Source organism: Prionailurus bengalensis, chromosome B2 (genome assembly GCF_016509475.1).
Source record: "Prionailurus bengalensis isolate Pbe53 chromosome B2, Fcat_Pben_1.1_paternal_pri, whole genome shotgun sequence".
Lineage (NCBI taxonomy): Eukaryota > Metazoa > Chordata > Mammalia > Carnivora > Felidae > Prionailurus > Prionailurus bengalensis.
The window spans coordinates 114,691,673-114,835,851 of record NC_057349.1 but is presented as its reverse complement, the minus strand read 5'-3'; the positions used below and the strand labels follow the sequence as shown (position 1 = coordinate 114,835,851).

General features: G+C 37.2%; 2 protein-coding genes and 1 long non-coding RNA gene across 12 annotated transcripts; 1 reads left to right on the top strand and 2 right to left on the bottom strand.

Annotated features, from left to right (window-relative positions):
• Positions 1 to 29,875: 29,875 nt before the first annotated feature.
• LOC122489965 lies at positions 29,876 to 50,799 on the bottom strand. The gene is made up of 3 exons (XR_006299055.1): positions 50,703 to 50,799; positions 46,946 to 47,070; positions 29,876 to 30,404 (listed from the first exon to the last, which is right to left on the bottom strand). It is a non-coding gene; the product is annotated as an uncharacterized LOC122489965 (long non-coding RNA).
• Positions 50,800 to 50,901: 102 nt separating this feature from the next.
• On the top strand, positions 50,902 to 107,803 carry ECHDC1 (ethylmalonyl-CoA decarboxylase 1). 5 transcript variants are annotated; one of them, XM_043592279.1, is made up of 7 exons: positions 50,902 to 51,009; positions 51,852 to 52,102; positions 59,281 to 59,502; positions 63,129 to 63,271; positions 65,740 to 65,792; positions 67,435 to 67,515; positions 103,498 to 107,803. In XM_043592279.1, the coding sequence occupies exons 2-7, from the start codon at positions 52,087 to 52,089 to the stop codon at positions 103,904 to 103,906; spliced, it is 924 nt and encodes a 307-aa protein (XP_043448214.1). In that variant the 5' UTR covers positions 50,902 to 51,009; positions 51,852 to 52,086; the 3' UTR covers positions 103,907 to 107,803. The 5 variants fall into 5 exon arrangements, with proteins under 5 accessions (XP_043448214.1, XP_043448215.1, XP_043448213.1 ...); XM_043592278.1 differs by lacking the exon at positions 50,902 to 51,009 and adding an exon at positions 51,123 to 51,365; XM_043592280.1 differs by lacking the exon at positions 51,852 to 52,102 and having other exon boundaries at positions 50,907 to 51,009; positions 103,498 to 105,818.
• On the bottom strand, positions 105,912 to 126,277 carry RNF146 (ring finger protein 146). 6 transcript variants are annotated; one of them, XM_043592271.1, is made up of 3 exons: positions 126,171 to 126,277; positions 116,066 to 116,173; positions 105,912 to 107,645 (listed from the first exon to the last, which is right to left on the bottom strand). In XM_043592271.1, coding segments are annotated over exons 2-3 (1,071 nt in total). In that variant the 5' UTR covers positions 116,068 to 116,173; positions 126,171 to 126,277; the 3' UTR covers positions 105,912 to 106,576. The 6 variants fall into 6 exon arrangements, with proteins under 6 accessions (XP_043448206.1, XP_043448208.1, XP_043448210.1 ...); XM_043592273.1 differs by having other exon boundaries at positions 116,066 to 116,168; positions 126,171 to 126,273; XM_043592275.1 differs by lacking the exon at positions 126,171 to 126,277 and adding an exon at positions 126,001 to 126,114.
• Between the last annotated feature and the right edge of the window lie 17,902 nt (positions 126,278 to 144,179).

The following is a 144,179-nucleotide window of genomic DNA, read 5'->3' as shown; positions in this document are numbered from 1 at the left end:
TGGGATGCAGGACTCCTCTTCCTGAGCTATTAAATTTAATATGCAGCTCTAGGCAGGTAGAGACAATTGAGAGGAAAAAGATCAGATTAGGAGGGATTTAAGAACCTCATCCAAAATGGAGTTAAATGTAACAAAAACATCAACAGATGTTCATTGGCCTTTTTCTTCTCACTAGATCACAATGAAAAACTAAAACACCAAACTTTCTAATTTCCACTCATCTTCTTACCATATCATGTAAAAATAATTCTAATCAAACATTTCTAAAAGAGATGATATTTGCATGAGTAGTTTTTGAATATGGAGATTATTTATTTTGCTTTTAAATTCCAGTCTAACAGAACAATTTGGAAAACTACTAAAAGCATTTACAAGGTCATGTTTGGGCAAAAGATACTTGATAATTATCCAAGTAGCCATAAGAGAGGTATGTAATTGAGAATATAGGCTACTCTGCACATTATGAAAAAAAAAAAAATGAGAGTTCACCTACCCATCATTCCCATAATTTGAATTCTTAACTTGAATTTTCCATGCCTGAGACATAACTTTGTCATTGTAAAAGGTTATTTTAAATTAAAAAAAAAGTCCTCATTATATAGTATTGATTTTCATTATATAAAAAATAAAAACACATAGTAAAAAGACATAAAAGACAAAAAGACATATCAAAGTGCCACTGGTGTGTTTGTTTCTTTGATGTGGTATGTTCTTTCCTCTGTTTTCTAAATTTTGGATTTTCTTCTATAATTTAAATAACGATCATAGGAGAGAGAAGTATCCTGGTCATGGCACCTAGCCATTCACCTAGAAAAATCCACATCTATACCAATCCAATAGTTTCTTTCCTCTCATCTATTGGGACTGCTGAACAAATGAAAGGAAATCCTACACCAGTCCAGGCTGGTCTGTATATTGCCACATGGGGCAATCATCAAGTTCACCTGGGTCTCAGTTTTTCTACTGAGGCACTACTCTGGTTTTTCTGTTATGTCCCTTCCATTACACTATGAATTTCAGTCCTCCACTTTTCCCAAGCACTCTACTTCGCACCCTCTCCTAGTTTCTGACAATTTACCTCACCTCATTTATAACTGAAAACAAACAAACAAAAAAACATCATTTGGCAAGAACAGGGTCATGTTTCCCCTCCATGCTCATGCCAGACACTCAACCTTAATTCCCTCCTACCTCAAATGTTGGCTTTTTCTTGAGTCCTAGATGCTATCTCCTCCTACTCTCTTAGGGACTTTTCCTTCCCTGTTGATATATCTGAAATCTTTCCATCTTTATAATCTCTGTCCCACAAGTCTTTAAATATACTTGCTCTAAAACACATCCCAACTCAATATGCCCCATGCCTCCAAGCCATATTAGCTCCATAAAAGTATCTTGTCCCAGGGTCATCAATGATCTCCTTTTTGGAAATAATTTGAAAAGTTCTAAAATTATACTCCACCCCTCTTGCAGCATTTATTTTATTAAAAAAATTTTTTTTAATGTTTTATTTATTTTTGATGGGGATTCGGGGGGGCGGGGGGAGAGGATCCAAAGCAGGCTCTGCACTGACAGCAGTGAACTGGATGCAGGGCTCAAACTCACAACTCATGCTGTTTCTCTTCCTCAAATCTTCCCTTAAATGTAAATGCCCTGAGATTTTTAGTTCTCTTCTTTTTATACTTTTTTATAATTTTCCAGGGAATCTCACTCACCACTGTGAATTTAATATTTTAAATCGGTTAATTTTTTGATTGCTCCCTATATATTCACAATGCCACCTCGCTGTAAAGATATTTCTGCACACCCCAGAGGCACAGGATGGGACAGCAGATCCTGCAACTCAGCAAGCATCCAACTGGGTGGGTGGGTAGTCATCCTATGAGAAGGGACAGATGTAAGGATGAAGGAGAATTTTCACCCTAAAAAAGCAACCTCTCTTGCAGTCTGTAACCTAGACAGGGAGATTGAAAAGATTATACTCTCTGCTGGAAAGTCCCTTGTTGGCAAATCTCATTGTGAGACTATCTAGTGTCATTTGTTCCCAGACAAGAGTAATCCCTACAGTAAACACTCCCGGGACAAGAAAGGGTCTCAATAGGCACAACACCTTCATGGTATTCATTAACTTATTTAACAAATATTGAAAGTCCTCAAAAACGTTTACAATCAAGTGGGAGAACACATATTAAACCATAATTACACAGATAATTATTTAATTATATTCTATTAACTGCTCTGAAGGAAAAATACAGAATGTTGAGAGTATGTAACAAGGAATCTTATGTAATTGGGACATCACTAAAGGCTTTCTGGGAAAATGTTTGAGAAGTAAAGGATGAGTAGGAGTTAGTTAAGCAAAATTGGTGGGTAAAGGGCTTCATAGGCAAAGCTTGACATGAAGATTAATAAGCTATAAGAGTTAAAGTAGGTCAGTGTGTCTAGAGTTTTATTAACCAAGGAGAAGAAAGGTTAAAGAAGGAGCTTTATAGGTATGCTTGAACCACATCTTGAGGAAGCCTATTGAGGATATTAGATCTTACCCTGTAAGCACTGGAAAACCATCTGAAGAATTTAAATTGAGATCGACCTTATTTACATTTTTTTAAATGCAGATTTTAGATTTTTTTTGTTACCAATACCAAATAACACACTAGTGTTTTAATTCATAAAAATGCATACCAAATTCCAGGCATACATTTACTATAGTGTTGTTTCTTCCTTCTGGTTATCTAAATCTTAGTTGAATGCACAGGTCACCATTACTTCCTCAATGAAGACTTCCTTGAGCATTTTAAGGTTCAGTGACCTACATCCCATGAATTTTTCGAGTCATTGCAACCATATCGTCTCCTTTCAGAATATTAGCTCTAGGGGGGCAGGGATTCCTGTCTGCTATGTCCACTGATATATCCTAATCACATAACAGGGCCTGGCATGGTTTGTAATCAGTAGATATTTGTTGAATGAAAGAATGTACTGCCCCTTAGGGAGGTTTTGGGATTCAGGGCTTGTAACATCCCTTTTTAGAATGAGTTATGTTAATTTATTATTAAGCATACAGTGGCTGAAAAAAGTCAAAATTTCCAGCAAACTTAAGTATATTTCTTTAATATATAAATGTTTATCTTTTCATAAATGTTCTACTTTACATATAATTTATATATATTTACATATAATGGAGCAAATTATATATATACTTTAAATATGTAAATGTATTTATTTAAAGCAAAATGCTTTACAATCAGATGCTAAATGCTAAACAATCAGATTCCAAGAAATACAGGAACTAGGATATCTCTGGGGGTGTCAGCTGCAGAAACCCTCAAGTCTTTTTAGGTAGGGCCCTGCTTTTTGTGCTTGTGTGATTTAAATTCAGATTTAGATTTTAAGAGATGGTAATTGGTACAGTTTGAAAAACATGTATTGCTTGCCTGTCTACCCCTTTGAATTTGGAATGAGGAAGGAACAATTTCCAAAAAGAAGAGCAAGCTGCCATTAACAGACATCAGAAAAATTGACGAGGGGACATCTGCAAAAAATAACAGATGTCCAACACCTTCACTTTACCATGATGCAGAGTGTTTCTTTAGTTAAGCGCTATAATAGACTACAAGATACAGGCATATGTAGGCTTCGGTTCAAGAAAACTTCGAACTGTGGGGAGACTATTATCTATATTTATGCCAAAGAATAAGTATTTATAATTAATCATTTATTTCTAATTTTATATTATTTATATTTAAGTGTAGATCAATGGGATGGATTCTAAAACTGGCTACAAATTCTTTCTCTCCCTAAACCCATGTCATTGCAATTTGGCTTTACAGATCCTCCTATCAAAGGGTGTAATCTATTTTTTCACCTTTGATTTGAGCTTTAGTGAAGGAGACATGAGGAGAAGCAGCTTGACAGGCACTTGTGGATTGTAGCTTGCCCCGGTGAACAAGGCCATGTGGCTGGTCAGGTCAAACATGACAGATGGCACAGACAAGAGGTAAGCCATGCCAGCTGAGGACAACCTGGGTTCCCTGCAGACACCTGAGTAAGGAAGGCCTCACCTCCAACCAGTGAAAGCCAAACAAAATTTCAGGAGCCAAATAAGCATTTGTTGCTTTAAGACACTAAGTATAGGTGCAATTGGCCATGAAGCAAAATCCAATACATATAGTCAATAAATTAAAATTTTACGTGTAAGGGAAAAAAATGAACAAAAGCAAGTAAGGCAAATCCCACCATAACTATGTGTGTTGCTCTATTCCTTGTCTGACCCTGATAAGTGTCTTTAAGTCATCATAGTATGCAACAGTAATAAAATTGTAAATTAACGTATTAATCTCATTTTGTTTTTCACATATTTATTTACTTACATATTTTTATTTTTATTTATGAGAGAAAGAGAGAGAGAGAGAGAGAGAGAGAGAGAGCAGGGGAGGGGCAGAGAGAAAGGGAGACAGAGAATTTCAAGCAGGCTCAGTGCTGTCAGTGCAGAACCCAACATGGGGCTTGAACTGTGAGATCATGACCTGAGCCAAAATCGAGAGTTGAACACTTAAACAACTGAACTACCCAGGCACCCCTGTGTTTCATTCCCTTAATAAGCGTCATAATATCCTAGATTTCAGGTAATCCAATTCTTTTGTTTTCAGAATAAGTTGTACCTGTTTGGTTCTAGGGTATATTGTTGGTTGGTGCTTTTTTTTTTTGTTTTAATTTACAAGATGAAAAAAGAAAAGCTGCACTACCTCACTGATCTTTAAAAGAAAAAAATACTTTCCAGAGCTTCCTCCCACAATTCTTTCTAGGGCACAGTCCTCCATCTGATAAAGCAAAAAGCAAACTCTCTTTCAGCCTCTCCTTTGCCCTTCTTCTTTCATGGTGATCATCTTTGATGATGTTCTCAGTTGTTCACAATCATGTTCACCTGATGAGCACTCCCAACCCCACTCAGAGTTTATTATAGCCCACAGAAAATTCTTTCCTCTTATAACATCTCAGCTTTCTTCCTGTTGTCAACGTAAGTTAGCAAGACACATAACAAAGTTAATATTGAACACAGCATTTGATGAAGACATAGTCCAGCAGATGTAACTTCAAATCCTAGCTTTGTCACTTAAAGACTTTGGGGACATTATTGAATATGTCCACTCCCAATTTTTCTCATTTGCAAAATGGGAATAACTTATAATTTATAGGATCGTTAACAATAAATGGATATTTATAAAAGTATGTTGATAGTGCTTGATGTAATAAGGTTCTTAGTCGAGGTGTTTTATTGCAGTTTTCATTTGTTCAGTATTTGTCCAAGAGCGTTGATTCCAAGTTATTTATTGACCATCCAGAAAAGATGAAGACACACCTATAATGTTAACATTAATAACAATTATTATTATAGTAAAAAGAAGCAGCATATGTAACACTTCAAAATATTCAAAGCACTTTTATTATTTTATCTCAGTTAAACCTCAAAATAATCTTATGAGGTGGTTACTCTCAGCCCCCACTTAATACTCTAGAAGAGTGAAATTTGTGAGTTTAAGTGTCCTAAATTCACACAGCTTTGGAGTGATCAAAACTCAAATAGAGATCCATTTGGTTCCTAATCCTGTGCTCTCTGCCCAATAGCATGCTGAGACATGCTCTATCACAAAACAAGTTCTCACATGTTGGAATAATCTGGAAGGTAACCCTGAAAACCACTATATATACAGTCAGTCAACCCTCACTCACCTTATAACTCAACCGGTGAGGTAGAGGCCCTGGGTCTCCTAAACTAGCTCCAGAGATGCTGATGCCACATCAAAAGCTTGGAAAAGGCTTTGAAGAGTATACAATATTTACCATATCACACCATACCATACCATGTCATACTTGCTTCCTTAGAAATACTGGTTAAAATACTACAAAGGAAATAAGAGAATTCTTGGCCTTTGCTTTCTCTGAAACAGGTCCAGAAAGACAAAAGTTCTTCTAGAAAGAAAAATACTACTCACAGAAAAATTCAACACTCATTTCAAAGTTGCTCCTTTTTCACCATAGGATTTTATTCAGATGTGCCTCTCAGGCTATTTGCATTACTTAAAGTACTTAAAGTACTACAGTGATTTCTATAACTTGCAAATGCACTAAAGAAATAAAATTGGTCTGACGGCAATTTCATTTCATTGGGTAATAGCCTGTCTCAGAATCGAGATCCATTTAATCTATTCCTAAGCTTGTCCCATCTTTGTATTGTAATATAACTTAACAAGATAGTCTTGATTGATGAATATATAGTGTTTTATTTGGAGAAACAGAAATTCATTATTGGATCATAGGATTAAAAGGTTTAATTAAGGGGCGCCTGGGTGGCGCAGTCGGTTAAGCGTCCGACTTCAGCCAGGTCACGATCTCGCGGTCCGTGAGTTCGAGCCCCGCATCAGGCTCTGGGCTGATGGCTCAGAGCCTGGAACCTGCTTCCGATTCTGTGTCTCCCTCTCTCTCTGCCCCTCCCCCGTTCATGCTCTGTCTCTCTCTGTCCCAAAAAATAAATAAATGTTGAAAAAAAAAATTAAAAAAAAAAAAGGTTTAATTAAGAAAGATAAAATGCAGTACTTCAGATTGCTTAAGAATCAGTGATGAAAGCAAACTTGTATTGCTGACAGGTTGTGGCAGAATGCAAAGAGCTGTCCCCAGAAGTGATAGGTGTACTGAGCAGTAGATATTGGGCAGGTAAGTACAGATTTTATTGTTCCCATCAGTTCAGCAATACTGAATTGTATAGTTAGCACATCATTCCTTATGAACATGCCCTAGAGACCAAGGGAAATGCTCTCATCCAGCATAGTATTCTCTAATTTACAAGTTCTATTACAAATTTCCTCATGTTGATTATTTTTAATCCATAGAAGTATGATTAACTTTTTTTTAAAGAGCTGCACATTTGTTAAAAAGAGAACGCTTTAATATTTTTTCTCATTAGCACAGCAAGCAATAACAAGGACCATATCCAGAATGCCAGAGTAAGTCTTTGCATTTTGTGTTAAATGTTAAAATGTAAACTCTTTAAAATGGCTCCATAAAGCTAATTAGATGAGATGACGGATTCCAGGGTTGCAGCAAGGAAGGAACAAGATGTGCCTGGAACCCACTGCTGTGCCACAAATTAAGCTGCCTCTTTGGCAACCTGAGCTATTCTAATTATCTAAGTAAATAAAGACAGTAATATCATCAAATGAAATGAAAATCTATGGGTCCACATGGAGAGAGAAGTTGAGGAGAGTAAAGGGCTCTTCCTTAGAGCCAAATAAGAACTAGTAAACTTGAACGGAATGCAGGAGTTGTAAAATCATCATTTTGCTTCCATTGTAGTATATACTGGCTTGGACAAAAATAATCAATGCACAGATATGAAGCCAGGGGTAGGGGATGATTTGATTTCAGAGTGTCCCTCCACATATTGTTTATTAGTTTCCAGGGGGAGACTAATAACTACATAGTGGGGAAACCATACAACACACTGACCAGGGATCAGAAGTCACCAAGGAGCAAGGAGGGGTAGGCAGGCTTCATGTGCCTCCAGGTACGAAACTCTGAAAAGGACATAATATCACTTCTGTAGCATTCTGGTCAGGAAGCCATTACCTCAATCTGACTATCAGAAAATATCAAACAATTAAAAATTCTGGAATATTCTATGAAATAACCTGCCTGTGTTCTTCAAAATACCAATGTCATAAGCAGAGAACTATTCCAGATGATAGAACACAGAAACATGACAACTTCCTACAATATATGATCCTAGACTGGTCTTGTACTAAAGGGAAAAAATACCATGAATTTTATGGGAAAATTATCAAAATTGTAATACAGATTGTGGATTTGATAAAACTATTGTATCAGAGCTAAATTTACTGAATTTGTTAACTATACTGTGGTAATGTAAGTTATTTACATTTTTCCTGCAACTTTTGTACAAATTTGGAAATATTTTAAAATAAAAAGTTAGAAAAGAACATATAAGAAAATACTATGCTATTCTATTCCAATAATTCATAGAATTTTGTTTTAATCTTTATTTTTGAGAGAGGGAGAGACAGCGTGAGTGGGGGAGGAACAGAAAGAGAGGGAGACATAGAATCTGAAGGGGGCTCTAGGCTCTGAGCTGTCAGCACAGAAAACAGAGCCCAACATGGGGCTTGATCTCACAAACTGCGAGATCATGACCTGAGCTGAAGTTGGAGGCTTAACCAACTGAGTCACCCAGGTGCCCCTCATAGAACTTTATAATAGATTACATAGATACATTCATAGAACAATAGACATGTGAACCAAATTAGCAGAAAATCAAATTGTTTACTGATATAGATCAGTTACCTTCAAAAAATATGTTGGCTTTATTTCCTCAATCGTGATCTAATGTATTTGCAATATGTATTTTCCTACTTTCTTCAGGCCTTATAAATCTGATTCCATTCTAATTTCAATTATTTTAATAACTAGTATTTCAAGTTATGTAACTGCTTCAATTAATTAAAAAATGGACAATACTAGAAAGGTGGACCACACTTCTAATTAAGTCCCTATTTACAGAATATCAATGTATATACTTATACTCTTCTTGTTTTTGAATAGAAGTTCCCTGGGGTCTAGAAGAAAGTTCTGAGATCAAACTTAGGAATGTATCAAATCAATGTCAGAAAGAAGGCCTGAAAGTCTTGGTTTACCAGGTGAAATCACCTAGCCAGGTCCTGCCAGGAAAAGCCTGCCCTCAAAGATGACACCCCTCTTGCTCAGCAACTCACTGTGAGCTACCTTTTGGCCTATGACAATTCTTAGTTTTCATGCATTTTTATGGTGCAGACCACCTGTCTCTATCATTCCTTGCCTAGCACTTCATGTCATGTACCCAAGAATTTCATGGTCTTACTCTGTATGAAATCCTACAACCTCACCTTGGTTCATGGGAGAGCCTTGTGTCTCCACCAACACCTGATCAGACCTCTTTTTTCTTCTATCTAAAATTAGGGAGAAGAACCAATGATCCAGAAGCATCTTTCTAGCTCTAGAAGTCTGTGATTCTAATATTGATAATGGTAATATGAGATGATACCAATAACACAGATTATCTGGTGAGTTGCCAGTGAAAATTACTAGCCTGTACCATGGATGAAGGTCTCTGAGATTGATAGTGACATAACTCAAGATGACTTTAAAATTTTTTAAAAATGTTTATTTATATTTGAGAGAGAGAGAGACAGAGTGTGACAGGGGAGGGGCAGAGAGAGAGGGAGACACAGAATCTGAAGCAGGCTCCAGGCTCTGAGCTGTCAGCACAGAGCCCCATGTGGCCCCGAACTCACAAACCAGAAGATCATGACCTGAGTGGAAGCCGGACGCTTAACTGACTGAGCCACCCAGGCACCCCTCAAGATGACTTTTATAGTGGTTGAGCTGAGAGAAGCCACACTAGTGAGCCACCTGGCTTATTCAGGCAGCAGTGTCAGAAACAAGCAGTGAGCCTAGCTTTTCTGCTGGAGACTGGGCCTCTCAAATGCCCTTGAGTCAACATGGCCAGCAGAACTAAAATATCCTAAATAGCTCCTATGTCTCCCAGACTCAGTTTTTGCAGATGTAAAAATAGAAGAACATTGTGCATTAGATCTTTTATAAACCATAAACTGGAAATAACAAAACATGAGCTTCCTCTGGAGAAAAGAGGTAGGAGTTTGTCATCCGCCCTGTGTGAGGGAGGCCGCAGGATCATTGACACTCTGTTATTTATAGCCAGGTGGTGGTGATATCATGCTGGTTATTGGAGCTGTATAAGAAAGGAGAATTTTTAATTTCTAAATGAGTTCTGGATCATATTTAAAGGATATTAAGCATCCAAATGAGAAAAGAAAACTTTGTGATAAACGAATGGGAAAATTAATGAATGCCTATTCACTTGATGTTATACAGGCAAATAGCTATACATTTGACAGAAAGTTGCACATCGACACAGAGCATTCTGGTCATTACACAGATGTGGTCTCAGGCTTTTTCAGAGATGAACCCACTCATAGGTAAGTATGAGCTCTGGGAGACAGGGTAGTCAACAGGTTGTCTGTGAGTGGGGATTGCATTGTCATTACCCTCCTGCTATGGAGTTTTCACCTAACATAGCGGGCGGTCACTGGGATGCAGTGCACCCTTGTCCTGCCAATTAGACTGTACATGAGGGGTTCCTGGCTGTGCGATGGCTCTGAGACATCACATTCTTAGGCATGGAAATAGCTACAGCATTGCAAAAATGTGTGATACACTCTACCCCACACTATAGTTAGTGCCTTCTATTCCTTATTCAGTCACGTTAAAGTGTCCAGAGATTTCTTGGCCCTATAAAGTGTGTGTTCTCATTGAAAGATGATTTATGGCTTGTCTCTGCTCTCTTCTCACAAAAGGTATTTCAAGTTAATTTATTTTATTAGTTCTAGTGGAGACAGAGTATTGAAATCTGACACACTGAATTAAATTCTAAGAGAAGTGTTGTTAGTACATTCTTAGAGGATGGAAATATTATAGGAATATGTTCTGCCATATATTTCTTTCTTCAACATCTTAAAAAACTGATAGGTTCAAGTTTTCTCCCCATTTTTAATAAATTATGCCACTGATGATATTAGAATGCAGCTCTTGGGGCGCCTGGGTGGCGCAGTCGGTTAAGCGTCCGACTTCAGCCAGGTCACGATCTCACGGTCTGCGAGTTCGAGCCCTGCGTCAGGCTCTGGGCTGATGGCTCAGAGCCTGGAGCCTGTTTCTGATTCTGTGTCTCCCTCTCTCTCTGCCCCTCCCCCGTTCATGCTCTGTCTCTCTCTGTCCCAAAAATAAATAAACGTTGAAAAAAAAAATTTTTTTTAAAAAAGAATGCAGCTCTTATAAACACTGCTTTCTTAATTTTCATTTACCTCATGTAGGAAATTCCTAGTTAGTTGGTGATTTACAAACTCTGAGGATTAATTTTAAGTGAGTTTTCAGTTTTGAAAAGAAACCAAGAATGAGGGACCTGGAAGCTCAGTCAGTTGAGCAAGTGGCTCTTGATCTCGGGGTCAAGAGTTTAAGCCCCACATTGTGTGTAGAGCCTACTTAAAAAAATAATAATACAATAAAAAAGAAACTGAAATGAAAACTAAGACACAAATCTTATAAGAAAGGTACATGGTAGAAAGAACATGACTTTTAAAATCAGGTATCTCTAGGTTTGTTCCTTACTAGCTCTGTGCAATGGGAAGGGCAGAGAGAGAGAGAGAGAGTGAGAATCCCAGGAGGGGTAGAGAGAAAGAGAGAGAGAGAGAGAGAAGCAAGGCTCACCCAAAGTGGGCTCATGTTTTTTACCTCATGCCTTGGGCTCATGCCTTGTAGGGTTTCACTTGGTTGGTTTGGAAAAGGCTCTGAACTGTTGCACATGGCTGCCAAAATGTCAACTGGCCAGTATCTCTACAGACCTTCAAATCCATAATTTTCTTTTTAAAAAAATTTTTTTTAATATTTGTTTATTTTTGAGAGAAAGAGAGACAGAGCATGAGCAAGGGAGGGGCAGAGAAAGGGAGACACAAAATTCGAAGCAGGCTCCAGGCTCTGAGCTGTCAGCACAGAGCCTAATACGGGGCTGGAATTCATGAACTGCAAGATCATGACTTGAGCCGAAGTCGGACGCATAACAGACTGAGCACCCAGGCACCTCAAATCCATAACTTTCTTATAGATCCTCCCAGGCAAGATGTTTGTTGCCTCCAAGATACCAGAGCTCCTCAGTTGCTTCCACTTTCTTCTGAAAGGGGCAGAGCTAAGAAACATGCCTTAAGAAGTGTCTCAGTCACCAAGGAAAAGCCGACAGGGTTATTGAGGATCTCCAGTGGGGAAGACAAGGGAAATGGAAAGGCAAAAGCACTTAGGACAATATTTGTACCAGGGCCTTCCCTTTCCTCACTTGGATATTTAATGCCTGGCACTGTGTCCATTCCTCCATCACGGTCACTGCTAGGTTCACAGTGCATGGAAAACATTAGGATGAGACCCATTTCTTGCTGCACAAAATTGGCACAGTCCAGTGGGTTTATCACTTCCATGACCACAGTGACCCGAATGACACCTTCTTCATTTCCAACCCTGAAGAGGCCCCATTTGACCCTGAGTCCAAAAAATTAGTTTTACAGAGTGTTTTTCCTAATTACAGGGCAGCACAACTACATTTTATGGGAACTGTCTAAACGAACCCAGAGGCACTAAAGCTCTTGGCGAAAACTCACATTCTTTTTCTGACTTTTGAAGATGTAAATCTTACCATGTCTTCAAAATGTAAACACACCAGCAAGAAACTAAACACTGCCCTCAATCACCTGAGACTAAAGAGAAAAGGGGGGTGGGGAGGGTGGGAAGAGGACTCTTAAAATACAAAGTGCTGTAAAAGCTCTTGCCCAAAATCTAGTCCACAGACTCTGTAAGGTTACTTGTCAGTGACAGATACAAAAGTCTGTCCCTCAGTTATATTTTAAAAAGCTTTAGCCATTGGAGTAGGTAAGCTTAACGAGTTCCATCTGCCAGAGACAAAATTTGAATTCAACTGTTATTTATAAACTAGTGACTTATATATTGTTGTACCTGATTCCTGGCTAAAATCTGGAAGTTATAGAGTCTCTGTGTCTGTGTGTTTATGTATGTCTGAAGATATATGTTATGTATGATGGGGGAGGGGGCGGGCTGAGTACAAAATGCAAGCTAGAGCACACCTCCCCCTCCCCTGGTGAGTTATGTCTGATATTTCTCAGGCACTTCAGGCTGCCCAAGGACAAAGGAAAGGAAAGAAAACAAATGAGCAACTGATACAGATCACAGTTATACAGGACATGGGTCTCCATCAGTTTTACAAATATCTTAATAAATTACAAGAAAAAGGCAATCTTATCAATAGCCTAAGCTCCAGAAACACATAGACTCAGTTTCCTAGAGCCCCAACATCATCTCTCCATAATGATATGGGGAACAAAGGCAAGAAGGAAATGGCAGGTAAAATTAAATTTCCTTATAACCTGCAGCCCATTGACAAATACTTGAGGCAAATACAGAGTATAACATTTCTCCAGAAACCTCCCACCGTCCTAATGTTAATGCTTTGCTAGAGGTGAAAAACAACCTTAGCTTGACAACAACAAGGCCTCAGGTATCTTAGGAGTCCTCTTTGGCATATCAAATTCCCTCTGGAGGCCTCCCATTTGACTTTACCTCCCCAACTTCATAGTATAAAACCAGTCACTCTTCATAACGTCAGTGCAGCTCTTCTGCCCACGGGTCTTGTCCCCATACTTTAGCAAAATCACCTTTTGCACCAAAGACATCTGTAAGAATTCTTTCCTGGCTGTTGGCTCCAGACCACCCCACCATCACACCAAAACTTCCTCAGTGGCCAAGGTCAGGCTGCTCTAAAATGTGCCACTTTGACCTACGCCACTTTGTCACATCTAGAAATCTTATAAACAGGCTGCCTTCAGAACGTAGAAACTGGGATTACAATGTGCTCCAATCACCAACCTTTGTTTTTTGTTTGTTTCCACAGAAACTCTTTTCTTTTTTTAAAGTTTATTTACCTATTTTGATAGAGAGAGAAAGAGAACCAGCGGGGGAGGGACAGAGAGAGAGAGAGAGAGAGAGAAGGAGACAGATGATCCAAAGTAGGTTCTGTGCTGACAGCTGTGAGCCTTATGTGGGGCTCAAACTCACCAACCATAAGATCATGGCCTGAGCTGAAATCAGATACTCAACCTACTGAGCCATCTAGACACCCCTCCATAGAAATTCTTGTTAATACATGATGCCTTTTATTAAATATCTGATACAAGTCCTTGCACCACATATGCCTAATTTGGGAAAGTCACTTGCATTGTCACCTCCTGAAATCAGACACAATTCTTGAACTGAACTGGCCTATTCTCAGGACTAAGAGATTGGTTCCCTTAGTTGCTCCTTAGATGAGCAATCTACCAACTCAGGAGAGGTTCAAACCTGCTTATGCTGGGAGTCCCAAGGTGTTAAAATATTTCGTAATATTACCCAAATTCTTGAACAGATTTCCCAAGAGATCACTGACACCTTTTTACAGCTATGGACTGGATTTCAGGCCTACAGAATTATTACAGGATTTGCTACTTTAATCTGGATTAGATGTGCAATTTCTGGTTTGCAACAGATGTTGCAGATAATTTCTGGTAGAGCCCTACCCATGTCATTTAGTATATTAGCTATCCAGGCAGTTAGCCTCCTCATCCTGAACTCTGAAGCTATGGCATCACAAAGTAGATTGTAGGGTAAACCCTGATAGTTGTGTTTTATTTTTATTTTTTGTAATGTAAATGCCTGACCTAAGCTTTGATTGAGGAAGCATCCACTTCAAGTAGGGATACCTCCAGCTAGACAACTAGGTAATACATCAGGCCCCCTACCCCCACTGAACCTCCTTTCTTTTAGTAGAGATCTTGGTTGATTTCAATAACTGACCATGTGGGCCTCTTGCTTTTGTTTTTTTCTTTTCTTTTCCCATGCTTTAAATGCTCTCTTAACTTTTTTTTCACCAATAAGGAGTGATCCAGTGAAACCCCTAGGTCTCCATCCTTGATCCCAGCAAAACTATAACCCCAGGCCTGTGACTTCTTTCCGTCCCCGCCGCCCCCCACCCAATCTCTCTCTCTCTCTCCCTCCTTCCCCACAACCTCACCATGTGTCCCCAGGCATGCCATGTGCTATCCAGGACTTATGAGTAATAAACTTTTTCCCCCCAAAGTTTCCTGACAGTTATTATTGAAGGGCATCTTGCAATCGTAGTAAGAAATACAGGGCTGGTCCAGCCACACATTGGTTATTGATAGGCTGGGACTGGCACAAGACAACTGGTTAATCAGAAGAGGGGAGAGAAGCCTAGGAGTTGCACTGAATGCTGTATGCATGTATGCATGTATGCATGTATGTATGTATGTATGTATTTGAGTTTATTTACGAGAGAGAGAAAGAGAGAGACAGAGAGAGAGAGAGTGTGTGCACATACATGTGCACAAGCAAGGAGGGGCAGAGAGAAAGAGAGAGAGAGAATTCCAAGCAGACTCCATGGTATTAGCACAGAGACTGACCATGAGATCATGACCTGAGCCGAAATAAAGAGTCAGATTCTTAATCCAGTGAGCCACTGAAGCACCCCCAGCTGAATGCTTTAAATGGCAGAGAGGATTTGGACAAAATCTTTAATAGTCCACTGCTACTGGATTCCCGGAGCTGCCTTCTTCCCTTTCTTGTATTCTGATTTTTCCGTTTGATTTTCTCAGATATGTTCATTGTCTTCCAACAAACTCTCTGGTTTGCTTATTCTAGTCAGAATTGGTTCCTGCTGCTCCCAGCCAAAAGAAACTTATGTATGATGTTACAATTGAGATAACTTGATGTAAAAGAAAGATACATTCCTTGGAGGTTGCACGGTAGAATTAACATTCTCTATTTTTCAGTGGAAGCTTGAGCCAGTCATTGTATACTATTCTATTGGAATATTTTGATTGTTTCACTATCAGATCCCTCACTAGACCAGTAGCCTCATGAAGAAATGGAACATTACTGATTTGCACACCAATAAATCCCATGCACTTAGCATGAGGCCTGACATTTACTAGCTGTGCCAATCTTGTTGAATAAAGCAGTTAATAAGCTAGATACCTTGTCATCCTTACCATATTACATTGGACTAAGTTCATTTTATATTGCACCATATAACTACTATTTTATCTTTATTAAAAAATTTTTAATGTTTATTTATTTTTGAGAGAGAGAGAGAGAGAGAGACAGACAGACAGACAGAGCAGGAGCTGGGGAGTGGCAGAGAGAGAGGGAGACACAGAATCTAAAGCAGGCTCCAGGCTCTGAGCTGTCAGCACAGAACCCAATGCAAGCAAGGCTCGAATTCCTGAGCCGTGAGATCATGACCTGAGACGAAGTCAGATGCTTAACTAACTGACTAAGCCACCCAGGCGCCCCTATTTTATGTTTATTTATTTTAGGGCTTCCATTTATATCATCTTACAATTTTCTTCTAATAAATCTTAAACCTAAGCCAACTCCTTTGTTTCATAAGGCTAAATTCATTCTGAACCCATTATTGTGAGCATAAGATCAGGACTTTACTCAGAAGCTGAGTTTCAAACATGAAAAATGAAGAAAATAAAGTGTAGACTAACAAAAATAACGAAAATGTAACTTGAACTACAGCTAATCCAACAAATTATTCCCTCTGGTCTATTCCTCCATGTGAAAAAGAAGGGAGGACCCTCTGCATCTGAACCTCTCAGTCAGTGGGAAACCAGTTGTCTGTTGGAAGGCATCTAGTATAATTAATGCAGTTCACAAAGTATTAGAATCAGTAATCTCACATCATCATGGGCTTGGCTGAAAGGCATCAGTGAGGTTTTTGTCTGGTGAGTGATGTGGGTCTGTATTACAACAGCTGTGGAGTGACTGGATCCTTCTTTGCTTATGTATAAATGTCTCTTTCCTTCCAAGATATAACATATGTAAATATCGGAACTAAGGATAAGGGTTCTGAATGTGAGTGATGGTAAATGTTTACAACTGCTTTTTGGTTGGTGAATGAAGAGACAAAAATGAACACCCTGATTATAATATTTGCTGATTTCCATTTTGTACATTGTTTCAATCATGGACATTTTCCAGATATCAATATGATATCAACTAGCTCATAAAACTACTGACTATTAATCAATTAGCTCTCATAAACTCCAGCACACCACTGATTCTCCTCACAGAGTGTTTATCACATATCTCAGCCCATTATGGAGTTTGGTTTCATTTACCAACACATGCATACTTCTATCCATTTATAAAACTAACATTTAGGAAGTGTCTTGTGACACAAATTGGACACAAAAAGATTAACCCTACCCTCTAAAGGTTAATAGTCTAAAAAATGGAAAAATATCATGCTCTTGCATAGGAAGAAAAACTATTTTTAAAATGTCAATACTACCCAAGGCAATCTACATATTCTATGCCATACCTATAAAATAACACCCGCATTCTTCACAGAGCTAGAACAAACAATCCTAAAATTTGCATGGAACCAGAAAAGACCCAGAATAGCCAAAGCAATTTGGAAAAAGAAAACCAAAGCTGGAGGCATCACAACCCCAGACTTCAAGCTGTATTACAAAGCTGTCATCATCAAGACACTATGGTACTGGCACAAAAACAGACACTCAGATCAATGGAACAGAATAGAGAACCCAGAAATGGACCCATAAACGTATGGCAAACTAATCTTTGACAAAGCAGGAAAGAATATCCAATGGAATAAAGACAGTCTTTTTAGCACGTGGTGCTGGGAAAACTGGACAGCGACATGTAGAAGAATGAACGTGGACCACTTTCTTACACCATACATAAAAATAAACTCAAAATGGATGAAAGACCTGAATGTAAGACAGGAAGCCTTCAAAAATCCTTGAGGAAAAAGCAGGCAAAAATCTCTTTGACCTTGGCCGCAGCAACTTCTTACTCAACACGTCTCCAAAGGCAAGGGAAACAAAAGCAAAAATGAACTATTGGGACCTCATCAAAATAAAAAGCTTCTCTGCACAGTGAAGGAAACAATCAGCAAAACTTAAAGGCAACATTGGAATGGGAGAAGATATTTGCAAATGACATATCAGATAAAGGGTTAATATCCAAAATCTATAAAGCGCTTTTCAAACTCAACACGCAGAAAACAAATAATCCAGTGAAAAAATGGGCAAAAGACATGAATAGACCCTTCTCCAAAGAAGACATCCAGATGGCCAACCGACACATGAAAAAAGGCTCAACATCACTCATCATCAGGGAAATATAAATCAAAACCACAATGAGATACCACCTCACACCTGTCAGAATGGCTAATATTAACAACTCAGGCAACAACAGATGTTGGCAAGGATGCAGAGAAAGAGGAGCTCTTTTGCACTGCTGGTGGCAATGCAAACTGGTGCAGCCACTCTGGAAAACAGTATAGGGGTTCTTCAAAAAAATTAAAAAATAAAACTACCCTATGACCCAGCAATTGCACCAGTTGGTATTTATCCAAGGAATACAGGTATGCTGTTTTGAGGGGACGCACACACCCCAATATTTATAGCAGCACTATCAACAATAGCCAAAGTATGGAAAGAGCCCAGATGTCCATTGATGGATGAATGGATAAAGAAGATGTGGTATATGTATTACAATGGAGTATTACTCGGCAATCCAAAAGAATGAAATCTTGCCATTTGCAACTACGTGGATGGAATTGGAGGGTATTATGCTAAGCAAAATTAGTCAGAGAAAGACAAGTATCATATGACTTCACTCATATGAGGACTTAAAGATACAAAACAGGTGAACATAAGGGAATGGAAGGAAAAATAATATAAAAACAGGGAGGGGGACAAAACACAAGAGACTCTTAAATATGGAGAACAGAGGGCTACTGGAGGGGTTGTGGGTGGGGGAGATGGGCTAAATGGGTAAGGGGCATTAAGGAATCTACTCCTGAAATCATTGTTGCACTATATGCTAACTAACTTGGATATAAATTAAAAATAAATAAATAAATAAAATAAAAGGGAAAAACGATGTATTAAAAAATAAAGATTAATATTCTAACAGAGACATTTTGTGGGTGTGTATGTGTGTGTGTGTGTATTTAATTGCAGTATAATTAACATACAGTGATATCTCTTATGTGGATCCTGAGAAACTTAACAGAAACCCATGGGGGAGGGGAAGGAAAAAAAAAGAAAAGAAAGAGGTTAGAGTGGGAGGGAGAGCCAAAGCATAAAAGACTCTTAAAAACTGAGAACTGAGGGTTGATGGGGGTGTGGGAGGGAGGGGAGGATAGGTGATGGGCATTGAAGAGGGCATCTTTTGGGATGAGCATTGGGTGTTGTATGGAAACCAATTTGTCAATAAATTTCATAAAAAAAAAAATAAAATAAGTACTTTGTTATAGAGAAGCCATCTTCAGCCCTGGGGCTACAAAGTTCACTGTGACAGAGGCTCAGTCTCTGAAGAGTTTGCAGATACTTATATGGTCAACTTGCTTCCCGGTGGAGGTATGCTCTGTTGTGTTTTTCTTACACATATATATTAAACACTACAGGTAGCAAGAAACTCTCCTTTCTCTGTCTACCATTCCCACTTGTATTTCTACACTTATCCATCCTTGGGAAAATTATACCCAAAAAGTGTACATTAGTATCCTTTATTAGTCTTTGTTAAAAAAGAATTATAAAAGGTTACCAATAGCCAAGAGAGAAAATTATGTTTTTGTGGTCATTATTATCCCATTTGTAACTTTTTATCTTGATAATGGTTCCACTCCTTCATCATTGCAAAATGTATCTATTTTACAATGAATTATGATGATTTATTTCTAGGCAACAAGTATTTATTAAGAGCCTACGATATCCAAATTTGTACTAGATATTACGTATTTAACAAAGTGATTAATAAATATGTTCAAAACAGTCAAGATGAAAAGCAAACAAAATGCACAATTTGAATATCATTCTACATGCAATGGTCTGTGATAGACGCAAGATAGAGAAGTTTCTGCGTACATATTAAGTAAAATTTCAGGGCACAACTTGGCATTAGTCTGACAGTGTAGCATTTCAATGGATAGTGAAAATATGGCAGACTTCTCTGTGTGGAAGAACAGGATGAGCAGAGATTGTGCAGGAAAGAGGAAAGAAAGGGAGTGGTCTCCCTGAGAAGTATATCATGGAATGAGAAATCATGAGCCACTATAAACCAGGCAAGAGGGATGGAGGAGAGTGGGTACTAGCATTACACAGTGGTTAACAGCCTCAGTTCTGCAGCCGTGTAACTTAAGTTAAAGTCTTGGAGGCTAAAAAAAAAAAAAAGACCCTGAACTTCAGGCTTCTGAAAGATCATAAAGGATAATATTTCACTTAATTAATTTTCAAAGAGGGTGGCAGTTATATTTTCTGTTTCTGTCCTGCTGTCTAACACATAAGTTTTTACTACATTTACCTAGACAAAAGCACATGGTGATTAATTTAAAGGCAGATGGCAGACATATTTTCCCTATAAATATGGCTTTTTTCCGGGTATGATATTTTCTTTTCTGAAATTCAATTTTTGAAGATTTGACAAGAAGCATTTCTAAAATATAAATGATGAGAAATAAAACACCTATGTTTCATCATATTGATCTCTGAGCTCTATTCTAAAATTAAATGAGTTCTAGTTGCTTATGGCTTGTGTGTCCAAATATGATCTAGCCACAAGGTCAAGAGACCATGTAGTACTCGCGTGAAGAGTCAGTAGCTGCTTATGCAATGTTCCTTCAGGGATAACAGGAAGGATGCCTGCCACCTAAATCAACTCCTTTATCTAGACTGACTCCTGATACCCTGACAGAGGAAGGAGACTTTTATTTTAAAAGAAAGAAAGAAGGAAAAGAGAGAAAGAAAGAAAGAAAGAAAGAAAGAAAGAAAGAAAGAAAGAAAGAAAGAAAAATAATTTAAATGAAGATGCTTTGTGCAACATACGGAGTTGGTTTATGTTTACTTCAAGGTATAAATGAATGAGGTTGATTCAGCCATGCCAGTTAATACTCTCTTTGCCCAGGGAAAGTCTGCATAGTATATGTCAGTGTGGAATAGCAATAAATCACAGGATCACTCAAATTATCAAGATTATAGTCTCTTGCCTTTAATAAGCATGATTTCTTAGATATCAAGGACTTCATGCTGTGTAGGAAGAGAAAACGTCATATAAGAAAGAATCTAAAATGGATTGACTTTTAGATTCGATGTCTACTGCTGCAAAAGTTAATTATAGGTGGTATCTAAAACCACACAGGTTTCAAACATATCCCATATGGAACCATTAGTAGACTCCTTTAGGCAAAAGAAATCAGGGGACAGTTCAATAGAAGTAGCAGAAGGAGGATATGATAAGTTATGATAATAATACCTGTATATTAATCAATTTGGCAACTATTTATCATATATAACACATTTAACACACATATAGTGTATATTTTATGGGCAACACTTGTAGTATAAGTAACAAATATCATATGCCTTTAAAACTTATTCATGACCTTTGGACACTTTTAGCAATCTAAGGAACTTATTAGAGATCTTTTAAAAAGATAGTATGGATGTCTTTTACTCTTAAGATTTTAATTTTACTCTTAAGAGCAAAAGCTCACTCTACAAGAGAATGATTAAATAAATCATGCCATTTTCACATTATAAAATATTGTGAGGCCAACAATCATGTTTTGAAAACTTTTAAATATTATTTTTAAAGGTTATGATTTAATGTTAAATTTTTGAAAAATGAGTATTTTACATATGTGACCATTACGGTTTGTAAAAAACAAAACAAATCAAATGATAGTATTGCAGTTCTTTAAATTTTCCACTGCCAGACAACAATGGCTTCTATATTTATTGATGGATCAACATTAATACTATTCATTTAGGTCACACAGAGCAAATCTATTTGAACTTCTCTGCCATTCAAATATTTGAAATGAGTAGAGAGAGCTACCAGATGATCTGCCTATTCATCCTCAACCCTATCAAAATGTCAATCTTCTCCAAGTTAAACATTCCTGGTCCCACTAGTCATTTCCTATGTGACATATTCTATTATTTATTTAATGTGTATTTACATTTAATGTTTTCTATCTGCAGACCTGTTGTTTGTGTTTTACAATGGTGAGTTGAAACAGCCCCTAAAGTATTTGGTGGTCTGGGTTATCAAGAGGTTTGGGGTTTTTGTTTTTTTTTTTTTAATTTTTTTTTCAACGTTTATTTATTTTTGGGACAGAGAGAGACAGAGCATGAACGGGGGAGGGGCAGAGAGAGAGGGAGACACAGAATCGGAAACAGGCTCCAGGTTCTGAGCCATCAGCCCAGAGCCCGACGCGGGGCTCGAACTCACGGACCGAGAGATCGTGACGTGGCTGAAGTCAGACGCTTAACCGACTGCGCCACCCAGGCGCCCCAAGAGGTTTGGGTTTTAAGGACAGGACAGAAAAAACAAATAACACCTGGAATCGTTTCAGGTAGAAAATTAAATTGGAGTCCTGCCCTCCCTCTCTCACACAAAACTGTGGTCTTTGGAGGGCAATGTTTTCTGTAAAATGATAAATGAGGCCAAATTTGTACAGTCAGGAACTGTATCTATCTTAACTGTGCTATGAGTCAGGAAAAATTCTCCCTTGAGAATTTGTAAACACAGGCATGATTTGAGTAGTCTTAGGAATTTAAGTTAAACCACTTATGTGGCATAGGAAGTGCCAAGCTGAGAAATAAATTACAGCTGTCCCCACTGGCAGAGCTCCGGGTACCTGGCAGAGTATTCTCCCTAAAGGGCTTAACTTTAAGCTCTCTGAAGCCTAAAAAACAAGCATATCAAACCAGGCCAAACATGGGAACTTACATCTCGGAATTATAAAACTCACAAAATTAGAATGTTTAAATGCTTGAAGAAATAGAAAGAAATAAAAACTAAGCAATTAACAAGATATTTTGCTTCCAAATATTGGCAGATTTGAAAAGTAAACCAACAGAAGTTGTAGAAAACATGTAATCATTGAATTTAAGCATTCAATGTGGTTTGAATAACAGATTAGATGTAACTTATAAGAAAAATTGGGGAACTGGAAGACAGATTCAAATTAATTTTCTAAAAGATTTTACATTTAAATTTCACACAAAAGAATGAATATGAGAGAGATTAAGGCACATGAAGAATCAAATGAAAAAAATATATGTATGTAAGAATATATACACATGTACATGTATATGTGTGTTACGTATATTATATACATACATATATACATATACACATTTATGTATATGGATTTATATGGTGTTCTAGAAGAAAGAAGCAAATAGAAAAAGGAACAGGAAATATCTGAAGAGATAATAGTTAACAAAATTTTATAATTAATAAAAGACAAACTTCATAATCAGAATAAATAAAGGAATATTCTTCCACAGTATATCATAGTAAAAATAAAGAAAAGCAAAAACAAAGAGATGATATTGGAAACAGTGAGAAGAAAAAGATTACCTACAAAGAAATAACAATTAGATTCAACACGGACTTCTCATTTTCAACAATGGAAACCAGAAAATTTTCAAAGTACTGCCACAGATTAATTTCAACCTGTAATTATATACATAGATAACCTACTATTCAGGAATGTGAACAAAATAAAAGCATTTTAGAACAACAACCAATAGGAGGTCGCGGCAAGATGGCGGCTTAGGAGGACGCTGGGCTCACCGCACGTCCTGCTGATCACTTAGATTCCATCTACACCTGCCTAAATAACCCAGAAAACCGCCAGAGGATTAGCAGAACAGAGTTGCCGGAGCCAAACGCAGACGAGAGGCCCACGGAAGAGGGTAGGAAGGGCGGCGAGGCGGTGTGCGCTCCACGGACTGGCAGGAGGGAGCCGGGGCGGAGGGGCGGCTCGCCGGCCAAGCAGAGCCCCCGAGTCTGGCTTGCAAAAGCGGAGGGGCCTGATGGACTGTGTTCCCACAACAAGCGCGACTTAGCGTCTAGGAGGTCATAAGTTAACAGCTCTGCTCGGAAAGCGGGAAGGCTGGAGGACAAAGGGAGGGAGAGCTGCTGAGCCCCCTGACAACAGAGCTCAGTTTGGTGGGGAACAAAGGCGCTCGCCAGCGCCATCTCCCCCGCCCATCCCCCAGCCAAAATCCCAAAGGGAACCAGTTCCTGCCAAAATTCCAAAGGGAACCAGTTCCTGCCGGGGAACTTACTCGCTCCTCGCAAACACCCAACTCTGCGCTTCTGTGGAGCCAAACCTCCAGCAGCGGATCTGACTCCCTCCCGCTGCCACAGGGCCCCTCCTGAAGTGGATCACCTAAGGAGAAGCGATCTAAGCCTGCCCCTCCTGCCCCCGAGCACCTTGCCTACCCACCCCAGCTAATACGCCAGATCCCCAGCATCACAAGCCTGGCAGGGTGCAAGTAGCCCAGACGAGCCACACCACCCCACAGTGAATCCCGCCCCTAGGAGAGGGGAAGAGAAGGCACACACCAGTCTGACTGTGGCCCCAGCGGTGGGCTGGGGGCAGACATCAGGTCTGACTGCGGCCCCGCCCACCAACTCCAGCTATACACCACAGCACAGGGGAAGTGCCCTGCAGGTGCTCACCACGCCAGGGACTATCCAAAATGACCAAGCGGAAGAACTCCCCTCAGAAGAATCTCCAGGAAATAACAACAGCTAATGAGCTGATCAAAAAGGACTTAAATAACATAACAGAAAGTGAATTTAGAATAATAGTCATAAAATTAATCGCTGGGCTTGAAAACAGTATACAGGACAGCAGAGAATCTCTTGCTACAGAGATCAAGGGACTAAGGAACAGTCACGAGGAGCTGAAAAACGCTTTAAACGAAATGCATAACAAAATGGAAACCACCACAGCTCGGCTTGAAGAGGCAGAGGAGAGAATAGGTGAACTAGAAGATAAAGTTATGGAAAAAGAGGAAGCTGAGAAAAAGAGAGATAAAAAAATCCAGGAGTATGAGGGGAAAATTAGAGAACTAAGTGATACACTAAAAAGAAATAATATACGCATAATTGGTATCCCAGAGGAGGAAGAGAGAGGGAAAGGTGCTGAAGGGGTACTTGAAGAAATTATAGCTGAGAACTTCCCTGAACTGGGGAAGGAAAAAGGCATTGAAATCCAAGAGGCACAGAGAACTCCCTTCAGACGTAACTTGAATCGATCTTCTGCATGACATATCATAGTGAAACTGGCAAAATACAAGGATAAGGAGAAAATTCTGAAAGCAGCAAGGGGTACACTTGCCCTCACATATAAAGGGAGACCTATAAGACTCGTGACTGATCTCTCTTTTGAAACTTGGCAGGCCAGAAAGAATTGGCACGAGATTTTCAGGGTGCTAGACAGAAAAAATATGCAGCCAAGAATCCTTTATCCAGCAAGTCTGTCATTTAGAATAGAAGGAGAGATAAAGGTCTTCCCAAACAAACAAAAACTGAAGGAATTTGTCACCACTAAACCAGCCCTACAAGAGATCCTAAGGGGGACCCTGTGAGACAAAGTCCCAGAGACATCACTACAAGCATAAAACATACAGACATCACAATGACTCTAAACCCGTATCTTTCTATAATAACACTGAATGTAAATGGATTAAATGTGCCAACCAAAAGACATAGGGTATCAGAATGGATAAAAAAACAAGACCCATCATTTGCTGTCTACAAGAGACTCATTTTAGACCTGAGGACACCTTTAGATTGAGAGTGAGGGGATGGAGAACTATTTATCATGCGACTGGAAGCCAAAAGAAAGCTGGAGTAGCCATACTTATATCAGACAAACTAGACTTTAAATTAAAGGCTGTAACAGGAGATGAAGAAGGACATTATATAATAGTTACAGGGTCTATCCATCAGGAAGAGCTAACAATTATAAATGTCTATGCGCCGAATACTGGAGCCCCCAAATGTATAAAACAATTACTCATAAACATAAGCAACCTTATTGGTAAGAATGTGGTAATTGCAGGGGACTTTAATACACCACTTACAGAAATGGATAGATCATCTAGACACACGGTCAATAAAGAAACAAGGGCCCTGAATGAGACATTGGATCAGATGGACTTGACAGATATATTTAGAACTCTGCATCCCAAAGCAACAGAATATACTTTCTTCTCGAGTGCACATGGAACATTCTCCAAGATAGATCATATACTGGGTCACAAAACAGCCCTTCATAAGTTTACAAGAATTGAAATTATACCATGCATACTTTCAGACCACAATGCTATGAAGCTTGAAATCAACCACAGAAAAAAGTCTGGAAAACCTCCAAAAGCATGGAGGTTAAAGAACACCCTACTAACGAATGAGTGGGTCAACCAGACAATTAGAGAGGAAATTAAAAAATATATGGAAACAAACGAAAATGAAAATACAACAATCCAAACGCTTTGGGACGCAGCAAAGGCAGTCCTGAGAGGAAAATACATTGCAATCCAGGCCTATCTCAAGAAACAAGAAAAATCCCAAATACAAAATCTAACAGCACACCTAAAGGAACTAGAAGCAGAACAGCAAAGGCAGCCTAAGCCCAGCAGAAGAAGAGAAATAATAAAGATCAGAGCAGAAATAAATAATATAGAATCTAAAAAAACTGTAGAGCAGATCAACGAAACCAAGAGTTGGTTTTTTGAAAAAATAAACAAAATTGACAAACCTCTAGCCAGGCTTCTCAAAAAGAAAAGGGAGATGACCCAAATAGATAAAATCATGAATGAAAATGGAATGATTACAACCAATCCCTCAGAGATACAAACAATTATCAGGGAATACTATGAAAAATTATATGCCAACAAATTGGACAACCTGGAAGAAATGGACAAATTCCTGAACACCCACACTCTTCCAAAACTCAATCAGGAGGAAATAGAAAGCTTGAACAGACCCATAACCAGCGAAGAAATTGAATCGGTTATCAAAAATCTCCCAACAAATAAGAGTCCAGGACCAGATGGCTTCCCAGGGGAGTTCTACCAGACGTTTAAAGCAGAGATAATACCTATCCTTCTCAAGCTATTCCAAGAAATAGAAAGGGAAGGAAAACTTCCAGACTCATTCTATGAAGCCAGTATTACTTTGATTCCTAAACCAGACAGAGACCCAGTAAAAAAAGAGAACTACAGGCCAATATCCCTGATGAATATGGATGCAAAAATTCTCAATAAGATACTAGCAAATAGAATTCAACGGCATATAAAAAGAATTATCCACCATGATCAAGTGGGATTCATTCCTGGGATGCAGGGCTGGTTCAACATTCGCAAATCAATCAACGTGATACATCACATTAACAAAAAAAAAGAGAAGAACCATATGATCCTGTCAATCGATGCAGAAAAGGCCTTCGATAAAATCCAGCACCCTTTCTTAATAAAAACCCTTGAGAAAGTCGGGATAGAAGGAACATACTTAAAGATCATAAAAGCCATTTATGAAAAGCCCACAGCTAACATCATCCTCAACGGGGAAAGACTGAGAGCTTTTTCCCTGAGATCAGGAACACGACACGGATGCCCACTCTCACCGCTGTTGTTTAACATAGTGCTGGAAGTTCTAGCATCAGCAATCAGACAACAAAAGGAAATCAAAGGCATCAAAATTGGCAAAGATGAAGTCAAGCTTTCGCTTTTTGCAGATGACATGATATTATACATGGAAAATCCGATAGACTCCACCAAAAGTCTGCTAGAACTGATACATGAATTCAGCAAAGTTGCAGGATACAAAATCAATGTACAGAAATCAGTTGCATTCTTATACACTAACAATGAAGCAACAGAAAGACAAATAAAGAAACGGATCCCATTCACAATTGCACCAAGAAGCATAAAATACCTAGGAATAAATCTAACCAAAGATGTAAAGGATCTATATGCTGAAAACTATAGAAAGCTTATGAAGGAAATTGAAGAAGATTTAAAGAAATGAAAAGACATTCCCTGCTCATGGATTGGAAAAATAAATATTGTCAAAATGTCAATACTACCCAAAGCTATCTACACATTCAATGCAATCCCAATCAAAATTGCACCAGCATTCTTCTCGAAACTAGAACAAGCAATCCTAAAATTCATATGGAACCACAAAAGGCCCCGAGCAGCCAAAGGAATTTTGAAGAAGAAGACCAAAGTAGGAGGCATCACAATCCCAGACTTTAGCCTCTACTACAAAGCTGTCATCATCAAGACAGCATGGTATTGGCACCAAAACAGACACATAGACCAATGGAATAGAATAGAAACCCCAGAACTAGACCCACAAACGTATGGCCAACTCATCTTTGACAAAGCAGGAAAGAACATCCAATGGAAAAAAGACAGCCTCTTTAACAAATGGTGCTGGGAGAACTGGACAGCAACATGCAGAAGGTTGAAACTAGACCACTTTCTCACACCATTCACAAAAATAAACTCAAAATGGATAAAGGACCTAAATGTGAGACAGGAAACCATCAAAACCTTAGAGGAGAAAGCAGGAAAAGACCTCTCTGACCTCAGCCGTAGCAATCTCTTACTCGACACATCCCCAAAGGCAAGGGAATTAAAAGCAAAAGTGAATTACTGGGACCTTATGAAGATAAAAAGCTTCTGCACAGCAAAGGAAACAACCAACACAACTAAAAGGCAACCAACGGAATGGGAAAAGATATTTGCAAATGACATATCGGACAAAGGGCTAGTATCCAAAATCTATAAAGAGCTCACCAAACTCCACACTCGAAAAACAAATAACCCAGTGAAGAAATGGGCAGAAAACATGAATAGACACTTCTCTAAAGAAGACATCCGGATGGCCAACAGGCACATGAAAAGATGTTCAGCGTCGCTGCTTATCAGGGAAATACAAATCAAAACCACACTCAGGTATCACCTCACACCAGTCAGAGTGGCCAAAATGAACAAATCAGGAGACTATAGATGCTGGAGAGGATGTGGAGAAACGGGAACCCTCTTGCACTGTTGGTGGGAATGCAAATTGGTGCAGCCGCTCTGGAAAGCAGTGTGGAGGTTCCTCAGAAAATTAAAAATAGACCTACCCTATGACCCAGCAATAGCACTGCTAGGAATTTATCCAAGGGATACAGGAGTACTGATGCATAGGGGCACTTGTACCCCAATGTTTATAGCAGCACTCTCAACAATAGCCAAATTATGGAAAGAACCTAAATGTCCATCAACTGATGAATGGATAAAGAAATTGTGGTTTATATACACAATGGAATATTATGTGGCAATGAGAAAAAATGAAATATGGCCTTTTGTAGCAACGTGGATGGAACTGGAGAGTGTGATGCTAAGTGAAATAAGCCATACAGAGAAAGACAGATACCATATGGTTTCACTCTTATGTGGATCCTGAGAAACTTAACAGGAACCCATGGGGGAGGGGAAGGAAAAAAAATAAAGAGGTTAGAATGGGAGAGAGCCAAAGCATAAGAGACTGTTAAAAACTGAGAACAAACTGAGGGTTGATGGGGGGTGGGAGGGAGGAGAGGGTGGGAGATGGGTATCGAGGAGGGCACCTTTTGGGATGAGCACTGGGTGTTGTATGGAAACCAATTTGTCAATAAATTCCATAAAAAAGAAAAAAAAAAAAAAAGAACAACAACCAATAAACCCTCAATAAAGGAAATTCCAAAGTATATTTCAAACAAAGGAAAACAGTCTCACAAAAATGGTTCCAGATAAGGGAAGGAGTCATGATGAAGAAACTGATAAAAATATAGGAGAGGATAAATCTTTCTTAAAAAAATTGCATAAAACGATAACGTCTAACTTGGAGCGAGAAAAGATGATATAGCAAAATAAGTGGACAATTATATAGTAAAAGTTAATCAGAGCTAGCTATATGTAACATTTATTATAATAAAAAAAAGAGAAATAGAATTTAGAATTTCCAAGTCAGTGGGGAGGGAAAAACAATAGAAGTTTTTTAAAAACTACAGTAATCCAAAAGAAATTCAGAATGGTGAAAAAAAGAGAAACATAAAAATCAAGACATCAGAAAGCAGAATATAGGAAAAATTGCATATGAAAACCAGTGAAGGACAGGATAAGAATGGAAATCTGGCCTTTCATGAATCATAGATGCAAAAATCACTGTGGAAGTATCAGGAAACTGAATAAGCAATGTATTTAAAAATTTATATGTCGTGATCTAATTGAATTAATCCCAGACAAGAATGCAAGAACACTTTAGTATTGGGAAATTTACTAATAGAGTTTAGCATGTTAATATATTGAAGGAAAAAAGTTATCTGATCATCTCTTTAAATGGAGAAAAAAGCATTAGGGAAATCCAATGTTTACTATCACAATTCATAGCAACTTAGGAATAGAAGAAAACTTCTTTCCTGATAAAAGGAATCTACCGTAAGCTTACAGAAATTTACCACACCTGATAGTGAAATGTCAGGTTAATTCACATTAAAATCAGGATTGAGACAACTATGCTCACTATCATTACTATATTGAATAACATAAAGAAAACCATAGTAGTGCAGTTAGACAAATGAAAGAAATAAAGGGAAAATTAAACAAATTGTGGGGCACCTGGGTGGCTCAGTCGGTTGGGTGTCCAACTCTTGATTTCTGGCTCAGGTCATGATCTCATGGTTCATAGGACTGAGCCCTCCGTTGGACTTGGCACTGACAGCATGGAGCCTGCTTGGGATTCTCTCTCTTCTTCTCGCTCTGCTCCTCCGCCATTTGTGTGTGCACTCTCTGTCTCAAAATAAACATTAAAAAAATGAACCAAATCATCATATTTGAAAATGTTTGTATAAAAAAAAGAATCCACTGAAAATTATTTGATTTAATCAGATAAAAGCATAGTAACTGGATATGAGAGTATATATAGTCTTTAACATATAATTATTATATATTATTATAAATATATATTTAATATACATTAATATTAAATTTAATATTAATTAATTAAGAACACTTTATTGGAAGATATTAAAGAAATAAATCAAGTACACGAGGAAGAGACTCTGATATACTAAAGCTGTTTATTTTTAAGTGAACTCTACCCATAACATGGAGCTTGAACTTACGACCTTGATATTAGGAGTTGGATGCTCTACCAACTAAGCCAGCCAGGTGTTTCAGCATAGATGATTAGTGCATATCCTAACCTATACATTTAATGTGAACTCCTTTCAAAATCATACCCAAGTTTGTTATGCAACTTCACAAACTGGTGTGAAAATGTACATGAGCAGCTAATGGCAAGAACAGCCAAGATAAATTTGAAAAAAAAAAAAAAAAAACAACAAAAACAGGATGGAAGGATTTGCCCAATTATAAACAATGCTTATTATAAAGCAATAATAATTGAGACAATATTATGTGGCCTCAGAAGGAAACAAAAGACCAGAGGAACAGAAGAGTAAGCCTAGAAACAGAACCACACATAAACACAAACTTCACATATGACAAATGTCATTGTTAATCAATAGAGACAATATAGACAATTCAGTAAACGGTGCTATACAATTGGTTACAAATACGGAAAAGTAAGTTATGTCCATATGTCATATAAACTCCTAAATATGATAAGGAAAAGCATAAGGATTTTAAGAATGATAAGAGACTACTTTATGACTTTGGGACAAAAAAGAACGTTTAAAGAAGTTTGACTTATTTAAGGAATGAAAAAATAAACCACACACAGGGACAAGACATTTTCAGTGTAAGGGGTCCTGGTTAAAACCCTATGTGTGATTATTCAGGCCTGACCACAGGCAATCACCAAGACTTTTCCTGACACGCCTCATGGAGAAACCTGCCTTCCCCATACCAGATGTGTGCACCTAGCTCGTTGTGGCCTCTGAAGGGAGCTGCAGTCAAGCACTCAGGCCCCGCTGAGTGGAGCTCCCTGAATATTTGCCTTCATTCCTAGGTCTCAGTATCCGAGGCACTGGGTGGAGGACTTCTTCAGGTGCTTCTGCTGAGTCACTTTGTCAGGGAGAGGAGGGGAAACCAAGAAGACACTTGTTCTAGCTCTTCCCCATAAGCCTCTGTCCATCCCAAGATTCATAAAACTGCTGGAGCCTTTGTTTGATTCTCTCTCCACAGGAGGACAACACCCATGTCTAGGTGGATCTACCTGACCCTTAACTGATGCACTTTTGTCTGGGAAAAAATAGAAGGTGAGTGAGGAGCCAGTGCTTTCTCCAGTTGTAATCTCTTGCTTATATCACAGCAGTAAGTCACTAAATGCCCGTCTTTCTCATTTTGGGGTTCTTGTTTTAATTGGCTACTCTGATATCTGATAGCTCAGCTCACTCTTTCTCCGAGCTCAGCTGAGCTCCTGACAATACATGACTGATAAATGGTTAGTACCCAGAATATAAAATGCTTTCCTACAAAGCAGTAAAAGAAAAAATTAGGAAATGGGGAAAGAATACAAAACAGTTGACAGAAAGAAGAATGGGCTGTAAACATATTAAAGATATTAAAAATTTTCACAACTATGAGATACACAAAAGTTAGAATTTGATAATATAAAGTGTTGGCAAGGATGTGGATAAGTAGGAAGCCAATATGCTGATGGTAGAAGTGTAAATATGTACTAAGACTTTGGAGGACAAGAATCCTAGGTGGTCCAAGGTACAACATAAGCACCAACCAACATCACAAATCTTGTAAATAGTGCACTCTCAGTTACATGGCAGTTTGAAGAAGTAATTTATGATTAATCAAAAGAAAACCTCACAAATGCTAAGTTTGCGCTGCCAGGAAATCTCATCAATCCTTGTTTGTTTGGTTTATTTTCTTTTTTCTCCTCCACTTAAGGCATTGTGGTTATCAGTTTAATTTGCTATAAAATACAATTAATGCTACTATGCTTAATTTGGTTTAAGTCTAAGGAGGGGTAATCAGAGACTTTTTACTTTTCATTGTAATTTTATTAAAGTAACCTAAAATTATTGCTCAGAACTCTTTATCTTTCAACAAAGATCATCCTATAATCACCTAAGCGTTTGCTATTGCCATTCGTTTACTTAATTCATCATAAAGAGATGCTTCTTGGATATGGGTTTCAAATTTGATTATCAATGTATTATCATCTAACTTTCAGTGTTCCAGGTTTCAAAGTGTAGGAATGAGCATTAAAAATTTAATAAAAAATACTTGAATTCCTACTGAATAGAAGGAAGTTTGAGCTACAAAGAATCTTTATCAGAGTTTTTCCAAATTTTACTATAAACACCCAGATGGGTTTTTCATAAATGATATGTTAAATGAATATAATTTCTTAAGCAGAATTGATTGCATAATTAGCAAGGAGGAAGAAATTAAAGGAAATTGCATTTAGTGGGATGAAGACAGTCATTCTTTGTTGATGAAATTCACAATGAACAGTGTGTGTGTGTTTATCAGTTATGGAGTAATCTGCATGTACTAAAAAATATTGCATCAAAATATATGATATCAAAACTATTTTAATTGAAGGGCACTTAGGTGGCTCAGTTGATTAAGCATCTGACTCTTGACTTTGGCTCAGGTTATAATCTCACGGTTTGTGAGTTCAAGCCCTTTTGGGCTTTGTGCTGACAGTACGGAGCCTGCTTGGGATTCTCTCTCCCCCTCTCTCCTTGTCTCTCCCCTGCTCATGCTCATTCTATCTCTCTCAAAATAAATGGATAAACTTTAAAAAATTTTTTAAAGATTTAAAAAACTATTTTAATTGAAAGGAAAAATTACCCAAACACTATACTAAGAAAATATAAACATACTTTTCAGTCTTTGTTGGATGAAGTAGACAGAAATTAGAACTGTAGATATTCTGATAATATAACTAATAAAATTTATTAATTTCCCCAAATTTGCACCCTACCAATAATACTACTCATTTTTTAATAACCATGGAAAATTTAGAAAAATTGATTACTGGGCCACAAAGGAAGTTTCAAATTACAAAAAACATAAATGGCATAGGCCATATTCTCTGAATACGATGCAATAAAACCAATGTAATAATAAAAATATGAACAAAAAATATCACTTAAAAATTGTAAACTCTGAATATTCATAACATTTTTCATCCAAGAAGAAACAAAACTTGCACTTAAAAATTAACAATAGAGAGCAAACTGAGGGTCGATGGAGGGTGGTGGGTGGGGGATGGGCTAGATGGATGATGGGTATTAAGGAAGGCACTTGTTATGATGAGCACTGGGTGTTGTATGTAAGTGATGAGTCACTGAATTCTACTTCTGAAGCTAATATTGCCATGTATGTTAACTAACTAGAATTTAAATAAAAATTTAAGAATAAAATTAAAATTAAAAGTTGTGATTCTTTAGGAACATACATTCTTAAACCCTTAAATAAAAATTACACAAAATGAATTCAGTCACATGCCAAAAGTAATACACTTATTATTTTAAGTGGCTCTAATTAAGAAATACTAGATTAATATTAGAATGTATTTTCATATAATTAATTAATTCAATCAATAAATCAAAGCCAAAAATATATCATTATCTCACTACAAATCTAACAAAATTCAGTAAAGTTCAATACCCATTCTGATGAAACTCTTCACAATAAAATAAAAAGTTATTTTCTGTATATATTTATTAGTATCTATATAGCATTCCCATATCTGGTATTAGCAGAGTATTTTATTGTAGACTAGCCCTCTTACCAAGACAGCTAGAAAAGCTGGTTAAAAATACAAAGTGCATGAGAGATATGCGGTACAATGATACTGCTGAGTTATTTGGCTCTGGGTTGTGGGGTGAGTTCACCTGAGTTCCCTTCTGAATCCCACCTGGACACTCTGCATGATGGCCACAAGGCTCTCCACTCAGATAAGAGGAAATGTAAGGCATGTACTTCACTGAAGTAAAGCAGCGCACACTCCCCTCCGCCCACCGTGCTCAAGAGAGGGGCAAGAAAAATGTTCACCCCATAATCTGAAGACATTTCAAGATGCCAGAATAAACCCAAGCCTGCCACACAGATCTGAGACAGATCGAGTCACAAGTCTCGTACAATGGAAACTGATATTCACCACTGTCAGCAGTACATTAAAAAAAATTACCTAAATATTCCAGATAGAACATCTGGAAAGTTTCCTCTGATCTGTAAAATGCATGCTATATCTAAATTTCTTTCTTTTTTTTTTTTACTTTTAGGCATTGCTGCATAAAACTGCCAGTGTTATTAATGCATCTCCCTCTGTTATTCCTTGCTTTACTAAATATGGGAAGATCAGAGAAGCAGGTCTTTAAAAGAAGCAAGTGTTACTGTTGAAGGATGAACAGTTCTGCCTTTCCCTTTCCTAATGCGGCGGGTGCCACAGGCTTTCCACAGAGGAATATGTGCAAAAGAAAGAAAGAAACAAACAAGAGCTAGGCCCATTGAATGTTCAAAAAACCAATGTACAGAACAAACAAAACAATACAAAAACTTTCTCCAGATTTTAGGAAATATTTTACTCTAATCAAGAGCTCTTGGGGAGCCTGGGTGGCTCAGTCGGTTAACTGTCTGTTAATTTCAGTTCAGGTCATGACCTCATGAACCGTGAGATCAAGCCCCCATCAGGCGCCACACACTGACAGTGCAGAGCCTGCTTGAGATTTTCTCTTTCCCTTTTTCTCTGCCCCTCCCCCTGCTTGCACACACATGCTCTCTCTTGCTCTTTCAAAATAAATAAACTTAAAAAAAAATCTCAAAGCATGTGGCGATGGTAGACTGAAATTTTCATACTGTTCAACTGTGTGTCTTTTGTCTTCCTAAACCATTCTGGTATGTAAAGTTTTTAAGTTATTTATGTTTTTCCCCACATCATCTTTCATGTCCAAAAGCCATAAATAAGTTGGAAATAACAAGTGTACATGGATTCAGAAGTTTTATATTTGTCATCTTCACACGGACTGCCTACTTGATGAACCCAAATGCTGTTTGCACCCCCACCCCCACTGCATTGTAGGCTGTCCTTACCTGTGTTCCTGTTTCTGTCTCATGGTTCTGAGGCAAATGGGACTGGGGCCTCCTTGTTTTCTTATAACAGTCCTTATTCACTTCTTTCATGTTTACATCATCCTGATAAGTAACAGCTTTTAGATTTATATCTTTTTTTTCTTCTTCCCTCCTTCCTTCTCCCCTTCCCTCCTTTCTTTCCCTTCCTGCTTCCATCCTTCCTTCCTTCCTTCTCCTTCCTCCTTCCTTCCTTCCTGCCATTAACTATATCACCTGGGCCCAGTGCTGAGCTTTTTTTTAATTTTTCTTTTGTGTCAATTCCTCAACATCATTGTTTAAATTCCACCAAAAAAAAAGAAAAAAAAAAAAAGATGAGCATTGAAAATGGAGACACAGCAGTGTTGCTTAATGGCCTACATATTGCTCCAGTATGTGATCTGAAGAGACTTGAAATTAAAAGCATAATAAGCTCAAGCACATATTAAATTAGGATAGCTTGTTCTTCATAAAATCTAACCACAAGTAAAAATAGAAAACCTATGAGAAATTTGACAGTGACATATTGAGGGGATGAAAGTTTTTAGGTTAAGATGCAATGACTTCATAAGTGAAGATCAATTGAACGTCCAAACCAATTTTTGAAAGGAATTTAATTTAGTTTGATCTATGTTTATAGAAGGAAATTAATGCTTCATACATTGGATGTGTAAATTAAGGAGCATAGAGTTGGCAAAATCAATACACTATACATTATCATTAATTTAGAGTAGAAGTGGAAAGATGGAGCAGGAGATGGAGTGGAGACGGACAGGAAGAAAAGCAAAAAGAGGAGGAGAAAAAGAATACTAGATAAACAAAAACAGAAACGGAGGCAGGATAGGGTAGGGAAAGAATGAGGGCAAGTATTTTGTTGAGCTGTCTAAATCAGGCACTCTATTGGTGCTTTATTTGTTTTAATGTAACCCTCAGAGAACCCTGAGAAGTGGGCATTATTAATTAGGCACTTTTATAGATAGAAATGATCTTATGGGTCAAGTTGAGAGTGGGATCTAGATATGGATATTTCACCCTCCCCATCCTTCTGCCTTTGGGATCTGCCCACCAAAGACAGCCATTCTGCTCTTCTGGGTCTGGCAGAGTTTCAAGAAAAAGGCTCAGCCTCTGTGTACCAAATGTGCTGTAGCTGAATCAGAACCATGTGATTCTGAGGTCTGTATCATGAAGCCAGTGTTCAAATACTCGTAAGCCTCATCCTTCAAAGAATTTTCATAATAAAGGAGATATTTGCTCTCTCTATCTGAATGATTGCTCTTCCGTCCTCCTTCACTTTCTCACTCCCTTCCCGGGCACTACCGTACTCCTTCTCTCTCAATTGATTCTGAAATGAGGCTGCAAAAAAGAGGTGTTATGGATGGATCGCTCTGTGTCAGCTACTACTGCAACAACACTGCATAAAAAAGAACCACAAAATCTCAGTGGCATACAGCAATGAGCAGTTATTTCACTCCTGGATTCATTGGTCAGATGGTATGGCTCTGTTCCCTGCGTTCATTTTGAAGTCTAGGCAAAAGAGTCAGCAGCTGCCCACAGGAAGATCTTATCCCATGCCTTTTGAGACTCAAAAGGGCAAACCCTCCTTCTCAAGTACATTTCAAGTTCCTGCCTGCTTTACATCTACTCTCATCCCATTGGTCAAGGTAAAGGAGCTGGGGGGAAAGGCATAATGAGCAGGGGAGGGGCAGAGAGAGAGGGAGAGAAAGAGAATCCCAAGCAGGCTCCCCACTGTCAGTGCTTAACTGACTGAGCCACCCAGGCATCCCTTGAATATATATATATATATATATATATATATATATATATATACACACACATATATATATATATATATACACATATATATACACACACACACATATATATGTATGTATATACATATATATATACACATATATACATATATATAAATGTATATATGCATGTATATATATATTCAAGGAAATAGCAAGGAGGTGGGTGCAGGGAGAGATAAAGAATAGGGTCAGTAATTCAATCTACCACACTCTAAAATCCTTACATTCACCATCAAGAAAAACAGAGAAATGCATGCAGTTTGGTAGGCATTGAAGTGTCTTTTAATTCTCCCTGCTTCAGCTATAGAGCTTCATTTCCACTTCTCTGCATGAACCATACTACGGGATACTTCATAGTATGATACTTTGTACATTCTCTTCCCTATCTGAAATGCCTTTCTCTCCACTCCTTAACCTAGTAAAAATATGACTACCCTTCAAGAGTCAGACTCACATGATACCCCCCAATTTAAGTATTCCATGATTTCCTACCTTGGGATGATTTGTAATTATAAATCTACTTCCTTTACTACATTTACAGTTCCTCAAGGCCAAGGACTATATATGTAAATCATGTTTTTGCCTGTATCAAGCATTATGCTGTTTTAAAAGAAAACAAAATGTTTAGTCAGAGTTTTTGAGATAACTAAATGTCCATTATATTCTGCTGTTCATTTTGGCTGTGGGTATCAAAGTTGGTTAGTCTGGAAAGTAACGAATTTTGAAACAGCTTTTTCATTCATGTGATAAATATTTATTCTGCCCTCAAGATGCCCAGATCCAATGGGCAAGAATAAGAAGTGAGGAGGTGACAGATGCTTTGAGGAGAGAAAAACTTGATGGCACATCTTATTCATTCATTCATTCAACATATAATTATTAAACCCTTTTTATCTGGCAATTACTGCAATATAGGGGTGAAGGAGACAGACATGGTCTCTGCCCTTATGAGACTTAGACTTTGGCTAAGAAGACAATTATTAAATATACATTCACAAGTGCACTGAGCTTCATAAGGAAGTCTAAAGTATTTTGGGTGTGTGTCAAGATCTAATCAGGAAAACAAAAACCACCTGAATTCTTTTTCAACTTACTACAGTTCATGCTCAGTGTTACCTTAGTTCCAGGTGTACAACACAGGGAGTGATTCAACAACTCTATATGTTATGCTATGCGTACCACAAGTGTGGTAGCTACCATCGGACACCATAATACAATGTTGTTATAATACCATGGGCTCTACTCCTTATTCTGTGCATTTTATCTCCTTGACTTATTCCTTGCAGAACTAGAAGCCTGTGTCTCCCACTCCCCTCACCCATTTTACCCATGCCCCCACAGCTCTCCCCTCTAGCAACCATCAGTTGGTTCTCCGTATTTATGAGTCCATTTCTGCTTTTGGTTTGCTTATTCATTTGCTTTTTTAGGCTCCACATGTAAGTGAAATCATATGAAAAACCACCTGAGTTTTTAAAACATCAGGATTAAAAAAAAACGTTTATTTATTTTTGAGAGAGAGAAAGAGCACACAGCAGAAGGGCAAAGAGAATCCCAAGCGGGCTCTGCACTGACAGTGGCAAGTCCAATGCGGGGCTCAAACTCACAAACTATGAGATCATGACCTGATCTGAAGCCAGATACTCAACCAGCTGAACCACCCAGGCTCCCCTAAAACAGCAGGATTTTGTTGCGGGGGCACGGTTACACAGGTGCTGAAAGACTGAGAACCCCAACAGGACACCCAGGGCATCCAGAGGCTAGCAACAATAGCAAACCATTATCTCCCTTATCCCAGCCTGAAGGGACAAAAGCAGAAGGCAGCATTATCAGAGCACAGGGGCCAGTGTGGAACCACATCAGGCTACCAGTCAAGGCACTGCTGTTGAGGGGATGGCACAAAGTTTGCCTTCCATCTTCCCCTCACCTTTCAGTTCTCCCCAGGATTTGACCCTGGCAATAAAACAACTGGCAGGGGAATTCTTTCTTCTGTAAACTAGAGCCAGACCAAGAAAGGAATTTGAGGACAAATTGGCCCAGGACCTTTATAAGGAATATAAAATAGGAATTAAGAGTATCTAAAATAATGCTGGGAATATCAGTTTTGAAACCTCCACTCACTTCCTACCTCTTCATCAGCCTGGCTATCTAGCCACACAGTCAGAAATGTTTGCTGGCAGTCTTAAAATACCCTTTCTTCTTCTTACTCAGACATAAATCTGAGCAAAGAAAATAAAGTGAGGTAGAAGAAACTCTCAAAGTGGTATAAGAAATCAAATGAAGAATTTTTTTTAAAGTATGTCTTAGTATTCCATATAGATACGAAGAAGAAACATAGGCTTTACTGAAGCACTGTGTAGAAAACAACCCACAAGATTTTGGTTCAAATGATAACTTTTACATTTAGAAGCTGGGAGGCCATAGGCAATTTATTTAATCAATCTGACCTCAGTTTCCTTATCTATAAAATGAAGTCAGTAATATCTCCCTTGAGATGTGTTGTGAGGATTTCCAAAGAGACTTAGAGGTTATTGGGGGGGGGGGTGGGGAGGGAGGGTGGGCTTATACTCAAGTTTGCACGAGAAGCAGCCATTGCCCACTTTGCTACTGTCACCAATTAGAATTAATGTATGTTAACCACTTGGGGACACAGTAGGTGCTCAGTGAACAGTTACTTTTCTTATGTTTATAAATCATTAAGTAAACCTTTGTGTGTAGTTTATTCATTTGGAATTAAGGTACATGTTGAAAGGAAAATTATTTGTATTGTCATCTTAATCTTCGCATTCATCTATTTACTATTAAACTAAAAAGTTACATAGGAAAAAAATCCCTGACTCCTTGGTTTAGTCTGTCATGTCCTCCTTCTAGACAACTTGGTTCAGTTTGTCATATCCTCCTCCTAGACAATTGCAATCATGTCTTTTTTCACCACTGGATTCTCAGTGGTCAGGACAGAGCCTCCTAGGACATGAAAGGCGCTAAAATCGTGTTGAGATACTGGCTTCACTTTAGTAATTGATTGCTCAACAGATAATTCTGAAATAATTAAGTTGCTGATAGCTACAGTTCAAAATTTAACAATTGCTTCCCAACATGCCTTTATAGACGAAAGACTGAAGCTACCATCTCCATATTAGAGCAAAGGCTTTATGCAAACAGAATGTTCACTGGGTGACTGGTCAACTCTCAACTGAATTCCTCAGGTGACAGTCTAATTCTACTGAATGGGAGCTTACCATAAAATTCAAAAAGTTATCATTCCAATAGGCAAATCTTAAAATAATGGTTGACACTAAATAAGAATTTCTTCTTGGCTATGTTTCTTCTGTATAAATCAGAAAGAATAAAATTTTAATACTAAATGAAACATTATATCTTTGTGTCAAATGTTGAAATAATTTCTACATGTAATGCATAATTTTGAAAATTATGTCTTCCTTTCCAGATCTCCCAGTTACAAAACATCCCACATCATCTTTTTGTAACTCTAATACTAGGCTGAGAATTTTGTCTTTGATCTCTTGCCATTACAAGAATTTCATAAGATCAAAAATGACTCATCAGAAAGCCTTGTTTTATAATTTCTCAAGCTCCATTATTTCCAAAACCTTTTATCTCCATTTTATTTCAGTCGGTCTGATAGCTCTGAATTTCTTCACTTTGAAGACTAAATCTCAAGGCTTTACCTCTATGTAGATTCTTTCTTCCACCTCTGTTTCCTCCCACATTTGTTGCACTTAAGCCTTGCCATCAGATAACCACTGGTTTCCCTTTCCCTTTTGGTGTCTTTCAACACATTGGGGTGTACTTTGGCTTTTTTTTTTTTTTAATCTCTCTGGTTAGCCTAATCCCATGCTCCTTTCAGCTCTGCTCTTCTGTCTAGCATCTTTGAGTCCCTAGGCTCTTTAATCTTCCACTGACTTACAAAATCAATTCATAACCCTTGATTATTGTCATACTTGCACTCTTCACTTCTTTTCCTTACAACGTCTAATGTTACTGGATGCCAAGATTGTGCTGACTGGATCTATTCAAATTCTTGTAATTTTCATCTCAATTTCAGGAAACTTTTAATTCATTTCTTGTGGACACATAATCATGTTCCCTATAGAAACCTTAAAAAGTGTTTTTCTCTCCCTCCCTAGTCTCCCAGTCCCACAATGGCCTCAGTGGAAACTTTATCTCATTTAACTTCTGTGGTCTTTAACACGCTGAGTCTATTAATTCCTGGGGCATCTTTATGACATGTCTATATGCGACTTTTCTCAATACTGCCATATACAGAGGTGATCAGAATTTGTGGTAGTGGCTGAGGAGAGAAGAGCACAGGTGAACTGGTTTGAAAAACTCCCTTGTGTGGTAGGCATTGTTGATGCCAGAGAGAAACAAGGAAAGAGATACCTAAGAAAATCAATCTGGGGTCAGAGCAATCATCATAAACTGCCTTCAGAACCACCTCTAAAATGAGGCCCAGCTTTAATCATGTCAAAACTGTGTAGCAATTTATGTCCGAGGGAATGGTAAAAACAATAAAGTGGATCAGCTAGCAATGAAAGGAGTCAAACATCTGAGTGTGATCAAAGAAAGAGGCAGTCAAAGAAAGCCCTTGTAAAACCATTTTCATTCCAGGTAACCACAAAAGATGTGACCTCTCAGGAGCAACATCAGCAACATCGCACTATTTAAACTAAAATAGTGTGACCAGTAGTTAAATAAACAAGCAAACTACAATAATAAGCACCAAATGGGTAGGGGAGAATCATATCCAGAGTTGCTACAATATATTATCTAAAATTAAAAAAAAATTATACATATGATATGCAAAGAAATAAGAAAGTTGCCCACACACAGTTAAAAAAAAAAAAAAGCAAGCAATAGAACTTTGAGGGGGCCTAGATGTTGACCATAGCAGACAAAGACTTCAAAGCGGCTATCATAAATATATCCAAAGAACGAAAGGAAACTATGTTTAAAAATTTAAAGAAAGCATGATGATAATGTCTCATCAAAGAGACAATATCAAAAAGGAGAAAGACATTATTTAAAAAAAAAAAAGATGGAAATTCTAAAGTTGCAAGTAAAATAACCAAGAAAAAAAAATCACTACAGAGCTCAACCAGCTGAACTGGTAGAAGAAAGAATCAGAAAATATAAAGAAAAGCTGATAGATTACACAATTTAAAAAAAATGAGAGAACAAAAAGAATGAAGGAAAAGTGAACAGAGCCTCAGAGTAATGTATGACACATTAATCTCACCAACATACTTGTATTGGAATTACCAGGAGAGGGGAGAGGAAAAAACAAGCAAACAAACAAAACCACAAAAACTTGTTCTAAAAAATAATGCCCAAATTTCCCAAATCTGATGAAGAACATTAATCAACACATCCAAAAGGCTCAACAAACTCCAAGTAGGGAAAACACAAAGAGAGGTATACCCAGAAACACCAGAGTCAAACGCTGAAAGACGTTTTTGTCTAAAAGACATCTTTATCTAAAGAGGAAATATGAAGTAGCACAATGAAGCTTAAATAAAGGCAATGTCAGATAAATAGAGATTAAAAGAATTCACTGTAAGAGAACCCAACTATCAAGAAATACTTAAAGAAATTCTTCAGGCTGAAAACAAGTGACCTCAGACAGTAATTCGAAACCATATGAAAAATAGCAAAGAAGTAGAGTACTGGTGAAATAATTATGTAATTATAAAACTTTGCATACATGGATATTACTTCTCCTTTCTCTTCTTAATTGATTTAAAAGGTAGTTATAGAAAATTATATAAGTGTGTGTGTGTGTGTGTGTGTGTGTGTGTGTATTGTTAGGCCTATTACATATAGAAATGTAATACATTTGCTGATAACAGCAAAGAGGAGATTGGGGAATAAAGTTGTATTGGAGTAAGGTTATGACTTTTCTTCTCCCAGCTTCTCTAAAAGGCATACAATTATGTAAATTAACACTTATAACAATGTATTGTTGGGTTTGTAACATTTATAGATGTAATATGTATAATAATGGCACCACAAGGCAGGAAAAAGAACTATATAAGAGTAATATATCTATATGGTACTGGAATTAAGTTTGTATAAATCTGCAGTAGACTCTGATAAGTTAAAATATATATGGGAAACCCTAGAGCAACTACTAAGGAAATAACCCCAAAACAAACAAACCAAAAAATTAAGAGGATTTTTGCTTTTACCAAAAAAGGGTGAAAGGTAAAAATGGCATTCAGCATTGGTTTTACAGCGAGCCTCCTAGAGGAAGCATGCGGTCTGAGTGGTCAGAGTCACGCTGCCAAGCTCTGTCCCTGGGAACCACACTCAGCATCTTAGCGTCAAATTGCTATCTTTGAACCGTATCTGTGAATACCTGTGCTGATGTGGGGCACGAGCAAACGGTCAAGACAGAATTATTGAGACGTTTTTGGTGCAAAATAAAAAGGTGCTTTTATTACAGCACAGGGACAGGACCCATGAGCAGAAAAAGCTGCATTTTTGCTGTATGAATCTGATGGTTATATACGCAGTGCTCAAGGGGCAGAGGACATGCGCAGGGAGTATTAGATAATAGATATCTTGTTCGAATTTCTACTCATAAAACTACTTTTGCAAGATTTCTCTGGTGCTTTATCATTCAGCTCGATATTAACTATTGGTGAGATGTACAGGCAGTCATGAGAGAATGTAACAACCAGTACATAATTGACTCTTATTGGACCTATATTGTCAGGCTATATAGGTCAGTCTTCTATGCTACAGGTGAACATTTTTCTGCTTCTGTTCTTCATCATTTCCTCCCTGACCAATTTTTCAGTCCTTACATCTTTAAGATTGTTGAAAGGCAAAGGGTTCATCTTCTGTACCTTCCTCAAGTTGATAGGGGTCGTAGAGATGTCCATACTCAGGGACTTAAATTAGTTACTCTCTTACCCTACAAGAAACTGTTATGGTGGGCCATTACTGTAGAGCCCAGAGGGGACATTGGGATGAATTTGTTTTGAGTAGGATCGAAGGAGTCAGGAACTGCTTGCTTGGCAATACGAGAGAACCAAGCAAAAGAGACAATACATTAGAATTATTATTAAAATGAAAAATAAGAGGAGCAATGAGGTGGATGATAGTCCACCTCCTGACCAGGAATGTAACCAATTATCAAGTGACAATGCAGTCATTAGGAGCACCAATTTGATTCTTTGTATCAGTAAGTAAACCTGTTACATTTTAGTTATAATCTAGAATACAGACACAATATTCTTCTTTAACAATGGCAGACGTTCCTCCTCGTGCTGCTGTTAAGATATCTAATGTCATTCTATTTTGTAGAATCGATTTATGCATTAGAGTTACTTTAGTGTTTAATAACATAATGCTATATTGGGAGTCATTTAAGGCCTTAATGTGTATTTATCAAGGGCCTCCATGTGCCATATGACATCTTCTAAATGTACTGATGGAAGAAAAATAGATGTCAGATGGTCACACCAATGGAACGTGGATCTTGTCCAGCATTGTCGTGAGCCCATCTGTGGGTTGGCATTTTCAGTTAAAATTTTGATGGTTTGAGGATAAGAAAAAGGACTCTTATGGCCTGGAGAGTCCCATGTAACATTTGTCATAGGTCAGCAAGAAACATTTTTTTTTTTTTTTTTTTTTTTAGTAATAGAAATATCCTTTTATGTCCTGGTATTGGAGTGATCTGTCATATTGGTTATGTATTGATATAAATAAGGCCAATCTGTACCTTGTAATGGAGAAACCCACCAAGGGAGGTCTGAAGTGCTTGATGTGTGCAATAAGCCACAAATCTAGCATGAAGACTGGTTTTGTAGCTTACCATGATGTGTCCATTGTAAAGAGTTACCATTTATTTATGGTATACATGTGGGCTAAAACTTTGGATACATTAGCAGAGTCATCTGGGATATATACACATTTAGTCTCAATATTAGCATAATAACTTTTTCTTTGACTTGCATTCAGGACATCAAGGGCCATTAAGTTTTGGGGGGCCACTTTTCGAATTTGTGGCTGACTTCATTTTGGGTTTGGATAAAGGTGGCCGCTATATGTTTGGCTTTAACCTCTACTTGTAATTTTACATCAACAGAGGTGGCTCTCAGGACAGATATGATTAAAGGATAAAACCAGTAAGAAGCCTTCTTTCTCTGATGTCTAATCTTAACAATATTCTAATTATGAGGAATCACGGGCAAGTGGGAGATGATCTGTTCCAGGAGATAAGGACATCCCCAAGTGTATTATCCAATCCAAATATTAGGAGGCTGGGGTCATCTATTTTTTCCAAAGTCCATAGTTAACGCAGTGGAGTGGGGTATGCTCTGGCTTTTAAGGAGCAATTTTCTTATCCCAGCCACATAGAATTAATCAAGGTGACAGCGAAGTTACACAATTATTGGAGAGTCCATCCCATTGTCCAGCTATTTAAATAACCACATGCCCATAGGGTCCCTTTTATTATCCCCACAGAGTAACAAGCAGGAAGACTATCTATATATGAGCTATTATGGCAATCTTTGAAGTTTACCTCAAGTTGTCTAGCTTATGCTATTTAATCAAAACTAGAATCTAACATTCATAAGGATGTGTTATTGAAACACTTTTCTCCAAATTTACCCTTATTTCCAGAGATAACCAAATCAAAACTAATTTGTAAAACAAATCCACTTTAAATTTTTTAAATGTTTATTTATATTTGAGAGACAGAGACAGAGACAGAGAGAGAGAGAGAGAGAAAGCACAAGTGGGGGAAGGGCAGAGAGAAAGGGAGACAGAATCTGAAGCAGGTTCCAGGCTCCGAGCTGTCAGCACAGAGCCTGATGCGGGGCTCGAACCCCCAAGCTGCAAGATCATGATCTGAGCCCAAGTCGGATGCTCAACCAACTGAGCCACCCAGGCACCCCAAAACAAGTCCACTTTTAACAAACTTGACCTAATTATTTACATAAGCTCAGCAAGAATAGTGGTTGATCAGACAGATCCTTTAAAATATGTATTGCTGGGAATCTTTTATAAGGAATCTCTAGATTGAACTTTCAATAGACTCCTAAGGCCGGAGCCAAGCCAAATACTTGTCAGACTTGTCTGCAATACCTATAGATTTGGGTGTATTCATTCCTTTTCTTGAGGTCCCCTAAATATCTTGAGGTTTCTGCACCTGCCAGGAAGTGCCATTCTTTACTCACCTGGTAAGGCTCCTAGGAACTCTGTAAGTAAGGTATCGGGCTGACATTTCAAAGGGGGTTCTATTGGCTCCACAAAGTCAACCTTAATTCCTTAAGGCTGTCTGGTCATATCTGAGTCTATGCACGTCTCTCTCAAATATGACATTCCTGTCAAAGCCTCGGTAATATAACCAATGTTTCCAAATGGTGTCCTGTTACTAGGAGAGTAGAATCTCACTGAACTTATGCAAATAATTGTAATTGCTACAGAAGAAAGAATACTCACTGAGAGTTTCTGAATTCTGGAGGGTTCATGTAGGGAGACAAGTTAGAGGTTTCAATTTGTTTGCAAAGGAATATTTTATCATATTTCTATACGTCACAGGTATCATAAGAGAAAACTTCCTTATTCTGGAAGAGAATACATTAGAGAACCAGCAATGTTTCAAACAAGAGTCATAAAAACTATAATCATCTTTCTCAATTCATTTAGTCTTATGTTAGTAATTTTTGTTCAGGTCACATGTAGCTATCCCATTAGTTCAAGAAATTTAACCCAGTTCAGTTTTATTATGTTAAACATATCAAATACCTATACTAAAAAAAAAAAAAAAAAAGTCATTTACATGAGTCTCCTTGAAGACAAAACTTGCCCAGGCAAGAGCATCAGAGCAATAACTATAAATGACAAAAGAACGTCAGAAATGGACATGGCTAAAGACTGATATGAAGAGTTCATTATAATGCAGCTGACAGAAATATGGTTCTGTGATACATAAGACTTCAATAATCAGAATATCAAGTGATGACCTTATGTTAGGACATATTAAAACTTCAGGAATTTTATATATTTTCTTGAATAGTTGCAGCATTTACCTATACAATATAACCAATGGTTTATCATCATTGGCTTGATAGTGCTTAACACACCAAGTAAGACTAATTAGTCAAAAAGACTCTATTTACCATTTAAATCTTAGGAAGTTTGTTAAAAAACTCAAAGTTTTAAAGCACATGCCTAAATAGGATTACAGATCATTATAAATTTAATATTTATATTTTTAACAATGGTGGCAATAAGGGATTCTACAGAGAGTTATATAGTTGTTAGCAAAACTTAGCTCCTTTAACACTGAGAAGTTTTAACTTTCTTAAGTAACCAAAGACCTGAAAAGACAAAACACAGAAGCTTTAGCTTTCTAGGCAGATAGAGGGAGAGAGAGAGGGAACAAAAATCTAGGTGCTTAATTTCAATTTATTTTGTGCATCTGTTAACAAGATGTGTTGTAGGTATCAGAAAAGCCTATAAAAGAGGTTATTTTTGGGGTCTGGGGATGCTAAAACTTTTTTCACAAATTAATGGTATTGTCATTTTGGCTTATGAAAGGTTTCATGATAAAACTCTATTTTTTTTGTTGTTGTTATTTAAAAGTTTTATTTTGAGACAGAAAGCATGAGCAGGGGAGGGACAGAGAGAGAGGGAGAGAGAGAATTCCAAGCAGGCTCTGTTCTGAGCCCAACACAGGGCTCAAACACATGAACCTTGAGATTGTGACTTGAGCCTAAATGAAGAGTCAGAGGCTTAACCCACTGAGCCACCCAGGCACCATGGTAAAGGTGTTTTTAGATAGTGGGTAATTATCTGTACTAAAAGTATTGATTGTAAAACATGATATGGGGTAAAGGGAAGAAAACAGTTTAACAGTCAAGTGGAGGGGAAGAATAACTGGATATGTATTTTATGAAAACAGATGACTAAAGAAATTATCATCCAATATTTGTTGGTTGAGCCAGCAGTTAGAAAAATAACTAGGTACCAACATGCTAATATTACAGGACACTACATTTTTGTTAGTGGTTTGGCAAAACCATTGTTGTAGTGAAATGTATTTTTACACTAAGTTGTACATGCAAGTACATTGAAATGCTATACATACTGATGCACAATCAGACTACTGGAAATAAAAAAAAAAATGAGGAAGACTAAACCTTGAGGTAGAAAACTTTCCCTTTTTTATAGGATATGGGAAGCAAGTACCAGATATTTTGGTCTCAGCTCTTCCAGCTCCCACCTTCCTGTCCTCTCAGGACCCTGAAATAACTTCTTTTTTTGTAGTTTAGCCTCAAAGTAGATTCCAATTTATCAGGGCCAATCACAAATGTACACATACGGGTATGTACCTATTACTGTCACCAGCTACACCCCAAGAGCTGGCCTTTACTGCTCACCTGATTGTACTCACTAACCTTTGTTTTATATTTTCCCCTAAGCTCTTCTTTGCAGCTTTCCTCTTTACTCAGGCAAATGAAACATGAAACCACCCCCAGGTGATGGCGACTGCCCTGACAAGACCTCCCACTGGCCCAGACCACCCAGACCATTTAAGCTAAACCTGACTCATGCCTGCTCAGAAGGACCATGAGATGATCTCTCTGGAATGACCCACAATTGCCTTTACCTCATTATAATACTAAAATCTCCACCCAAGGAAGAGTCTTAACTTCATTTACATAACATACAAGGATCCTTGTAATGCAAGCCTCCTTTCCTTAAGGCACAAGGTTGACCTTAGGCTTCCCTATCTAAATATTCATTTTAACCGTAAACAAAAGGAATCCATTCACTCTATCTTGGGGAGGTACAGCTTTGGAAGCCATTCCCCACAATCTCTTGATTCCCTGCAAATAAAAGCTTTCTTTGTGCCACAACTCAACCTGGTGCAGTTTCTGACTCACCAAAGAGCAAACTCCTATTGGCTCAATTACACTACCAAACAACACTGGACACCTGGCTGCAAATTCCCATTTTCTTCTATTACACTCCTGTAGCTGTGGGTAAAAAAACACTAGCTAAGCACAGTCAGAAAACAGGCTGTTTTACTTGTTAGCATATTAGTCATTGGTACTGAAAGTGCATAGATGCCATCTTTTTATGCCAACTTCCTTGAGTCTTCACTAGTTGCCAACCTTTTTTCCCTCCTCCAAATTCCCAAGGTTTAAAAACTTTAAATCATTCTTATCTCAACTTGTTGGTAAATTCTGAGAAATGGCAAGTGACTAAATTTGTTTTAACTTAAGAAAGATACCATCAGTGAATCTATACAGAAATGTCCAGAGGCCAAACCTCTTAGCCACAGCTGCCAGCCTTGCAAGGCTGCAGTACCATGCATCCATATACAGAACTTGGGCAGTACCACATACCCACATGCACATTTATGGCATAAACAGCACCTATATCTAATATCTAATTATCCCCACTCTACAAACTATTTCTTCCAAATCACCATTTAATCAAGCAAATCTCCTGTTCGACAAAGTGCAATGGCTTAAGTTGCTCATTTCATATTAAACTGGAATTAAATACTTTCAATATTTGGACTTCTTCCCATCAGTCCAAACCTGGGTTCCCACTTCTTCCCTACCTCCACATCTCCATACCTTAAAACTTGCTTATCTTCTCGGCTTCTTCGTACATTCTGTTCCGTTCACCAGACTGTTCCCTTATTTACTAAGATCTACCTTCAGTTCCTCCTGTTTGACAAAATGATCCCTATCCGGGTGAAAAATGACTTTCCTTTTAAGGTGTCTTCCAAAGAACATCCTGTCTGGGCCATATGACAGGTAATAGCACAGAATGCTAAATTTGTTGGGCTTTATGAAGGCGATGTCACGAGCAGGGCATATGTTGAGTATTCATTAAAAAAAAAAGAACAGAAACGTTTTCCCCGCTCAATAACCCATAAAAGATGTTTAAGAAGTAACACCTTTTGGTACCTTCCTCTCTCTCCCCTTCTTTCCAAATTCCCTAAGCCGGCTTTCTTTCTCTTCCACTCTTCCCATGCCTATGGGGAGACTGAAAATGTGGAGTTTGTGGGCTGGGCTGCACCAACTTTTTCTTTTTTTTTAAACTTTTTTCAAGGTTTATTATTTTTCAAAGACAGAACGTGAGCAGGGGAGGAGCAGAGGAAGAGGGAGACAGAATCTGAAACAGGCTCCAGGCTCTGAGCGGTCAGCACAAAGCCCGATGCGGGACTCGAACTCACAGATGGCGAGATCATGACCCGAGCTGAAGTCGGTCGCTTAACCGACTGAGCCACCGGGCGCCCCTCAGCTGCACCAACTCTTAACGCTGTGTCTCGGAACCGAAAGCGCGTAGCAGGTCCATTAGCCTCCGGCTCGCTCAGGACCTAAGAGAGGGCCCACTCAAGCCCGCCACCACGCCGGGAAAATGGGGCACTTCCTGGCGGGGCGGAATTTCCGGGATTCTCCCGCAGGAAAATGGAAAAAGGCGCGCGTGAGAGAGAAGGGATGCGGAAGAGCCTAAAGAAAACGAGAAGAGGAAGGACGGCGGTAAAGGGAAGGCCTGAGGCGGAACCAAGGGGAAGTTCCGGCAAGAGGGAAAGGGTCGCGGGGGAGCGGATAAAGGGGGCGGAAAGCGGAAGAGGGTCGTGGGGGAGCGGAAAAGGAGGTTGCCTGCTTCGAGGCGCACTGGACTGCGTGGCTGTAGGGGCTGCCCTTTAAGTGTCATCTAGCACAGGACTCTAGCTTGTCGCTGTGTCATGGGCTTTAACGCTTCTCGGTACGAATTACAAGCGGGGACCCGCCCGGGCTCACCGGCGCATTCCTAGTGACGCCATCGCGGAGGTCCACTGCCCTCTGCTGGGCGTGGGGACGCAGTGCCGAGCGCCGCAGACGGACTTTGCGAGGTGAAGGAGGGCACTTGGGAAAAGAGTAAAACTTTTCTAAGGGTTGTGGCAAAATAGCCTACATTAGCATTTTCAAAAGAACGGGGAAACATGATTTCAACGACTAGTTTAAATTCTAAATACTTTTCAGGCATAGACAGGGTGGGTGATGTTCCCTAGGACTTCTGGATTTGTCCTGTGTATTAAATTATTTTGCTTAATTAAGACATTTGTTTCGTCCAGCCGACTTTTCAGTAACAACAGAAAAATGTCCAAATCATTTTTGGTAAGGGTTCTTTAATTCTAAAATACTTTTGAGCCTCGAGAATCCTTTTAATGCTACACCACACACCAGGGTCACAAATGTAGGGGATTAAAACCACTGGTTACTTAAATTACGTATTTAAAGGGCTTATGGGACCTTGAGAAAAAAAAGTGTATCAACCCTCCCAACTGCCTTTCTTTTCCAACTCTGAGAACCTCCTGTTTACCAACTGTTGGCTCTAGGTGCTAGAGATATAGAGATAAATGGCCTGGGCAAGAATAACAGAGGACCCCTTTTGTGAAACTTTGCACTCTATTGGAGGAAATAAGCTTCGGGGGAAGATGTAATCGTGAAGTCTACTGGGAGAGGGAGGAGCATAGCAGGAAAACAGCTGATCCTTTCTTGATCTCCCCTTGCCGGATCTGAAAGAGAAGTAGTTAATAGTTGCATTTCAGGAAGAGAAACCAGCTTGCAAGAATGGAGTTGCAACAGGGTGAGTGACGGGAATAAGAAAGTGGATAGTTCTTTGGGGACAGATTCTTAAGCCTCCTAAGGCATTATGGATTCTTAATACTTGTTTGCCAAATTATTATTGTCTTACATTATTTGTCAAGCACCATTCTAAGCGTTGCAAAGGCCTTGCTTTCCAAAATCCTGTGGCAACGTCGGTTAAACGAGTAATTACGTGGGGGGGGGAAAGAATATAAATGCTGTGCAAGCAAACAGTAAGAGTATTTTATGTAGCCTAAGTATTAAAGGAGATGACTAGGAGTTACTCTGCGGAAGAGAAAAGTGTAACAGGTGAGGGGTCACATATATAGACGTGAGGAACAAAGAGAAAAACCTGAAGGATTTGAGAAACTAAAAGTTCATTTTGGCTGTATGAAGAGGTGTGTGTATGGTGGCATGTGATAAAGCTCGAAAGGTAGGTTATATAATGACAGTCTCAAGAGAAACCAAAACTTGAAAATCAAGTCATGTTTGGACAGTCTTAAATAGAATCTTTCTGACTTTTTTTTGTTGTTTACCACCTCCCTCGGGCTAATTGTTTTCTTATTAAGTATGCATTTGTGTTAATTTTCTGTATTAAATAAATCCAGCAGATGGTAAAACGGGTTACATATGGCTTTTAAGAGAAAAGCTAGCTTATTTCCTGTGCAGGGAGGGGAACTATTTGATCCTTTGCAGAACTTTAAAAAAACAATTGGAGAGAGTAACACATTTGATCTTGGATGTCAGGACCTTTCTTCTCTTTCCCTTTTCCAGTGGCTTGGTGATGAGCTCATTCCACTGGTCTAACTCTGGCAGGACAGCAAAATATCCTTTACAACAAGTTTTAAACATACGTTTTGTCATGAATACAGTTTATAAAATCGTAAATTCCTCAGAACTTTTCCATTGCCTTACGATTCTGGAACAGATCCAAAATGCTGACTGTTTAACTACATCCTTACACAGAACCTGAATCTTAACCCTTGTTCGTACACATCTACTTTCAGACACTATAGTATTTTCATAGTGGCTGATACTTTATCATCTCCTTAGCACTGAACTCTTGTCTAATTTGGTCTTAGAATTTAGAATTGGGATGACGTATACATAATAGGCTATTACCAACTTTCTAGAATATGATTTCTAAACTTGAGGTCAGCAAACCTAGTAGGCTTAAGCAGTGCCCTCGAGTTTTTGTGGTACTCTTCTGTGGCACAGACAAGGAAATGTGAAGAGAGGAGAGAAAAGAAGGGAGAGTTAGTAGTGGAAGAAGGATAGGAATGGGGAAGGAGAGAAAAAATGTTAGTCATATGTATGTTTAATTTTGCAATGATTTAAAGTAAGGAGATAATAGATCTCATGGCATCTATGTCAATTGCCTTTGTGTTGTTAGATATTGGAGAGGTAATAGATGAGGACAGAACAGGCTCCTTACAAGAGAGAAGATATATTGTTTATTGATTTTATTATCCCACAAGAATAATTAAAAATGCTAATGATTTTGTAAGCCTTATTCCTTATTTTCTAGTTTAACTCTTTGTTCTTTTCCCCAAAACAGAATATTGTGGAAAATACAGGCAAATTTAGTTTTTGAAAATAGCCATTGAAGTCCTTATCAAGTTTTGGGGGTCACTTTTTAAAATGCTGAAGTCATGGTAAATATGGAAAAGATCAGGACCTTTGCTTCAGTTGAATTTGCCATTGGGTTTCTGTTCTGTATCTGACATCCTCAGGAGCAAAGCATGCATAGAGCAAACTGGATATATTATATTTGACTCTGACTGTCTTATGTAGGCCTTTCAGTTTTGTGAACTGACCTGACAAGTAATCTTATGAGCTTATTTTCCCTAGACTGGAGGCAGGCCCAAGGAACCCTGAGCCCTACTGTATTTGATCTTCTTCAAATGGGACAAGATAAAGGCAAAATCCCAGGTTCCTTTTATCACATAAACCTCTGAGAGAGAGAGAGAGAGAGAGAGAGAGAGAGAGAGAGAGAGCGCGCGCGCGCGAGGGCGCAGGGTGTGTGTGTGTGCAAAAGAAGGGAGAATAGAAAGAACTAAGCAAATCCAAACTAGCAGTCCCAGGGCAGATAGTTTCATTTTGTTGCCTGGTACACAGAGCTATAGCACACTGAAAACCAATATCCTCCTTTGGAAGGTGAAGAAGGGAAGGTGAGGCAAAATAGGTCAAATCTCAGGTTCCCCATTTAAGTTTGCCACAAATAGTTACTAAGTATTCACTTCAGTATCACTGGGTAAATTGCCTCTCATCCTGAGAAAGAGAATGTAACAGGCCAAGCCTGCCTTAAGATTCCTCTTGTGAGAGAAATCTTGTTACACAGTTAAAGAATGAAGGCTGTTGCTAACGAGCTCCTTGTAAGATATGTATTACCAACTGCGCATATTATTGATAGGTAATGTCTTACTATTTATTACTTAACTTCACTTATTAAAAAGTTAATATTTTTATTAATGAAACAATAGAAATTGTGTTGTATGCAAACCCATTTTGTAAACATGAAAAGAAAATCATACCTTTGCGCATTTGTAACTACATATCCTGGGCTTAGCATTTCCTAGAAAACCAACAGTGAAATAAACTTTTTCTATTTTGCAGACAGAGATCTTATATTTAGTTTAGAAAATGATGGTTAGGTACTGTCATCCCTACACAGTAATAACCACATTAGGGGTCATTTAGTTCCACAAATATTAAATGTAAGCCTCTGTGTGCTAAAGGCTATGAATAATATGCAGTCCTGCCCATAAGAATTTTTTTATTTACTGGAGGCAGGAGCTGCATTTCTAACTATTATGTAGTTTCTGGTTATACATTGATTTTTAAGAAATATCACTATCTTTAATAAGGACTCTTTATTAATTGCCAAACCGGCCAGAGACCAGACACACCTATGTGGTCGCTGATGCAATACTTGTGTTCTTTGTGTAGTATCTTCTATGTAAAGAACTAGAGTATTTAAGAAACTAGTTTCGAAATTGGCAGTTTAGAAGATTGGGAGAAATTACTGGTAAAACCAGAGACAACCCCAAAGTTTGGAATGATATCCTTCAGTTAAAAAAGTTTATTGAGAAATGTAGCATACATGCATATAGTGAAAAATACATAAAAAGAGTTTAAAGAACAACAACAGAAGATGGATACCTACGTACCCATTACTTAGGTTAAGAAAAAAAACCCATGTTCTGAGACCTAACTTTTTTAGTATGTGTTAGGTGACTCAGGCAATAGCTTTCTTCATTTTTTTTTTTTTTTTTAATTTTTTTTTTTTTCAACGTTTATTTATTTTTGGGACAGAGGGAGACAGAGCATGAACGGGGGATGGGCAGAGAGAGAGGGAGACACAGAATCGGAAACAGGCTCCAGGCTCTGAGCCATCAGCCCAGAGCCTGACGTGGGGCTCGAACTCACGGACCGTGAGATCGTGACCTGGCTGAAGTCGGACGCTTAACCGACTGCGCCACCCAGGCGCCCCAGCTTTCTTCATTTTTAATGTTTTCATTTATTTTTACTCTTACCAACTATAATACAACTTGAATTTCAAATCATGAAACAAAAATAATCTTTTATGGAAATAACATATGAACAAAATTGCTGCACAATTTCATAACCATCTCATAAATATTTGATTTAATCAGATAGCCTATCTATAAAATATGTTCTTGTCTATTCAAAAGGCTTGTGTTTCTATCTATGGAGTTACATGAAATAATGTCTCAAGTTTTAAAGGTTTTTATAAATTGACAATTCATTAAAAAATGTATATGTATTTGAAACAAAAGTAGAGAGTGAGAACTTTGAGAACTTTTGTGTTGTTTTCAAAATTTGACAAAAGGTAAACTTTAATTGTGAAAAGGAAACGTGGGCCCTGTTTTGTTTTTTTCTAGATTTGTTTTGCGGAGAGAAGTGGAACTATACAATTTTTATGCTAACAGTTTAGTAGTAACATAATCTTCTGAAGAAATGATACTCTGAAAATATGTAAAATGAGAGTATTTTAAAGGTGGCTCCCTCTGCCAATATTTTGGCCATAAGACACTGCAAAGAAAAGCTGGTTTATGTTTTCTTTTGGTTACACCCCAGCAAAATTGGGATATCGCCTGATTTCTGTTGTGCTTCTGCTTAGAATTTTAAAACTTAGAATGAAGTGAAATAAAATATCATAATATTTTATTTATATTTAATATTTTTGATCCATTTTTGCCTATAGAAAATCCTTATATTTCATACTAAAAGTTTACTGGTGAAGAAGAAAAACGCTTTTATGAAGTTAAGACTATATTTTAAGTTTGCTATAAATCTCTAATAGAGCTTAATGAAAAGAGGGACTTTGTTCTGTTTTCAATTAGTTGAATTATTTTTGCTTTTTATGTGTGTATTTTGTTTCCTTGATAAAACTAAAAAATTTTTGAGGGTAAAGTTACTTTTTTTTCTCTTTGAAACAGTTAGCAAAGGGGAGATCATTAGTAACTCAGTAAATACCCATTTAATCATTACTAATTATACTTTACCAAATGCTTTTATCATATGTATGTGTTTATACATTAGGGTTCCAGTCTATGAATTTCTTTTTGTTTCATTTTAATTTTTAAGTTGTTTTTTTTTTTAAGTTTATTTATGTTGAGAGAGAAAGAGAGTTCTGTGCATGTTCAGGGGAGGGGCAGAAAAAGAGGGAGAGAGTGAGAACCTCAAGCAGGCCCCATGCTGTCTGTGCAGTGCCTGACGTGGGGCTCAATCCCATGAACTGAGACCATGACCTGAGCCGAAATCAAAAATTGGATGCTCAACTGACTAAGCTACCCAGGTGTCCCTTAGGTTTTTATTTAAGTAATCTCTACACCCAACAATAGGGCTTGAACTCATGACCCTGAAACTTGGAGGTCAAGAGTTGCATGCTGTTCTGACTAAGCCAGCCAGGTACCCTCCCCACCCCCACCAATCTATGAACTTCTTGGCCATTAAAACCTTCACTTGAGTGTGGTTTCCTTAATGGCCCTCATTGCAAAGAAACTATTCAACTACTGCCCACCCCTGCCCCCACTCCGGCCTTTTTTTTTTCTTTTTCTTTTTTTTTTTTTTAGAGTAGACTCCATGCTCATTGTGGGGCTTGAACTCATGACCCTGAGATTCAGAGTTACATGCTTTATGTGCCCCTAACCCTTTTTTATTTTTTATCTACTTTAAATCTGGAAAAGAATACTATCTTGGTTTAAAATATCTTAATTGCTAATCTTGTCAAAACTTGTCTTTAGAAAAGCAAAGAATGCCTCACAACTTTTTTTCTTTTGCATTATTGAGATTTTTTTTTTCTTTCTTTTCTTTTATACTTACCAAGCCCTAAATTCATAGAGAATAGGTTCCAGCAGCTCAGGCTCCTTTTCATTGGTTCTCACCAAATGTGCTTCTCTGGGTGGAGCAGGCTAGCCCTTGAGTTGAACCCAAGTACCTTTCCCTTTGGCTTCCTTCTTTTTCTGATCATTTTCCTTCACATGCTTCAGGAAGTTATTTTGGCTTTTTTTTTTTTTTTTAATGTTTATTTCTGAGGCAGAGAGAGAGCATGAGTGGGGGAGGGGCAGAGAAAGAGGGAGACACAGAATCAGAAGCAGGCTCCAGGCTCTGAGCTGTCAGCACTCAGCCTGATGCCAGTCTTGAACTCATGAGCCACAAGATCATGACTTAAGCCAAAGTTGGACACTTAACCGACTAAGCCACCCAGGTGACCTGGAATTTGGTTTTTCTACAAGTACCACTGGCCTCTAGACTTATACCTGGATTGCGGTGTTCTTTTCTTTAAAAAAAATTTTTTTTAATGTTTATTTACTTTTGAGAGAAGGAGACACAGCGTGAAGGGGAGAGGGACAGAGAGAGAGAGGGAGACACAGAATTGGAAGCAGTCTCCAGGCTCTGAGCTGTCAGCACAGAGCCCAATGCGAGGCTCTTACCTACAAGCTGTGAGATCATGACCTGATCGAGATCATGACCTGATCGAGATCATGACCTGATCGAGATCATGACCTGAGCCGAAGTTGGAAGCTTAACTGACTGAGCTACCCAGGCTATTTGCCCAATAATTTTATTGCAGTGTTTAGCAATCAGTATAAGTCAGCTGCAGCCCAACCAAATAATTCCATTTTTAGATAGAGCCAACAGAATGCATACATTAGAATGGATAGATTGAGGTGTATTCATATAAAATACAAAGAGTAATGGACTGTTTAGACTGTAAATACACATAATAATGGATGTCACAAACATAGTTGAAAAGGCACAAAATAATATATACTATTGAATATATATAAAATTCAAAAATAGAAAAACGAATCTAGGGTATTAGAAGTCAGGATAGTTGTTATCTTTGTTTGGAGTTGTGACTGAGAGAGGACACAACAGACCTGAGTTTCATGTTCTGTTTCTTGGTCTGGGTATTATTGACTTAAGTGTTTTTACCTTATGAAATTTATGATTTGAGCTGTATCCTATGACTTGTTTACTGTTCTGAATGTATGTTTTAGGTCAACAAAAATGCTTACATAGGGCAAAAGAACCTATGGGCTAAGGTGAGATTGCCCAGGATGTATATATAAAGTGAGAAGAGTGACAGAATGCTGAGGAACAAAGAAACCATGCACATATTCCTATTTCTTTCCCCATTTTCCTCAGTTTTTCCTATGAAAGCTTTGCATAACGTAAGGATAATGCTAAGAATGAAACTTCTGTTAGAGAATGGGATTGCCCTTGTAGCATTTCTGCATAGAGACTGTTTCCAAGGAGACATTGGACAACTTATTCTTAGATTTTGCAAAAGTCAAAGAGTTGGAGGAAGAACTACTATCATGAGAAAGACTTACCAGGAAGCAGGAGATGGTGGTAAACACAGAACAACAACATTTTTCTAAATCTTCCTAGTGTATTGGATCCCAGTCAGTGCACTGTAACTATATCATCATCTCTCAGTGATATACTGAAATGATATACTTTGTGAATTATTTGGTTTGAGGAGGCAAAACAGAAGGATTTCCATACCGACCATCTCCTCAGAGTGCTTTTACGAGTGGGAAAGTACTCCCAATTAAACAGAAAGGTCTATCACTAAAACCTATTAACATACAATATTGGAAAAGTGTTCATCTGGACCACTGCGTACTTCTTTCTGTTTTCCAGAAATGGCAAGAAGTCTTTTGAAGACATCATCTTTATCTGTGAGGACAAAATTACTACATCAAACGGGATTGTCACTTTATAATACATCCCATGGCTTCCATGAAGAAGAAGTAAAAAAAAAACTTGAGCAGTTTCCTGGTGGATCCGTTGACCTTCAGAAGGAAGATAGTGGTATTGGCATTCTTACCCTGAACAATCCAAGTAAAATGAATGCCTTCTCAGGTATAGAGATCTTTCTTTTGCTAAAGAATGACACTAAATCTAAGCTGCTATCACATATTTTTATCTCTAGTGACAATTCTTGAATGTTGTGGTACTCTTGGAACACATACACTCACACTGAAAACCCAAACCATCACTTGAACCAGGAACATTTTTTATTAATTGTGAATATTTTAATCTTTTAAAAAAATCCATGAATACCGATGTTGATAAAAAGGAAACTTGGAAATTAATCTTGCACTTGCCAATGTATTGCAGCATTTCCTGACTCTTAGATACTGGTAAATACCTTCTGTTTGCCAAGCAGCATTCTTGGGCATGTAAGAATTTCCTGTTTAAGGGACCTGAAAGTCCAGGACATGTGGTAATTTGTAATTTTGTGCCAAAGCTCAAATTTGAACTATGCTATTGTGATGTTATGCAAGAGCTGAGTAACACTGCTGACTCTCTAGCATTTCTCCCTGCTTCAAGATGATTTTGGCAATTTCTGTCTGTCAGTGATGTACCTTGTGTACCTTGTTGGTTGTTAATGATGTTGTACAAGAGCTAATAAATAACCTTGCTGACTGCCCAGTCAAGGTGACTTCGGCAATTTGCCTGTTATGCCCGTCATGGATGGTAAATTATATTCTGTAGTATTTGAAATACTGAGCTTAAAAATACCTCTATAAATTTTCATACCTTGAGACCTAATTTAGTAGACTGTAAACTTTGTAAGTTAGTCATGGTGGGTCTTTAAAACGCAAGATAACTTTTCTTTTCTCTTGTCATAATTCAGAGATGTCTCTCTCTTTCTTAGTGCTATCCAGTAGAAGTATACACAGATGTGAACCACATATGTAAATTTAAATTTTCTGGTAGCCATATTTTTATTTATTTATTTATTTTTAAATTTTTTTTAACGTTTATTTATTTTTGAGACAGAGAGAGACAGAGCATGAACGGGGGAGGGTCAGAGAGAGGGAGACACAGAATCTGAAACAGGCTCTGGGCTCTGAGCTGTCAGCACAGAGCCCAACGCGGGGCTTGAACTCACGGAACGTGAGATCATGACCTGAGCCGAAGTTGGACGCTTAACCGACTGAGCCACCCAGGCGCCCCACGGTAGCCATATTTTTAAAAAGTAAAAGGAAACAGGTGAAATTAGTTTTAATAAAGTACTTTATTATCCCAGTATATTAATAGTTCAACATGTGACTCATGAGAAATTATTTATATGTTGTTTTCCCTTTTTTTATACCAACTTTTTGAATGTGGTGTGTACTTTACACATAAACGCACATCTCAGTTTAGACAAGCCACATTTCAAGTGCTCAGTAGCTAGATATGGATGGTGGCTACTTTATTGGACCATGCAACTCCATACCCTCAATTGGTTCAGAGAATGAAAGCCAATTTTAATATTAACCTAGGAAAAATAAAATTAGAAAAGACTGCTCTAGAAAATTAGACTAGATTAATAGTCTAATTTACTACTGAATAGGTACAAATAATTTATATTAGTAAAGATTTTTATTCAAATGGAAACAAATACTGATTTGATGGCTGATGTTTAAAATGAATACAAGCAGAGATGCTTTGACTTGGGTAATGGTGTTTGGTTGACTTGGTCTGGGAGAAGTTGAGTGAGTCCCACACCACACAATTTTCAAACCTCAAGGCTCTGGTTTGAAAATTACCCAACCAGCTACTCTTTAAGGTTTCTTCTAACACTTAATGCTTAGTTTACCAGAGTAGAAAAAGATGAGTTCAAGATTAACTACTGGCATAGATGTCTCATACTTAAGGCCATTTTTTTAGAAGCTTAAATATTAGGGATGATTGAAGGTCCATATTTATCTATATAGATTTATTCTTGTGCTAAATGACTGTGTTTTTTAAATTACTTATTTTTATTTTTATTTTTTTGTTAAATGCTACTGGACTGTATAAATTTTGAGAGCAAGAACTATATTTATAAAACACCTAGAACACCCTTGGGAAGGGCTACTATTTTAGTTAGGTCATAATTAGCAGTTGGAAAGGATTCTAACTTTCTATACATGTGGAATCTACTTGTGAATCAATAACATTAACATTTATTGTGGAACTACTTCCTTACTGGTTACTTTAGAAAATGGCAAAGAAAATAATAGTTCTTGATATCCTGGGGTTTATGTTCCAGAATAGTATACATAGTTTAATGGGGCCTGTATAGTAAGTTTTGGAACCTTGTGATACAGAGAGTCTTTGCCAGTTTTAACCTTCTGTTATGATCTTTATATTGACTTCTAAAATATTTTCTTACAAAGAGTAAACTTAATCATGTTGACAGCATTATGAACTTTATGAACTTGGAAGACCACCACAGATAAGAATTATAGTCCTGGGGCTCCTGGGTGGCGCAGTCGGTTAAGCGTCCGACTTCAGCCAGGTCACGATCTCGCGGTCCGTGAGTTCGAGCCCCGTGTCAGGCTCTGGGCTGATGGCTCAGAGCCTGGAGCCTGTTTCCGATTCTGTGTCTCCCTCTCTCTGCCCCTCCCCCGTTCATGCTCTCTCTCTGTCCCAAAAAATATATAAAAAACGTTGAAAAAAAAAAAAAGAATTATAGTCCTTCCTATTCCCATTTAAAATTTGTTCATTATAAAGAAACTCCAGTAGAATTTCGGAATGATATCAAGGTAAAAATGTAATCTATAAATCATAGCATTGATGGTTGGTAGGCATCTTATTGGCAGCCTATGAAGTACTTTCAGAGTATGCCTTGGGCTACTCAGAGCATAGTCTGTCAGCTGTGGAACAAGATGCTATGTACTGTTCCTTTCCTGAACTAACATCTATTATAATAGTTCTCATGTGAGTAGAGTAGGAATATTATACTTTGTTTTGTATACCATATACCCAATAGATTGTAAGATCTCAGTCTTCTGGGCAGAACTATATTTGAATTAGGAATACAGGCATAACTCTTGTTATGAGCTTGTTGATTTTAATAATGCTTGTTGAGCTTGTTGCCTAAGACAACGTGTACTATTGTGAAGTCAGGACTATATTTGATTTAAAAAAAAAATTTTTTTTTTAATGTTTATTTATTTTTGAGACAGAGAGACAGAGCATGAATGGGGGAGGGCCAGAGAGAGAGGGAGACACAGAATCTGAAGCAGGCTCCAGGCTCCGAGCTGTCAGCACAGAGCCCAACGCGGGGCTTGAACTCACAGACCGTGAGATAGTGACCTGAGCCGAAGTCGGAGGCTCAACCGACTGAACCACCCAGTCGCCCCAGGACTATATTTGATTTTTACCTAAGGAATAATTTTTTCTTACCACCATACCCTTATTTATTTAATTTTCTTATTCCTAGGACATGTATGATATATTCTCATTTTCTACCTAGCTATGTATTTGTGTGATTTCTTAATTCAGACAGAGAAAGATTACTAACATTGTAAACTTTGAAAGCAGGGGCTGTCATGTATACCTCTTTTGTGTATACCCCATGGTACCAACACAATAGGCATTTGATAGATATTTAGTAAATATCTATCAAATGTAGGCTCTAAGAGTCCTGTTTGATGCCTGATGGCTTTAAATTATTTCTGTTTTTTTGGTATCTTATGTACTTTGATTTGTCTTCTTCTCTGTGGCAGGAGTTATGATTCTACAACTTCTGGAAAAAGTGATTGAATTGGAAAGTTGGACAGAGGGGAAAGGTCTCATTGTCCGTGGGGCAAAAAATACTTTCTCCTCAGGATCTGATTTGAATGCTGTGAAAGCACTAGGGACTCCAGAGGCAAGTATTCTATGAATTGTGCACTAGATTCCACATGCGTGTCAGATATTTATCACTGAGACATTGATGTTTTACATTGGTTATTATGATAGCTATCATCATAATAATCAGGATAATATTAAGAGGCTTCCAAGGGTCAGAGGTTTTAGTTTTCTTCTTATAGATTAGGTTGCAATATTGTAAAGTAATGGAGGGGAAGAAAAGGAAGGGCAAGAAGATTAGCAATCACTAAAGCCCATTAAAACCAGCAGAATTTGAATTCTTTTAAGTGGAAGACCCTTAGCATCTCATGATGAGGAATTTTATATGAGGTACATATATAAAGTACCCAGCAATGCTTTGGCATGTAGTAGGCTTCAACAAATGGTAATGATTAAAACATTTGCTTTTGAACTGCGCTGATAGAAAAGGAATCCTAATCATCTTCCATTATCTTTCAAGGAACCTAGGAACTTCCACCCATATCTCCTAGGTTAAAAAAAAAAAAGGTGTGGGGGGAGAGGAAGGAAAAGGAAAAATTTAATCATTGCCATTTAATTATAGGTTTGGGCTGTATATAGGTAATGATGTTTTATTTTTATTTATTTATTTATTTATTTATTTATTTATTATTTTTTATTTTAAAGTTTAATTTATTTTTGAGGCAGAGAGAGACAGAGCATGAACGGGGGAGGGGCAGAGAGAGAGGGAGACACAGAACTGGAAGCAGGCTCCGGGCTCTGAGCCATTAGCCCGGAGCCTGATGCGGGGCTTGAACTCACGGACCTTAGCCCGGAGCCTGATGCGGGGCTTGAACTCACGGACCGTGAGATCGACCTGAGCTGAAGTCGGACGCTTAACCCACCGAGCCACCCAGGCGTCCCTGTAATGATGTTTTAATGGTGTTCTACAACTCATACTGCTCTGTATAGTATATGATCTGTATTTGCATAAAAATGTGAGGAAAGAGCTCTCTTTTGGTAATTTTTATAAGACTTGGATTTGAATCCTGGTTTCAACACTTTCTGGGTAAGTGATTAGAAAAATCACTCAATCTTTCTAAATCTTATTTTAGCTGAAGCATTGGGGATAAATGAAACTTTCAAGGAAGAAATATTAGATAAAGAAGAGAAAGAGAATCATGGATTTGATGTTGGGAAATACATGCATTTACTGGATTAGCTGAATGAGAAAAGAAAACTGAAAAGGAAAAATCAAAGAAATAGGAAGAGAATCAGGAGTGGGAAATATTGCTAGAAACTAAAAGGATTTCAAAATACAGAATTTGGTCAAAGCAAGCTACCATGTGTTAATGGAGACAGGAACATAAGGATAAGGAAAAAGCCATTTCACAAATAGAAGACTATTAGAAACTTTTGAGGGGAGTCTTTTGAGAGGTAAGGGCCATCAACCTCTGTGCAGTTGATAATCTGCATATAATTTGACTCCAATAACTTAACTTCTAATAGCTTATTGTTGAATGGGAAGCTTTACCAATAACAAACAGTAGATTAACATGTTTTCTATGTTATAGTTATTATATACTGTATTCTTACAATAAAGTAAGTTACAGAAAAAAAGCGTTATTAGGAAAATCATAATGGGGCACCTGGGTGGTGGCTCAATTGGTTGAGCATCCGACTTTAGCTTTTGACTCAGGTCACGATCCTAGGGTTGTGAGATTGAGCCCTGTGTTGGGCTCCGTGCTGAGTGTGGAGCCTGCTTGAATTGAATGTGGATTGTGCTAGAGATTCTGTCTCTCTCTCCCTTTGCCCCTTCCACCTCACCCTGCTTGGGCATGCTGTCTCTCTCTAGGGTAAAAAAAATAAAATCATAAGAGAATACATATTTACAGTACTGGACTATAAAAAATCCACATATAAGTGGACCCATGCCATTCAAACCTGTGTTGTTCAAGGGTCAACTGTACTTTTAAGAAATTTTTTTTTAATTTTTTTTTAATGTTTATTTATTTTTGAGACAGAGAGAGACAGAGCATGAATGGGGGAGGGGCAGAGAGAGAGGGAGACACAGAATCGGAAGCAGGCTCCAGGCTCTGAGCCATCAGCCCAGAGCCTGACGCGAGATCGTGACCTGAGCTGAAGTTGGACGCTCAACCGACTGAGCCACCCAGGCGCCCCAGAAATTTGTTTTTTATATATTCTTAGGAGATCAGAATTTGGGATAACAGGTGGTGTATCTTATACTTCTTTCCCCCAAATTACCTTGAGTAGAACTTCACACTCTTCTGGGGTATGTAATATGACTCTCATGTTCAAGTCTTTGCTAATATCTCATGCAGAGCTCAAGGAGCCCTAGAAAGTCAACAAAATCAAATACTACATCATTTGCATTTCTAACAGCATCAAAGAATTTTAAATGAAAACCTCATAAAAAAAAAAGTTGGGTATATTTTTGGCTTTGTTGCTAAGTATTTCATATATAATACATTTGCATTATAATGTGTTTATGCTTATTCTTATTTAAAGGATGGAATGACCTTATGTATGTTCATGCAGAACACCTTAACAAGATTTATGAGGTAACGTATCTTTCTTTATGATTTCTAAAAAAGAAAAACAAAAATAGCTCTTATTTGTTCTGTTTTGCACCAGTTAAAAAATACTTGATTTTTAAATTATATTTATTTTAATGATGAACTATTTATTTGTGCCATCAAGGAGAGCCATTTAATTAAATGTTGGTGAAGTATGCACAGTTACTTAAAAGATAAGAGAAGGGAGAGATAAAAAGAATTTAAGACATAGCACTTTTCCTGAGGAGCTTATATTACTAGCTATATTTAGGCATAGCCATGGGAAAGTTAAATACTGATATTGGAGCAGAATAAGGACACTGTTCAGGAGATGACACATAAAGATTACCTCATATTCAAAATTAGTAGAACGTATGGTGAAGTGGTGTATATCCAGAAGAGAGAGGAAAAGCCCTATGGATTGGTGATGGCTTTTAGCGATTCCTGAGGAAAATGGATTCACTTTGCATCTAGATGAAGAAGAAAAGGCAGAAAATTCTTCTTGGCTTATCACTATGCATTTGGGGTTACAAACTATGACGTTTTGGCTAATTAGCTTTCTACTTCTGTATTCCAAATGGTAACTAATTTAAAAATTATAAAAAATAAGGAAATTCATGTTATTTAACATATTTACTGGTGGGGCATCAGTCTATATTTGGTTTTTTCATAGTTTTTGTACCACTTCACCTTCCCTTCGCTATGATTTGAATTTTTCTTAGAGAAATCTTAAAAGTGTTTTTAATGCTTTGTATTTAGAAACATAATCTGTTAATAAATTTCCCATTACTTTAGGCCTGCAGATTTGTGTTTTGGTTAGAACCTACAGAATATTCCATACTTTCAAGGCATTTTATTTATTTATTTTTTTTAAATTTTTTTTTTCTTTCAAGGCATTTTAGATTTATGTTGTAATATATATTCCTCCAGGAGTGGTTCTTTGCAAAGAGAAAAGGTGAAGAGATTTCTTTTTACCACAGACCCATTCCTTTCCATAGGATTAGATATTAATCTTTTCACTGAGTAATAAAAAGACTTTTGTTAAGAATCTTTATAATACAGTTTTGGAGCTCAGTCTTCTCTACCACATTTCCTCCCTTTGGATATAGCCTTAAATTTTGCCATCTAAAACTTGACATCAATACAAATGCAGTAAGATAAGGTCCCATTGAATTACTCCTGATTGCCAGCTGCTGAGAAGTTGTAGAAACTGTATATTATATTTAAAAAATTCATTTGGAAGGAAGTCATGATATATAGTTACAAAATACAGTAATGTACAAAAAATATAAAGTATATATATCATGTATAGTATATATTATACTTTATAAATTTTATTTATATTACATATTATATATGTGTAATATGTATAAAATATAGTTAATAGCTTAAACTATATAATGATTCAGGGAGGTAGTATGATAAACTTACATAGCATTTAGTATGAATTATTATATCTTAAGAATTAGACTGCTTTATTTGTCATGATATACAGGCTCAAGGTTCCACTATCCTTTGAGGTGTGTTACAAACATAGTTCAATAATTTGTTTCTACTGTAGTTCAAGTTTTTCAAAAATAATATTTGTAAATTAATATTGAAATGAAAAATATTAACATCCATTTTTCCTTTTTCCTTCAATAAACAGACTCCCTTTAATAAGTGTTGCGCTGGTTCAAGGTTGGGCATTGGGTGGAGGAGCAGAATTTACTACAGCATGTGATTTCAGGTAAGGTGAAAATTGCTTTACTCGCTCCACAAATATAATCAACATGTTCAAATTTATATTTTGCTTGAATATAAATATTGTATATATTCTTAAACAAGATGATCAGTTAGTGAATATTTTCTTTTGTCTATTATTAAAGTAGATAATTTTAGTCAATCTAGTATAATAACTCTATCATTACTTTATTACTATACATTTCAAAAAGTTAACAAATGATTTTGAGCAAATGAAATCCATGTTAGCAAAATTCCTAGGGAAGGAAGTCAATGAAATGTATGAAACTTTAAGATTCAAAAGAATTATACAGAGAAAAATAAAACACTAAAAAAGAGAAAACAGAATGGAGAAAGAGACACTGCTTTTTCCAATAATCCTCTTACCAGTAGAGGGAGGTTCTCCTTTTGGTGATGTGTAGTAACTTTGTGGAACTTTTGGACTGGTTAGGGAATGAAATTAGAGAAAATTATTTGGGACCAATAGCCCTCAGTTTCCAGAATTCTTTTTTAATATCGGATAGCTATATTTTATAGGAATGATGTTCTGTAGAATCTAATGCTTTACTTGTGCTTGAAACTATGTTCTTAGTTACTATTCCTAAGACCTGCTAGCTGAGCTATAAGGAGAACCATTATAGTGTTCTTTGATCTGTACAAATATGGAAGGCAGTATATATAGCTTATATAGCAAGCATAAGTGGGGATAAAATGGCAAAACAGTAAAGAGCCCAAGCACTGGAGTCAGATAGACTTAGGTTCAATCCCAGTTTCCCACTTTTTTCTATAGTTGACCCTTGAATAACCTGAGTTTGATGCACGGGTCCACTTATACAGGGTTTTTTTTCAATAAATACAGAACAGTATTGTAAATGTATTTTCTCTTCCTTATGATTTTCTTAGTAGCATTTTCTATTCTCTGGCCTACTTTATTATAACAATACAGTATATCATACATATAACATTCAAAGTATATGTCAGTTGACTGCTTATGTTATTGATAAGGCTTTTGGTCAACAGTAGGCTATTAGTAGTTAAGTTTTGGGGGAGTTAAAGTTCTACACAGATTTTTGACTGCATGGGGAGTAAATGCTCCTAACCCTCACATTGTTCAAGGTTCAACTGTATTTGACTTTAAATAAATAACTAGTTTGTCTAAGTCTCAGTTTCTTTATAAAATACAAATAATCTCTGCTAAATATCTATAAATGATTTAATATGTAGATGTTTAGCATAAACTTAACCTAGGTACACATTGATGTACACATGATATTGATTAGATTATAGATAAGATTATCTTACTACTCTTATACTTTTACAGAAATGCCAGTGTAGGAATATTTTGGCATAGTTTTAAACTTACTAATTCTCTTTTCACTAGGGATGCTTTTCAGCCGTAAGGCTAATCCTGGCCTTACGCCTTTTTTCTTATTCATTATACACTTGATGCTGGAAGGAAAATGTTGGAGCATACACTAAGAGGAGACTTTCATTGTTTAAAATTTTTACTTCCCTTTCAGATACTAAAGAAAAAGCATTGTCCCCTGGCACGTGGTGTGGTAGACTAGAGGAAAAATAGTTGAGGTGACTAATTCAGATCTTTTGTTCTATTTCAGTTCTGTTTCTTTGAATCACAAATTTTCATGTTTTCATAGTTCAGATTCCTTTTTTTTTTTTTAAGTTTTTTTAAATGTTTATTTATTTTTGAGAGAGTGAGAGAAACAGAGTGTGAGCAGGGGATGGGCAGAACTGAGGGAGACACACAATCTGAAGCAGGCTCCAGGCTCTGAGCTGTCAGCACAGAGCCCGACGCAGGGCACGAGATCGTGACCTGAGCTGAAGTTGGAAACATAACTGACTGAGCCATCTAGGTGCCCCTAAAGTTCAGATTTTTTAAAAAAATAAAAAAAATATATTTTTAATTATTTATTTTTTTTTCAAAGTTCAGATTCTTAAAGTATATAAGCTAAATCTTATAATCTATCTACTGTACTAAAATGCTATGAAAATAGTCATGGTAATATAAAAGATACTCATCAAAAAGAAAAAAACCTATAATTAAAAATACCTAAAGATGTATATTTTTTAATCAAAGACTTTTTTAGCCTTCATTTTAAGAAGTTTTAAATCACTTTTGTTGTGGCATAATTTCCATTCTATACTGTGTAACCATCTCTACAATCCAGATATAGAACATTTTTACCATCCCCACGTGTTTGCATGTACCATTTCCCAGTAAGTTAGCACCTTAGTCCAAGGCAAACACTGATCACCTTTTTACTCTAAATTAGATTTGTTTTTTTGGTTTATTTTTAGCATTTTATATAAATAGGTTCATTTAGTATGCTTGCGTGTGTGTCAGGCTTCCTTCATTCAGCATAATTATCGTGAGATTTATCAGTTATGTATCATGTATCACTACATCATTCCTTTTTTTTTTAATTTTTTTTTTTTTAACTTTTATTTTTGAGACAGAGACAGAGCATGAACGGGGGAGGGTCAGAGAGAGAGGGAGGCACAGAATCCGAAACAGGCTCCAGGCTCTGAGCCATCAGCACAGAGCCCGACGCAGGGCTTGAACTCACAAACCGCGAGATCATGACCTGAGCCGAAGTCGGACGCTTAACCGACTGAGCCACCCAGGCGCCCCTACATCATTCCTTTTTAATGTTGAAAAGCTTTATATTGCATGGATATACTACAGCTTGTTTTCTTTTCTTTTTTTTTTTTTTAAGCTTATATATTTATTTTGAGAGAGACAGAGACAGTATGAGTCAGGGAGGGGCAGAGAGAGAAGGAGAGACAGAGAATCCCAAGCAAGCTCCATGCTACCAGTGCAGAGCCCGACACGGAGCCTGAACTCACAAAACCGTGAGATCATGAACTGAGCCAAAACCAAGAGTCTGACACTTAACCAACTGAGCCACTCAGGCGCCCACTACAGTTTGTTTTCAAGATTCACCTGTGTTATTCCATATTATTGGTGGTTTATTCATTTTGTTGCTCAGTAGTATGGCTTTCTATGCATATTATGTATTATTATTACTATATATTATAGGTAAAAGTCTATATAAGTCAAATATATAGCATATTTTTGTCAAATAGATGTATTGTGAATATTCTTTCAGCCTTTTTATTTTGTTATTAGTGTTTTTCAAAGAGCTGAGATTTTTAATTTTTAAAATATTTTTAACTCTCAGTTTGTAATAATTACAGACTTATGTAAAAGTTGCAAAATTTACATAGATAATTCCTATATAACTTTGACTCAGTTTTTCCAGATGTTAATATCATACATAACCACAGTACAATTATTAAACCAGGAAATTGATATTGTTACAAAACTTTTAACTCATCTATAGGCCTCATTCGAAGTTTTTCAATTGTCGTACTAATGTCTTTTTTCAAGTCCAGGATCTAATCAGGCATCTATTTTGTTTGATGTAAATATAGTCATCCCAGCTTTCTTATGATTAACATTTCTGTGGTATATCTTTTTCTGTCGTTTCATTTTATCTATCTATTTATTTATTTATTAGCATTTATTTATTTTTGAGAGACAGACAGAGCATGAGTGGGGGAAGGGCAGAGAGAGAGGGAGACATAGAATCCGAAGCAGCCTCCAGGCTTAGTACAGAGCCCAATGCGGGGCTCGAACTCACATACCGTGAGATCATGACCTGAGTCGAAGTTGGATGCTTAACTGACTGAGCCACCCAAGCGCCCCTGTTCATTTACTTTTAAATGTTTATTTATTTTGAGAGAAAGAGATAGAGAACAAGTGGGGGGGGTAGAGAGAGAGGGAGACAGAATCTTAAAACAGACTTTGCACTGCCAGTGTGGAGCCCGATGTGGGACTCAAACCCATGAACTGTGAAATCACAACCTGAGCTGAAACCAAGAGTCTGATACTTAACCAACTGAGCCACCCAGGCTTTCCTGTATTGTATTGTATTGTATTGTATTGTATTGTATTGTATTGTATTTATTTGTTTATTTATTTTATGTTTTTTTTTTTTTTAATTTTTTTTTTCAACGTTTATTTATTTTTTGGGGGGGGGGACAGAGAGAGACAGAGCATGAACGGGGGAGGGGCAGAGAGAGAGGGAGACACAGAATCGGAAACAGGCTCCAGGCTCTGAGCCATCAGCCCAGAGCCCGACGTGGGGCTCGAACTCAGGGACCGCGAGATCGTGACCTGGCTGAAGTCGGACGCTTAACCGACTGCGCCACCCAGGCGCCCCTTTTATGTTTATTTTTAAGAGAGAGAGTGTGCACACAAGTAGGGGAGGGGCAGAAAGAAAGGGAAACACAATTTGAAGCAGGCTCTAGGCTCTGAGCTGTCAACACAGAGCCTGACACAGGACTCAATCTCATGGACTGTGAGATCATGACCTGAGCAGAATTCAAGACATTTAACCCACTGAGCCACCCAGGCGTACCCCCCAGTTTCCTTTCGTTTTAACCTATGCTATATGTAGTTAGTAGACATTATATATTTGAGTGTTGTTTTTTTTTTTTTTTTTATCCAGTCTGACAATCTCTTTTAATTGGAGTGTTTACACCATATATATTCATTGTTATTGATATAATTGGGTTTAAATCTATCATCTTGGTGTTTGTTTTCTGTTTGTCCCGTCTTTCTTACTTTTCTGCCTCATTCTAGATTATTTTTTATATTCCTATTTTATCTCTAATAATCACTATACCATTTCAGCAGTCTTCAAAGCATCTTCACCAGGAATAGGTTCAATCTCAAGAAACCACTTTCTCTGCTCATCTGTAAGAATCAGCTCCTCATCTGTTCAAGTTTTTTTTATCATGAGTTGCAGCAATTCATCTTTAGGCTTCACTTCTAATTCTAGTCTTCTTGCTGTTTGCGCCACATCTGCAGTGACTTCGTCCACTGAAGTCATCCATGAAGTTTGGAATTAATGTCTTCCAAAAGCCTGTTAATGTTGGCATTTTGACCTCTTCCCATGAATCATTAATGTTCTTTATGGCATGTAGAATGGTGAATGCTTTCCGGGTTTTCAATTTACTCTGCCATGCTCTATCAGAAGAATCACTGTCTATGGCAGCATTAGATTTATGTATGAAATGTATTTCTTAAATAATAAGACTTGAAAGTCAAAATGACTTCTTGATCCATAGGCTGCAGAATTGATGTTGTGTTAGTAGGCATGAAATCATTAATCCCATAGTTTCCATCAGAGTTCTTGGATGACCGGCTGTATTTGTCAATGAGCAGTAATGTTTTGAGAGGGATCTTCTTTCCTGAGAAGTAGGTCTCAACAGTGGGTTTTAAAATATTCATTAAACTGTGGTGTAAATAGATGTGCCATCAGCCAAGCTTTGTTACTCCATTCATAGAGCACAGGCAGAGTAGATTTAGCATAATTCTTAAGGGCCCTAGGATTTTTGGTGTGGTAAATGAGCATTGGCTTCAGATTAGAGTCACCAGCTCCATTAACCCCTAACAAGTGACTCAGCCTGTCCTTCGAAGCTTTGAAGTTCTGAAGCTCTTTAGGTTCGAAAGCCCTATATGGCATCTTCTTCCAGTAAAAGGCTGTTTCGTCTACATTGAAAATTGTTTTAATGTAGCCACCTCCATTAATTATCTTAGCTAGATCTTCTAACTTGCTTCAGTTTTTACATCAGCTCTTGATGTTTCATCTTACATTTGTATGCTATGGAGATGGCTTTTCCTTAAACCTCATGAACCAATTGCTGCTAGTTTCAGACTTTTCCTCTGTAGCTTTCTCCCTTCTGTCAAACCTCTTAGAATTGAAGAGAGTTAGGGCCTTGCTCTGGGTTAGGCTTTGGATTAAGGGAGTGTTGTGTTTGGTTTGATCTTTATCTTGACTACTAAAGCTTTATCTATCTTGGGGTGCCTGGGTCGCTCAGTTGGTTGAGCGTTGGACTCTTGATGTCAGCTCAGGTCATGATCCCAGGGTTGTGGGATTGAGCCCTGTGTCAGGCTCTGTGCTGAGTGTGGAGCCTGCTTGAGATTCTCTCTCTCTCTCTCTCTCTCTCTCTCTCTCTTTCCTTTCTCTCTTTCCTCTCTCTTTCCTCTCTCTCTCTCTCTCTTTCCTCTCTCTCTCTCTCTCTCTCTCTTTGCCTCTCTGCCTCTCTCTCCCTCTGTCCCCTCACCTTCTGCCCCTCTCCCCTGCTTGGGCTCACTCTCAAATAAAATTAAAAATTAAAAAAAAAAAAACCCTTTGTCTATATCAACAATAAGGCTGTTTTTCTTTCTTATCTTTGTGTTTTCAGTAAGTAGCACTTTTAATTTCCTTGCAGAACTTTTCCTTTGCATTCATAACTTGGCTAACTGCTGTAAAAGGCTGTCATCTTATCTCAGATTTTGATATGCCTTTCTTACTAAGCATTCTAACTTTTGATATAAAATGAAAGACATGAGACTCTTTCTTTTCACTTGAACACTTAGAGGCCATTGCAGGATTATTAATTAGCAATTGTCTCTCTGGGAATGGGGAGGCCCAAAGAGATGGAGAGAGTTGGGGGAATGGCCCGTGGGTAGTCAGATCACATAGTATTTATCGATTAGTTTGCGGTCTTATATGGGCATGATTCGTGGCACCCCAAAATAATTACAGTAGCAACATAAATCACTGATCACAGATTACCATAACAAATACAGTAATGAATAAAAAGTTGAAATACTGCAAGAATTACCAGAATGCAACACAGAGATGTAAAGTCAGCAAAGCTGTTGGAAAAACAGAGCTGATAGACTTGCTGGATGGCAAGTTTGCTATAAAGCTTCAAATTGTAAAGGTCACAGTATCTGCAAGGTGCAGTTAAAACATAATAAAATAAGATATGCCTATATATAAACATATACCTATACAAATATATATAAATATAAATACCTAGTAAAATATATTATTAGAAAAATGAAACAGAAAACCAAGACATGAATTTCTTGAATTGTAGTGTCTGTCATATATAGGAATATATATATTTCTAAAATACTGAAAAATATTTTCTCTTTTTTTGTATATGCACACAAATACATATGCATACATATATACATTTTTTTTACTGGTTGGCTTAGAGTTAATATGATGCATTTTGAAATAGTATTATGCTACCTTACATCAAATACTAGAATACTAATATACTCCTATTTCCTTCTCCTGTCCTCACGCTATTGTTGTCATGCATTTTGCTTCTACGTATCATAACTTCACAAATTATTATGCGTTTAAGCACATCTGAATTTTTAACTTCATGAATGAAGAAAATTGTTTCTTTAACCAGAAATTCTCCTACATTAGATATATTTTATTCTGTGTCATTTGAATAGTTTCAGAACTTAATTGCTTATAAAATAACTGGATCTGTATTCATACCCAGATGATATTTACACATTGCACATTGTTCTTCTAGTTTTTTGAGAATGTAATGAAAGCCAGGAACCCTATCTTTGAGGAAATTTTGCATAAAATCTCATCCATTGATCCTTGGTTTAGAACCCCTGTTTTTGAAGTATATATTTCTACAGGTATGCTGTTCACTTTATCATTACCTGTGTTGTATATTTCTTCTGACTACTGATGTAATTTTGGTAAGGCCTTCACATATTTTGAGTTTGTTTATATAAAACATAATATTGAGTTTAATGACTTATTATAAAATGGAAAACTATGTAACCATGATATAGGTCAAGAATGGGAACATTGTCAGCACTCCTGAACTCTCCTGCATGCCCCTTCTAAGTTACAGCCCCCTCATTTCCATGTAGGGGCAACAGTTACCCTAAGTTTTATTTATATATTTATATAAATAAATAAAAATAAATAAATAAATATATAATTAATATATAAATAAATCAATAATATATAATATATATTATATATAAATATATAAATATATAAATAAATATATATTTTATTTATATTTATTATAATTATTTTCTCTTTTTTAATCAAATTACTTCATACCTTCCTTATTTCCTAAGGAAATTAACTCTTCTGTAGCTTATATGTTCTATTTTATTTTCTTCTTGAACTTAGTATAAATGGCATCGTATAGTAATAGAAATAGTATTAGGAAAGAGTAAGTTTATTTATGTAAAGTATTAAATTATTTAGTTTTTCTTCTTTTTTATAATTCATGACTCAGGTTCCAATTTATCAGTTGAAATAGATCACTTTGTATTCACATAAATATATATATTAAAATAGTTTTGGTGTATAAGACAATTTATAAAGATCTTAGCCTCTTTGAAAACTAGCAGTTGTTTGGGGAGGAATCGTGTGTACTGTGAAAAATGGCCATTTCGTATGACAGTGCCCTCTGCTGTCATCAGTGCAGATTGCATTAGGATACTACATTTGATTCTGTAGGAGGAAGGGTCTTGGCTTTATAAAGGACAACGTGAGATTAATTTAAAATGTTCTATGTGTGAAAGGATTAAATACTTTTCTCACTTTATCCTTAAATACAGGTATTTGTGTAATACATAATTCAAATATGTAATTATATAATATATGTAACATATTTAAAAGTACATGTTTAAATATATAATACATTTAAGGAATTCTAAGCTATATGTGAATGTGCATTATTATACTTACTGGCCACAGTTACAAGGAAGCCGTAAGTCAGTATAAGTGTATAGCTGATTTTCCTCCCAACTTTTTCAGACCCTTGTCAGTTATTCTGTATGACAAATTGCTTTAATTATTATTCTAAAAATATCTATGTGTTCCAAAAGAACACCAAAAGCTTTCATAGCATTCTTTTAAAAGATAAATTCCTTCCTTAGGGTTATATGTTTAGCTTGTTTAACTTTCTTACCTTGGAGAATTGCCTAGAATTCACTCAACTAAGATTTTCGTCCCTGTTGCTGTTATTACCATGGGAAATATTTCAGAAGATGAGAGATAACACTGGATGTGAATACTCCAAAGAAATTATCTCATGCAGCATTCTAGCATTATCCTGCCCTCTGCTCCCAACCCTCTAAGCACCCGTTGCTGATACTTATAACAAATTAATATTTCAGAATAGTTCAGAAACATTCAGGTCTACTTGGCATATGTAGACCCTTATATTAAATTGCACTCAACTGAATCATAATTTTCATATAAAACATTCTTAGAAAAAATGGCTTTTAAAAAGCATTTTAAAAAATGTTCATTTATTTACTTTGAGGGGGGAGGGCAATGAGGGAGGACAGAGAATCCTAAGCAGGTTCTGCACTATCAGCGCAGAACCTGATGTGGGGCTTGATCTCACGAACCGTGATATCATGACATGAGCCAAAATCAAAAGTCAGACATTTAACCAACTGAGCCACCCAGGTACCCCTTAAAAACATTTTTAAAAGCAAAGCATTATGAATTAAAAATTGGCATTCCTCAGTGCTTGGAATCTGGTCATTCAGAGATTGTTTCTTTTTTAGTTACAAAATTGATGTAGGGAATAAAAAGCTAGAACTGTGATAAAATGATTTGCTTCTAATTTTTTAATCTGTCTTGACTAATTAAAATATTTACATTGCAATATAAATTAAGAAAATACTTATTTGCGTTATTAGTTTTCTATTGCAGCCATAACAAATTACTTCTGATTTAGTGGCTTAAAACAGCATCGGTTTGTCATCTCACAAATGTAGAAGCCTGAAGTCCAGCTAGGCTCAACTGGTTTCTGTAAAGCTGGTCACACAAGGCCCAAATCAGGATGTTGGCTAGACTGGAGACTCTGGGAGAATCCACTTCCAGGCTCATCCTGATCACAACTGGCAGATTTCAGTTCTGTGCACTTGTAGGACCCATGTCCCCGTTTTCCTTGCTGACTATCAGCCAGGGACTGGTCTTTACTCCTAAAGGATGTCTGCATTCTGCATTCCTTCTCATGTTTTCCATGTGGCTCCCTGCAGCAGTGGAGGGTTGAGTTTCTCTCATACTTTGAATTTTTCTCATTTACCTTACTCCAGTTGGAGAAAGTTCTCTGCTTTTAAGAGTTCATGTGGTTAAATTAAGAGCCCATTCAGATAACCTCCCTCTTTTAATGTATGTAATCTTAATTACATCTGCAAAGTCTCTTTTCTTGTGTAAAGTACACATGCACCGGTTCCAGGGATTAGGGCATGGACATCTTTGTGGGATCATTCTGCCTACAACATATCGGCTTGGAATAGAGAATATAGTTCTCACCTTTCACCTCTTTGAGGACCAATGAAAATTGGTAACCTTGTTATTCTTAGTTACCTTTGTAAACTTTTTAGTTTTTAAACATTTGTTTAGATACTTTTTAGAAAACTTTAATAATGATAGTTCCTATATGTGACAAACTGATAAAGTTTCACTCATACAAACATTATTTTAAGTGTAATTATAATATGGTTTCTTAGATTGGTTTTAAGCTCAAGATTCCAGAATGTGTTTTAGGAGGTACTTAGAACACTCATTCCTTTATTCTACTTTCTGTCTTATTCCACCTCATTCAAAAAAGGGTGGAAAGGAGAAAGAGAAAAGAAAAGATCCCTCAAAACTACCCTAGAAAAGAGAAAATGACAAAGTCCAACTGCTTGGCTTTTAGCATCAATTTTTATCAAGTAAGCATGTAAATATTTTAATGACATGTCTAATATTTAATTTTTGTTAATGAATTTGGTGCAAGACAGAAACTAGAATTGGGTTTTTTGTTGTTTGTTTTTTTCTGGTTTGGAAATAATTACAAACTTACAGAAAAAGTTCAGTAATGATACCAAGAATTTTCCTATATCATTCACTTAGATTTACCAATTTTTGACATCTTAATGTTTTGTTTTTATTTTCTATCTCTCCTATATGAGTATGTATGTTTATATATATATGTATGTGTGCATATTATTCCTGAGAAATTTGAGAGTAGGTTACAAATATCTTGCCCTTTTAATCCTTTACACACATTCACACACAGAGACACACACATAACTATATATATTGTTAAGAACAAGAATACAGTCTTACATAACAACAGTACTGTTGTCAAAGGCAGGAAATTTAACCTTGATGCAATACTTTTATCTAATATACTATCTATACACCGATTTTGTCAATCTGACAATAATGTCCAGTGTAGCATTGTTTTCCTCCATTGCAGGTTCATGTACTGCAGCTAGTTGTCAAGATCTCATCACTTTCCTTTAATCTGGAAGAGTTCTGTAGCGTGCCTTTGTCTTTCATGACATTGACATTTTATTTATTTATTTATTTATTTATTTATTTATTTATTTATTTATTTATTTTAATATATGAAATTTATTGTCAAATTGGTTTCCATACAACACCCAGTGCTCATCCCAAAAGGTGCCCTCCTCCATAACCATCACCCACCCTCCCCTCCCTCCCACCCCCCATCAACCCTCATTTTGTTCTCAGTTTTTAACAGTCTCTTATGCTTTGGCTCTCTTCCACTCTAACCTCTTTTTTTTTTTTTCCTTCCCCTCCCCCATGGGTTTCTGTTAAGTTTCTCAGGATCCACATAAGAGTGAAACCATATGGTATCTGTCTTTCTCTGTATGGCTTATTTCACTTAGCATCACACTCTCCAGTTCCATCCACGTTGCTACAAAAGGCCATATTTCATTCTTTCTCATTGCCATGTAGTATTCCATTGTGTATATAAACCACAATTTCTTTATCCATTCATCAGTTGATGGACATTTAGGTTCTTTCCATAATTTGGCTATTGTTGAGAGTGCTGCTATAAACATTGGGGTACAAGTGCCCCTATGCATCAGTACTCCTGTATCCCTTGGATAAATTCCTAGCAGTGCTATTGCTGGGTCATAGGGTAGGTCTATTTTTAATTTTCTGAGGAACCTCCACACTGCTTTCCAGAGCGGCTGCACCAATTTGCATTCCCACCAACAGTGCAAGAGGGTTCCCGTTTCTCCACATCCTCTCCAGCATCTATAGTCTCCTGATTTGTTCATTTTGGCCACTCTGACTGGCATGAGGTGATATCTAAGTGTGGTTTTGATTTGTATTTCCCTGATAAGGAGCGACGTTGAACATCTTTTCATGTGCCTGTTGGCCATCCGGATGTCTTCTTTATAGAAGTGTCTATTCATGTTTTCTGCCCATTTCTTCACTGGGTTATTTGTTTTTTGGGTGTGAAGTTTGGTGAGCTCTTTATCGATTTTGGATACTAGCCCTTTGTCCGATATGTCATTTGCAAATATCTTTTCCCATTCCGTTGGTTGCCTTTTAGTTTTGTTGGTTGTTTCCTTTGCTGTGCAGAAGCTTTTTATCTTCATAAGGTCCCAGTAATTCACTTTTGCTTTTAATTCCCTTGCCTTTGGGGACGTGTCGAGTAAGATATTGCTACGGCTGAGGTCAGAGAGGTCTTTTCCTGCTTTCTCCTCTAAGGTTTTGATGGTTTCCTGTCTCACATTGAGGTCCTTTATCCATTTTGAGGTTGTTTTTGTGAATGGTGTGAGAAAGTGGTCTAGTTTCAACCTTCTGCATGTTGCTGTCCAGTTCTCCCAGCACCATTTGTTAAAGAGGCTGTCTTTTTTCCATTGGATGTTCTTTCCTGCTTTGTCAAAGATGAGTTGGCCATACATTTGTGGGTCTCGTTCTGGGGTTTCTACTCTATTCCATTGGTCTATGTGTCTGTTTTGGTGCCAATACCATGCTGTCTTGATGATGACAGCTTTGTAGTAGAGGCTAAAGTCTGGGATTGTGATGCCTCCTGCTTTGGTCTTCTTCTTCAAAATTCCTTTGGCTGCTCGGGGCCTTTTGTGGTTCCATATAAATTTTAGGATTGCTTGTTCTAGTTTCGAGAAGAATGCTGGTGCAATTTTGATTGGGATTGCGTTGAATGTGTAGATAGCTTTGGGTAGTATTGACATTTTGACAATATTTATTCTTCTAATCCATGAGCAGGAATGTCTTTCCATTTCTTTAAATCTTCTTCAATTACCTTCATAAGCTTTCTATAGTTTTCAGCATACAGATCCTTTACATCTTTGGTTAGATTTATTCCTAGGTATTTGATGCTTCTTGGTGCAATTGTGAATGGGATCAGTTTCTTGATTTGTCTTTCTGTTGCTTCATTGTTAGTGTATAAGAATGCAACTGATTTCTGTACATTGATTTTGTATCCTGCAACTTTGCTGAATTCATGTATCAGTTCTAGCAGAGTTTTGGTGGAGTCTATAGGATTTTCCATGTATAATATCATGTCATCTGCAAAAAGCGAAAGCTTGACTTCATCTTTGCCAATTTTGATGCCTTTGATTTCCTTTTGTTGTCTGATTGCTGATGCTAGAACTTCCAGCACTATGTTAAACAACAGCAGTGAGAGTGGGCATCCCTGTCGTGTTCCTGATCTCAGGGAAAAAGCTCTCAGTTTTTCCCCATTGAGGATGATGTTAGCTGTGGGCTTTTCATAAATGGCTTTTATGATGTGTAAGTATGTTCCTTCTATCCTGACTTTCTCAAGGGTTTTTATTAAGAAAGGGTGCTGGATTTTGTCGAAGGCCTTTTCTGCATCGATTGACAGGATCATATGGTTCTTCTCTTTTTTTTTGTTAATGTGATGTATCACGTTGATTGATTTGCGAATGTTGAACCAGCCCTGCGTCCCAGGAATGAATCCCACTGGTCATGGTGAATAATTCTTTTTATATGCCGTTGAATTCGATTTGCTAGTATCTTATTGAGAATTTTTGCATCCATATTCATCAGGGATATTGGCCTGTAGTTCTCTTTTTTTACAGGGTCTCTGTCTGGTTTAGGAATCAAAGTAATATTGGCTTCATAGAATGAGTCTGGAAGTTTTCCTTCCCCTTCTATTTCTTGGAATAGCTTGAGAAGGATAGGTATTATCTCTGCTTTAAACATCTGGTAGAACTCCCCTGGGAAGCCATCTGGTCCTGGACTCTTATTTGTTGGGAGATTTTTGATAACCGATTCAATTTCTTCGTTGGTTATGGGTCTGTTCAAGCTTTCTATTTCCTCCTGATTGAGTTTTGGAAGAGTGTGGGTGTATAGGAATTTGTCCATTTCTTCCAGGTTGTCCAATTTGTTGGCATATAATTTTTCATAGTATTCCCTGATAATTGTTTGTATCTCTGAGGTATTGGTTGTAATAATTCCATTTTCATTCATGATTTTATCTGTTTGGGTCATCTCCCTTTTCTTTTTGAGAAGCCTGGCTAGAGGTTTGTCAATTTTGTTTATTTTTTCAAAAAACCAACTCTTGGTTTCGTTGATCTGCTCTACAGTTTTTTTAGACTCTATATTGTTTATTTCTGCTCTGATCTTTATTATTTCTCTTCTTCTGCTGGGTTTAGGCTGCCTTTGCTGTTCTGCTTCTATTTCCTTTAGGTGTGCTGTTAGATTTTGTATTTGGGATTTTTCTTGTTTCTTGAGATAGGCCTGGATTGCAATGTATTTTCCTCTCAGGACTGCCTTTGCTGTGTCCCAAAGCGTTTGGATTGTTGTATTTTCATTTTCGTTTGTTTCCATATATTTTTTAATTTCTTCTCTAATTGTCTGGTTGACCCACTCATTCGTTAGTAGGGTGTTCTTTAACCTCCATGCTTTTGGAGGTTTTCCAGACTTTTTTCTGTGGTTGATTTCAAGCTTCATAGCATTGTGGTCTGAAAGTATGCATGGTATAATTTCAATTCTTGTAAACTTATGAAGGGCTGTTTTGTGACCCAGTATATGATCTATCTTGGAGAATGTTCCATGTGCACTCGAGAAGAAAGTATATTCTGTTGCTTTGGGATGCAGAGTTCTAAATATATCTGTCAAGTCCATCTGATCCAGTGTATCATTCAGGGCCCTTGTTTCTTTATTGACCGTGTGTCTAGATGATCTATCCATTTCTGTAAGTGGGGTGTTAAAGTCCCCTGCAATTACCACATTCTTATCAATAAGGTTGCTTATATGTATGAGTAATTGTTTTATATATTTGGGGGCTCCGGTATTTGGCGCATAGACATTTATAATTGTTAGCTCTTCCTGATGGATAGACCCTGTAATTATTATATAATGCTCTTCTTCATCTCTTGTTACAGCCTTTAGTTTAAAGTCTAGTTTGTCTGATATAAGTATGGCTACTCCAGCTTTCTTTTGGCTTCCAATAGCATGATAAATAGTTCTCCATCCCCTCACTCTCAATCTAAAGGTGTCCTCAGGTCTAAAATGAGTCTCTTGTAGACATCAAATAGATGGGTCTTGTTTTTTTATCCATTCTGATACCCTATGTCTTTTGGTTGGCACATTTAATCCATTTACATTCAGTGTTATTATAGAAAGATACGGGTTTAGAGTCATTGTGATGTCTGTATGTTTTATGCTTATAGTGGTGTCTCTGGTACTTTGTCTCACAGGGTCCCCCTTAGGATCTCTTGTAGGGCTGGTTTAGTGGTGACAAATTCCTTCAGTTTTTGTTTGTTTGGGAAGACCTTTATCTCTCCTTCTATTCTAAATGACAGACTTGCTGGATAAAGGATTCTTGGCTGCATATTTTTTCTGTCTAGCACCCTGAAAATCTCGTGCCAATTCTTTCTGGCCTGCCAAGTTTCAAAAGAGAGATCAGTCACGAGTCTTATAGGTCTCCCTTTATATGTGAGGGCACGTTTATCCCTTGCTGCTTTCAGAATTTTCTCTTTATCCTTGTATTTTGCCAGTTTCACTATGATATGTCATGCAGAAGATCGATTCAAGTTACGTCTGAAGGGAGTTCTCTGTGCCTCTTGGATTTCAATGCCTTTTTCCTTCCCCAGTCCAGGGAAGTTCTCAGCTATAATTTCTTCAAGTACCCCTTCAGCACCTTTCCCTCTCTCTTCCTCCTCTGGGATACCAATTATGCGTATATTATTTCTTTTTAGTGTATCACTTAGTTCTCTAATTTTCCCCTCATACTCCTGGATTTTTTTATCTCTCTTTTTCTCAGCTTCCTCTTTTTCCATAACTTTATCTTCTAGTTCACCTATTCTCTCCTCTGCCTCTTCAATCCGAGCTGTCGTTGTTTCCATTTTGTTTTGCATTTCGTTTAAAGCGTTTTTCAGCTCCTCGTGACTGTTCCTTAGTCCCTTGATCTCTGTAGCAAGAGATTCTCTGCTGTCCTCTATACTGTTTTCAAGCCCAGCGATTAGTTTTATGACTATTATTCTAAATTCACTTTCTGTTATATTATTTAAATCCTTTTTGATCAGTTCATTAGCTGTTGTTATTTCCTGGAGCATCTTCTGAGGGGAATTCTTCTGTTTGGTCATTTTGGATAGTCCCTGGAGTGGTGAGGACCTGCAGGGCACTTCCCCTGTGCTGTGGTGTATACCTGGAGTGGTGGGTGGGGCCGCAGTGAGACCTGATGTCTGCCCCCAGCCCACCGCTGAGGCCACAGTCAGACTGGTGTGTGCCTTCTCTTCCCCTCTCCTAGGGGCGGGATTCACTGTGGGGTGGCGTGGCCCGTCTGGGCTACTTGCACACTGCCAGGCTTGTGATGCTGGGGATCTGGCGTATTAGCTGGGGTGGGTAGGCAAGGTGCACGGGGGCAGGAGGGGCAGGCTTAGCTCGCTTCTCCTTAGGTGATCCACTTCAGGAGGGGCCCTGTGGCAGCAGGAGGGAGTCAGATCCGCTGCCGGAGGTTTGGCTCCGCAGAAGCACAGAGTTGGGTGTTTGCTCGGATTGAGCAAGTTCCCTGGCAGGAACTGGTTCTCTTTGGGATTTTGGCTGGGGAATGGGCGGGGAGATGGCGCTGGCGAGCGCCTTTGTTCCCCACCAAATTGAGCTCTGTCGTCCGGGGGCTCAGCAGCTCTCCCTCCCTTTGTCCTCTAGCCTTCCCGCTTTCAGAGCAGAGCTTTTAACTTATGACCTCCCAGACGCTAAGTCGCGCTTGCTGTCGGAACACAGTCCGTCAGGCCCGTCCGCTTTTGCAAGGCAGACTCTGCTTGGCCGGTGAGCCGCCCCTCCGCCCCGGCTCCCTCCCGCCAGTCCGTGGAGCGCGCACCGCCTCGCCGCCCTTCCTACCCTCTTCCGTGGGCCTCTCGTCTGCGCTTGGGTCGGGCGATCCGTTCTGCTAATCCTCTGGCGGTTTTCTGGGTTATTTAGGCAGGTGTAGGTGGAATCTAAGTGATCAGCAGGACGTGCGGTGAGCCCAGCGTCCTCCTACGCCGCCATCTTCCCTTTACCCCGACATTGACATTTTAAAAAAAAACAGGCCAGGTTTTGCTTCTTGTTTTAATAGATTGTTTTTTCATCTTGAGGATTTCTGATATTTTCTCATCATTTGATTCAGGTTATGTGTCCCTGGATACTATCTCTGCAAAAGTGATGTTGTATTCTCAGGGTATCACATCTAGATGCATACAAGTGGTTTTTCTGCCCATCATTAGTGATGCTGACTTTGATCATACTGTCCAAAGTGTTTGGTTTCTCCACTATAGATGGCTCTTTCCTGCCTTGCAAACTAATAAGTAATCCTTGAGGGATGCTTTAAGACAAGTCTAATACTGTGTTTTTCACCAGACTTTCTCCACTAGATTTAGCGTTCTCTGATTACTCTTTCCCAAGCCATCTTTACTATGATGGTTGCTAATTTGTATTTTTCTGACCCTGTCACTCCCTTGGTATATATCAGTTGTCATGACTCTAAAGAAAAGCTCTCCTTTATCCCATTCTCTACATGTGTGTTGTGTGTCTGTGTGTGTATATTTATCATCAGTATGGGATAATAGATTTCCTCATTTTCAGCAGTTTATGATTCATTACTGTCCTTGATTGTTTTGATGCTTAAATTGTCCCGGATTTGGCCAGCGGGGAGCTTTTTAAGCTGGCTCACATATCCTTTTGATGTGCTCCATCATTCATTCATTCATTCATTCATTCATTGGTTTGAGTACTTCCTTAACTTTCTGAGTACAGGCATCTTATATCTTCCTCTACCTGACCCTAGATTCAGGCATGTCTCATAGGAGTACTTTTCTCCCTTCCTCTTTCCCTCCCCTCCTTTCCCCTCCTTCCTTCTTTCCTTACTTTTAGCATTGGTACTTTTGTGTGTGTGTGTTTATTTCTGAGAGAGAGAGAGAGAGAGAGAGAGAGAGAGCAGGGGAGGGGCAGAGAGAGAGGGAGACACAGAATCCAAAGCAGGCTGCAGGCTCTGAGTTCAGCACAGAGCCCGATGTAGGGCTCGAACTCACGGACTGCGAGATCACCGACTGAGCCACCCAGCGTCCCAGCACTGGTTCTTTAAAGTAGGGAATAGAATTTTTAAAAACCAAGATCTAGATGCCTGGTGTTCTCATTGCTACTGGCATCTTTGTTTGTGGACTTTTTTAGCAAACAAAGCTAGGACATACGTTAATTAATCCATTTATTTATTAGAGATCATGAGTTTATCCTTGATATCTCCCAGTGTAGTCTGTTCTCACAAAGTTTGGTCTTCTCCCATTCCATATTGTGTCTCCTGCACCACTGGTCCCCTGGCTCCCAGTAACATCACCATATTTATTCATTTGCTTGATCTTATTATATGAGGTAGTTTTAGAATTGTTGTGTCTATACCACTATGAAAAGTGAAACTACCTAAAAGAGTTCAAGATTTGCCTCTTTGTGTTTGTTTTTTTTCCCTAGACTACAGATACACAGATACATAAAGCACTGCACTGTGTTCAGAAGTTACTTAAATTAGTTCCCTGATGTTTTTCCTTCTTCAATGTGGTTATGTTATTCATTTGAAATGTTAGTTCATTTAGTTTTTGTTTTCAGTTTTCAGTGTTTTTTTTTCTTCCTGTCCTTCTTGATTGAATTTTATGTTTTTAATATGTACTCTGTTGTAATGAATAACTGTGTGTACTTTTTAGGTGTTATTAATGTTATATCTTAAGGATAGATTCTAGAAGTACTGCTGAATCAAAGGTTAAATGAATGTTTAGTTTCATTAGATATTGCCAAATTCACTTCCATAGGGAATAGACCATCCTTACATTTTCTATAGTCTGTTTGACTTAGCCTTGCCAGCAAAGGCTGCTGTTAAACAGCTTTTGAATTTTTGTTAGTCTAATGGGTGAGGGTAGTATTTCAGCATAGTTTTAACGTGCATAATTCTCTTAAATTGGTCACATTTTCATATGGTTAAGAACCATTTTTATATCTTTTTTGTGAATTATTCATGTTTTGCTTATTGCTCTACAGGATATTTGGCTTTTTCTCCCTTAATTTTATAAGTTATTTATTTTTTTTTTAAGTTTACTTATTTATTTTTGAGAGAGCAAGCTGGGGAGGGACAGAGAAAGGGAGAGACAATCCTGAGCAGGCTCCACACCATCAGCACAGAGCCCAACCTGGGGCTTGAACTCACAAACTGTGAGATCATGACTTGAGCCAAGACCAAGAGTTGGCCACTTAACCAGCTGAGCCACCCAGGCATTCCTAAGTTCTTTAATATTAAGGATATTTGTTATTTTTGATGATATATTTTTTATATAGTTGTCCAGCTTATCTTTTTGTCTTTTGACTTTGCTTATGTTTTGTTGTTTGTTTTTGCCATGCAAGTTTTTATTGTCATCGTGTTTATCCATCTTTTTATTCCATTTGGATTTAGTACTTTTTAAAAAGCCTTTCTGTATGTTCAGGCTATAGAAGAATTCACTCACGTTTTCTTCTATTACTTGTATAGTTTTGTGTTTTATATTTATATATCTAATCCATTTTTTAGTTTGTTTTTATGGAGTGAGTAATGAATCTTATTTTCTCTTTTTTTCCAAATAGCTATCCATTTGTCTCAATACTATTTCTTTAAAAAGGCCTTCTGTGGATATAACTGTCATATCATATACTTATTATATACTGGATTTATCTTATGCTATATACTAGATATTATCATATACTAGATTTCCACTTGTAGTTGCATCTGTTGATAATAGATTTGTTCTGTTCCATTGGTCTGTTTGACTATTCATGTACCAGGATTCATGTACTATTTTTATATATTCTTAAGTATGTTTAGTTATTTTTTATTTATTTATTTATTTTTTTCAACGTTTATTTATTTTTGGGACAGAGAGAGACAGAGCATGAACGGGGGATGGGCAGAGAGAGAGGGAGACACAGAATCGGAAACAGGCTCCAGGCTCTGAGCCATCAGCCCAGAGCCTGACGCGGGGCTCGAACCCACGGACCGCGAGATCGTGACCTGGCTGAAGTCGGACGCTTAACCGGCTGCGCCACCCAGGCGCCCCTGTTTAATTATTTTTAATATGTTTTAATGTCTGATAACAGGGCTGGTCCCTGCTCATAGCTTTTTTTTTTGTTTTTTTTTTTTTCATTATTTTCCTTGCTATTCTTGCATGTTTATTTTTTCTGTTGGACATGTCCTATCAATTGTCTACCTCCAGAATAAAAACAGGTGTTGATATTTTTATTCGACTAACATTAAATTTATCAACTAATTTAGAGAGAACTGACATCTTGATAATGTTGAGACACATACTAAGAACAGGAGATGTCTTAATATTTAAGTCCATTTTTATGTCTCTTAGGGGAGTTTTATAGTTTTCTTAATAGATTTTAAAAATATTTAAGTGTAAGTATATTTCAGAGTATTTTGCTCTTGTTGCCGTTGCAAACTGAGTTTTCTCTTCCTTTATGTCATCTAACTTCTTATTTGTCTATTGGATGAAGGTTATTTTTATGCTAATTTTATATGCTGCAAACTGAATTTTTCTGTTGACTTGGTTTTATCAATTCTTTAATTTTATTTTTTTTTTTTAATGCTTATTTTTGAAGGAGAGAGATAGAATGTGAGAGGGGCAGAGAGAGAGGGAGACAGAGAATCCGAAGCAGGCTCCAGGGTCTAAGCTGTCAGTAAAGAGCCTGACATGGGGCTCGAATTCACAATCTGTGAGATCGTGACCTGAGTGAAGTCAGTCACCCAACCGACTGAGCCACCCAGGCGCCCCTGATTCTTTAATTTTCTAATTGTACTACAGAGATACTTTTGCTTTGTCCCAATTATTATTTCTCTGATAGTTTTTTATTCTTATTGTTATGGTTAATACCTACAGTACAATATTAAACAGTAGTGAGAGATTTGCCATCCTTGCTTTGTTCCTGACCTTTGTGGACATACCTCTATTGTATCCCCTTTAAGTAAGATGCTAGCTTTAGGATTGAGGTTTATATTTGTATATAGATTCATGCTGAAGAATTTTCCTTCCGTTTTTAGTTTTTCAAGAGTTTTGAGGTACTGAATTTCATCCAAGGACTTTTCCGCATCTATGAAGATAAATGGTTCTTTTTATACCTATTAATATGATTAATTATAGTAATTGATTTCTAACCAGTTAAAGTATAAGCCCCTTTTAGAGTGTATGATTTTCTTAATATGGTGTTCAAATCTATTTGATAATAGTTAGGATTTTTGCTTTGATATTTGTATTTGTTATCTATTGTTGAGTAATAAATCTCCTTAAAACTTACAGCTTAACACATAAACATTTATTATTTCTAGGGATCAGGAGTGTGTGTGTGGCTTGATTGGGTGCCTCTGGCTTAGGGTCTCTCATGAAGCTATAATCAAGATACCCAGGAACCAACTGAGGGAAGATTGATTTGAAGTTTACTCAAGTGGCTATTGGCAGGCCTCAGGTCCTCACTGACTGTTAGCTGGGGATATCAGTTTCTTGGGCTTGCCTGGACTTGCCATGGGGCTACTTACAACCTGGAAGTTTGTTTCCTCCAAATTGAGGGTTCTGAGAGAAAGAGAATAGATAAGATAGAAACCCACAGTCTTTGTAACCTAATCCTGGAAAGGAACATCCCATGTCTTTACTGTATTGTTTATTAGATGAGAGTCACTAGGTCCAGTCCAGTCAAGTGGAGAAGATTACATACACAAGGGTGTAAACACCGAGGTGGGGGGGCAGTGATCATTAGGGATCATCACAGAGACTGCCTGCTACAATATACCTAAATAATATTGGTCTAATTTCATTTTTTTGTGCTATATATATCAGATTTAGGTATCAGTGTTATACTTCATTAAAAGAATTGGGGTGTTTCTTCATTTTCTATCTCAAAAACAATATATGTGGCATCAGAACTACATGGTTTGTAAAGATTTCGTACAATCTTCCTGTGAAACTATCTGGGTTTGGTACTTTTTTGCTTTCAATGAGTCTAGTGGCATTATAATTCTTTTGTTCTTGTAAGTTCTTTAGTTTTGTTATTTGCTTGGAGGCTCTGAGTTTTCTCTGTCTATGAAGTCTAGTGCTTTATTAGGATAAGTCTTAGAATTGATTCTTTATAGTCAGTTTCCCCAGGTATTGAATGAACCCTTTCAATAGGTAAATATTTGTTGTTTCATTTCCAGTTATTCATATATTATGTCTTCTTTGCCTATTTCTCTGACTCCTTTTTCTTTTTTTAATGAATTTCATTCTCTTGGTTGTTTTCCTGTTTTTCTTCAATGTCCTGTATTAAATTTTTATTTACGCTTATTCTTGTCTTTTATTTCTTTTTTGACTTCAATCAACTTTCATTTATTTTATCTCCCAGCCCTTATTTTTTTTTTTTTTTTTTTTTTTTTTTTTTGGTATGTGTGTGGGTCCATTTCTAGTCCTGTTTTTTAAATTTCCTTTTTTCATGCAACTGTGCTACTTGAAGATACTGAATTCAGTTTGGAATGACCATTTTTCTTTCATGGGTTTTCTCAGGGAGGGAGGTGCTTTTCATCAGCTGAAATGTTTGAATTTACATGTTCTGCTTTATTCTTACAGTACCTTTTTATACAATTAGCTTGGTATTTTCTATTTCTGAATAATTTGTGGCTAGGATCCCTAATTTGAGAGTGCCAGCTTCTCACAGTTTAGTTTTGAATGGATGTATTAGTGATACAGTGGAAATGGGAGAGGAGTTGGCATGATTTGTATCTCTTTTGTTTTTACAGAATCTTAATTTTTTCCCTCTAATTTTTTTCTTTTATTTCTCTGAGGGTTTCACCTCTTCTCTACTTATCTGGGTCTTCTTTGGAAGCTGTGCTTATTCAAACTATCAATTTTAGCCTTTCTCACTTTCAGATTCCTTTTCTATAGCCAGTCCTGTGAACCACCAAATCCCCAAGTTGTACTCAGTATTTTAGAACATAGTGTTAGATTTTCTCATTCTGGGGGTGATTTTGACTGTACTTCCTCAAAGTCTTCCATGTCCCTCTCCTGTTTTACATGGATTTCTTAAGCCCCCTCTTTATCACTTTGTGCCCATCGGCTTTCAATGGCAGCAGGAAATCGTTTTTGTAATTTGGTGTTTATTTCCGTACCTGATAATATCAAAGATGTAGTATTCTCTGTCTCTGAGTAATCCTGTTGGCATGGTTTTCTTTCACTCCTTGCTAATTTTGTAATTTGGGAGAGGATGTGTGGAGAGATTAGGAATCACTTGGCAGCCATTTATCTTCCAGACCAACTCCTGAAATTTTAGTTTTTAAAACTTAGCAGATTTATCAGTAGAGTTTTCCAAACATTTAGGAAAGAAATAACATCAATATTACATACATTCTTTCACTGAAAAGAAGAAGTTATAATTCCTATCTCTTTTAATGAGTGTAATATTTATTCCAAAACCTAGAAATGACATTATAAGAAAGCAAATTATAGGTCAATCTCATAAACATAAATGTAAAAATCCCAAACAGAATATTAAAAAATTTACTCAAATGATAAAAATGATAATGCATCATGACTACAAGGGGTTTATTCCCAAAATGCAAGGTTGGTTTAATATGCCATATTAACAACAACAACAACAAAGGGACACAGATCATTACAATCTGACAGATGCAGAAAAAGCATTTCACAGATTTCAATATCTGTTCATGATAGAAACTCTTAGCACCCTAAGTAGGAACTTTCTTAGTCTAATAAAGGACATTTACAAAAATCCTACAGCAAACATCTCATAATGATAAAAATATTGAAAGCTTTCCCTCTGACATCAGAAACAAGGACAGTACTGTCACCACTTCTGGTCATCATTATGCTAGGTATCCTAGACAGTTCACTAAGGCAAATTAAAGAAGTTGTAAGGATTGGATTATAAGAAATAAAATCTTATTCACATATGACATCATTGTGATCCAAAGGATTATATAGCTAATGTATTAGAATTAGTCAGTTTTGTAAGTTTGTTGGCTTCAAGGTCAATAAAAATCAAAGCATTTCTATATGCCAAGTAGCAAACAAATAAACAACAAAATTAAAAAAATAATACCATTCAAAGTAGCATTAGGAAAAAAAAAACCTAATGCCTAGGAACAAATCAAAACAAAAGGTATGTCAGAATTCTGCATTGAGAGCTAGAAAACATTACTGAGAGAAATTAAGACCTAAATGGTGAAATAGAAATATACCATGTCCATGGAATAAAAGACTCAATGTTGTAAAGATTCAGTTCTCTGCCAAAATAATCCACATAATCAATGTAGTTCCAGTAAAAATTCCAGCAAATTGGTGTGTGAGTGTGAGAGAGAGAGAGAGAGAGAGAGAGAGAGAGAGAATGTATGTGAATTGACAGCCTCTAAAATTCATATGGAAATGCAGAGTACAAAGAAGAACTAAAGTGGTCATGAAGAACAAAGTTGGAAGGTTTAAAATACCAGAGAGCAAAGGTTAAACTACCTGTTATGAAACTAAAGTAATTTAAACAGTCTGCTATTTGTACATACAAGGGTAGAAAAATTGACCAGTAGAGTTCAGAAACAGATCCAAAATATATGGTTATTTAATCAAAGAGGAATGTTACACTTTTAGTGCGTTAGGAAAGAATGGTCTCAAAAAAAAAAAAAATTAAAAAAATTACAAAAAAGGAAGGAATGGTCTCTTTAGTGAGTGTATATATATGTGTACAATCAATTCAAGATGAATTGCAGGTAGAAAAGTGAAAGGTAAAACAGTGAAGCTATTTGAAAGAATACAGGAGAATATCTGGTCTTGAAGTAGTCAAAGATTTCTAAAACAGGACACAATAATCACTAACCATAAAGAAAAAGATTGATGAATTAGACTGTATTAAAGTTAATCAAAAACATAACTTCTATCAAAAACATATCGAAGAGGATGAAAATGCAACCTGCAGAGTGAGAGATTATCTCAATATTTATATCTTACAAAAGACATAGCTAGAATATGTAAAGAACCCCTTCAAAGCAATAAGAGAGACAATCCAGGGGCACCTGGGTTCAGTCTGTTAAGCGTCCTACTTCATTCAGCTCGGGTCATAATCTCACAGCTGTGAGTTCAAGCCTCACGTCTGGCTCTGTGCTGACAGCTCAGAGCCTGTAGCCTGCTTCAGATTCTGTCTCTGTCTCTCCGTCTTCTCTCTCCCACCCCTTCAAATATAAATAAACATTAAAAAAAAAAAAGACAACCCAGTTAAAATAAATGGACAGAAAACTTGAACTGACTTTTCAGAGGATATCTGAATAGCCAAAAAAAAAAAAAAAAAAGGTTAAAAAGCACTGAACTTCATTAGCCATTAAAGAACTGAATTAGAATCACTACTTTTCACTGTGTTCCCATAAGAAAAACTAAAATGAAAAAGATGGAATATATCAATTGCAACTCTCAGAAACTACTGATGGGAGTGTAAGTTGGTACAATGGAAAATGCCCAGTATCTACTAAAGTTGAATGTCACATACCCTATGTCACAGTAATTCTATTTCTGTGTATATGTGGTTGATAGAAATTATGGCCTTCCCTAAATGTCTATATCCTAACCCTTGGAACCTATGATTATATTACATTATATGTCAAGGGGGAATTAAGTTGCTGATGGATTATGGACTTAAGGTTGATACTCAGCTGACCTTAAAATAGGGGGATTATCCTGGGGGACTGGGCCCAGTGTAACCACAAAGTTCCTAAAAATGCTAGAGGGAAGCTGAAAAGTTCCAAGTCAGAAAAGGAGGTTTACTGACAGAAGCAAGATCAGAGTTGATGCAGTGTGAGAAGGGTTTAACCCATCAGGGCAACCTTTGAAGATGGAGGAGGATGGCCATGAGCCAAGAATTGTGATCAGGCTCTAGAAACTAGAAAAGGCAAGGAAATGGACTGTCCCCTAGAGCCTCCAAAAGGAATGTAGTCCTGCTGAAATCTTGATGTTAAACTAGTGAGTCTTGTTGGACTTTAACCTACAGAACTGCAATAGATAACTAATGTAGTATAAATGCAGTAGAAATGCCTACAGTTGTTTATCTACAGACACATACTAGAATGTTCATAGCAGTACCATTCATAATAGCTAAAAATAGGAAACAGTCCTAAAGATCCTTCATCAAATGGAAGGGAGAAATCAGAGTAGACAGAGTTAATTGAAATATCTTAATGGTTCATGTAATCACAATGTGATAGTCTGATGAATTCATTTTCAATATAGAAATTACCTGCCAAAGTGATATTGACCAATTTAAGACCAGTGTTGGGTAGTCAGGGTGCACTGTATTTTGAGATACTAGACATAAAATGGAAATATTACTTCATGCAGAAGTTTACTATTTGATTAATATATAGAGTATTTATTAAAATTTAAATTGTGGGGCACCTGGGTGGCTCAGTTGGTCAAGTGCTGACTCTTGGTTTCAGCTAGGTCATGATCTCATGGTTTGTGGGTTCAAGCTCCCATGTTGGGCTCTGCACAGTGTGGAGCCTGCTTGAGATTCTCTCTCTCCCACTCTCTCTGCTCCTCTCCCTCACATGCCCACTTTCTCTCTCTCAAAAAAAAGTTAAATTGTGCATGGAAATGATTCTCACCAATTTCAGGATATTAGCTGCTGCTGGAGACAGAAAGAAGTCAGGAAGAGAAGGCAAAGGGATGAGAACAGAGTTCAGAAATAAGTGTGGCAAAATGTTAACATCCTTAAAATCTGGGTGGTGGGTACATGAGTGTGTTATTTTCTGTGTATTTGAAATATTTTGTAATTTTAAAAAGTTCTTAACAGAGTACAGGAATTAATATTGCATTAACTGTGATATATACCTTTTTTCCCCCACATTCAGTCAGGCCTTAATTAGATTTCTGTAACATGTTGTTCTTTAAAGTGATAGCAGAGAACCAATCATGCCTTTATATTCTGGTTTCACTAAGTTAATATTGGAGAAAAAAGTCTTGTTTGGGGTTCTGGAACTTTGTAGGTGTAGTGTCTTCATTTCTGAAATCTGGATTCCTTAACAGGTATTAGAGTCCTTTTAACATTCACCTAAAAGTAGTAATGCTATAGTTCCAGCAAATCCTCATTTTTTCTTCCTTTTTTAAAGAAGAATTTAACATTTATTTATTTTTGAGAGAGAGAAAGAGCGAGCAAGCGAGGAGGGGGGGGAGGGGAAGAGAGAGAGCAAAAGAGACACAGAATCCAGAGCAGGCTCCAGGCTCTGAGCTGTCAGCACAGCCCGTTGCGGGGCTCGAACTCATGAACTGCAAGGTCATGACCTAGCTGAAGTCAGACGTTTAACCAACTGAGCCACCTAGGGACCCCTTATTTTTTCTTCCTAATGGAGACTGTTTTCCCCATAGAGTCTTTACTCACTAACAACTAGAACAATGGAACAACAAGAATCCTTGGATAGTTAGCAAAAGAAGGTGAAAGGTGAGAAGTGGGTGATGGTGGTGGGAGCCACCTGTTGCAGGGCTGTAAGAAAAATGTGTGAGGGCTGGAAAATTAATAGCACAGTGGAATGAAAGGAAAGTCAGGCTAAGTACTTCTATTATGCATTTAGGTGATGTAGTGGACAGAATAGCAGCACCTCCCCCCACAGGATGTCTGCCCACATTTTGTTCTTCCTCAGAATTTGTTACACGTTGATCCTTGAACAACATGGGTTTGTATTACATGGGTCTACTTATACCTGGATTTTTCACAGTACTGTAAATGTATGTACGCTTCCTTATGGTTTTCTTAATATTTTCTTTTCTCTAGCTTACTTTATTGTGAAAATATATAATACATATACAAAATATTTGTTAATTGACTATGTCATAGGTAAGGCTTTTTGGTCAACAGTAGACTATTAGGAGTTAAGTTTTGGGGGAGTCAAAAGTTATACATAGAGTTTTGACTGTGTGGAGTCAGCACCCCTAACACCCATGTTGTTCATGTATTAACATTTGACAGAAGAGAACTTGTGGCTGTGATTAAGGTTCTGGACTCTAAAACAAGGAGATTATTCTGGATTATCTGGGTGGACCCAATATAATCATAAGAGCCTTTAAAAAATAAAGACATGAGGCAGAATGGAAAGTCAGAGAGATGAGAGGCATGAAAAGTCTTTGAAGATGGAGAAAGGGGACCTCAAACCAAGGAAATGCAGGTTGTGTTTAGAAGATAACAATTCCCCAACTGAAAACCAGCACAGAAATAGGGACCTTAGTTCTAAAATTGCATGGAACTTAATTTGGCCAACAGTCTGACAAAGTTTGGAAGTATATTAGTGTCTAGAGACACCAGAAAGGAAAGCAAGTCTTGCCTACATGTTGATTCAGCCTTGTGAGACTAAGCAGTGGATCCTCGTTGAGCCATGGTTACCCAGACTTCTGACCTATAGAATTGAGGTAATTAGTGTTAAGCCACTGAATTTGTGTTATAGCATCAATAGTAAATAATACAGGTGATGATATTTTAAAAATGTGCTTTCTGTTTATAACAGGATATGTGCTCATTCTAGTAAATATGAATCACTTGGGGATTTTACTAAACTACACAGTTCTGTTTTCATAGATCTGAGGTTAAGCCTTGAGATGATGCTGATGTTGCTGGCCCACACAACCACACGTTGAATAACAAGATTCTAGATTATCTTTAAAATATAGTAATGTGTAGAGTAAAAAATTAAAGTTGTTATCATCCAAAGGTAACTAGCATTAATGCTGTGCTGTGATTTCTTCATGTCTTTTTAAAATAGACATTAATTTTCTATTAAAAAAATTAGGATCACATGGTATATAGTTTATAAAATGCTAGTGTTCCTGTATTATTAAATTAAATATGCTTGAAAACATGAATTTAATAAGTATAAAATATTCCATCAATATGGATGTACTAAAATATTCTGCTTTGGTTGTTTCCAACTTTTCTCCATTATGATTAATGCTATGATAATTACCTTATAAATAATGCTTTTCCACATTTCAGATTATTTCCTTAGAATAAATCCTGCAAATAGTTCAAGTACTTAATCAAAGGATATGAAGATGTTCTAACTTTTTCATCCAAAGTGCCAGGTTATCCTTCAGGAAAGATTCTGCCAATTTATATTAATACCAGCTGTATATGTGTGTCTGTTTGAGAGCATCCTGTCTTATAGGAGTATAATCTTTAATTTTTCATAAATTTTTTTTAAGTTTATTTATTTATTTTGAGAGAGAGTGAGGAGGGGAGGGCAAAGAGAGAGGGAGAGAGAGAATCCTAAGCCGACTCCACGTTGTCAGTGCAGAGTATGATGCAGAGCTTGATCCCATGAGATCATGACCTGAGCTGAAATCCTAAGTCAGATGCTTATCTGACTGAGCCACCCAGGTGCCCCATGAATATAATCTTTTAAAACAGCTTTTCTAATTTTGATAATCAAAAATTAAATTTTATTTGAATTTGCAATTTTAAAGGTTTTGGTAATACATAAATTTTCACATTCACTGGTGTGTGTGTGTGTGTATGTGTGAATTGTCTGCATTTTCTTTTCCTGGTTTTCTTTGGAAGATCAAAGATTTAGCTGTTTATACAGAATGAAAAACATTTTTATTCCTATATCTCCCTAGTGAAATAAAATTCTCACCTATGCAGTTTAGAGTCTGCCTAATTTGTTTCCATTCTTTAACATTGTTTTCATGAATGTAAATAAACCTTAACCCAAAGTATTAGCATTTCTAGCTGCTACCCATTAGTTCAAGGTGTATTACAAAGAAAGGGAGCTGTCAGCATGCTTGTCCCAAGGGAGCTAGGTAGGTAGTAACTCTTTTCTTAAATAAAACGCAAAATATTTATACATAACATGCACCCACTTGCAAAGAGACAAATGTGCATGCTTGTGTGCACGCACACATAGACACACACACACACACACGCAATATCCCAGATCTCAGAATAATTACAAAGCAAACTCCATTTTTGATGTGGCAGTGCCTGTTCTCTGAATATGAGATGTCTACCTCCGGAAGCAGTCACATTGCCTGTGTTAGCTTGTTTTGTAGTTACCAACATTATTATGTGGAAATTCTTTAGATCCTGTAATATCAAGAAAATTCACCTCTGAGCAGGCTAAGATTACTGACTGAATATTAAAATCAGAGTTGATGTCCCAAAATATTTTCACACACATGAATACAGAAATTCACACATTCAACCATATACTTTCTTATTCAGGCTGTCTCTGCATAAAATAAATGGAGCCTCATGAGGCCAGTCACCTGACGGTAGGAATCCTGAGAATAGGGGAGAATCTTTGGGTTCTTGCCTTCTCTTTTCCATAATATGTCAAGAGATGTGAGATCAGGTAGAAAGTAGGAGGGAGAAGGTGCCAGGAAGATAAGTACATGTGCAAACAAGTGCTTATGGTCAAGCCTGGACTTTAAAGTATTGTGATCAGAGGTGCTGTTGCTAATTATATACGTTTTACATACCACATTTCCACATGTCACCACAATTTGCTTTATTGGCTTTGGCTCTTAATATGCACTGTCAAAGGACTAGCAGTTTATGGTACTAGACCAAAGTTTATTTAAATTGATGATTCCAAACTTTAAATTTATGACATCATGTTAGTTTGTAATATGAATGTTTTCTTTAAAACTTTAAAATATTTATGCTTTTACTTATATTACACAGTATTCCTTAAGCTAATCTTAGATATATGTCTATTTAAAAAAAAAAATCAACTTGGAGTCTTTTGCTTCAGCCTTATCTATAGTAGAACACAGTTATTCTACCTTTATCTGGAAATAAAAATTGTAATATAGGGGCACCTGGCTGGCTTGGTCAGTGGGAGTGTGTGACTCTTGATCTTGGGGTTGTGAGTTGGAGCACCACATTGGGTGTAGAGATTACTTAAAAAAATAAAACCTTTAAAATAATTGTATATATTTTGTAGTCTTGTTAACAGATTTGAGGAAGGATAGTATACCATCATTTGCTGGGCTTCATGGTATAAGTATAGTTCTTTTACTTTTAGTACTTTAAGGGTCAAGTCATTTTCATCCAGGAAACATGATACTACTTTACTAGCAGAAACACTACTGTCATTTGTAGTGACCTATCAATGCAACCAACTTAATAAAAGCTAGTACACATAGAGTTTAATATATGTCGGGCACTGTGAGGCTACAAAATATAAACAACATTTATATTCTGAAGTATAAATAATACTGTTCTCTACTATGGATGTGGCTGAGGCCGATGTCACACTTTTTTTTTTTTTTTAAACAAATATGGGTGCCTGGGTGGTTCAGTTGATTGAGCTTCTGACTCTTGATTTTGGCTCAGGTCATGATCTCATGGTTTGTGGGATCAAGCCTTTCTCTCTCTTTCTCTCTTCTCTCTGCCCTTCCCCGACCCCCTCCCCGCCCCGCTTGTGTGCTCTCTCTCAAAAAATGGATAAACTTAAAAAAAAATCACAAACACAGTCACTCCTCTAGGACTTTATTTAAATGAATTGTGGCATACATATTGTAAACACGTTTCGTATATTAACTTAATATTCATAATAATTCTATGGCATAAGTACTATTATCATATCTATTTTATAAACAAGCATACCAAAGCCCAGGGATTTTAAGTAATTTAATCTTCCTCATCCTTTTTATACTGTGACTTCTTCTGTGCTGTATTTTACAGGGTGTAGTATGCACCCAGTCTATTGGGAAAGCCTGCAGTCTGGCTCAAGTCTATGCACTTCACATCAAAGCCTAATTGTCTCCCAACACAATTATTTGTTTCTCAATTCTTTATTGCAGAGTTCACTAAAAGTACCGTTATTTAGAAACAAACAGTTCTTAAAATGTATAGCTTTTACTAAAAAACTTAAGAAAAATTTAATTGTTTTAAAATTGTTTTTCTTGAATACATTTGTTCAAAGGCCTGGAACTTAACAGTCAACTTATTAGAAAGTACTAGCACATTGAACAGTCCTTTCAGGTGTCAAGACTGACTTTGTAACACCTGCCACCGGTGTTAGTTTTTCTCGTTACGGGTAGTTTACTGTTGCAGCCATACAGTAATGAGGAGTGTATCTACATTTGATTAATTTCCTCATCTCCTGTCTGAGGTGTCACAGGAGATTTTGAACATTGACAATAATAATTATACTAATAGAAGATATTTTTAATTCTTTTGTCAAAATAAAGGAGTTTAATGTCATTTTATAAATTGAGTCTGCTGTAATTCATCAGAATTTTAAGATTTAGGTCTTCCAGTTTTCCATGTAGATTATTCCCTGCAGTAGATTACATTAACAGATGGAATAACTGCATCTACATTCTAGAAGTAATTAGTGTATAATCCTGTAAGGTTGATTAGGAAGCTGTTTCTATTTTTGGATATATCTTGTTGATTGGACATTTTCTTTGTAGGTTATGGTTATCAACATTTAAAGTTTTATCTTTAAACGTTAATTTTTGGATTAATGGTCTTGTGTAGGTTATCATCTGAATGTTCCGTATTTCTCTTTCTGTTAAACTACCTTGTGTTCTTTTGCCGATAGTTTTTTTGGTAGTATTTACTAATGTATATTAAATGTTGGGGCACCTGGGTGGCTCAGTTGGTTAAGCATCCAACTCTTGATCTCTGCTCTGGTCATGATCCTACTGCTCATGAGTTCAAGCCACACCTTGGGTTCTGTGCTGTTAAAGCCCGCTTGAAATTCTCTCTCTCCCTCTCTCTCTCCATCCCTACCCTGCTTGCACATGCTCTTGTGCTTTCTCTAAATAAATAAACTTCAAATGTATATCAGTACACAAACACATCCTAGGCATATGTAAAAAATGGATATTGGGGCGCCTGGGTGGCTTAGTCGGTTAAGCCTCCGACTTTGGCTCAGGTCATTATCTCATGGTTTGTGAGTTTGAGCCCCGCCTCAGCCTCTATGCTGACAGCTCAGAGGCTGGAGCCTATTTTCGGATTCTGTGTCTCCTGCTTTCTGCCCCTACCCCTTTCACACTGTGTCTCTCTCAAAAAATAACCATTTAAAAAATTTTTTTTAAGTGGATGTCAGAGTTTGATCACAACAGGTAGGTTTTACAAAGATTACCTCAAGATTTGTTAAGAGTTGTAAAATAAGGGGCGCCTGGGTGGCGCAGTCGGTTAAGCGTCCGACTTCAGCCAGGTCACGATCTCGCGGTCCGTGAGTTCGAGCCCCGCGTCGGGCTCTGGGCTGATGGCTCAGAGCCTGGAGCCTGTTTCCAATTCTGTGTCTCCCTCTCTCTGCCCCTCCCCCGTTCATGCTCTGTCTCTCTCTGCCCCAAAAATAAATAAAAAACGTTGAAAAAAAATTAAAAAAAAAAAGTTGTAAAATATGATTCAAAATGTCATACCTCACCTTGTAAGATACGGCAAAGGAAAAAAAAATACATGGTATAAAGTTGGATTCTTCTTTAGAAGCAGAGAATTCCAAATATAAGCAAGCTTACATAGATAATAACTTTTATTGTCATAAACTCATCTACATTTTCCTAACATTCAGGCTTTCACCAACTTTTATATGTTCAGCTGAATCTAAATGAATTTATTTCCGACATAATCCTTTTCTGTATTGTAGGCACAGTTGAGCCAACATCCGTGTCAATTCTAGGATATAATTTAGAACCATGACGTACTCAATTTATGCTGTGAAAAGTTTTATCGAGTTGTGTTCAATATTTTAAAAAAAAATTTTGGGGCGCCTGGGTGGCGCAGTCGGTTAAGCGTCCGACTTCAGCCAGGTCACGATCTCGCGGTCCGTGAGTTCGAGCCCCGCGTCAGGCTCTGGGCTGATGGCTCAGAGCCTGGAGCCTGTTTCCGATTCTGTGTCTCCCTCTCTCTCTGCCCCTCCCCCGTTCATGCTCTGTCTCTCTCTGTCCCCCCAAAAATAAATAAACGTTGGGGAAAAAAAATTAAAAAAAAAATTTTTTTTTTTTTAAATTTAATGTTTGTTTTTGAAGGAAAGAGAGCATAAGCGGGGGAGGGGCAGAGAGAGGGAGACACAGGATCCAAAGCAGGCTGCAGGCTGTCAGCACAGAGCCCGATGAGGGGCTCGAACTCACAAGCTGTGAGATCATAACCTGAGCTGAAGTCAGATGCCCAACCGACTGAGCCATCCAAGTGCCCCAAGTTGTGTTCAGGATTAACAGCATTCCTATCTCTAAGACTATTAGACATTATTCCTATGATTTCTATTCCATTTTAATTTTTGACATTGTTTTCTGTTTATTACAACAAGGCAAGTACTCTCAGTTTTGGGGTTAGATTCAGATTCTTAGGAGATTTGTTCCTTCTTCCCATTTAAATTCATTGAAAACTATTTTCAGGGCTGTTTGCCTCTAAAAGCAATTGTTCATAATTGAGGCAGATTTTCCCTTGTAGGAATTCACAGCTGTGAAGAGAAAGTTCTCTTTCCCAGTGGGTTACTAAATAGGCTTTTGTGAGAATTTACTGGAATATTTTTCCTGATGAAAGAGTCAAAGACTAAGAGTCTGTTGTTCTTGGTGCTAATAGAACCAGAACACCTGCAGCTGAGCATTTACACTTTGGAAAGCAGAACTAATGTAAGGTCTTCTTTTATGTAGGGAGTAGTTTGAAAGCAATAATTTTTCTTAAAAAATTACAATTCAGACATGATCTTTGTTCCAAATTAGAGGTTTTAACAGTGAAAGCTCATTGAAGTATGCAGTCAAAATAAAACTCACATACAGCATTTCCTATGTAGTATAGCTTTGTGTATTTTGCTAATGTACACATATTTAATTGGCAAACATGAAGCCTTTTACTGTGTCCACTGATTTGTGTTAATACTTCCCTTTCTTGTTCCACTTTGTTTCTTAATCACCCAATTCATAAAAACCCCATTTGGGGAAAATGCATCCCTGCTATAGGAAATCACTACTCAACCCAAGCCACTGTCAGCTTTCTTAATGGCATCTGTTTCCATCCTAGTCTCGCTTCCCTGTGTACTGTGAGGTTAAGAGCACACATAGTGAGCTAACCTTCCTGTGTTTAAATTTTGGCTGTTACAGTGGCATGGCCTTGAGTGAGCTATTTATTTCATCTCTAGGTGGCTTCAGTTTCCCTCTGTAAAATGGCTATTACTGTACCTCATATGCTTTTTCCATCCATATCCTCATTGTGTAGTCCCTTGCCCCATTTTTTCCTTATAGCACTTATCCCCACTGGTTCTATATCGTTCAGTATCTTTCTCTCCTAACAGGAATGTAAACTCGGCACAGGGTTTTATTTTGGTCATTGTTGTATTCCCACACCTAGACAACCTGGCATAGGTGGTGCTTAGTAAATACTTGCTCAAAGGCTGTATACAGATGCTGGGTTAAGAACCAATGTTTTCCTGACAACTACTGACCTTACTTTTATTATGCACCTTTTTTTTTTTTTTTCTTTTTCCCATGGTATGACCCTGACATTTCCTACTCCAGTATTTTTACTTAATCCAGGTTTTCTCATTAGGCCACTATTCACTTTTAAAAGATAATCTGGGCTTTTAGAAATAAAAACTAAATTCTTATTTTGCAAAGTAAAGGATAAGCAAGCACAGTGAAACTGCTGATACTATTTTCAAAGGGAAATATTCAGTACTATGTAGTAAATTGAACTGTATACTTATCCAGATAGTTTGAACTTTTAGTTTTTAATGTAACAGATCTACCGACCTATAAAGATCCATGGACATTTCAAATCAGATAATGAATAATACTTTGAGTAAAGCACATATACTTACAGTTACATATACTTAGTTACAATTAAGTTTTTTCTTTTTTCTTTTGCAGATTAATGACGCCAGAGAGTGAGATAAGATTTGTCCACAAAGAGATGGGTATAATACCAAGCTGGGGCGGTGCTACCCGACTAGTTGAAATAATCGGCAGTAGACAAGCTCTCAAAGTATTAAGTGGGGCCCTCAAACTGGATTCAAAAGAAGCTTTAAACATAGGAATGGTTGACGAGGTCTTGCAGTCTTCAGATGAAACTGAATGTCTAGAAGAGGCACAAGAGTGGCTAAAGCAGTTTATCAAAGGGCCACCAGAAGTAATTAGAGCTTTGAAAAAATCTGTTGCTTCAGGTAAAGAGCTTTGTTTTGAGGACGCATTACAGAATGAGAGAGACCTTTTAGGAACAGTTTGGGGGGGACCTGCAAATAAAGAGGCTATTGCTAGGAGACAAAAATTTGATAAATAATTTTTTAAAATGACATACTACAAGAAAAACTCCAATAAATTAATAATTATAAAGTTAAATATTAACTAGGAATACCAGAATTACTTCGAAGGCTACACTTAGTATTTGATTTAATAATTTTTTAATATCTGAACTCATTGACCTAGTTTTCAGTATATTTGGGTAATTATCAAGTAATGTAGAACATTTGGTTAAAATATACAACACTTTTGGCTTAAAAATTATCAATTCCATAGTAGTTCTTAGCCTGTAACAAAAGACCAGATTTTGAGAGGAAAAACCTCTCCACAGAACCTATTCCTGGGTTATTTTTCATGGTGTCTGTTCAGTCTTATCTGGAAATAATTTACAAAAATAACAGTGAAATTTGCACTAAAGAACAAAAGTGGAAGAGGGGTCAGGGAACAAGATAAGAAAAGGTATGATCATTTTCTTCTGCCTTAATCAGTGGTAATAGGTAAAGAATTGGGGAGAGGTGCTTGGCTGGCTCTGTTAGTGAAGCATGTGACTCTTGATCTTGGAGTTGTGAGTTTGAGCCCCATGTTGGATATAGAGATTACTTAAAAAATAAAAGAATGTTTAAAAATAACTGGAGGAATGCCTGGGTAGCTCAGTCGGTTGAGCACCCAACTCTTGATTTCAGCTCAGGCTATGATCTCATAGTTCTTGAGGTTGAGCCTGCTGTCCACAAAGAGCCTGCTTGGGATTCTCTCTCCCTCTCTCAAAATAAATAAACTTTAAAAATTTGGGGAATTGGGGTACCTGGGTGGCTCACTCGGTTAAGCGTCCGACTTTGGCTCAGGTCATGATCTTTGAGTTCAAGCCCTGCGTCAGGCTCTGTGCTGACAGCTTAGAGCCTGGAGCCTGCTTCTGATTCTGTGCCTCCCTCTCTCTCTGCCCCTCCCCTGTTCACGATCTGTCTCTCAATAATAAATAAACGTTAAATTTTTTTTTAAATAAAAAAATAAAATTTGGGGAATGGCTTTTTTTTCTATGGCTCTTTAAAAAAAAAAAATGCTCCCCACCTTACCACCCTACAAATTTTGGAGCCTTACTGCATATTTTAGTAGTTTCTATTTTACATGATCTAAACAACCATAGCCATCACGTGGAAAGTCTACTGACTCTACAAAATTGGCCATGCATTCGTATGCCCTGGGATTTCCGAACTAGTAAGTAGTACTGTTTAGTTTACACAGTAATACAATTTAACTTTACATCAAAACGTCCTGACATCAAAAGGACTCATGATGCATCACTGTTACATTCGCATTTTATATCAGATTTCTATTTTTTTCTGAAAAGTGGCTAACCTTTCTTTTTTAGAACTAGCTCTATTTTGAAAGTACACTTAATAAAAATGCACAGCTCAAACTTTTATGATCTCAATGACACAGGCTTTAAAAGTAAGTCAAAGAATGAAGTCCCAGTTCTAACCTATCACAGCAAGGGATAAAAGATAATTTCAAAGTAGTGGCAGTTTTTATTTGCTCTTGTAACATTCAATTCATACTTGAAAAACATATTAAAAGTAACGTGCATAGGCTTCAACATGATACTACTGTTTTGAGTTAAAACACTAAAACTCACACTACCTTTTTTCAGAACCAAATTCCGGACTTCCAAGTTAACCCAGGACTTCCTATCTTGCCATAGAGTCTACATTTTGTGTGAAGTGAATTTGTGTCTACTAATGCTGTTTACAAATAATACAATTTAATCCATTAGTGTCAGGCCACTAATGAAGACTGGCAAGGAAAATCTAGTATGGTCTCCACTACCAGTTATGTAAGAAATTTAAGTCTCACGGGCTGTAGATTTAATTCCATACACACTTATACCGTGCAATTGCTTATAGATTCTGTTTATTCTTTATGAATAAATCAAACTTCAAGCAGGTGACTAAGCTGAATACCATCACTCCAAACCATCACCTGTTTATTAACCTTTGGCCACTAATGTCAAAATGTTTCCATCCTCTTTCCAGACTCAAACAACAGACAAATTATTTTTGATAAACTCTAGTATTTATTAAATTATAAATTCTGTAATCAAAAAGAAAAATGCAGATCAAGAGGAGCCTCAAACTACAAGGACTAGACAGCAAAGCCTATGGGAAACGCCATGAAGTATGTTACAAGATTCTGAAACATAAGTTATTAACTGTTTTCTTTACATTTCCATTTCAGTAACTTTACTATTTAATAGTTGTTATTCATCTATTTTAAAATTTCAAATTCACATCTATTTTCATATTAATTAAGCTTCCTGTTCATACTGATACCAGACATCTCATAGGTGCCAAATTTTAGTAATGGTTTTACGTCAATCCATGCAGGAAAATAAGACACAATGCAAGAATAAGATGAGGACTGTTAATGCACAGATAATACACACACACTGGCCAAAAGAACTGAAGAAATTTAAAAAACCTATAAAACAGACCTCAAAAAAACTGGGTTATTACTAAACAACTCTCAACTATTAACGCCCGAGTTCCTTATGTTAAATAAATTCCTCAACAGAGACATGTTAAACATTTTTATTACAGGTCTGTCCTCCCCATACCCCTTCCCACCCCAACTCCCAAAATGCACTACTAGGGATGAGTATAATGTTATGTGGGCATAAATTTACAGATAACCATTTTAACCTTGAAGAGTTTTTTATTTAAACTTCAGTTACTGTGCACTGTCCATCAGGCCTTCTAGATCTGACACCAGCACTCACTGTTCCACCCCCTGCTACTGACAGATCAGTTCCTGATCGATCAGATACTGTCTGGTTTGCATTAGGAACCAAAAGTCTCTGTTGGGTCAAGGAGTGTTGTGCAACAAGCGCAGATACATCCTCACTATCACTACTGGCATCTGATTCAGTTTCTTCAATGGAGGTATCTGGTGCTGGTACCCTGCCTGAAGATGGTGATTCATGATCTTCTTCTCCTTCCCCCCTATGACTCCTTTCAGCTATGCTGTCTCCACTGAGTTGTAAATGAGCAAAAGAGTCTTCCAGAGAAGTGCTTGCATCAGGGGATGGTGTTGCAGGGCTTGTTAACTGACCATCTACTGATGTTAGGGGCCTTACAGAAGACACTAGAGGCTGAACAGAAGCTCCACTCTGTGCTGATAGACTGTCCGCTCCATCTGCAGAGCTCTCTCTCGCTAGGTTTACAGTATTAGCGTCACAGTCCAGCCTAAGTCCGGCTACTCCCTTCTTTGGTATATCTATTATATCCCGCTTAATCTTCCTGCGACGTCCATGTTCATTTCTCCTGTATTGAACCATATTTTCAAGATCAGCAACATACAGAAACCCGGCAATTAACATTTCAGTGCTCTTTTTACCTTTGGAAAAAGCATCTTCCAACTCTCTACTAGTGCGCTCATCATACTGCCACCACCCATTTCTTCCTTCATAATACCATGCATATTCACCATTTCCTCTACTCGCTGCCTTGAGTTCTTCTGGTGACAATAAGGTTGGCTTGTCAAGGAAATCTTCGGGAATTTCTTGTCGACAGAGGGCACATCGCTTTCCAAGCCATGAAGCTCCCTTTACGCACAGATAGCAGAAAACATGCTTACAAGGCAGACTGACTGGGTGAACACATGTTTGCAGACAAATGGCACATTCAGGGACAGTTAGAGAAGGTGCAGTATTAGAACAGGACTCATTCGCTTTCCTGTTCGTAGGAAGCATGTTTATTGAGTGATCAATTTCACCACAGCCAGCCATCCTAAGAAAATGAGAGAAAATACATGTGATATTAAAACTGTGTTTCAACTCTTCTAATATTGTAATTCAACAATTCAGAAAAACACTTATTAAACACCTACTGTATATGTGTACTACACACCAGACAATGAGGAACAAAATAAAAGAGAAAAAATCTAACGTGTAGAAAAAAACTTTTTGATTTTGTTAGGTCATTAATTTTTACACTGGCGGGGGGGGGGGGGGGGCAAAGGGGCACACAAGTAAATGTTAAGCCAAAAATAAATACAACCAAAGTATAGATTTTAAATAAATATACCATTTATATTCAGTCACAGAACTTATGAGATATAAGTAAATGCAAAGATTTAAAAATGTAAATTCCATTCTAGACTGACTTTTCCAATCAGTGTAGAAAGCACAGAGAAAGTGGCTAAAAGTAATTTAGATTACAATTACAGATGGTGACAATTTTGTAGTCCTTTACAATATTACTAAGTGGTAGTTGCAAATGCTGCCATATATTAACATACTTTGGTACCTGACAAGTAGACCATATGAAATTAAGATGAAATCCTAGAACTTCTCTACTCCTGCTGTATATTTAAAAACACTGGTAAACCAGTCATTTCATTTCCCCTCCATGAAGCACTCTTCTTGTGATGGCCTTTCCTTGTTGCCTTTTTCTAAACCATATGCTCTTGCTTACTTGTTCAAGATGATCTCATCTACACCCATGGCTTCAACAGTTACTTATAAACAAATGACTCAGTAATTGGTATCACCAGCCCAGGTCTCCTTTCAGCCCTAGATCTAGATTTCTAATTGTCTATTTTAGAATTCTTCCTGGATGTTTTGAGGGCAAAAAATGCCTGAACACATGATCTGTTCCTTGCTTATTTACTCCCTAAAAGCTCCCCACTCCTGATGACACCATTATTCATCTGCTTTTTTAAGCCAGAAATTCATCATTCAAACTGCCCTTCGCCACGTCTTCTCATCCAAAACATCAGCAGGTCTTATCAATTTTATCCTGAGCATCTCCTGAATCCATCTACTATACATTTCTACCCTTCCCTCGCCACCCAGTAAACACTTTTTATGAAATTACTGAATATGCCTTGTAATTGGTCCAGCCTTACCTCTTTTGCTTAAAAAGCTGATTTTAGGATAAAGACCAGGATCTATGTGCAGTGGTCCCCACCCCACCACCAGCCTCATATATTAAACTTCTCCTTGATCAAGCTTCTAGCCACAATGGCTACTCCCTCCAATAAAAGGTTTTTTTCTCTGTATGAACATTTCTTCACTTCCTGCCTCCCATATCCCCCATGGACCAACTACTACTCATCTTATAGCCCTCCTGAGAAACCCTCCATGACTAGGTCAAATCACCCTATTTCTTTTTAACTGCTTACTAGCATGTATATCTCATTCCTAGTGCTTATCAGAATTGCAATGTTACGTTTATGTATGTGACTATTTTGTTAATGTCAGTCTTCCCCATAAGCAGGTGGGCTTTTTAAGGGCAGGAAACAGGTCACTGTTGGCTCGTCTCTGTATTCTCATACAAGACCAGGCAGATAGAGAACACTCAAATATTAGCTAAGGAAATGAATAGGTTTTTCAAAGAAGAATATAATACACCATATTATAAAACATGTTTTTGGGTTTTATTTTACTTTAAATAACATTAAGTTAAACCATCTGATTGATAAACTTTTTTTTAAAGCATTTATTTGTGTATACCTTGGGAATGTATAAAAATTCTGTTAGTACACTTAAAGATCAGCCCTATAATGAAAAATTGCAGATGGCCAAGGGAGAAAGGATAACTTGAATTAAGGCAACTGTTATACAATGAAACCAACCTAGATAAGAACTCTAAAAACCTGAGTCTCCCTCTCCCTTATTTTGTACTCTTCAGCACTCAGTTAAACCCACAGTCTAAATTTCCTTACCTACAAATCAGTTTATAAAAATTAGGTGAGAATAGCTAAAAAAAAAAACTCCAAAAAGACCCCACAAAACACTTTACTAAGTGTTCACTAAAGCTTCATTCACTAAAGCTCCACAAATGTTAAAGCCAAGAGAAAACGACTTGAATATTGTTGTCCTAAAGCAGGAGAGGGGGAAAAAAGGGACATTTTTCAAACTGGATGTATAGGGCTTAAATACTGACATTAAATTTGTTAATTTCTGCCTTATTCAGATGAGCATTTATTTAAAAACTATTATAGTCCATTTATAATGCTGAGTATTTGATGGATCTAAAGAAACACACCTACTTTGTTAAATAAAAAACATTAATGCAAGCAAGCAATAATCACAATATGGCCTAATTCTTGCAGTAAAGTGTTAGATACTTATTAAAAGTAATAATGAGAGGCAGATCAGAAGATGGATATAGGCCAGAAAGTTTGGAGTGCAGAGCAGTGGAAAAGATTAAAGGCAGAGACATGTGCACAACACCGAGTCAAATAAGCAACTGAAGCGTAAAATGAAGCTGTAAAAGTAATCAGAAGCCAAACATGAAAATCTTTTTGTGCCCTGCTAAGGAAACATCTGATTTTATTTTATCCCATGGTACTAGGAAACCATAGATATTTCAAAGAGGAGAGAAAATGATAGAGGGAGTAGACCAGTAGTTAGTAAACAGAAATAGAGGTAAAAGATCTCACAGTGATTGGCAACCATTAATTAACTGCTGCTTAAAATGAGTGACAATCTCTACCATTTGATTCTGTGTTTTAAACAAGGAATATTTCAAATTTTATCACCATATGGATCTATGCTTTTTTCCAAAATCAAGCATTCAAAAAAGGGCACAGTGGTTACAAGAGTAGTCATTAAAAATGTTTATGCTCATCAAAACTTCAAAAACAATGCTCTTAGACTTTCATCACATCCTATCTGTCCAACAATCCATTCTCTTAACTGCTTTTCTGTGTCCTTGGTTCCTCAATAGGCAAGGTTCAAAATGACAGCAAGTTGTTGAAAAGACTGTACTTAAATAGAAAAGGAAGCAACACATAAGCTCAATAGAAAGAAATGATCACTATGAAATATCTGATTTCCAAACTTTGTTTCAACTTTAATTACATTTCCAATCAACTCCTTTACCAGAAACTCTAGTCACATAAAGTACAACTTTTTCCCAACCTATGGTAAGTTCTACCAAATATGAACTCTTCATATGTGTTAGGCACTTATAGAAGCTTCAAAGTATTTTGAGATAAACTCTCACCTTCAAAGACCTTGTAACTTAACAATCTAAACTGTAAGTGAAAGCTCCTGCTTCTCAACTGGTCAATTAATGCTCCTCACCTATTTCCCCTAAAAAGAACTGACTGTGCATACCACATCTTGTTAGGCTCTCCACAACTCATATGTATTTCTTAAATACAAAATATCTTAGTACTTCCCAAAGTAGTGAGAGACAGAGTACCACATATTTCAATTACATTTGGCAAAAGAATGAGAATACTTTTATCTGCTCCAGGTAACCTTACACTTTGGTAAGAGTCTATGTACATTAGTTTCAATTCTACCAAATATAACCTGCACCTAATGTACCTGTAAGAGGTTTTTAAAAAATCATACTCACGCTATGCTTCTGAATCTTCAGCTTTCTCCTTAGTAAAACGGGGATAATTCATGTTCAATTCAAAATTATTGTAAAGTGAATACATTAAATGAAAGCATAAAACTGTATTTGAAAACCTCTTTTAATTCATCAGGTTCTATTGCTACACTTAACTTTTTGGTAACAAAAACAATTAAAATTAGCTACAGAATGGAAGAACAAATAATATGTATCTTCTTACATCCCTTTCAATTTAGGTTAAAGAAATTAGTTGTCAGTGAAATTCTTTTTTTAAATTTTTAAATGTTTATTTGAGACAGAGAGAGAGGGGGGAGGGAGGGGGGAAGGGGAGAGAGGGGGGAGAGAGGGAGAGAGAGAGAGTGTATGAGTGATGGAGGGGCGGAGAGAGAGGGAGACACAGAATCCAAAGCAGGCTCCAGGCTCTCAGCTGTCAGCACAGAGCCCAATATGGGGTTCGAACTCACGAACTGTGAGATCGTGAACTGAGCCAAAGTCAGACACTTAACTGACTGAGCCACCCAGGCGCCCTAGTTGTCAATGAAATTCTTGAATTTTTTTTTTATATTTCCATATTTATTTAAAGCCTCATTAAGAAAAAGAAAACAGGGGTGTCTGGGTGGCTCAGTCAGTTGAGCGTCTGACTCTTGATTTTGGCTCTAGGTTATGAACTCATGGTTCATGGGAGCAAGTCCAGTGTCAGGCTTGGGTTCTGTAAGATTCTCTCTCCTTCTGCTCATCTCCTGCTCATGCACACACAGGCTTTCTCTCAAAACAAACAAAAACAAAAACAAAACATAAAACCCCCCAAAACCCAAAAACCCAACAAAAAAGAAAGTCATCCATCCATTTTGATTCTATTCATAAGACAAAATGGAGAAATGGGCTAATACTCATCACTACTTAGGGAAAAAAAAGTATATATTCTTGAAGACATGAAAATGAATGAACACCCAAATTAAACTTGTAGGGAGAGCAGACAGAAGGGCCAACCACAGAACCTTGGAGTATTTCAGTATTTACAAGTGAGGCAAAAGAGCCTGCAAAAGATGTTAAGAAATGTCAGAGAGAGATGGGGAATAAAGAGACCACCACCACCACCAAAGCCACAAGGGAAACACTTGCCTAAAACAAGGGTCAACCAAGGAGAGGACTTAAAAAAAGTTAACTATTAAACTCATGGCATATTTCTACTTTTATAGTGAAATGTATGGTGCAAAAGTTGTGAGCACCACACACAATTAGCTATTTTGATTTCCCAGAGACTATCAAGCCTCCTATCAATAATTTTTTACTCAGTCAAAACAACTTTATTTCCCCTATTCCCAAAGACTGTAGACAACTTTCTCCAATCTCTTAAGAAATGTCCCAGATTCCTTTATCATTAAGAAATTAGGTAAGAGTGAATCCTTACAGTTTATCTTTATCTTCACTCTACCTTGTCATCATTCCTCTTGGCTCAGATTGGGGTATAGTTAGTTGTTTTCAAAGTTGACTCCTCAACTTCTGTTAATACCATCCCAATTCCCTCAAGATTTTGGTTAATATTCTCTATCCTTAAATTTCAAAATCAACTACCATGCTTTTAGTCTAATGGTCCCTTTTGGTCTCAACGTATTTGATTCCATTGCACTGAACGATAATGACCAGCAATATTTTTCTAAAACTTTATACTATTCATTTCCTTGATGGTACTCTCTCCCAATTCTCCTGTTTCATTGTTTTCTATCTTCTCCAGCTGCCCTTAAGTACCAGTATTCTTCACAAAGGTTCTATGGGTGGCCCCATTTCCCCATTGCATTCTATGTCTAGACAATCTACTTAAGATTTCAAAATTATAGATATACCACCATGATTCTCAAAATCTAATACCTAGAACCATTCCAACGATATTCCAATCTGTATTCAAAAATCTACCTCAATATTCTCCAAGGACCTGATATCAAACATGACTAAAACCAAAGTTATCTGTTCACCTAAACCTGCGTCCTTGTCCTTTGTTTTCGATCTTGGACAAAACTTAGATCCATCCTCAATGCTCCCTTATTCCTTGGCTACTTCACTTCTCCATGACAGAAACTTATTTAGAATGCGTCCCCTTCAAATGCAAACTGGTGCAACTACTCTGGGGAACAGTATGGAGGTTTCTCAAAAAACTAAAAATAGAACTGCCCTACAATCCACCAATTGTACTAGGTGTTTACACAAAGTATACAAAAATACAGATTTGAAGGAATACATGCACCACAGTGCTTACAGCAGCATTATCAACCATAGCCAAACTACTGAAAGCCCAAATGTCCATCAACTGATGAAAAGATAAAGATGTGGTGTACATATACATACAATGGAGTATTACCCAGCCATCAAAAAGAATGACATCTTGCCATTTGCAATGACATGGTTGGAGCTAGAATGTATTATGCTAAGTGATGTAAGTCAATCGGAGAAAGACGTACCATATGATTTCACTCCTGTGTGGAATTTAAGTAAACAAAACAGATGAACATATGGAAAAGTGGGGGGAGAGAAGAGACGGACACAAACCACAAGAGACTCAACGATAGAGAACAAACTGAGGGAGGCAGGTGGAGATGGACTAGATGGGTGATGGGTATTAAAGAGGGCCCTTGTGGTGATGAGCACTGGGCGCTGTATGTAAGGGATGAATGAATCTATTCCTGAAAACAACATTGCACTGTATATTAAAAAAAAAAAAAAAAAAAAGTGTCCCCTTCATTCCCAAAGCCTATAACCCTAATTCTGGCCTCTTGGACACACGCTTGTACAAAATATTAACCTTTCAAGTGGTCTCTCAGACTTCAATCCTTTCTCCTTATCTTTTCTCAGTTCAACCATGTCAAATTAGTTTTCTTTCCAATCTTCAATAGTTTTCTACTGCCTACATAATCAAATCCAAATTCCTAAGCACTGGCTTTCAAATACACTGACATAATCTTTAGAGTAAAACAGACTTAGTTAAAATCCTGGCTCCGTCATTTCTTCTCACTACACTAACCTAGAAGAGCATATCTCAAACTCTTCCGTGAAAGTAAGAATTAGCTGGTGAGTTTGTACAGATTTGAGTTAAAGCCTAAAAATCTGTGTGTTTAACAAGTGCTCCAGGAGATAATTCTCAGAGAAATTTGGAAAATGCCAAGCCATGGCAAATGACTTCATCTCTCTAATTCTACGTCTTCACCAGTAAATGAGCTACTACCATTTTTCATAATGATTAAATCTAATAATCCAAGTAAAATACCCAATAAGCGCCTAGCAAAATAGTAGGGACTAAATAAACATTCACTCCCTTTACTAACTTTGAAGTCTCTTTCTCCCCACCCCACCCCACTTTGCCACACAGGATTGCTTCCTGACTCTCCTAAGATGCCCTGATATTTGGGCAACTGTGCCCCTCCCTCATTCCCTTGGCTTGAAAAATACTTCCTAATTTTCTCAGCTTGTTAAAATTCTATTTATTCTTTAAGACCAAGCCAAAAGTTCTTTTGCTTACTCTGAGCCCTTCAGGTGGACTAAATCCTCTAAGTTCCAAAAGCATTTTATTGTTACCTCAATATGGCATTTTTCTCACTGTTTAATTAATAATTATAAATTATAATTAATAATTATAAAATTATGTCTCACTTATTAGACCATAGTCTAGTTCCTTGATGGCCAGCACCTACAATATTTGACCTACAAGATTAAAAAATATTATATGTATATAGACAGATAACATATAAACAGGATTAAATAAAAAATATAAAAAGATATAGAAGACAAGCAAACATTTCTAAAAAATCTTTATAAATGAACAATCTCTTGCAATATTAGTACATGATGCCTAATGTCACACGATCACAACTGAGCCAATAGTTCTCTCTCACTGCAGGATTGTGGGTGATCATCTCCCATGCTTGGTCCCAGGCTGTGGTGTTTGGCAGAAGTAAGTGATTTTACAAAACATTAGAAGGTGCCCACAACTAGCACTAGTGTATTTTTTGTCACTTCAAAGCATCTATGGACAGTCCTTTTGCTTTTCCATACAAGAGTAAGCTTAGGAATGCTTTGCCTCATTCTAGGTCAGGCTGCCTGCAGATATAGACCCTTTCCTCTGCTGCCTTATTGCCAGTTACATTAAACACAGTATATGACAAGAGTGTATTAATACTGTACTGTAAAAAAGATTCCACTGAGCCAATAGATAGCAGTGATTCCATCAGTGACAGTGAAAGTCATCCTACACAATAACCCTCCTCTCTCTTGTCTCTCTCACACCAGACATGGAAGTTTTCAAAGGTAAGTGCAGGTTAATTTATTTTTCTTTATATTTTGTATTTTATTATTTTGTATTATATTACAGTATTGTGATCATTTTTATATGAATATTTTTGGCTTGTGGAACCAATCATCTTGAGTTTCCATTATTTCTTATGGGGAAATTCGCTTTGATATACAAGTGCTTTGGATTACAAACACGTTTCCAGAACAAATTATGCTCGCAAACCAAGGTTTTATACTGTACTATGTAAAGAAGAAGTAGAACCTAAAAGACCTGGAGATCTTTCCAAATTTTTTAGCATTCTATAAGCAAATTCTTTTGTCTTCAGTTTCATTCACTTTTACAGAAATTTTTCCTGATGAGATTTCTGGATATCTACACTAGCAATAATTTAATGAGAAAAAAATTGTTACCTCAATAAAATATCTAAAAGTCAATACAAAATGCTCTTTTTTTTAATAATTAGAACTAAATATGACATATACTTGGCTTAGTGCATTTTATTAGTCCATTTAATTTACTGCATCCTTGGGAAAAACCACGATGCCACACTTACATTTCTATTACAGATCCCACAGTTGTCTGTCACAAAAATAAAAGACCATCTTCACCAGCAGTCAAACAGTTTGCAGTATTTTCTCTTCCACTGTGGGTTCATTCTGTGCTGCAAAAGAAATTATTTCATCAACTTCTATAAAGATTAAGATCAATAAAATTAGTCACTTACATATGATCCTTTCATTTAACAAAATTCAGTGGCAAATCTTATCTTAAAAATGAAAAAATTTCAAGACAAGGATGCCTGCTTTTACCACTGCTATTCAACACAGCATTGGAAGTGCTAGACAGAGCAATTAAGACCAGAAAAAGATATGCAAGGCAAACAAATTGGTAAGGAAGAAGTAAAGTTATTTCTATTTGCAGAGATAGTAAAACTATTTCTATTTCCTATATAGAAAATTCCAAAGAATCCTCAAGAAAACTACTACTAGAGTTAATAAAAAATTTAGCAAAGCTGCAGGTTACAACTTCAATATACAAGTCAGCTGTGTTTCTGTATCTAGCAGTCAACAATCCAAAAAGGAAATCAAAAAAGCATTTTACAGAATGCTCAAGACTTCCATTTATAAGCATCTAAAAGAATAAAATGCCTAGGCATCAACTTAACCAAGGAGGGGAAAGATTTGTACACTGAAAACTACAAAACACTGCAGAAAGAAATTAAAGGAGAGCTAAATAAATGGAAAGACAACTATAACAGATTGGAAGATTGAAGATGACAATACTGCCCAAACTGATCTATAGATTCAAGATAATTCTTTTTTTTTAAATTTTTAAAAAATATTTAGTTTTGGGGCGGGGGGAACGTGTGTGCAAGCCAGCAGGGGAGGTGCAGAGAGGGAGACACAGAATCGAAAGCAAGCTCCAGGCTCTTCTGAGCTGTTAGCACAGAGCCCAACGTGGGGCTTGAACTCACAGACTGTGAGATCATGACCTGAGCCAAAGTTGGACACTTAACTGACTGAGCCACCCAGGTGCCCAGAGATTCAACATAATTCTTATGGCAATTCGAACAGCCTTTTTTGCAGAAATGGAAAAGCCAATCCTCAAATTTATATGAAATTGTGAGAGGCCTAAAATAACCCAAAACAATCTTAAAAAAGAACAAAGTTGGAGAACTCACACATGCCAATTTCAAAACTTACTACAAAGCTAACAGTAACAAAGTCCATGTGGTATTGGCATAAGAACAAGGCAAATATACCAATAGAAGAGACAGTCCAGAACAAACTCATACTTCTATGGCTAATTGATTTAAAAAAAAAAAAATTTTTAATGTTTATTTTTGAGAGAGACGGAGACAGAGAGATAAGAATGTGAACAGGGGAGGTGCAGAGAGAGAGGAAGACACAGAATCTGAAGCAGGCTCCAGGCTCTGAGCTGTCAGCACAGAGCCTGATGTGGGGCTCAAACTCAGACTGTGAGATCATGACCTGAGCTGAAGTCAGACCCTTAACTGACTGAGCTACTCAGGCACACCTATGCCTAACTGATTTTTAAAGAGGTGCCAAGTCCATTCAAGAGGGAAAGAACGGTCTCTTTAACACATGCTAGGACAAGTGATTTACCACATGCAAAAGAAGGAAGTTGGACCCCTACTTCACACCATATACACAAACGGACTCAAAATGGACCAATAATCTAAATATACAAGGTGAAACCATACAACCCTTAGAAGAAAACAGAGTGATATATATCTATGACCTGGGGTTTGATAATGGATTCCTAGATATGAATGACACCAAAAGCATGAGCAATAAAAAAAACAGATACATAAATGAAAGATAAATTGTGGACTTCATCAAAATTAAAACTTTGGGGCATACAAGGACATTGTCAAGCAAGTTAAAATTCAACGTACAGAATGGGAGAGAATCTTTACAAATCATATACTGGTAAGGGTTTAATATCCACAATATATAAAAAAAAAGCCTACAACTCAACAAAGAAAAAAATATTTTTAATGGACAAAAGACCTGAACAGACATTTCATCAAAGAAGATATTGAAATGGCCAATAAATACATGAAAAGATGCTCAGCATTAGTTATTAGGGAAATGTAAATCAAAACCACAAGTATTGCCACTTCACATGCATGAGGATGGCTACAAATTAAAAAAAAAAGGAAATAAAAAACATTGGTGAGAATATGAAGAAACTGGAACCCTTGTACACTGTTGATGGGAATGGGAAATAGTGGAGCCACTGTGAAGTTTGCTGGTTCCTCAAAAAAGTTTTACCATATAACAGAATTACCATATAATTCAGCAATTCCACTCCCAGGTATATACCCCAAATAATTGAAAACAGGGACTGAAACACATACTTGTACACCAACGTTCACTGCAGAATTATTCACAAAAGTCAAAAGCTGGAAACAACCCAAGTGCCCAACAACAGAAGAATGGATAAACAAAATGTGGTACAAATACAATGGAATATTATTCAACTACAGAAAGAAATGAAGTTCTCATACATACTATAATATGGATAAGCCTTGAAAATATTATGTTAAGTGAAATAAGCCAGACACAAAAGGACAAATGCTGTGATTCCACTAACACGAAATATTGAAATTAGTCAGACACAGAAAGTAGAGAAGTTACCAGGGGCTACAAATGGGAGAGTTATTGCTTAATAGATACAGAATTTGTTTGAAATGACGACAAAGTTGTGGAAATATACAGTGGTCATGGTTGTACAGCACTGTAAATGTAATTAATGGCACTGACTTGTACACTTAAAAGTGTACTGACTTGTATACGTTATTTATATTTTACCACAATAAAAAAATTTTTAAAGGGAGACAAGTTCTATATGGACAAAAAAGTCCATATGGAATTTATTCCATAGCCATTGCCTTTTTCCAAGGAAGTCATGTGTGAAGAGACTAGGCCATCACATTAACCAGGACCTCCTGCTGCTTCTACGTATATCCAACTTTACAAACATTAAGCCAAACTTATGCAGGGAATCCAGAAGAAACAAAACATCATCTCAGCTATTAATCCTCTTTCTTCTCATTTAGTAAGTGCTCATTCCACTTCACAATACCCAGTGCAGGAGGCACATCATACTACACAGAACTCAGAATCAAGTATATATGATGACGAAAGAGTTAGGTAAACCTCACAATAAAGAATTGAATTCTTTCAGTTCCATGGTTCCATGTGCCTTTCATAGTACAGAGGAGTCTAAGTGTTTGGAGACAAATATTTTTAATACATAGCCTTTAAATACAAGCCAGCTTGTCCCACCAAATGTTTAACAGAACAATAATCTTTTCAGAACCAGAGGATTTTCAACTGTTAAAAAAGAGTTCCTAAATTACCTGACTTTTTGTTTTACAGACTTTGGAAACTGAGTCTTTACATTAAATGGACTCCATTGTCCTGATCACCACTCCTACCCCCCAACCCTTTCACTTTACTTTCTAGGTGCCTACAACTTTCATGGCACCACAGGAGACTCCGTGTCTCTCTTGCAGGCTACTAAAAACAGAAACTGCCCATTTGCACACACAGGACAGGAAGAAACATTCTAACATTCTAACATCATCACTCTTAATGAAAACATTATCTCTTTGAAGTCTCTACCACTGACTATACAATACCCTAACAGCAGTTCTCCTTAACCTTTAAGGCACTGACTTAATTTTCACTGTTCATCATCCTCTTTGCCAGTAGACATGGAAGGATTTAAGCCCAAGAATCCCATGTCAAGTGACAGTGATGCAGGTAGTCCCTCGAATACAGGTAGAACAGTGAGAAACACTGTTCTGTTTTCAAATCCTAAAATCTTACATTCAATGAACTTCACCTCCTTGTCCCTCCAGCAACGAAGTATGATGTGTAACATTTGGAACTGGATGCCACCTAAACTGCTGCCTCTCTAAAATCTTAATCTCACTCTTGGATCACAAACTCACGTGTTCCCAGCTAACTTATGCTCTCATTCCCACACCTGTTCTTTAATTTCACAAGGACCTCCAGTTTCTTGCCAGCCTCCTTTTCTTTATCCAGGTGCCAGTCTCAATTCCTTTCCTGCCCATTCTGGAGCTCCACCATTTTAACTTATTAACAGAATCCTTGGCTCTCTCACATCTCTCATCTGCACATTCTCTACAAACCCCTTTTCTGAATGAATCTTAAAGTGACATCTCAGCTTCCATGCTTTAACCAACAAATGCTGACGGGAGGAAGAAAAACAGAAAATTCTTTTCCTCATCCTCTATCCAACTAACTGCACCAAATTCTGTCAACTTCTATCCCAAACACCTTCGGAATCCTCTACTCTCTTGCCATTGCTAGTGCCCTGGTTTAGACATATATCATCTCTTACTTGAACGACTGTTCAGCCTGATTATTTTGCTTCAGTAAAACCCCTCAAATGTATTCACTAAGCCTCTGAATGATATACTAAAAAGGCAAAATGGGCCTCCCATACACAAAACCCTATACTAGCTCTCCAGCCTATACCATAAAGGCAAAGCTCCTAAGAACAGCATTCAAAGGCTTTAATGACCTGAAACCTCAATCTCTCTCTAGTCTTCTCTCTCACCACCACTCTCACAGATTAATAATATAGTTACACCAAATTATTCGTATTTCTCTAAACCTCCCTTTGTAGTTGTGTACTTCCTCCTCTGGTATAATCTATCTCTTTTATAGCTTATGAATGCTACTACCATTTTTTCTGACTACGTCCCCAAAATGGTTCCCTCCATGATATTTTGTACATTCTTCTATTACCAAACTTATCATATATACACTGAAATTATTTGCTTTCGACTGTTCTATTAAACCATGAGCCCCCTAATGATAAAGACTGTTTTCTATCTCTGAATGGCTAGTAATCTGCCAATCAGTTTTTGTTGACTTGAAGTGATTATTTCTTGGATGAAGGAAAAACTTCCTAAAATAACCACTGAGAGAAATAAAATATTGAAAAACTAAATTAATTCACGTAACACAACATTTCAATTCTGTGAACAAGGCATCCAGCCACAAAAAATATAAAGATACCCAAGTTCTAATCATTTCTTTCAAGAACTTAAAACATAACACAGGGAAGTTACATTTACAAATTTAAGATTAGAATCATCTTTATATCTTTTGCCAAGCACACTGTTTACCTAGGCTTTGTTCACTGTCAATGAATCTCCAGAATGCAGATAAAAACCCAAGAATAAAACCAGTTTAAGTAAATCTTGCAAGCTACAGTGACTTTTCCAATTCCTATATCCCATGGATAATTTTCCAGGTGGACTCTAAATGGATAATAATGCTTGGGAGAAGGAAAATAAACTAAAATCTATGTAGTATTCTAGATCCTAGCTATGCAAACTGTGTTCCCAACCAACTATACTAGCATTTACCTGGGAGTCCCTTAAAATGAAAAATCTGGAGCCCCATTCCATACCTACAGAATCAGATCTCCAGGTGGCTCATATGCATACTAAAGTTCATGAAGCTCTAGATATCCTCAAAACAACTGTGAGATAGGACTATACACATTTTATACATGAGGAAACCCAAGCCCGTAAGGATTAATCCCAAATCACAAAGCTATCAATGCTGGGGAGCTGCAATTCATTCCCAAGGGTACCTTTAAAAAAATCTTTTCTTCAGTGTACTATATCTCAGAGAAAGGGTCTAGAATAGCATTAGATAATGCTGTTAGATAACAATATGATGCAAGCCACATTTGTGTGATTACAAATTTTCTATTAGCTACATTAAGGACAGAAAAAGGAAACAAGTAAAATTCATTTAAATAATATATTTTATTTAACTCAATATATTTAAAACATTACCATTTCCACATGTATTCAATATAAAGAAGTTATTCATGTGTTTTTTACATTGTTATGTGTGTGTATATTCTTTGTAATTTGGTGCATATTTTAAAATTCTAGCACAACTCAAACTAACCATGTATCTAGTGCTCAACAGCTCCATGGGGCTAGTGGGTACCATAACTAGGCAATGCCGATTTAGAATGTTTTGCTTTTTAACAATTTTTAAAAATACAAAACTGGCAATTTACTATCAGAATCGTTGAATAAAGAAAATAACTCCATATTAGTTTACCCACACCTCTGCTGGTACAGATAAAAAAGAAAATTGCATAGTTTGTTGTAATCAAAATTGACTGGTTTCAGTGACAATAATTCTGCCAAACTGATCCATCCACTATAACCTCAGAATTATAATGCCAAATGGGCACAACATACGGCACAGCATGTAATATTCAGAATAGTCATGTGTAGTAGTCCTCAGAAAACTTCTACATTTGAAACCAAAGACTTTTTTTAAATGAGGGGCGGGGGAGGATTTTACTTTCAGTTAAACATGTAAGATTGAATAGTGTAATTCTAACTATACGCCAGAATTAATTTGGCAAACATAAATAATTCAAACATACATAAATCTCACTGCAATGAATGATTTGTAAATTATATGCCAAACTCAATATAATTTATGAAGTACTACAGTAAAATTTACCACAGTATTCTAATATGCAAATACCAATTAGTTAATGGGTTAAGGTTCTTTCTCTAGGTGAAAATTTATACAGAAAAGAATTATTAGGAAGGAAACATAAAGAAAGAAAAGATTTGAAACTATGTCACATATTCCCATCTCTTAACAATTCTGGAAAAAAAAAAGGTGACACATTAAATTTAAAAATATGTAAGAATTTAGGATTGTCAGTGAATTTAAATTATTTACCCACTCAACCAGATAGTAAATAAGTATAACTCAAAATGAAGTAATACCATACTATTTATAATTTGTGACCACTCAACAAACTCACACTCCTTATTTGCATACGCGGTTATCTTCTCTGAAAATATTTTAGGATTACAATTCCATTTTCTCAAGTCAGTCACAAAGTCAAAAAAGCACATTTTTCCCCCACATAATAGATTCAAATAAATGACTGTCTTTTTAAATAACTAATCAAAGAAAAAGATAAGCACATTAACTGTATTTGGTATTTTAACCAAAGACTTGAAGACTTCCTGTATTTTTCCAATTACTAAGAGCTAATGTTTAAAAAAATATTTTTACTCCTTTTTATGCAAAATACACAAAACAGGAAATGTTCTATATAAAAGCTAACAGTGACAGAAAAAATACTTCAAACCTCCCAACTTTTGGTATACAAATTTAAAAAAAAGCAAGGAAAAGCAAAAACCAGTAAAAGAAGGAATAGTGTGGAAATTTAGCAGCTACATCTTCATATTTAAGAGTCTCAAATTGAGAGAGGTAACTAAATGCCCTAATGTTTCCATTTTTAGCTTTCCCTCTCATCGGCCTGCTAAAACTGAGCTTACAGAAAGCACAGGTCATACTGGGAAACAAAAGTCTTCAGTCAAAACTCATTTCAACCAAATGGGGGCTAATACTTGACTCTACACTATTTTAAAGAATCATTTCCCTTATTGTTAAGCACTTCCCTTAAAACATCTCTGTATGGCAACCTATGACCTTCACAATCTTCACAGTCAAGCATTCAATTTTTATATTCCTCCCCAACCAAATGTGAGCTTTGCATTTTAATTTAAACAAAACATGAAATATGAATGTGAACAAATATGTTCTTTTAATCTTATCAAACAGAAGCTTCATAGCCTGCAGCCATTTTGTAAATGAGAAAGGCACTGTCGCTAATTATACGTGTGACCTTGGTCAAGTCATAACTCCATTGTTTTAGTTATTTCACCCTAATCTTTTTTTTTTTGTAATTCTAAATAATTAACAGGCATTTAACGGGTTTTATTTTAATTAATCCAAAAGGTAATAAGCCACACTCAATAGTCCATAAATAAGCACAGGTGGCTGCAGTAGAATGTTAATAAAATGGTTTTCATACCCACAAAGATTATTCCTAATCCAGCCTGTTGTTTCACACATGCAGGTTCCTTAGACACAACCAGGTACCAAGCAGGGGGAATGGAAAGAAGGGTCAGCACCCTCTGTTACTGACACTGGAAAAAAAAAAATTCAAATATCCACCTGACAGTGTGTCAAGGCATTTCATGCTAGTCAAGTGCTAATACATAAAATAATATTCTCTAAATACATTAGTATTTGCAAAACAAACAAACAAACATGGAATACAACCTTTTTCTTTTATACTCAGTCAAAAAATAATTTCTGGATCCTTTAAAAAAATCTTTCCTATTCTTCTGACCATTCAAATTGGTGGAAACTGAAACAAAATACCTTACCAGTTAATACTTGTCTCCTAAAAGAAAAAACACCATTTCCTTTTTCTTCCTTCTAATAATGACCAGCTATTTGGAAAGATAGTTTCCTTGGTTATTATAATCTACCAAGTTTTTAACAACCAGTAAATAACAAAAACCTTCAAATGTTTACTATTATTTTCATTTTGCCCACAACTAATATTGGCCCATTTGAAACATAAATTCTAAATCAAAGAGCAGGCTTAACAAAATGCTCCAGTTTAAGATACACAAGGCTAAAACAAACACATCCAAAATCTATTTCTAGTATGGATTTCACTTTCCTGGTTTTCTCTTTAAAAAGAGAATTACTTGACCTGTTTTCATGTGTTTTTAGAAACTCGGACACTCAAGAAAATATTTGCTGGTCATGAAAACAGCATAGCCAACATTACAAGTCCTGTTATTTCTGCGAGTCATTTTCTTCAGGTGTCCTATATTCCACGTCTTTTTAAGAGTCTAAATATAGATTCATTTGCTCAAAAGACAAAAAATCCTAACTCCTCCAATTTCTGTTAATTATACACTGCTTTCAATGCCAATGTTATACTTTCACATCCTATTTAAAAAGTATACACACTGGAGGGGAAGGAGTGCGCGATGCACCTGAAATGTCAAGCTACAAAGACAACGCTTTTTCTATCATTTCTTGGCTTTCTTCTTCCGTCAATTCCACCCTGTTCCAATACTACAAAAATATTATTTAAACAAAATGTAAGTACTTTCGAAAGTTGAAGACTGTCACTAAAATGGCACGCAGGGAAGGGAAAAAAAAAACATATACGAAATGGTTAACAAGAGAAAGCTTTAGTTGCCAAAATGTATGTGTAAACTGAAAACAATTTTGCAACCTTCTCTAGACGCCTACGGCAAATAAAATAGCGACAACAATGGAAGACCCCTACTCTTAGACGGGTTGGGGGATAGAGAGAGAACTCGCACCCACCAACCAGAACAAAGCCAACAGCCTCCGCTTTTAAGATGCCCTGAGGTTTTCTGTTGTTGTTGTTGTTGTTGTTGTTATTGTTTTGGCTTCACGGGTATCAAGAGATATCTTCATTGTTCTGATGCTTTAATAACCATCAAAACAACGAAAACTATGCAGCGCTGGGTTTAACCAAGGCAAGGTGGAGGGAATGCTCTTCCTATTAGGCAAGACCCAGACACTGAGCAGGAGGAGGAGAGAGGGAAGAGAAGGAAGCCGCAAAACACACTCCGGAAAAAGACAAAATGCAGGGAGTCTACGCCCTGGCTGCGATCTGACCCAGGGCCAGGGTAGAGGCCTCCACACGGGAAACAGGGAGCAGGAAACCCTTCAAACCATCGCCGCCCCTAAATCTTGAGGCCAAAAGGTCCCCCCGTAGAGGCCTGACACCACCGCCAAGGGGAGAGAAGAGAAACCTGGCTGCCACCAAAGGCGGAGAAGAGGACCCCGGCGGAAGAGGCTGCGCAGTAATGGCCGCTGCTCCGCCTCTCGCACCCGGACCGTGACCAGCTCTGGGCCGTCGCCCTGGGCAGGGGCTGCGACGGCCGCGGACTACGCAGCGCCCGTCACAGTCTTCTTGCCTGTGACAGCAGCCAAGGTGGGGGCGGCGGGAAAGGCTGAACTGCTCCATCCCGCCTGGGTGCAGAGACCCGCGGCCGCGCTGGCCCAAGGGCGTCCACCTACGTACCGGCCCCTGACCCCGCCGCCGCCGCCCCTCTCAGGCCCGGAGCGAAGGGCCGACCCGGACAGCGTCGCGGCTGGAGGTGACGCCGCAAGCCTTTATGCCTTTCCTCGGGTTAGGATCCCGGAATGGCTGACTTTCAACCTTCCCCGCCAGGACTTCACCCCGACTCCCACCTCTCTAGCCACAACCGCGGCCGTCTCGCAGTCTTTTCTCTTCGGCCTCGGAGCCCGCAGCGGCCGGGAACGCGCGCGGCTGTCACGTGACCTCCCGTCGCGTCGCGGGGGCGGGGCCGCGCGGGGCGGAAGTAGCGCCTTGCACCGGGGAGCCTGTGTCAACCCCCTCTACGTCCTGTTTCCCCACGACCCAACCGTGGAGCGAGCTTACATACCTGCTTTTTCTTGCCTTTGGAGACCTGTAGTTTCACTGCCCTGGCCGTTCTAACTGCTTTGTATTGTACTTTACTTGTAATTAGGTGCTGAAGATTGAAAGAATGCAGGCCCACGAGTTTGGCGCCGAGGAAGTAAGACGCATGTAGGACCAGCAGGTGGTGCTTTTCTGAAACCCCGCTGCAAGATCCAGAAAAAGCGGTTGAGCGCCTAGCTGGATTTGGGGGTACAGAGTATTTGGCAAAGTACTACTTGTTCTCTTAACAATAACAACAACAAAAAGGGCCTTCTAAGATGTTCTATTTTATTCACCATCTGAAGGGTTGAGCAATTTAATCAGAAAAAAATAGATCTTAATTTCCTTTTGGACCCACTTTTCTTAGATTAGAGCATAGGGGAGCTGGAGGGAGAGATTAAGCAGCGTAAGAATCTAAAACTAGGGGCGCCTGGGTGCCTCAGTCGGTTAAGCGGTCGACTTCGGTCATGATCTCGCGGTCCGTGAGTTCGAGCCCCGCGTCGGGCTCTGTGCTGACAGCTCAGAGCCTGGAGCCTGCTTCGGATTCTGTGTCTCCCTCTCTCTCTAGCCCTCCCCCGTTTGTGCTCCTTCCTCTCTCTCTTCCCCAAAGCCATCCTTTCAGTCACTCCTCTACTTGCCACCCTATTTTATTTTTTTTATTCTCAAAATAGTTAACGTACATTGTAGTCTTGGCTTCAGGAGTAGAACCCAGTGATTCGTCACTTACGTATAACACCCAGTGCTCATCCCAACAAGTGCCCTCCTTAATGCCCATCACCCATTTAACCCAGCCTCTACCCCCCTCAACCCTTAGTTTGTTCTCTGTATTTAAGAGTCTCTTATGGTTTGCCTCTCTCTTATTTGTCCTATTTTAAATCATGGCACCCCGTATTCCCAGTATTTCTTATTCTCCTCCTTTACTTTTTTCCTTCTAATACTTAAGGTCTGATTTAGTTGGCTTACTCATCTTTATTGTGTGTATCTGCACACTAGAACATAAATTTCTCCAGGGCAGGAATTTGTGTTTTCTTTTGTATCCTAACTGCTAAAAATAGAGCCTGACACATTAGAGAAACTCTCTCTAAATATATGTTGAAGGAATGAATATGTGCATACACATTTATATCTCAAATAATATATAAATGAATACAAACTTGTTATTTGTCAGCAACTGCATATAAAGAGAATTGGATGTGTACAATACTATTCACCCAGTTTCCACCAGCCACCTGAAAGATAGTGGTGGGTTTCTATCTATGAATAATACAGTACAGCACCTCTTACCGAGGTCAGAAATGTTTTGAAAGTGACTGGTTTCCAGTATTTGTTAAAATACCCAAATTTTCAAGTGATTTAAAGAAATAAATCAGAGCCTAACAGATACAGGGTATCTCTGTAATAATGTTACTGTCACTAGCATTCTATTTTGCTTCACTGAATCAGAGATAAAGGAGTTGCAACAGACTGTTAGGAAGTGCTCATTATTCCTAATGCATTATCTGTTTCCCATGAGCGCAGAAAATACTTTTATGAATACCAGGCACCCCATAGGCATCCCATAGTATTGCCCCAACACTCAAAGTTGTTTGTTGTTATTTGCTTTGTTTAATAATAAAAATACTCATTTTGTTTAGTTAATATCTAAAGACATCCATGAAAACACACATGGGAAAATTATGTGTTACAGTGAAAAATTTGTTGAAAACCATTGATGTAACTAGTCTAAGGTAGTGGTTTTCTTTTTTTTTATTATTTATTTTTTATTTAAAAAAAAAATTTTTTTTTTCAACGTTTATTTATTTTTGGGACAGAGAGAGACAGAGCATGAATGGGGGAGGGGCAGAGAGAGAGAGGGAGACACAGAATCTGAAACAGGCTCCAGGCTCTGAGCCATCAGCCCAGAGCCTGACGTGGGGCTCGAACTCCCGGACCGAGAGATCGTGACCTGGCTAAAGTCGGACACTTAACCGACTGCGCCACCCAGGCGCCCCTAAGGTAGTGGTTTTCAAAGTGTTTTCTAGTATTCCCTGGGGCCCCTTGAGATCTCAGAGGGTTCCAGACGTGAAAATTATTTTGATAATAATACTAAGACTCTAGCTTCCTGGTTCACTCAGTCGCCCCCCAACCCATACCCCTGGCCCCTTGTACAGTGAAGTTTTCCAGAGGTTACATAATATGTGATGTAGCAACAGATTAAATGTAGAAGGAAATATTAGAATTTGACTATAACAATTAAGCCAGGCTAAAAGAGATTTGCAAAACATAAGATAATGCCCTAAGCCTTTTCTGGGAAAATAGAGGGTTTTTGTTTTTTTGTTTTTTTCAGAAAATATTTATGTGCTATGTTTATACTTAAGAGGGTTATTATTTTTAAATGAATCAATAAATATTTTAAACAGTTGTCAATTTTAGTTTCTAAGGAACATGTATAAACAACAGCTAATTTTGAGTCTTCTATAATTTTTAAGAGTATAAAAGGATCCTAAGACCAAAAAGTTTGAGAACACTGGTCTCGGGCAATTTCATGTCCCCACTCTAAGCTAGATTTCTTCCTACATGCCAGCAATCATCTGTGGACGCAACTTTCATATGTCTGGAAACAGGACAAACCAGATTCAGAAATGCAGCATTATAGCTAGCAGATGAATACAAATAAAGCCAAGGGGAAGTTTTGGAACACAAACTTTTCCATCTCAATTGGAGATTTTGCTCCAAGAGCTGATACATAGCTTGGTCTCTGTCCTACCATTTGATGTTGTTCCTACTTACAGTAATCAAATAATATATACTCTCCCAGTAGAAATTCCTTTGTAAGTAATAGTATAGTAGACAGTTTTACTTGTGTTTTTCTTTTACCTAATGTGATAATCAGTGCTTGCTCTTTGACTAGTTCTCCATGTTCCTCCTGCAGCCCCAGAAGTTACAACTGAATTATGACAATTGTATTCCTGGGAAATAACACAACACAAAATAGCCATTGAGTCACAATTTTACAGTTTGATTGTAAAGTGAGGCATGGCTTTCCTAATTCTGGTTGTATGTACACATGATGTATGTATTCATTTTTAGATGTCTTATATTGACAATATTAGCTATTATCTCCAAAGTCCATGCTTGTTTCATTGGATGGCATGACCACTCATTGAAGATAATATTAAAAAATAAGAATAAGTGCTCTTATTTTTTGACAGAATCACTTATTATTTTAAAGCTAGATGATTATTTTAATAAAACTGAAACTTAAACAATATGCCCTATTATATAAGAGGAAATAGTTTATAGTCATATAGGCAGCAAATATATTTTGCAATATCATATATTCCTCAGAATGGCTAGGGTTTAGGAAATCAATGTTAAATGGTTTTATAATCATGCATATTTGGGATTTTGTTTGTTTATGGAATTATATCAATTATCAGTTTAATAAAATTATAACCTAGAACCTTGAAATATTTTTCATAGCACTATATCAGTCAGGGTCTTGTTTGTAAAATAGAAACCACATTACATATTTCAAAGGAAGGGAACATAATGCAGTGAATTGGTTGCAAGTTTTAGAAAACTGGAGGAGCGAAAGAAGGAAGATAAGGATACGATGAAATCAGTAACTAGAAAGTTGCTAGCTCTCCTAAGGTCGAAGGAGTAAAGGGCTTCCTGGTGTTCCCAAGACCTACTCACATGTTCCCCAAGTCTGCTGGGGCACGTCTGTCTGAAGTGCTGCAATAGCAAGCCAGGAGCTCATAAGCTCACCGAGGCTGCAGGGATCCAGGAACTCGTCACCACCAGGACTTACCTACCTACCCCTGCCACTGCTGAGACAGGAACAAGGACAGAATCACCTCCCTTCCATCTCCTATTTGCATTTGAGTGCCTTCCATTGGTACAATTACCCAGGAAACTAACAGTCAGTGGATTCTGGAAAATTATTTTTTCCAGCCCCCTTAGATATCAAGCAGAATATAAAAGTGCCAGTGTGAGGCTGGCCGTCAACAGACAAGGTATTTGCTTCCACTCTACCTAGTATTGAGTTTCCCCTCTTGTTCTTCCTCATTGTCCTACGAACCTTCCATAAGAGGTCCATGAGATTCTGGAAAACACTACACTATTCTTGTAAATGGAGCATGAAATTGGACTAAGTTGGTGAGTATATACTAACCCCAGGCTAATGCCTAAGACAGTGCTACTGTGTGGAATTCTGGGACTTTTGCAGAGAGCTTTGGGACACAGACCCTCTCCTCTTTTGGATAGCATGAAGTGCAGAGGTCACACCTTCGGCTGCCTCATCCATATTGTTACTCTGAGGAAAACCAGCCTGAGGATGAAACTGATGGGGAGAGAACAACTGGGCTGAGAAAATGACCGAGGCCTCACTGAAGCACTTAAAGGCTGCCTTTTCTCTGAACTTCTCAATTATGTAAGCTCATATGGCCCCTATATTGTTTTAGTCAGCTTGAGTTCACTTTTGGGCAGTATTTTCAGTAAGAAACATCCTGGTACATGATACAGTTCCTAGATCTGGCAATGAACAGTCCCATACTTTAGCTACAAACTTGTATTTCTGGCTCTCACACTTCCTTATCTACACTAAGCCATTAGAAATAGGTGGCCTGAAAAAAAAGTACCTGTTTTGCACAACTGATATCTTTCAAACTTTGATAAAGTACATAGATTTTTCAAAAAGGTAATGAGAACAAGGAGAAATTGCATGATATTTTAAGGTTGATCAATAGATATACAATAAACTTTATATCCACAAGAGAAGAATATAGCTTATATTCAAGGGCCCATATAATCATTACCAAACAGGAAAAAAAAAAGAAACTCAAGTACTTAGACTACAAAGAATATTTCAATAAATTTCTCAGGTCATATTTTTGCTGTTAATGTAATGAAACTGGGTATTAATAAAATCTTAAATGGGAAAAAATTACCTATCATTTCAAAGTTTAAAGTTTCCAAATCTTGGGCCAACAATAAAACCAGTATTATAATTTGAGACAACCTTTTTTTTTTTTTTAAGTTTATTATTTCTGAGAGAGAGCACAAGTTGGCGAGGGACAGAGAGCGGGAGAGAGGGAGACACAGAATTCAAAGCAGGCTCCAGGTTCTGAACTGTCGGCACAGAGCCCAACGTGGGGCTCAGACTCACAAACTGCAAGATCATGACCTGAGCTGAAGTAGGACACTTAACCAACCGAGCCACCCAGGCACCCCTAATTTGAGATGATCTTAAAACAAGAATAACAAGAACACAATGTATCAGCATTTTTTTTTTTTGAATGTGGGCAAAACTTACCAGAGAAAATTTCTTAGTCTTATAATTTTCTATTACTAAAAATACAGAATCTTTAAAAAGGACACGGGTAGAGGAATAAAATCCTAAATATAATCAAAGTAGAATTGATAATCCAAAAGTTTTGTTTGATTTAAAAACAAATACACAATCGAACAGATAAATCTTGGGCAAATTTTAACAAAAGATATAAACTACAGATATATATTAAAAATGAAAAAGAAAAACAGCCATAGATGTAGAGGAAGATAACATTACTAAGTAACACTATACTAATAAATTAAAAAAAAAAATTCCAGTGACATGAGTAACCTGGAACATACTAATCTTTGTACATAAATTTTTCATATACTTTGGACTAACTGTGCCTTCTACATGGGAACCTGCTATGGTTTGTGTCCCTGCAAGATTCAAGTTGAAATCCTAAATTCCCAAAGGTGATGGTATTAGGAGGTGGGAACTTTGGAGAAGATTAGGTCATGAGGGGAGAGCCCTCATGAATGGGATTAGTGCTCTGGTAAAAGATTCCCACAGGACTCCCCAGCCCTTTTGCTTGTGGAGAGATCTGAGACTTGGAAGAGGTTCTCACCGAACCATGCCAGTATCCTGATCTTGCCTTACAGCCTCCAGAACTGTATTAAATTTCTGAGCTACCCATCTGTGGTATTTTGTTATAGCAGCCCCAGTGGACTAAGACAAGTTTCCCTGGATCTGTGGTGGTTCCTTCTTGTCAATGATGTCTCAGCTTAAAGGTTACTTCCTCAGATTTTTTTTTTTCCTGGCTGTCGATAATTCCTCAACATCCCTCAGCCTGTTACTCCCTACCATATCACACTCTTGTAAAAAGAAATTTTTTTAATGTTTATTTATTTTTTGAGAGAGAGAGACAGAGAGAGAGAGAGACAGAGCGTGAGCGGGAGAGGGGCAGAGAGAGAGAGAGGGAGACACAGAATGTGAAGAAGGCTCCAGGCTCCCAGCTATCAGCACAGAGCTGGACGTGGGGCTCGAACCCACAAGCTGTGAGATCATGACCTGAGCCAAAGTCAGACACTTAACTGACTGAACCACCCAGGTGCCCCTATCACATCACACTCTTAATGTCACCAGAATATTTTTTATTAGTTGATAATGTAAAAATTTATTTCTTGGTTTATTATCTGTCTTTACTTCTGAGAATGTAAGTTTCTTGAAAATAGGGGCCTTGAACATCTTTACAGCCCATGGCTCATAGAACAGAGGTACATAGTTGATATCAATGAAAGCCTTACTTATTCTCTACAGAAAATGTAGTATTATGAAATATCCGAATAAAAATCAAAAGTGAATTACTAGAAAAGCAAAAAATAGCTCCATTGAAAACTTTTAACAAATAAAGTAATTTTTTAGGAAAATAAAAATGACTAGAATCACAAGGCCTATCCAATAATCATGAAATTACTTCAAAAAATAGTTCAAAAAAATGACAGTTTTACTGTTGAGCCCTTGCAAACTTTCATAAATAAAAACTCTCCATGTTACATGTTTGCTAGCCCAGAAAGTGATGACCAATTATTCAATTACATATTTAAAACACCAAAAGAATAAAATTTAAAATTCTTACAACTAGAAAAACCTTAAGCGAAATATTTAGAAACAAAACAAATATATAAAAATTTAAATATTTTTATTAAAGTATTAAAGTAAATATTGTATTAAATATTAATATTGTTTTAAAAATTATTTGAAGTAAAAAGTACTCAATTTGTAATTAAAATTCCAAATCAGAATCTGGATGTTATTGGAGGTGGATGTTACTCTTAAATTTACCCAAATAATGTGGGAAATAATAGACAGCTGCTAGTATACAAGTGTATAGGGTTTGATAAAGGAAGAATAAGAACTTAATAAGAAAAGCTATGTTTTCAACACTTTTGTGGGAAAATTGCCTACCTGGAGGAAAAAATATATTACATCCAACTCTTATATGATAAAGTAAATATTGCAAACTGGCTACCCTTGTACTGTAACTGGACCACAAACTATACTGTTTGTTGCATGGTATTTTAAAAACCAGAAAATTTTTCAACAAAATATAAATGTTTTTTAAAAAAAGCCACGAAGAAAAAGTAAATGAGAAAATTTAGCACTACTGGACTCACATCCCCAGATGGCAGCAATTGGCACGAACAGAGTAATGGCCCCCTGGTGCCTTGCAATTTGGCACAATTCTTTCTACCTCCTGTTTTATGCCAGTTTGTCTCATGAATCTATATGAATGGCTCCAGTCCTGCAGGCATTTGAAATTAAAAACTCCAGATGGGTCAAGTGTTAGATATAAAAGATAAAATCTTGAAATAAATTAGAAGAAAACACAGGTATTGAACTGGTTCTTGTGAACTGGCCTAAGCCAATTTGATTTTGTACAACTCTTCAGTTATTTTTGTTAGCTAATAGTAGTCTCCAAGGGCTAGAGGCGGGTGAAGATTAATTACTTTCTCAACAACCTCTCTCAGTTTATAAAGAACGCAATTTTCAGTTCAGATTCTTCCACACATGCAGCCGTTGATCAGATTGTTATTAGTAGGCAAATCACCTTTTTAGGGGTCAAGTCTTAGTGCCATCCCTGAGCAAACAGATATAGGGTTCCCTTGATTTTTGTATACTGCTCAACCAAGAGCAGAAGGTGTCTCTGAAATTTTTATCCCATGTACCTATCTTAAATGCCATTAATTTCATCAATAAGAATCCATCTCACCAACAGATACCCTTGTCTATCATTCATATGTTGATTAGCAAAATTCCTGGTGGTGATCAGAAACTAGCTGAAGCACTCATACATAGTCTTAGGGGAGTGGCCTTTCTGACCGAATGCTAGCTGATCACCCTTTAGATGGGAAATTCTGATTACAGCAAATGACTACACATAATATGTAGCCTAAAGCAAGTTAGCACATACCTGATAGCATCAGGTATGTCCATGTCAGCATCTTTTACTTATTTATTATTATTTTTATTTTTTTTAAATTTTTTTAAGAAAGAGAATCTTAAGCAAGGCTCCACGCTCAGGTGCAGAGCCTGACTCAGGGCTTGATCCTATGACCCTGGGATTATGACCTAAACTTTAATCAAGAGTCAGTCGCTCAACTGACTGAGCCACCCAGGCACCCTAAACCAGTATCTTTTAATGTGAATTATAGACACATAATATTGGTCTTTTGCAGGGAAGGATTTTCCAAGGATGAAAGAAATAGAAGAAATTATAGAGGAAAAGAACAGTATTTGCTGCCATCAAAATGGGAAACTTCTGAAAAAAAATAAAAAAAATAAAAAAAAAAAAAAATACATAAAAAATAGGAAACTTCTGTACAGCAAAAATACCTTAAACAAATTAAATAAAGAATGAAAAAGTGTTGGAAATATTAGTAGCAATTATTTCCTAAGTGAAATATACGTTATGTTTATTACCTATACATATGTACACATATGTACACATTTATATATATGTGCATGTGTTTCTGTTTTCTTATCTTTTTCTATGTTACCTTATTATGCAAGAATGGTTACATGGATTTTCACTAGATGGGTAGATATATATGCTTGCTCTGCAGTAAGCAGATTCTTTCACTAAGCAAATTCTTTCACTCTGGCGTGCTCATCTTGCTTCTATGCTGTGTTGCTGCTGCTGAATCTTTCGACTGTTTCTCTGCTGGCCACAGACCATCTACAGATCGCCACTGAGGAAACTCCATCCTGATCTTAGGCAAAGAAACCTCATGCGGTCCAAATAACTGAAGTGTTTTGTTTTGTTGCTGGAGAGGGCATCTTTTTGTTTTGTTTTGTTTTGTTTTGTTTTGTTTTGTTTTGTTTTGTTTTGTTTTCACCATGTACCAGTTATCGACCACTCACTCAGAGGTACCTTCCTTGACATGGGAGGTTTCTACATCTACCATCATGGATACTGGTAGCTTACCTTTCTTCATTGTTGTTGCTGTTTCATTTCACAAAGCAACAGAGATTCCCAGCAGCCACCATCGGCGGGTGTAGTTCTAACCTTGAGGTCAGCATAATGCTTCCAGCCCTGGAGAGTGAAGAAGGTTCCCTTCCTTTCCTAGACAGGGGTCCTATTCATTTTCTACTCTCCTATTAACCACTGCCTAGAATGGGTAATCTTGGGAAAAATACTTCCTCTTATATATATAAAAAAAAACCACAGTCTTGCACCAAGTTTCAACTGACAATCACAATGTCATTGTTTTACATTGGTACATTTCCCAAAACCTGTGTTATTTGGTCATGCAGTGGACATCTGGTGTTCATGGCTGCCAAAAATCCATTTCCTCTTCTTTTGAAATGGTGCCCTGAACTTACATTGGGAAAACCACTCCTTCACTATTAGATACAACCATGGAGTTATCAATCAAGATGTCCCCATTTCCCCTGGCCAAGGGATGGACATGTGACCCAAGCTATACCAGTCAGATTCTTTCCTCTCCTTGGAATTTGAAGCTCACATGGAATGTGGAGAAAGGTGGAAAAAGCAGTAAGGGATGATCAATCCCATCTGGCTGTGACTGGATGTTCCTTTCTATTTCCCCATAGATACTTTGACTCCTCACTTTTCCAAGAGTGACTCTGAGATTGTGTAAAGATGTCCCATAGTCTTCAATCCTCCATATATTCCCCTGTGCTTCTTAGGCTGCATTGATTTTTGTTTCTTGTACTTAAAGAATCCCAAATGATACAAGTTCTATTCATGGTTGCATTTTTATGTAAGTATGATTTTTCTCCAAATTTCCTGTTACTTGGGTGCATCTATTTATGAGGAGAATTCCAAATTGATCTTACTGACACCATTCTTCCATCTGCTCTACTTTTCTCTTGAGTTGCTGGATCTATTCACAAAATGGGGCTAAGATCAGATCGCACCTGTAATATGGTTATTGAGGTCAAATGACTGTCATGACTTACTCTCTAATTATAATACTTTCATTTTTGCTTTTTATTGCTACAAATCAAAAGCAGTCTTTGAATTCCTGATGGGAAGAGAAGAGAATAAATGAAAGCAATGACAGTGATGTGGGGGGTTCTCCTTTCCCCTCTTGTTGCCACCGGGAAGGAGTGAATAGGCCAATGCAGGTATAATTGAGGCTGAGGTTTCTGAGTTTTGGGGAAAAAAGACTGAATTTATCTTTGAGGAAGACATTCCCTTGTTTTGTATCAGACTTCTTAAAAATGTCTCTTTAATCATATAGATCTAAGGCAAAAACCTGTGAATGAATGTATATATACATATATATATACATATATATATACACACAATACATATATATACATATATATACATACATATATATACATATATATACATGTAGATATATGTGTGTGTATGTGTGTATATATATATACACACACACCTGGTACAAAGCTCCTAAAATCCTTGTAATCTCCTAAGTGATAAGAACACTAGGAACATCTTTTGTTCTAATATTTTATATTTGGCCCTTGTTCCTGACACAGAGTTTCTAAATCCCTTGGAATTTCTTGGGTGATAGCACTGTTTTTTTGTTGTAATGAGGTGTTTCACAGTGGACTCCAGGATGGGGACTGGTCACCAGAAAGACCAAGACATAATTAGAAGCTTGGAACTTTCAGCCCCATCACCTATCCTTCAGGAAGGGGGGAGGGAGTTGGAAATGGAGTAAATTATGATCACGCCTACATGATGAAGCCTCTATAAGAGTCCCAAAGGTATCAGGTTCAGAGAGCTTCCGGGCTGTTGAACACACTGAAGTGTTGGAAAAGTGGCATACCTGGAGCGGGCATAGGGTCTCAGTGCCCCTCCCATATAACTTCCCTTATGCATCTTTCACATCTGGATGTTCATTTGTATTCGTTATCATATCCTTTTATAATAAATGGGTAAACAAGTAAACTGTTTTCCTGAGTTCTGTGAGCTACTCTAGCAAATTAATTGAAACTGAAGGGGATAATGGCATAGGAGTGCGTGTGAGTGGGGGAGAGGCGGAAAGAGAAAGAGAGGAAGAGAGAAAATCTCAAGCAAGCTCCATGCTGTCAGTGCAGAGACTGATGTGGGGCTGGATCTCACAAACTGTGCGATCATAACCTGAGGCTAACTCCAACATCCAACGCTTAACTGTCTGACACCAGGCGCTGCATGCAATACGTTTTTTTACTGTAAGTATGTCCCATATAATATTTGAGAGATACTTATACAGAAGAATTATTCTGAGTATTCTCTATTTTTTATTTGCGAAATCTGGCAACCCTGATTTAGGAAGAAATATCTTTAAAATACCGAGTCACCCTTTTCACAAACACTCTGTACTCTCCATCTAGTTAGCATTTATATCACTAAGTAATTAGGGTTGTATATCCTGCTTATTTTGTTAGATTTATTCCTAAGTGACTTAAAAATTTTAAGGTTATTGTGAATGAGATCTACTGTTATTGCAGAGGAATCCCACTGATGTTTATACAGTGATCTCCTATTGAACAATCTTCTTGAACTTTATTAATTTGTCTATAAAGTGTCTTGAATTTCTGTATATTTCTTCACAATAATATCACTGAGAAAAGAATGAACTTTCTTTCTTATGACTGATACCCTTTTACTTCTTTTATTTTTTACTGCACAGACTGGGGCTCCCAATACAAGGCTGAACAGACGTGGTAATAGCAGGTATCTTTGTCTTGTTCCAAGGAATAGATCTATTATTTTATCAGCATACTATGGTTGTTAAAGGTTTTAAGGATAGTTTTGATCAGGTTAAACTTTTACTATTTCTAGTTTGCTAAGAGTTAATAATAATAATAAAATATTATCATGAGTGGTTACTTAAACTTACCAAAAATACTTTTTGTATCAATACAGATCATCATATGGCTTTTCTCCTTTAATTTATTAACGTGGCAAATACAGTAACCGATTTCCAGATACAAAAACATCTTTTGGTTCCTGGAATATTCCCAACTTAGTCATGGCCATACAGACAGAGACAAACACACACAAGCGCTAGTGGATTCCATTGTTAATACCTTGGCTAGAAGGTTTATATTCCCTGTGACATCAGCTCATATTTTTTCTTATAGTATTTATGCCTGATCCTGGACTGAAGGCTATATCAGCCTCTAGAGGAATTTCTTTTTCTATCCTCTGAAAAAGTTTGTATTACTTTAGGTTGATCTTTTCCCTAAAACAATCATTCTCAAACTTCAGCATGCATCACTATACAGATTCAGTGACCTCACACCCAGAATTTCTAATTTAGGAAGTATGAAGAGGAACGTGAGAATTTGCATTTCTGACAGGTTCCCAGATGATGCTGATGCTTTTGTTCTGAGGGCTAGACTTTAAGAAGCACTGGTCTATATAGTTGGTAAATCTTATTTATAAAGCCTGATAAGCCAAGTTGTTTCTTTTGTTTTCTTAACTAATGGATAAATTTTAAACTATCAATTCACGATCTTCATGCCCTAGTTCTCGTCTAGTTTGCTTTTAGGTCTATTTGGAAAGGGATAGCTCTTTAAGAAATTATCTATTTTTTCCAAGTTTTCATTAATGTTGAAAGAATTATTCAAGACGTTCTCTTATAATATTTAGAATTTTTACTGCATTGTGTCCTATTTTCCAGTCCTAATATTATTTGTTTGTGACTTCTCTCTAGTGGTGTGCTAGAGCTGGCTTGTAGTAGTTCTCCAGAGCCAACTCTATGCATCTTTTCCCAATCTGTGTACAGTGACATTGTGTTGGTAGATTAAAATCAGCAATAGTGTCAATTTACACTATGGAAATCAGAAATCTTACAAACTGGGGCCTACCCCCATTCCAGAGAGAGCTGATTTACCACAACACTCTTTCTCTCCTCATCCTCCCCTCCCTTTTTCTCTCTCTTCCTCTGTCTCTCCCATCAATCTTTTTCAAAAAGATTTTTTTGGTTTACTTGATTCTCTGGTTTGTATCTTTTTTTCTTACACAAATTGATTCTAGTTTTATTATCTTCCTTGTTCTCTAAGATTGTCCTATTATTTTTCTTTCAAAAAAATTGTTTTAATGATTATTTACGTTTGAAAGAGAGAGAGAGAGAGAGTGTGAGTGGGGGAGCATCAGAGAGAGAGGGAGACAGAATCTGAAGCAGGCTTCAGGCTGCTCTGAGCTGTCAGCACAGAGCCCGATGCAGGGCTCGAACCCACGAACTGTGAGATCGTGACCTGAGTGGAAGTTGGATGCTTAACTGATGGAGCCACCCAGGCACTCTTCCCTGTTATTTTTCTAAGCTGATGAATAGCTCATTGATTCTCAGTTTTTCTAATTTTGTAATATATGCATTTTAAGATATAGAAACTGTTTTAATTATATTGAACAAGCTTTACTACATTGGAGTTTAGTTATAATTCATGAATTAATATTTAATGATAAACACTATCTATTATGATTTCTTGACTCATGACTTACCTAGAACTGTGGATATATTTTAAATGTCCAGATATCTGTCATAGTAATTTCGATTTATTTATGTTTTACACTGTCAGTTATTGGTTTTCCATTTTGTAGCAGAGTAGTTAAGGAATGTGGTATCTGTTATTAATAGTCTGGCATTTTTTGAGAATACTTTGTGGTCCAGAACCTGATCAGCCTTTGAAAATATCTCATTTGAGTTTGAAAAGAATGTGCATTCCCTAACTGTTCTCTAAATTATTTTATTGCTCATATCTTTAAAAGTGTTTTTTTTTAAATATTAACTATTAATTACTGTGCCTTAACTACCACTTTCTGAAAGAAGTGTGTTAAAATTCTCCACTATGTAAATACTTTGTTACACCTCAATCTTCCTGTTTGCCCTAGAACCCCAGCACCTGCTCATATATCTGGTTGAATACTTGTGGGCGAGGACATCAGCTTCACCTACCCTCTCTGTTTATTGCTTCACTTCTATGTTTATGGCTCCTGTAGTTTTCTTGTTTTGCTCTGAAGCTAAGAGTTATATTAAGCCATTAAAAAAATATTTCATCCAGAATTTTCCTTATAGTCCAAGGAAAGCCATCTGTACCAGCTCAGCTTGCTGTTTGTGTGTTCTCTTCTCCTGCTTTCCCATTCTAACATTAATTTCCTTTTACTTAGATAAAAATTCCAACTTGTAGCTTCATTGATTCTTGTCTTCTATATCTTTCTTATTTTTCACTTACTATTTTGTTCTAATCTCTTGGGTTCACTCCTCATTTTCTTGTTATTATTTTATTCTTAATTTTATAAAAGCATTTAAGACTTGACTTCTCTGTGAAGAATTTTTTAAGGAGAGGTATATGTTTTGAGTACAATTTTCTTAGTTTACATTTGTGGAATCATTCTTTTTTTCTTCTGTTTCTTTTTATTTTTTTTTTAATTTTTTTTAACGTTTATTTATTTTTGAGACAGAGAGAGACACAGCATGAACAGGGGAGGGGCAGAGAGAGAGGGAGACACAGAATCGGAAGCAAGCTCCAGGCTCTGAGCCATCAGCCCAGAGCCCGACGCGGGGCTCGAACTCGCGGACCATGAGATCGTGACCTGAGCTGAAGTCGGACGCTTAACCGACTGAGCCACCCAGGCGCCCCATCTTCTGTATCTTTTTAGAAAACTCACTGAGGTTTTACTTGTGCAAAATTTTCCTATTGGGAAGTATGCTTGAAAAGACCATGCAACTTCTGTAGAACTTAGTCAACACATAGCTATTATATAAGTCTTATTAATGAGAATATTAATTTATACCCTATATTAGCAATTTTTCATTTAATTGACCACAATGAACTGAGAATGACACAGCACATTTATTTACTCCTTTTGTGTTTCTGAAATTTTTTTTAAATATTTTGTGTTATATTTTTAATGGTATTTATTCAGATGGTAGTTAAATAAATTGGTTTAAAAAGTGATATGATTTATAAGAGATGCAATGGTTTATAAAGTTACATGCCTGTTAAATAGTCATTGTGGCTTTTATACTTTATCACTATATATCACTCTTTTTCTGTAGTTTTTTGCTTGAATTATAATTTGTTATTTCAAGATGCCATGAATAAATAAATAATTGCATCAGTTATATTTTACATTGCCCATTTATATATAATGGTTAAGATGACCAGTTCTGGAAAGAGGAAGATCATATATACATCTCATATCTGTGATATGATCATTGTGTATCTCTCTAATTGAATGTTTCCTCAACTGTAAAATGAAAATAGGTGTGGAGTTTATGACATTGTATTAAAATAAATATTATATTATTATATGTATTATTATGTGTAACACTATACTATATATAACCCTATAGTATCTATCATCTAGGTGTCTAACATATGTATATAGCACTTGGAAGACAGTGAACATTCAATAAGTATTAGATCAAAAAATAAAGAAAATTATCCTTAAAGCAGCATTCAAATACTGACAAGTGAACTTTAAAAAACCCAGGAAGCTTAACATATTCCAGTTTAATACCAATGAGTCTGTGACTCACATTGTTAGTGGAAAGAAGTTAGAGGGTTTTTTTTCTTTTTTAAATTTAAGCAGGGTATAATTCTATTAATAAATAACATTTGTTTTGTGGTTTAGTTTATTAAGTAGTTCAAATTCTGAAAGTTTTGATTTAATTATGTGAGCATTAGAAAAATATCTTTCAATTTTGAGCAGGATACTATGGTGAAGATAGTGGTAGAGAACAATCTATTCTGCGTTGATGGGTGAGAGATCTGACATGGGGTTGAGGATGGGGCCAGAAGGATCAGACAGGAGTTTATTTTAATCTAGAGACATATGATGACAAGAGATCTGAGAGACAGAATTGAGAAAAATAGGAAACTTGCCAAGGAATAACATATATCTTGGTGAAAATAACAGTTTCCAGGGTTTCAAAGTAATCTGTAAAAACAAAGTCCTTCACACATCTATAAATTCTCAGAATTTTTAAAGGGGAAATTAGTTCTACTTCTATTTAAAAAATAAATATTTTTTCCATTTTTGATCACATAATTATTTGTTTAAAAATACACTTAAAATTTTAGATGAGAACTTTCTCCTTCAGTCAAGATGAACTAGTAGGGATCAAATTTTACCCACATCCATTGCCTTAACTTAAAAAAGAGACACATAAGAAAGAAAAGTTAAAAAAAAAGAAGTAAAAGTTTTCAGATATTGTATAGCAAACAGCATAGGCTTGTGACCCCTGAGAGAAGAAAAGTAAATAGTATGAGCCCTATGATTTTACTAGTAGCTTATATGCTGCAGTATATTGATAGGAACCCAAACAGAGCCCAAGAGTCTTGCTAAGTTGGTGAGTGAAAAACCAAATCTTAGGGAGGCTGAGTTGGTTAAAATTTGCTGGTGTGAATACTGGAGAAGACAAAAACTGCACAGAAAGAGTTTCAGAGGTTTTCAGAGGGATCTTTTGAGTCTTTAACTGAAAAGTTATCTACATATAATAAGTAAGAGGAAAACTACTTGAGGATCACATAAAGAACCACCATGAAGGAGTAAGAGGAATAATTCCTAGAAATAACACAAATTTGGGAATTGTTCATGTTATTACCTAAATATGTGTGAAAATCGTATAATACAAAACTCATCTGATAGAATTTTCAAAAGAGTATTACCATAGTGGGACTACATTAGCCCTAGACTGAGGGCTACTCTGGACACTGTTCTGATGAACTCCTATTCGCCCTGTTGGTGAAGTGGGTGTCCCCCACCCTAAATAGTATGAGATTGTCAGATACATGGCATCCAACAATGCACAGAAGAGATTGCCAGCATTTTATTGGTTACATATACTCACAGCTCAAGAATGGACACAAAGTTCCATGCAGGGCTACATGGGGGTTGCCCTTGGGAGCAAAGTAATCCCAGTGGGAATGTAGGAAGCAGGATTTGTAGTTATAATAGGTTCTTATGAGATGTTGTGATTGGCTTGTTTGAATAAATTTGTTAATGAGATGAGATGTGTTAAACCAAGTACAGTGGAGCAGGTCCAGCTGATAGAGGAACTAACCAGATGGACAGCCTTTCCCAATGGGTGAAAAGGATATTTCCATTGAGAGCAGAAGAACACATAGCAAGGCCTGTAGGGACCTGTGAAACTCAAAGCATTTGAAATTTTATTTATTTATTTATTTGTTTGTTTGTTTGTTTGTTTTTGAGAGAGGCAGAGGAGGGAGAAGAAGAGAGAGAGTCTTAAGTGGGCTCCCATGCAGGGCTTGATCCCACGACACTGAGATCATGGACCGAAATCAAGCATTGAACACTTAACTGACTTAGCCACCCAGGTGCCCCAGCACTTGAAATTGTAATTTTCTATACTACAGCCGCACTATAATAAAGTTTAAAAGAAAACTCATAGTGATCTGATTACAAGTAACTTATGTTTCTGTTGTGTAACTTACCTATAGCATATGTGTTATAAGTAACATGCCAAAATAAAATTTAATACAATTTAAAGAAATGTAACACAGCAACTGA

What these genes read in the sequence shown, in the direction of transcription:
- ECHDC1 (XM_043592279.1), top strand. An exon ending in TAAAATGAATGCCTTCTCAG is followed by an intron (nt 59,503 to 63,128) that starts GTATAGAGATCT and finishes TCTCTGTGGCAG; the next exon opens with GAGTTATGATTCTACAACTT. An exon ending in ACTACAGCATGTGATTTCAG is followed by an intron (nt 67,516 to 103,497) that starts GTAAGGTGAAAA and finishes TTTCTTTTGCAG; the next exon opens with ATTAATGACGCCAGAGAGTG.